This window comes from Spermophilus citellus (genome assembly GCF_964194105.1).
Source record: "Spermophilus citellus genome assembly, chromosome: 7".
NCBI lineage: Eukaryota > Metazoa > Chordata > Mammalia > Rodentia > Sciuridae > Spermophilus > Spermophilus citellus.
Genome location: NC_138188.1, coordinates 60311811 through 60455989, shown reverse-complemented (window position 1 = coordinate 60455989; position 144179 = coordinate 60311811). Strand labels below are relative to the sequence as shown.

The following is a 144179-nucleotide window of genomic DNA, read 5'->3' as shown; positions in this document are numbered from 1 at the left end:
CTGCACCATTTGTTAAAGAGGCTATCCAATGCATGTTTTTGGCACCTCTGTCTGATATAAGAGAATCGTAACTTTGTAGATTAGTCTCTGTGTCCTCTATTTTGTACCATTGGTCTACTAGTCTCTTTTGGTGCCAATGCCATGTTGTTTTTTGTTACTATTACTCTGTAGTATAGTTTAAGGTCTGGCATAGTGATGTCACCTGCTTCACTCTTCCTGCTTAGAATTGCTTTACCTATTCTGGGTCTCTTATTTTTTCCAGATGAATTTTATGATTGATTTTTCGATTTCTATAAGGAATGTTATTGGGATTTTAATCAGAATTGCATTAAATCTGTATATTGATTTTAGAAGTGTGGTCATTTTGATAATATTAATTTTGCCTATCCAAGAGCAAGGTAGATCTTTCCATTTTCTAAGGACTTCTTTGATTCCTTTCTTTGGGATTCTGTAATTTTCATTATATAGATCTCTCACCTCTTTTGTTGATTCTCAAGTTTTTTTTTTTTGATGCTATTGAAAATGGGGTAGTTTTCCTTTCTGAAGATTTGTCACTGATATATAGAAATGCCTATGATTTATGGATGTTGATCTTATATCCTGCTACTTTGCTGAATTCATTTACTAGTTCTAGAAGTTTTCTGGTGGAGCTTTTTGGGTCTTTTAGTTATAGAATCATATCATCAGCAAATAGTGCTAATTTAAGTTTTTCTTTTCCTATCCATATCCCTTTAATTTCTTTTTTTTCTGTCTAATTGCTATGGCCAGTGTTTCAATAACTATGTTAAATAGCAGTGGTGAAAGAGGACATCCCTGTATTCTTCCAGTTTTTAGAGGGAATGCCTTAAATTTTTCTCCATTTAGAATGATGTTGGCCTGGTGCTTAGCATAGATAGCCTTTAGGATGTTGAGGTATGTTCCTGTTATCCCCAGTTTTTCTAGTTATCCCTTTTTTGAACATAAAGGGGTGCTGTAATTTTTCAAATGCTTTTTATGCATCTATTGAGATGATAATATGATTTTTTAAATCTTTAAAACTATTGATGTGATGAATTGCATTTATTAATTTTCATATGTTGAGCCAAACTTGCATCTCTGAGATGAATCCTACTTGATTGTGGTGCACGATCTTTTTGATATGATTTTGTATTTGACTTGCCAGAATTTTATTGAGAATTTTTGCATCTATGTTCATTAGAAATATTGGTCTGTAGAGTTTTCATTTTTTGATGTGTCTTTGCCTGGTTTTGGAATCAGCGTGATAATGGCCTTATTGAGTAAGTTTGGAAGTGCTGCCACTTTTTTATTTCCTGAAATAAATTGAAGAGCATTGGTATAAGTTCCCCTTTGAAGGACTTGTAGAACCTGGCTGTATATCCATCTGGACCCAGCTTTTCTTGATTGGTAGACTTTTGATGGCATCTGCTATTTCGTCACTTGAAATTGATCTGTTTAAATTGTGTGTATCATCCTGATTCAATTTGGGCAAATTATATGACAGTAGAAATCTGTCAATGCCTTCAATATTTTCTATTTTGTTGGAGTATAAGTTTTCAAAATAATTTCTAATTATCTTTTGTATTTATGTAGTGCCTGTTGTGATATTTTCTTTACCATCATGTACATTAGTGATTTGAGTTTTCTTTCTCCTTCTCTTCATTAGCATGGATAAGGGTCTGTCAATTTTATTTATTTTTTTCAAAGAATCAATTTTTTGTTCTGTCAATTTTTTCAATTGTTTCTTTTGTTTCAATGTCATTGATTTCAGCTCTAATTTTAATTATTTACTGTCTTCTGCTGCTTTTGGTGTTGATTTGTTCTAATTTTTCTAGGGCTTTGAGATGTAATGTTAAATCATTTATTTGTTGACCTTGTCTTCTTTAAAGGAATGAACTCCATGCAATGAACTTTCCTCTTACAACTGCTTTCATAGTGTCCCAGAGATTTTGATGTTGTATCTGTGTTCTCATTCACCTCTAAAAATTTTTTTAATCTCTTCCTTGATGTCTTCTATAACCCATTGTTCATTCAGTAGCATATAATTTAGTCTCCAGGTGTTGGAGTGGATTTTATTTCTTAGTTTATCATTGATTTATAATTTCATTCCATTATGGTCTGATAGAATGCTGGGTAGTATCTCTACCTTTTTATATTTCCTAAGAGTTGCTTTGTGGCATAGTATATGGTCTATTTTATAGAAGGATCCATGTGCTGCTGAGAAGAAAGTGTATTCTCTCATTGAAAGATAAAATATTCTATATATTTCAGTTAAGTCTAAGTTATTGATTGTATTATTGAGTTCTATAGTTTCTTTGTTCACCTTTTGTTTGGAAGATCTATCGAGTGATGAAAGAGTTCACCCAAAATTATTGTGTTGTGGTCTATTGGACTCTTGAGCTTGAGAAGAGTTCGTTTGAAGAAGGAGATGCTCCACTGTTTGGGGAATATTTATAATTGTTAAGTCTTGTTGCTGTATTGTTCCCTTGAGCAGTATGTAGTGTCTTTCTTTATCCTTTTTGATTCACTTTAGTTTGAAGTATACTTTATTTGATATGGGAATGGAAGCCCCTGTTTGCTTCTGTAGTCCATGTGAGTGGTATGAGTTTTCCCAATCCTTTCACCTTCAGTCTGTGGATGTCTTTTTCTATGAGCCTCTTGGAGGTAGCACATTGTTTTTTTTTTTTTTTTTTTTTTTTTTTTTGATTGGTGAGTTTAGGCCATTAACCTTCAGGGTTATTATTGAGACATGATTTGTATTCCCAGCATTTTTGTTTATTTTTGACTTGGCTTCTCCTCTGATTAGATTTTCCTTTAGTGTCATACTTCCCTCTGCTGATTTTCATCATTTCATCATTGTTTTTCATTTCCTCTTCTTGGAATATTTTGCTGAGGATGTTCTGTCAAGTAGACTTTCTAGTTGTAAATTATTTTAACTTTTGTTTATCATGGAAGGTTTTTTATTTCATCATTAAGTCTAAAGCTTAGTTTTGCTGGAAATAAGATTCTTGGTTGGCATCCATTTTCTTTCAGATCTTGGTATATGTTGTTCCATGATCTCCTGGCTTTGAGGGTCTGGGTTGAAAAATCTGCTGAGGTGTGAATTGGTCTCCCTCAATATGTGATCTAATTCCTCTCTCTTGTAGATTTTAATATTCTATCCTTATTCTGTATTCTAGGCATTTTCATTATAATGTGCCTAGGTGTAGAGGTGTAGATCTCTTGTAATTTTGTACATTTTATGTCCTGTAGCCTCTTGTATTTGGTTTCTCAAATTGTTTTTCATGCTTGGGAAATTTTCTGATATTATCTCATTGAAGAGATTGTGCATTCCTTTGATTTAAAATTCTGTGCCTTCCTCTATCCCAATATCTCTTAGATTTGTTCTTTTGATGATGTCCCATAATTCTTGGATGTTCTGTTCATGGTTTCTTACTATCTTCACTGTGTGATCAACTTTATTTTTCAGACTGTATACTTTGTATTCATTATCTGATGTTCTTTCTTCTAAGTGATTTATTCTATTGGTTATGCTTTCTATTGAGTTTTTTATTTGATTTATTGTATTTTTCATTTCAAGAATTTCTGACTGTTTTTTTTTTTCAGTCTCTCTCTCTTGAAGTAATCTTTTGCTACCTTTATTTGCTCTTTTATCTCATTGTTGGAGTAATCAATTTTTGCCTGTATTTGCTCATTTAGGTGATTCTTTAATTTACAGATCATTTAATTATGAACCTTCTAAACTCTTTATCTGACATTTCATCAACTTCACTGACCATGGGTTCTGTTATTATAGTGTCCTGGTTTATTTGGGGACTTTCCTCCCTTGTTTTTTTATGTTGTCTATGTGTCTTCCTTTCTTGCAGTGTGGATCTGAGATGTTATATTTTCTTCCATATATGCTTGTACTACCATGCAGATTGTCTGTACCTCACCATGTACAGTTTCATTGTTTTCCACATGAATATTTAATTTTTCCAACACACTTTATTGAATACACTCTCCTTTATCCATTACATGTTCTCATACTTTTGTTGAAAATCAACTGACAGAAATACAAGTGAAACAGTAAATCTAAAATGAAATTTCAAAGGATTATAATTCTAAGCCACATGAAAGTATAATGCTGTTATTAAAAACCAAATACAAATATTAAAACTTTTTGTACATTAAAAATGTACAAATATTAAAACTTATAATGTCAATTTTTATGTTTACTTTTGATTTTACAGGACTTAAAGGACTTAAAGGACAAAACATAGGTTAGCAGGGGGAGGGGCAAGCAGAAAAAATCAAAACAATAGAGTGCGGGGGGGGGGTTCTCAATAGCCACCCTCCACGCCCAACAAACGGCAGGCTCAGAGTACAGTTTGAACTGCCGAGAGGCATCACTCAGGGGAAATCTGGTCTAGCAGGAGAAACCAGGACTAGTAGGAGAAACCAGGGGACTAGAGGCCAGGCAACTGGGCGGCTAGAGTCCACCCCCTGCCGGCGACCGACCGCACGACTAGGCAGCTAGAGATTGCCTGCCCACCAACAACAGCCGCCCATTGCCCCTGAGACTGAGCAGCTGGAAACCGCACGCCCAACAGCGACCAATCGCCCGCCGGCTGCCCGTGCAACTGGGCAGCTGGGGACCGCCTGCCTGCCTGCAACAGCTGGCCCATTGCCCCTGCGACTGGACAGACAGAGATCGCCCGCCCACCAGCGACAGCCGGCCCATTACCCCTGCAACTGAGCGGCTTGAGACCACATGCCCGCGGTCGACTGATCGCCCGCCGGCTGACCACGCGACTGGACAGCTGGAGACCACCTGCCCTCCAGCAACTGACCGCACGACTAGGCGGCTAGAGATCGCCTGCCCACCAGCGACAGCCGGCCCATTGCCGCTGCGACTGGGTAGCTGGAGACCACCCGGCCGCCAGCGTCCGGGGGTTAAACCCACTAGAGTCAGTCCAGTCCCACCCCTCCATTCGGACACCACAGTAAGGAGCCTGGGGCCCGCCATAGCAGAGAGGTGACGTCACTGGAGCTCAGCCGTCAGAATTCCTTCCCAGTGGAATCCACTTTAGCAAGCATAGTCTACCAACACAAAGGAGAGACAACAGAGATATAAAAAACCAAAACAAATTTATAGAAGACAGCAGAAACACAGCAATCAAATAGAGCTGGAAAGTAGCGTGAACATCATGAAAAAACAAGGGAAAAAAGGAGTACAAACAATGCAGGACAACTTAATTCTACAGGAGGACCTAGAAGCATCAGAAACAGGGATAGGAAAAGAACTCAAGGCATACCTAACTCAGATGGAAAGGAATATTAGAGAAGACAGGAGACAGCAAGTCCAAGCAATAAAAGTATATTTTGAAAATGAATTAAACAAACAAATTCAAATGGCAAAGAACAAGCTTTACCAGGAGATAGAGATCTTTAAAAAAAATCAAACAGTAATCGTAGAAATGCAGGAAACTATAAACCAAATTAAGATCTCCAACGGGAATATTACAAATAGACTAGATCAAGTCGAAGTCAGAACATCAGATAATGAAGACAAAGTTTATCAACTTGAAAAAAATATAGTCAACACAGAAAAGATGCTTAAATCCCACGAGCAATCTATTCAGGAAATATGGGATGTCATAAAAAAACCAAATTTGAGAGTCATTGGGATAGAAGAAGGCATAGAGAATCAAACCAAAGGAATAGACAACCTAATAAAGGGGCTAAAAGCATGCAATGGAGGAAGGATAGCATCTTCAACAAATGGTGTTGGGAAAACTGGAAATCCATATGCAACAAAATGAAACTGAGTCCCTTTCTCTCGCCATGCACAAAAGTTAACTCAAAATGGATCAAGGAGCTTGATATCAAATCAGAGACTCTGCGTCTGATAGAAGAAAAAGTTGGCTCCGATCTACATATTGTGGGGTCAGGCTCCAAATTCCTTAATAGGACACCTATAGCACAAGAGTTAATAACAAGAATCAACAAATGGGACTTACTTAAACTAAAAAGTTTTTTTCTCAGCAAGAGAAACAATAAGAGAGGTAAATAGGGAGCCTACATCCTGGGAACAAATTTTTACTCCTCACACTTCAGAGAGAGCCCTAATATCCAGAGTATACAAAGAACTCAAAAAATTAGACAATAAGATAACAAATATCCCAATCAACAAATGGGCCAAGGACCTGAACAGACACTTCTCAGAGGAGGATATATAATCAATCAACAAGTACATGAAAAAATGCTCACCATCTCTAGCAGTCAGAGAAATGCAAATCACAACCACCCTAAGATACCATCTCACTCCAGTAAGATTGGCAGCCACTATGAAGTCAAACAACAACAAGTGCTGGCGAGGATGTGGAGAAAAGGGTACACTTGTACATTGCTGGTGGGACTGCAAATTGGTGCGGCCAATTTGGAAAGCAGTTTGGAGATTCCTGGGAAAGCTGGGAATGGAACCACCATTTGACCCTGCTATTGCCCTTCTCGGACTATTCCCTGAAGACCTTAAAAGAGCATGCTACAGGGATACTGCCACATCGATGTTCATAGCAGCACAATTCACAATAGCTAGACTGTGGAACCAAACCAGATGCCCTTCAATAGATGAATGGATAAAAAAATGTGGCATCTATACACAATGGAGTACTATGCAGCAATAAAAAATGACAAAATCATTGAATTTGGAGGGAAATGGATGGCACTAGAGCAGATTATGCTTAGTGAAACTAGCCAATCCCTAAAAAACAAATACCAAATGTCTTCTGGATTGGGTTCTGTGACCTCTATTCTGTACCATTGGTCCACTTACCTGTTTTGGTACCAGTACCATGCTGTTTTTGTTACTCTTGCTTTGTAGTACAGTTTGAACTCTGCTATCCCTATACCACCAGATTCACACTTCCTGCTTAGAATTGCTTTTGCTATTCTGGGTCTTTTTTTTTCCATATGAATTTCATGATTTCTTTATCTATTTCTACAAGAAATGCTGTTGGGATTTTAATTGGCATTGCATTAAACCTGTAGAGAACTTTGGGTAGTATCACCATTTTGATGATGTTAGTTCTGCCTATCCATGAACTGGGTACATTTTTCCATCTTCTAAGATCTTCTTCTATCTCTCTCTTTAGGGTTCTGTAGTTTTCATTGTATAAATCTTTCACCTCTTTTGTTAGGTTGATTCCCAAGTATTTTATTTTCTTTGAGGATATTGTGAATGGAGTGGTTTTACTCATTTCCATTTCAGAAGTTTTGTTGCTGATATACAGGAATGACTTTGATTTATGCATGTTGATTTTATATCCTGCCACTTTGCTGAATTCATTTATTAACTCTAGCAGTTTCTTTGTAGACCCTTTTGGGTCTGCTAGGTATAGAATCATGTCATCCGCAAATACTGATAATTTAAGTTCTTCTTTTCCTATTTTTATGCCTTTAATTTCTTTTGTCTGTCTAATTGCTCTGGCTAGTGTTTCAAGAACTAAATTGAATAGAAGTGGTGATAGAGGGCATCCCTGTCTTGTTCCAGATTTTAGAGGGAATGCCTTCAGTTTTTCTCCATTTAGGATGATGCTAGCCTGAGGTTTAGCATATATAGCTTTTACAATGTTGAGGTAAGTTCCTGTTATCCCTAGTTTTTCTAATGTTTTGAACTTAAAGGGATGCTGTACTTTGTCAAATGCTTTTTTTGCATCTATTGAGATGATCATATGATTCTTGTCTTTAAGTCTATTGATGTGGTGAATAGTATTTATTGATTTCTGTATATTGAACCATCCTTTCATCCCAGGGATGAATCCTACTTGATCATGGTGCACAATTTTTTTTGATATGCTTTTGTATTCGATTCTCCAGGATTTTATTGAGAATTTTTGCATCCAAGTTCATTAGAGATATTGGTCTGTAGTTTTCTTTTTTCAAGTGTCTTTGTCTGGTTTTGGGATCAGGGTGATGTTGGCCTCATAGAATGAATTTGGAAGAGCTCCTTCTTTTTCTATTTCTTGAAATAGCTTGAAAAGTATTGGTATTAATTCTTCTTTGAAGGTTTTGTAAAACTCCGTTGTATACCCATCCGGTCCAGGGCTTTTTTTGGTTGGTAGTCTTTTGATGGCTTCTTCAATTTCTTCCTTTGTTATTGGTCTGTTTAAATTGTGTGTGTCTTCCTGACTCAATCTGGGCAGATCGTATGACTTAAGAAATTTATCGATATCTTCACTATCTTCTATTTTATTGGAATATAGGTTTTTGAAATACTTTCTAATTATCTTCTGTATTTCAGTAGTGTCTGTTGTGATATTGCCTTTTTCATCCCATATGTTGGTAATTTGAGTTCTCTCTCTTCTTCTCTTTGTTAGCATGGCTAAGGGCCTGTCAATCTTATTTATTTTTTCAAAGAACCAACTTTTAGTTTTTTCAATCATTTTTTTTGTTTCAATTTCATTGATTTCTGCTCTAATTTTAATTATTTCTTGTCTTCTACTACATTTGCTGTTGTTTTGCTCTTCCTTTTCTAGGTTTTTGAGGTGTAGTGTGAGTTCATTTATTTCCCTCTTAAAACTGCTTTCATTGTGTCCCATAGATTCTGGTATGTTGTGTCTGTATTGTCATTTGTCTCTATGAATTTTTTTATCTCCTCCTTTATGTCTTCTGTAACCCATTGATCATTCAGTAACATATTGTTCATTTTCCAGGTGATATAGGATTTTTCCTTCCTTCTTTTATCATTGATTTCCAGTTTCATTTCATTATGATCAGATATGGTGCATGGTATTATCTCCACACCTTTATATTTACTAAGAGTTGCCCTATGGCATAATATATGGTCTATCTTTGAGTAGGATCCATGTGCTGCTGAGAAGAACGTATATCCACTTGATGATGGTTGATATATTCTATATATGTCGGTTAAGTCTAGGTTATTGATTGTGCTATTGAGTTCAATAGTTTCTTTATTCAGCTTTTGTCTAGAGGATCTGTCTAATGGTGAGAGTGGTGTGTTGAAGTCATCCATAATTATTGTGTTGTAGTCTATTTGACTCTTGAACTTGAGGAGAGTTTGTTTTATGCATGTTGCAGCTCAGTTGTTTGGTGCATACAAATTGATAATTGTTATGTCTTGTTGGTGGATGGTTCCTTTTAACAGTATATAGTGTCCTTCTTCATCCCTTTTGATTAACTTAGGTTTGAAGTTGATTTTATTCGATATGAGTATGGCCACTCCTGCTTGCTTCCAAGAGCCATGTGAGTGATATGATTTTTCCCAACCTTTTACCTTCAGCCTGTGTATGTCTTTTCCTATCATATGAGTCTCCTGAAGGCAGCATATGGTTGGATTTGTTTTTTTGATCCTGGTTACTAGCCTATGTCTCTTGATTTGTGAGTTTAGGCCATTAACATTAAGGTTACAATTGAAATATGATTTGTACTTTCAGTCATGTTTATTTATTTTTTTTTTAGTTTGGCTAGTTTTTAATTTTTGGTTATTTTCCTCCCCCTTTACTGAGATACCTCCTGCTGTTAGTTTTGGGCACTATTTTTCAATTCCTCTTCTTGTAGTATTTTGCTCAAAATGCTTTGCAGTGCTGGTTTTCTGGCTGTGAATTCTTTTAGCTTTTGTTTATCTTGAAAGATTTTAATTTCATTGTCAAATCTGAAGCTTAATTTTGCTGGATACAGTATTCTTGGTTGGAAGCCATTATTTTTCAGCATTTGAAATACATTGTTCCAGGATCTTCTCGCTTTTAAAGTCTGTGATGAAAAATCACTCGTTAACCTATTTGGTTTACCCCTGAATGTAATCTGCCTCCTTTCTCTCGTAGGTTTTAATATTCTTTCCTTGTTCTGTATGTTGGCTATCTTCATAATTATATGTCTTAGAGTTGGTCTATTATGGTTTTGAATGTTTGGGGTCCTGTAGGCTTCCAGGATTTGGCAATCCATTCCGTCTTTCATCTCTGGGAAGTTTTCTAGAACTATGAACAGAGCAGGGAGGAAGAGCAGGAAGAAAAGATTAACATTAAACAGAGACATGAGATGGGAGGGAAAGGGAGAAAAAAGGGAAATTGCATGGAAATGAAGGGAGACCCTCATTGCTATATAAAATTACATATAAGAGGTTGTGAGGGGAATGGGAAAATAAACAAGGAGAGAAATGAATTACAGTAGATGGGGTAGAGAGAGAAGATGGGAGGGGAGGGGGGATAGTAGGGGATAGGAAAGGTAGCAGAATACAACAATTACTAATAGGGCATTATGTAAAATTGTGGATGTGTAACCGACGTGATTCTGCAATCTGCATTTGGGGTAAAATTGGGAGTTCATAACCCACTTCAATCTAATGTATGAAATATGATATGTCAAGAGCTTTGTAATGTTGTGAACAACCAATAAAAAAAATAAAATTAAGGGGCTGGGGATGTGGCTCAAGCGGTAGCACGATCGCCTGGCATGCGTGACACCCGGGTTCGATCCTCAGCACCACATACCAACAAAGATGTTGTGTCCGTGGAGAACTAAAAATAAATAAATATTTAAAAAAAATAAAATAAAATTTATAAAAAAAGAAACCAATCCAGAAAATTACAACTTTCTTATATTTGATAAAGGGGCTAAAAGCATGCAATAGAGAAAGGATAGCATCTTCAACAAATGGTGCTGGGAAAACTGGAAATCCATATGCAACAAAAATGAAACTGAATCCCTTTCTCTCACCATGCACAAAAGTTAACTCAAAATGGATCAAGGAGCTTGATATCAAATCAGAGACTCTGCATCTGATAGAAGAAAAAGTTGGCTACGATCTACATACTGTGGGGTCGGGCTCCAAATTCCTTAATAGGACGCCCATAGCACAAGAGTTAATAACAAGAATAAATAAATGGGACTTACTTAAACTAAAAAGTTTTTTCTCAGCAAGAGAAACAATAAGAGAGGTGAATAGGGAGCCTACATCCTGGGAACAAATTTTTACCCCTCACACTTCAGATAGAGCCCTAATATCCAGAGTATACAAAGAACTCAAAATATTAAACAATAAGATAACAAATAACCCAATCAACAAATGGGCCAAGGACCTTAACAGAAACTTCTCAGAGGAGGACATACAATCAATCAACAAGTACAGAAAAAATGCTCACCATCTCTAGCAGTCAGAGAAATGCAAATCACAACCACCCTAAGATACCATCTCACTCCAGTAAGATTGGCAGCCATTATGAAGTCAAACAACAACAAGTGTTGGCGAGGATGTGGGGAAAAGGGTACACTTGTACACTGCTGGTGGGACTGCAAATTGGTAAGGCCAATTTGGAAAGCATTATAGAGATACCTGGGAAAGCTGGGAATGGAACCACCATTTGACCCAGCTATCACCCTCCTCGGACTATTCCTGGAGGATCTTAAAAGAGTGTACTATAGGGATACTGCCACATCAATGATCATAGTGGCACAATTCACAATAGCTAGACTGTGGAACCAACCTAAATGCCCTTCAATAGATGAATGGATAAAAAAAAATGTGGCATCTATACACAATGGAGTACTACGCAGCAATAAAAAAATGACAAAATCATAGAATTTGCAGGGAAATGGATGGCATTAGAGGAGATTATGCTAAGCGAAGCTAGCCAATCCTTAAAAAACAAATGCCAAATGTCTTCTTTGATATAAAGAGAGAAACTAAGAACAGAACAGGGAGGAAGAGCATGAGGAAAAGATTAACAAGTGGGGGGAGAGAAAGGGAGAGAGAAGGGAAAGCATATGGAAATGGTAGGAGACCTCAATGTTACACAAAATTACATAGAAGAGGATGTGAGGGGAAAGAGGGGGGAAACAAGGGAGAGAATTGAACAGCAGCAGATGAGGTAGAGAGGGATGATTGGTGGGGAGGGGAGGGGGGATAGTAGGGGATAGGAAAGGTAGCAGAATACAACAGTCATTAATATGCCATTATGTAAAAATGTGAGTGTGTAACCGATGTGATTCTGCAATTTGTATTTGGGGTAAAAATGGGAGTTCATAACCCAATTGAGTCAAATGTATGAAAGATGATATATCATGAGCTTTGTAATGTTTTGAACAACCAATAAAAAAAAGAATACAAACAACAATAAGTGGTGACAAGAATGTGGAGGAAAAGGCATATTCATACATTGCTGGTGGGACTGCAAATTGGTGTAGCCAATCTCCAAGGCAGTATGGAGATTCCTTGGAAAACTGAGAATGGAACCACCACTTTACCTGTATATCCCACACCTTGGTTTATACCCAAATGACTTAAAAACACCATACTACAGGGACACAACCATATCAACATTTACAACAGCACAATTCACAATAGCTAAACTATGGAACCAACCTAGATGCCCTTCAGTAGATGAATGGATAGGGGAAGTTTGGTATATATTCACAATGGAACATTACTCAGCATTAAAAAATAACAAATTTATGACATTTGCAGGTAAATGGATGAAATTGGAGAATGTAATGCTAAGTGAAGCAAGCCAATCCCAAAAAATCAAAGGCCAAATGCTTTCTTTGATATGAAGATGCTGACTCATAATGGCAATCCAGCAGGGGTCAGGGAGCATAGGAGGAATGGAGGAACTTTAGATAGGGCAAAGGGGAGGGAAGGGAAAGAAGGGGGCAGAGGGGTAGGAGTGATGGTGGAATGAGTTAGACATCATTACCCTAAGTAAATGTATAAGATATGAATGATGTGAAAATACTTTGTGTACAATCAGTGTTTTGAAAAATTGTGCTCTATATGTATAATATGAAATGAATTGCATTCTATCATCGTGTATAACAAATTAGAATAAATTTAAAAAAGAACATTCCACTCATTAGCAAAATACAATTTTTTATCAAGTAAATATGTCTCCAATATAGGCCAAATTTTAGAACACAAAAGAAGTCTAAATAAATTTGAAGAGATTGAATTTATACAAATTATTGGGCCAACTATAATGGAATGAATCTAATTCTATAAGGAGAAAAAAACTGTGAAAATTCACAAATATACTGTTTAAACTATAAATGAGTTGAAGAAGTCTTAGGTGGTATTATAAACTATCTTGAGAAAAAAATTGAGCAAATGTCATTTTAAAATTATTGTACAATGTAATAGTGTTAAGTGTAAAATGTATAGGTATAAATATTTACATTAAAAAATAAGAAAAATCTTGAATCCAAAAATCTAACTTTAAAACTTAAGAAAATTAAAAAAATATATATCTAAAACCAAAGCTGGAAGGAAGGGAATATTAGATATTAGAACTTAAAAATAAAAAGGAAATAGAAAGTAGGAAGACATCCATAAAAGTAAGTTGGTTTTTTGAAAAGTCAAACACAGTTAACTTTTGAGTAGATCAGCTAACAAAAGAAAAAAGAAAGAAACCTGACATAATCAAATGACTATCAAAGAAGGGATATTGCACAACCAACTTTATAGAAATAAAAGGAATTATAAGATAATAGCTTGAATGCTACATTTGTAAGCATTTATACATTTTAATCTTAACATTATTTACATTGTGAAAGTAATGAGTAAAAGATTTAAACATTTCCTCTAAGATCAGGAACAACACAAGGATGTTTACTTTCATAACTTATATTTTTTATTTATATGTAACAGTGGAATGCATTACCCATACCCTATACCCATCTCCCTCTGCTCTTTTTCAACTCTTACTACATATATAGAGCTCAATTTTCATACCTTTGGTTGTATACATAGTATACTCACACAAATTTGTGTCATCATATATGTACTTTGGATAATAATAATTATTAACATAATATTTGAAGTCCTAGTTAGAATAGGTAGGAAGAAAAACAAATGAAAGTGAACCAAATAAAAAGAGGAGTTGCAGAATTATCTGCATTTGCAGAGGGCAGAACTGTAAAACCAATTCAAGAAAGTTGTGGGACACAAAATTAAGAGTCAAAAATCTTTATCGATCTGAATAGGATTCTATCAGCACTGCTTGACCCACATCTCTGCTGCTTCCCAGTGAATTTATCCGTAGCAGTTAATATATCTGCTGAGAGTAAGGAAAGAGACTGTGCTACCTTTTATCACAGGGAACAGGCTTTTCTCATATCTTGGCATCTTTTTTCAATAGGAAGTGTTTTGAGATGTTGTAACTATGATTTCCCTTTACATAGTTTGTATTCAAGACAAAAAAGACTTTATGAATAATATTTAGTGCTTCCAAGATTGATGCTTTATTACACTGATGGCATTAACTAATGGTATTATACAAGAGGCATTATACAGAATTTAAAATTAATCAATGATGTCCTTTAATCCCCTCTCTCATATTATGATTTATATACTTTTTGCATGTTGACATTGGCAATCTGTCATTTAATTTCAGATTTTATTACTTTTTGTGTTTACGTATGACTCAATGGGTTTTTTTGAGGAAATATTTTAAGTTTATTTTCTTAAAAAATCAGTTATTGCTTTGGTCCTTTTAAAATTATTTATTTATTTATTGTAATCAGTTATACATGATAGCAGAATGGTCTTCAATGCATTGTACACAAATGGAGAACAACTTTTCACTATTCTAGTTGTACATGAAGTAGGGTCTCACCATTTGTGCAATCATACATGTACCTAGGGTAGTGATGTCTGTCTCATTCCCACCATCAGTTCTATATCCATCCCCCTCCACTCTTTTTCCTCTCCTTTGCCAAATCCAAAGTTCCTTCACTCAGCACATCCCCCTCCCCCCCACCCCCCCACAACCCCCCACCTCCCACCATTATGGATTAATGTCCACTTATCAGATAAAACATTTGTCCTTTGTTTTTTGGCTTACATCACTTAGCATAATATTCTCCAATCCATCCATTTAGCTGCAAATGCCTACATGTTACTAGCGTATATCTTTTCTTTAGGCTAAACAAAGCAAAAGGAAATATTATTAGAGATGTATTATATGGTTATATTCTGAAGATTATCTCTTTTACTGGATGACATCAATCTAGAGATCCTGAAAGAACCAGACCAGCATAACCTGCTATGCACTCCATGATTACAAAAACTGGTCTAACCAGGCTGATGTCATCAACTCCCCACACCTGTCTGTTTCTCATGTTCATTCTTTACAATCCTTCTTTTAAAAAGAAGAGCCCATGACCCAAAAAGTCCATTTGCACACATATCCTATTCTATTGCTTTCCCAAATAATTCTCCTTGTTTTCCTAAATAAATCTCTGTGCCACTTTTGATGTAGCCTGGAATTCCTTTCTATACTAAAGAACTTCCCAAAGCTAAGTTGAGGTCTCCTTCTCCCTTTTGGGGACCTCCTTGCACAACTATCTGTGACAGTGGCCCTAAAAATATGTTGAAACACTTTAGGAGAAAAGTGACAGAAAGGATGCTAAATTTGATTTCAGAACTGTTGTCTTTGAGGGATAAAAATTCATTCCAGTAAAAATGTTACATCCATTGTAATTTAGAATGTTACATACATTGTAATTTAGAAACTAGAAAGAGTGTACAGTAAAATTTAGGGACATTGTAGTTTAGGCTTGTTATTTTTTTCTAGAACAAATAACTAACAGTTCATTAAAGTAGCTTCAAGTATACATGTATTGAAGGCATTCCAAGTAAAGTTTATGCCTGTGACTATTTTAACGCACATCCTGGATGTGTTAGAAGCCTCAACTCTCAGATATGAATCAATAAGGGTTATATCGTTGCTCTGAGGGTCTGCCAGGCTACGGCCAGAAAAGAGGAAATTGCTATGTGTTCTCTTACCATTTGTGGTCCTTGAAACACTGTCCATTGTATTATTATAAACATATAATAATACAATAATATAAACATATGGAGGTTGATGATAGAAAAAATATAGAAGGAAAAAAATCACATGTATTTAGGCTAAAATAAAAGGCAAATAAGAAAATTTAATCTTTGAAGGTAATTAATTACATTTGTGGCTTACTTGATAAACTATCCTCATAAAGGAGAAGTTTCAAATATATATATATATACACACACACACACACACACACTCACACATCTGTTTATTTTTTAATATTTACATGGGGATAAGAACTATATTAGTATATGAAAAATTCCTTTTCCCATTATTACTGTTCTAACCAAAGCCAAACAACATAAATAAAGCAGACAGAGAAATGAAGAAGGACTGGATTTATGATGTTTACCTCCTAAATCTTTAGGATATTAGAGTAAAATATTACTCTTTTTCCATTATAATTTGTTTGTCTTTCTTCCCTACTAGGTTGTATAAAGCAAAATATTGTTCTTTGTGATATTTTATCGCTTCTTTCTAGAACAGTACCTGATATTGGGAGATTGCTAAATAATTGCTGAGTAAATAAATAAAATTTAAACAAAAATCTATCTCAAATTATTTATCTGAAACAAAGTAGCCTCAGAAATCTTCTGAGGGGGACTGAGATTACATATTGGCATAATGGGCTTGTGATAGAAAACAGTACTGTATAAAATATTTAAAACCTATAAAGTTGCTGATTCTCCATTCCCTGCATTAATTCCTTTAACTGAATATTTTTTTTTCTCATTTAGAGGAATAAAGGGTACAGTTTACAAGAGGCTTTATGTTGTAATTTAAAAATTGCCAGAGAAGTTCTAGAAAGATTTTGCTCTGGCAGAGTATCCAACTTGTTTTTTGTTGTAAATATAATAGCATTATGATCTTTCTAGCTTTCTGTAATTCAGGCAGTAACCAGAAACTACACATTTTGAAGTATTCAGGTAAGATTTTTTAAAGTAGAACTATTGCCAAAATTGATATAACAAAAAGTAGAAATTCTTTTTAATTTTTTTTTAGTTATAGATGAACACAATGCCTTTATTTTATTTATTTATTTGTATGTGATGCTGAGAATTTGTATGTGATGCCCCCAAAGTAGAAATTCTTAAAAATTAAATATTCACAGAAGAAGCTGATGCATTATTTCTGACAAGACATTTCTTGGTGCTATGAGTTTTCAGTTGCATATAGACAACCTAGTGACTATCTAAAGTCCTCCAAAGGTGTTCTATGAGGTCTTTTCTGTTAGGTGAGTAAGAGGCAAATGGTTAAATTAACATGAAAATTAGAGGCAACATATAGCACAAGAACTTTTTCCAGATTAGAGTTTCTTAATATAAAATTCAGGTTATATTGTCTAAACCTAAAATTAATCCCTAATATTAGTCTGACTTTATGTGGTAGGCAAAATTCTCAGTTTCCAGGGAAAATCATTACACTGTTTGTATTGCAAATTTTGTTCTGTGTATTTTTTAAAATAAAAATAGGGAAGGTTGCTAACAACATAAAATGTCTTCACTAACCTGTGTTTGCACTTCAACTCAATTAGACGATTTATTGTTGTTTAATAAAGAATTCAATACTTTTGAGACTTATGCATCAAGTTCAAAATCTCAATGAGACAATGATGGGCATGCCATTCACCCATTTATCTTCCATAATGCAGAATTGGCACTAGTTAACATATCAATATGTTAGAATGGTTATAAAATTCTCAAAATGTGACTAAATCTGAATATTACAACTAGTCATATTTTCTTGGCTCAATAGCTATTCATTGGGTTGGTAAATTTATGAATTAAATAAAACTTTAAGTTTATATTTTCCTCCTAATAACTTAGTTTCTGGAAGCTATTGCCAATATTAATAAATACTAAAAAATGTCTTGGAAGGTATTTGATGTATTCTTAACTGAAGTCTTTAGAAAAGTTACATCATGGTATGTCCACCTAAGGAGAATAAGATTGTCCCATTACTTTCAAATAATTTATATTTAAATATATTTAAAATTCACTTTTATTAACTGCCAGTTAAGCATTTTATTTTAGGTTACAGGTGTAAAAGTATAAGAAACTGAATGTTATGTTCATGTTTCATTGAGAACTTACTATCATTATTAAATATTTTGCAGAACTGAGTTGAGAATTTCTTGAAGTCCTATGAATGCAGAATCCAATGGAGTTTTTACAAATTATCCATAATAGTATAAAATTCTTACAGGAACTTAAAAGGAAAAAATTCCCATATTTTATATTGGTACATTATAATTATAAATAATAGTGATTATTTGTAACATAAGCATATAAGTGCATGAAATAACAATAAAATTTGGTGAGTATTGTTCCCCGGGAGTTTCCCATTTTCTCCTCTCTCCTCTAGTCCCTTTCCTCTACTATACTATTCTTTCTTCAATATTCATAAGCTCTTCCCCACCCTTTTTTTTTCTCTCTAGCTTTCACATGTGAAAGAAATTATATGATCCTTGCTGCTCAGAGTTTGGCTTATTTTGCTTAACATAATTCTGTCAAGTTTCATCCATTTTCTTTCTTAATTTTATTCTTCTTCATGGCTCAATAAAATCCATTATGAACATATGCCGTATTTCCTTTATCCATTCTGTCATTGATGAATACCTTAGCTGGTTCCATAGTTTGGCTATTATGAATTGTACTGCTATAAACATAGATATGCATGTATTCTTATAATATGATGACTTTAATTCTTTAGAATAAACACCAAGGAGTGGTATAGCTATGTCATGTGGTAGTTCCATGCCTAGTCTTTTGAGGAAACTCCATGTTGATTTCCCCAGTGGTTGTACTAATTTACAATCCCATCAAAAGTGTAAAATTTCTTCTCTCCTGCTATCCTCTTCAGAATTAATTATTATTATCATACTTTTGATAGCTGCCATTCTAATTGGAATGAGATGAAACCACAGTGTAATTTTGATTTGCCTTTCCCTAATTGCTAAAGATATTGAACATTTTTTAAAATATATTTATTTGCCATTTGCATTCTTTCTTTTAAGAAATGTCTGCTTTGTTTATTTGCCCATTTATTAGCTGGGTTATTTGTTTTTGAATTGTTAAGTTTTTCTGAGTTCTTTATATAATCTGGATATTACTACTCTGTCAGAGAAGTACCTAGCAAAGATTTTCTCTCACCCTGTAGATTGCCTCTTCACATTCTTAGTTATTTCCTTTGCTGTGCAAAAGCTAAAAGGCAAATTTCTAGTTGGTTTGGGGGTTCTCAAATTATTCATCAAAGAAATATGTTTTTACTCTCTAGAAGACATTTACTTAAATGCAGGTAAATCTCAAAGTGTTAGGAAGATCAGGATTTCCATCATATAAATGAATATTTCATATTCCAAAAGTAGTTTCCCCATCATAAAATTATTATAATTAAAATATGGAACTAGAGTAAAGAAGATTATTAACATGTTTGAAATCTTAGGACTGTTTTTAGGAATGAGATTTTTTTCAATGAGTTCTGCAATATTTATGATAATTAAAAATTTTTTTCTCAGACATTCATTTGTACAAATTGTTCCTTTTCATGTGAATTTTATGGCACTGGTAATATGCAGACAAAAGAAAAATTTTCTTTACATATCACATGATGAAAAGTTATTAGGTAATGATCTATTTTTTTCTATTTACTCCAATCCATATTAAAGGACAGAATATTAACTTAGTAGAATTTCACCAAAGATTTAGGATTTAGACTTGAAATTAATGAAATCTTTTTTTTTTTTTTTTTTTTTGGAAACCACATCAATGTTTATAGCTAAATTGTGGAACCAACCTCTAGATGCCCTCCAATAGAAATTAATAAACTCTTTTGCATCTATTTAAGTCCTTTTCATCTGTTCTCAAAACAATATAAATTCAGACAAATTCATAAACAAAGCAAATTTAGTTCTCACCATTTTGGAAGATCCGAAGGGCAAGATCCCAGATGATTAGGTGTCTGAGGCAGTTTCCTGTGTCAAAAATATTTGTTTTGTTTATTGCGTCTTCACAAGGTAAAAGGAGAATAGGCTCAGCCCTCTTTTATAAGGGCCACAGTCCCATTCTTGAGGGCCCCATTCTCCTGCCCTATTCACTTCTCAAAGGCCCTGTCTTTTAATTCCATCATCTTGCGGGTGAGGATTTCAACATATAAATTTTGGAGAAAAAATAAACATTCAGGTCATAGCACCATCAACTCCACAGCTTAGGTTCTAAGACTAAAAATAATGACAAAAGCAAATAAAACCTTTCACATCAAAAAGTAAACCATGAGTGAGTTTTAATTTTCTATTCCATTTTATTTATAATGATACTATTAATTATTTAAAGATGTTTATTTTTTCCTATTAGTTCTGCATGTTTATGTAGGGTATGCATGCATGTAATTTCCTGATTTGTGAAAATTGTTGGTGAACTACATATCAGGAGGCCCAAGGAGGCAATAGATACTGTGCATAATCCAACCAATAAACTCCTGGACATAGTTAATGTTTTTTAGAATTCATAATTCAGCAAACAGCATCTCTTCTGGAAAAAGCTTATCTAATCCACTGTTTACTGGCTGTAAGATTAATTCTTTCTCTTCTAATATTAAGAGGGAGGTGAATGACCTAACTGGATAGGTAGCTATAGTCAAATAGGTGGTTGAGGAATCTAAGAACTTTTTATCTTTCTTCTCACTTCTCTACCAGGGACCAGGACATACATGGTCAAAGATGTCTTATAGAAGCACATGTGTATTTGTTTCAAAGAAAAAATTAAATAAAGGATTTGGGGGACTAGAAGTTTCTTTTTAAAACTGTGATGTGGAAGTTGAACATATGAATTCTGCTTCATTCCACTGAATGTAATTTTGTTACACAGGCAAAAAAGCAGTGTGAAAGGTTTGGAAATGCACTTTGCAGATGAGTAATGACATAACCCATTAAATCTAAGTAATTCTATGTAAAGGAAGAAAAGAGAGCAAACAAAAAGTTAGTTCTACCAGTGGTCAGACTGTGATAAGCAATGTTTTCAACAACACTAAATTGTTAGAGCAAAAATTGACTTTTGAGCAGGTTGCTGTTTTATTATCAATTATATCCCTAGTTCAACTTGGTTCCTCCCGCCTCCTAAACAAGGATTATGAATCCTGGCAACTGTACTGCTGAATTGCCCTTGCTTATGGACATTATCCAATGCAGATATAGTCTCCCCCTCTCTAAGCACTCTTTACAGTCACACAGAACAAATCCATATTCTATAATAAACCCATTTCAAATCCCCATTATTAAGACATTTATCTTCCTTGTTTGACTACAGTTGTGTCCCTAATGGACAAGCTAAAACAGTACTGTAATAAAAGTATAAAACACACTGTATAGAGAGATGGAAGGGAGAAATCAATGCTCTCAAGGGCAAGGAGATGGTTTGAGGAGTCCTTTTGAAAGGAGTGATGTCAACTGGGCCTTGAAATGTGGACACAGTTCACACTAAGACAACTATTTTGAAACCAAGTAAACTCAGAAATAAGAATCAGAAAGTGGAAAAGGCATAGTAGGTGATATGACAGGAAAACAAGCTCAAATTGTGAGATTTAATGTGAGGTGCCAAATAGAATAGGCTTTTAAACATAAAATTAAGAAGGCTGATTCAGTACTTGTAGGCAGTGTCATTGGAATACCGGGACTACCACTAGTCAAGTTGTTCTTGGGAATGGAAGATGAATTTATTTTAGGGAAAGAGATAAAAAGTTGAAGTGTGGAAGACTTATTAGGCAGTAATTATAAAAATGTTGGCTTAAATTTACAAATTATAGCAGCAGAAGTAGAGTGAATAGAAATTATTACATATGAGATTAAGAGAAAACGTGGGAAAAATTATCTGCATATAATGCTCAACAAAAAAAATTGAACATTTGGAGCCTGCATGACATGGAGAAGTAAAAGTATTAATTGAGATAAAGCTAGATCAAGACATATCTTGATAATCATAATAAAGAGTATTTTCAATCTGCTGAGGATGAGTCATCTGGAAATTTGGGTCTAAAGTTATGAGAACTTATGTTATGGTCATATGGGGAGATCGAGACATGAGGAATCATCTGTTCCATTTATCAGTGAATGGTAAAACTATGGTATCTACTAGCACTTGCAAATGACCCCTTTTCCTGGAAATTTCACGAACTTCTAATTACTTACTTTATTTTCTTTTTCTAATTTTCTTTACTTTTGATTTTTTTTATGTGTAATCAGGCAGGAAACCTTGCTTTCCTTTTATATGTGTGACTATATCTACTTCTGACTTCTAGAAGTAGCAACTCCTGAAAGTTCAGCAACTGCTAGTCTCCTTCCAACTCTTCTCCACTCTCCATGTGACCATTTTCTTTCTAGTACTCCCCACAACCTGAAAGAGATGGAAGCATTTCTGATGATTTATTAATTAGAAGTATCTCTGTACATCACTGTGAAAAGCAATTTTATCTTCTTATGTTGCTCTTTAGTGGGCAGGGACATGAGAAACCAGCATATAATTTTTGAATCATACAACTTTTAACATCAAGTTTGTATTTAATATACATGATTTAACCACCATATGTTTGAAATTCTGAAATGCAAAGTAAAATGTCGAAGTACATCACACTCTTTATATAAAGAGATTAGTTTAGCATTGATCTGTTTTGATTACATTTGGTGTCAATCACCAGTTACCATTCAATTTTGTTCTTGGTGTTTAGAACTTTTTCTTCCTGTCACTTAACCAACTCAATTTGGGGGTTATTGTGCTTGATGCAGTCTTAAATTTTTGTACAATTTGGATATTAGTAATTGAATTTTTTAATATTCACATTTGCTTTTAAATAAAAGCAATAATTTTTTAGGGTAAAATGCCTTCTTTTGCTATTGTATATGATTTCCTTTTGTTTATAGCTGAATACTTTTACATTGTGGTTTTGTCTGAATTTAACTTCTAAGTATTTCTTTTTTTTTAGAGAGAGAGAGAGAGAGAGAGAGAGAGAATTTTAATATTTATTTTTTAATTTTCGGTGGACACAACATCTTGGTTTTTGTATGTGGTGCTGAGGATGGAACCCGGGCCGCATGCATGCCAGGCAAGTGCGCTACCGCTTGAGCCACATCCCCAGCCCAGCTTCTAAGTATTTCATGCATGCATTATTCCTGTATAGGCTGAAATTCACTGATAGAAATAAACTGGGGAGAAGTATGGATCAAAGAGAACAAAAGAAACTGCTCAAGCACAAGGCCAGCCTATATCACCACACAGGATTAAGATCTGAAATGGAATACAAGAAAAATTAAAATCACATAAAATCCTTAATTGAAAAGATAAAACACAATTAGTGAAAATATTTTGACATATGAAATAAAATACAAGGAGTCAGGCGTAATGGTGCATACATGTAATCCCAGTGGCTTAGGAGGCTGAGGCAGGAGGATCATAAATTCAAAGCCAGCCTCAGCATCTTAGCCAGGCCCTAAGCAACTTATTGAGACCCTGTCTCTATATAAAAATACAGGCGGAAAAAAAAAAGGGTTAGGGATATATCTCAGTGGTTAAGTGTCCCTGAGTTCAATCCCCAGTACCATTAATTAATTAATTAATTAATTAATTAATTAAAAGGGAGGACTAATTCAAAATTGAAAGTTTCAATTGAATAACATGGAAAGCTGGAAAGAATGCTTACTCCTATTCTTAAGAGAAGAATAAATACGGATGAACTGCTAATCAACTATTTTTTTAAAATCTCATCAGAGAACTGAAATTTCAGGGAAAAAAATAACCTGAAATTTAAAATTTTCCATATTGTTAAATGAGGCAGGAGTTCATACATTTTTATTACTGAGTTATTTACTGTTGTAAAGAAATGCCAGGGGCTGATGGACACCTCAAGTGTTTCCATTCTGGGGAAATTATAAAATAAAATCTTATGAAAATGATATGCAAAAATTATAATCAGCTCATCTATCTCTACTTGCTGAGAATCTGATTTTTATTATGTTGAATATATAGATCTGATTGTGAAGAAGTAATATATTAATAATATTGAATTTTTCAATTTATGAAATTGATCATCTCTTCATTTATTTTTATCTTCCTTGACTTTTTTTCATCAAAATTTGAAGTTTTCATAACAGATATTCTGCATATATCTTTGTAAGATTTATATCCAAGTATTTATTTTTGGGTTGCTATGACTATTATCTATGTGTGTGTGTGTGTGTGAGTGTGTGTGTGTGTGTGTGTGTGTGTGTAAATATATATATATATATTTCATTGTTATCATGTAGGAACTTGGTTGGCTTTTGTATATTGGCATTATAGCTTATGACCATCTTACATTCACATATTGTTTCCAGGAGATTATGGTGGATGTAATAAAATTTTCCACATATATAATGTTGTGGTCTATAAGTATGGAATGAATTACTTTGAACCCAGTGCTGTGCCCATTGAGGCCATTCTAGGTAATTCTATTATTTTTCCATGTACCTGGAAGTTTATACCTCCCCTGAGTCTTATAGTAATTCATCCAGCAGTTCTTTTATTCTCTTTATACTTGAATTAAGGGTGCCCTAAAAGTGAATTGTGCTACTCTGTGTGACCACATTATTTTTTTTCCATTTAATTGGCTTTTACAGTTTTTATTGCCTCATTCTGTTCACTCACTTCTTTTTTTCATTGGTTGTTCAAAACATTACATAACTCATGACATATCATCTTTCATACATTTGATTCAAGTGGGTTATGAACTCCCATTTCTACCCCAAATACAAGTTGTAGAATCACATCGGTTACACATCCACATTTTTCCATAATGCCATATTAGTGACTGTTGTATTCTGCTACCTTTCCTATCCCCTACTATCCCCCCTCCCCTTCCCTCCTATTTTAATACATGTTCTTGTGAAAAGATAGTGACAGATGTTGTATAGAAATCAAATGCTATTTCACAATCCAATTGTACTTTGTGATAGTAACACTGCAATAATAATTCATATAATTCATATAAGTTCAATAATAATTCATATAATTCATATAAGTTCAATAATAATTCATATAAGTTCATATAATTCTCTCAGTGACCCTGTCGGGAAGTATTGTACTTAACAATTTATAAATAAAGAGATGTAGGCTTAAATAAGTAAACAAATTTGCCCATGGTTTCTCAGGTATTCATACTACAGCTGTTCTCAAACAGCATCTCATTTAAATTAGCAGTATAATTGGCTCTATAAATTTTGCTGTATGAATTATGAAGTGTTTACAATGTGATTTTGCATAAATTAGTGATATTTCTGTAAAATAAGCAGATTTATAAAATGTTGATTTTGTATCAGAACTGTTTATTCATGTTTTTATTTTTATATATTTTTCTTATGGATTTGGTCAGTTCTTCAAATTTAAGGTTAACTACAAGACGTGGTTAATGTTAATCAACATTTTTTAATGAAATATCATCTTTTAATTTGCAATTGTTCCAATGTTTTATAAATCCAATCCAATATTTAAAACATATTTATGCTTTTCAGTGATAATTTAAATTTAGCACAATGAGATATTATTTAAATAACTAAATATTGAAAAATACAATTTTGAAAACGAAAATAATTGAAATAACTACTCTTATGTTCTTAGATAGTTCCTAACTTCTACAAGTCAAAGACTGTCAGAGAACATAGTTATTAATTAACTCAGATTCACAAGAATATTTATACAAATGTCTTTCAGGGTTAAGGCTTTTTACAATTACATGTTTAACAGAAGTATATTAAATATTGATAGGCTAGTGAGTGTGTAATAAAAATTTATGAGTAGGTCAATATATACCTGAGTAATTTCCCATGGTCATTACTTTAACAGCCTTACCCAGCTCTGGAACAACATAGCAAAGAGAAAAGACTATGAACGGTAAGTCTATGGATCATGTTACTTTGTTACTTACATGTTTTTAAGTAAATATATCTCTTCTTAATTCACATTAGTAATACCCCTATCTATTTGCACTTATTCAAAACAGAAAAATAATATATTTTAAGTTGTCATTTTAAATATATTGTCCCTAATATTAAAAGTAGAGGAAAAATATTATGTATATTATATATAAAATTTATATAATATTATATAAATATATATATATATTTTTTTTAAATATATGAGACTGTTTTCTAGGTCTACCACTTCAGTATAATTTGTGTCAGAGATATTTGGAATCATGACTTATTTTAATTGCTCTATATAGGAAAACAGCAAGAATGGTAAATATTTTGGAAAAATAGAAGGATCAAAGTATGATGAAATATACTTTATTTATGCTAGATTTCTAAAAACACTTAATGTTTTCTAGAGGACCTTTTAAAAAACAGTTATCAAGTAACCATCAAACAAAATATTATTAATTTTTAATAAAAGTATCAATATGCAATTCCCCCAAAGTTTTATGTTTAAAATTACTATGATAGATAATATAATCACTGCAATTATCACTTATAGCATATGAATAATTTTAGCAGGTATTTCTTATTATTATTAATATGTGTAATTTTATTTTGGTATTTTTTTGTTGTGATTTTTTTTAGGTAAAGGAAGGTTTCTGTCATGATAATGTGTGTTTTTAAAATTTCCCTTTGCAAAATGAAAAGCACAATCCTTGTTATTGTCTCCTTAAGTGAAATTTACCCTTACTTAAAGTTAAACATTAAATGTGACCATGTTATTTCTCATGTAACATTGAGCAACTGGGTTTCATTTTATAAAGTTCACCTATTGCTTTGATTAAATTTAGCATAGATACTAAACTTACACTTTTTAATTTCTTTGACTACTATCATTGTAATGAACACTTTACATATCCCAAACTGGAAAATATATATTCAAATTTAATGTAATCTTCAAACATCCATTCATATGGCACAGTAAAAAACTAAGCTTGAGTTTATTCCGTATCAGCCTCTGGACTACGTTTTACCATTCTTGCTATTAAGAATGTTACTGTGAAAGAGAGGAAACTTACATGGACATAAAAAATTGAAATAGGTACTGTGTGTAACGGTAAAATAAAGAAAAGTTAGATTAATTCTGCCTCTAAGAATATGAATCTACTCACAGAGACCCTGACATATGAAACTGGGCATTAGTTGCAATTTCCCTATCAGGGTATATGGGAAGGGACTGAATATAAGAAGACCTGTTATCCAAAAGGAATGCTGAGGGTTAGGGGCAGGTGGCGATTATAATATTGAAAATATTTTGTAGGTAAAGTCAATAGAACTTGTTGAATTATTGAATGTCATGGAAAAATATCAGGGAGGAAAAAGAGGTTTTTATGTTTTGGCAACTGGGTAGTCACAAAAGGAACCATTTTTAGGCAAAAATAATAAAAGATTTTAAAAGTATTTTACCAATTAAAGAAAACCATAGAAATCATAAATTCTACCTGGGTATTTGCTGGAATACAGAAAATCCTGGATAGTTGAAAACTAGGAAAAATGAGAGATATATTGTCATGATTAATTTAAATATGATTTAAAATAATTATTGGAGAAAGGTACTTTGCAATCAACTTTTAGGTATCCTCCATATGTTGTCTCAAATACATAAAGCTATCTAAAATAAATATATGATAGCTTGGTGTATTTCATAGAAAAACTACAATTGTATAGCTCAGAATGTTTTAAAATATAGTAACATTTCCAAATATATAGCATCCTTCCCAATATATGAACTTAGATGTTTCCACAAACATTTTTTTTTTTATGATGGCACTGTTGGATTGGAAAGACATGAATTAAAGTAGGTAGAACTGTTCCATTTTACTTTGAAATATAACATCTCTCAGTTTTAAGTTTATGATCAGGAAAGTGTGAATAAGAACATCTCCTTCACAGAATTAAAAACAGTAAAAATTAGGAGACATGGTGAAAGTTAAAGCTTTCTTTGACTTGAATAATGCCTTAAAGCAAGGTGACAAAGAACAGCAGTTTGGAATTATTTATTTCCTTGTTTACATCTTAGTGTACTATGTAGTGTGTACAATTAGTTCATTCATTTGCTAAAAATTACATTTTTGTCAACTGATAAACTGATAAAGCTATTTTCACCTCTTTTTGTCTCTTGCTTAGTAAAAATGAGTATATGTAATTTCATAATAATTGATAAGGTTCATTGTGGTTATATATTTTGTATTTTAATCTTAAATTCCTTTCCTTCTTTCAGATGGCAAGGAAGAAATTTAGTGGATTAGAAATCTCTCTCATTGTCCTCTTTGCAATAGTTACTATAATAGCTATTGCCCTAGTTGTTGTTTTAGCAACTAAAACACCTGCGGTTGATGGTAAGTAATAAAAATTCTTATACATAATAGTGAAGTAAAGAGAAAGTTATTTCACCATAGCTGCTGATTCAAAAAAAAGATAATCTATGAGAGATGAAACATGAGAAGGATGTTCGGTGGCAAGTTACACAATCCCTTCAACTTTCTATCATTTTGTTCTGGTTATTTCAATGAAAACCCTCTGTAATTAAGAATGCATCTGCTTTGACATTAATGGACTTCCCCATTACTTGAGAAAGAGCAAAGAGACAGAGGGATGAAGGTGGCAATGTAAAATAGAATGATTGTTACTATTGTTACTACTGAAATTATGCTCCCTAATGGCAAAATTTAGATTTTTTGTTGTGGCCTTCAGAAATTGGCAAAGCAGGTGAAGAACATGGAGAATGTATTCTCTGATTGACTCAAGTTTTAAAGGAGAAAGAAGTTTTATGGCAAAATAAAGTAGAGGGCAGGTGAATCAAGTTTTTAGGTATTTAGTAAAATTTTCTGAATAGTTTTGTTCTAATTTAGAGTTGCTGCATACTACTGTGGGCTACCAAATATACTTTCTTTTTCTTTATCATTCTCTAGACCAAATCAAAATTGGAAAGAATGTTACACATTATATTCTAGTCTAACAGTAGTTAGGAATTCCTACTGCTCTTAATACTTGACCCTTTTTTTAGCAGTAGATCATTGTAATGCGAATCATTTTTTTACCTTTCACAAATATGGATTCCTATAATATTCTTTCTTATCTATTTGTTTTTGCTATTCCCAACCTTCTGTTCTCTACCTGTACATTTTTTCCCTTCAAAGTATCTTCTTTCTCCTTTTTTTCTGTTTTCCAATCTCTTGTGAACTTCTATGCACTCTTCTCAGATTTGATGTTTCTCTATCTTCTTTCTTCATCTGTAAAACACAAATTTTAAGTTCATTGTGAATGTACTGTTTTTAATCTCTGAATATATTTTGTTTTCCTGAAGAATGAGACAGCAAGATTCTACACTGATATGAAATATTATCCTCTAATTGTTAGTTCTTGCAAAAGTTAAGATTCTCTTTTATCTTTTTATTTTTCAGTGAAAATTTAAGTTTCACTGATTCAGATGAAACAGTTACTAAACAATATCCAAATAAATAATGAAATAGTTTGGAAAAGAGAGGATACAATTGAAATAACTACTTTGTTAAGATAGTTCCTGGCATCTAGAAACTACAGACTGTAGTATTAAAATATTACTTGGTTCTTGTCTTTACTATTACTGGGGCTTGAGTTTTGGGGTCTTTTTAAATGCAAAATTTATTTTAAAGATTTTGTTTTGTATAGATTCCTGTGTTATTTTAACATAAAGTATGTATTACTTGAAAAAGTCTGTGGAAATAATTTGATGTCATGTCTTATTTTACTGAATATTCTCTTTCCCAGAATTGAGTCATCCTACTTCAACTCCAGCTGGTGTAGGAAAATGTCCTGCTGCATTAAATGATCCCATCAATGAGAGAATAAACTGCATTCCAGACCAATTTCCAACACAGGTCTGTAAAAACAATTCTTAATGTTTCTATGGATCATTATATTAAGATAATTGCTCAATACTAGATAATTACATATACTTAAGAACCTAAACATAAATTAGGCCAAATTTTTTGTTGCTCCATATAAATAAATGAAAGATAATTGAAATAACTGAGCTTGCTTTTCCAGACCTCTGTTCAATTCAAATTAACAAACTAAATTTCCTTCATGTTTAACTAGTTATTATTAATTTTACAAACCTTTATAATATTTTAATCTCTTATATTGATTTCTTTAAAAAGTATATAACTTGAAAATATGGAATGTTTGCATGAGAATGTCTATATTCTATTAGAGTATTTGTAATGATGGCATTAGAAAGAATCTACAGAAAATAAAAGAAATCTTATTTTTTCAAAAAGTAACATTTTTTGATTATTTAGCATTTAGGAGAGAAAAAACACAAAAAGAAAATTAAAGATAGCTGATTGGATATGTGTAACCCTAAGCTGACACTTTTTTCCTTTGTTTTATTTTGATTTTTTTTATAGGTGTCTATCACTCTATTCTTTTTTTAATTTTATTTTTTATTTTTTTTATTGGTTGTTCACAACATTACAAAGCTCTTGACATATCATATTTCATACATTAGATTGAAGTGGGTTATGAACCCCCAATTTTACCCCAAATGCAGATTGCAGAATCACGTCGGTTACACATCCACAATTTTACATAATGCCCTATTAATAATTGTTGTATTCTGCATAAGTTGCTTAGGTTTTAGTAAAGTTGCTTAGGGTCTCACTAATTTGTTGAGGCTGGCTTTGAGCTTGCAATCTTCCTGCATCAGCCTCTCAAGCTGCTGGGATCATAGACATGTACCACCGTGCACAGCGACTCTTCCTTTTTATTAAAAAAAACTGTGTAGGAAATAGATTAATGAATATGCACTTGTATATCTGTCTCCACGGTTAGTAACTTATCTAATATGCATGTCTATACCTTACCTCTCTCACTCTCCCACCACAAAAAACGATAATTAAACTAACTATAAAATTTATATTTCTGTTAGCCTCAGCCTACCTTTTTTGCTGTCATAATTTATACATAATTTTCTGATTAATTTGCAACAAAAATTGCAAATGCATGATAATTTCTTCACTGACACAGAAATAGAAATAGCAGAAATAGGAGAAATAGGAGAAAGAGTAGTTCCTGTATCTCACTCTCTGATAAAAAAGCTAATTAATAGTTTTTACTGTGACCTATGGAGGAAAGTAACTAGGCATTCTATCTTGTTAACATGTTACTCAAGAAACAACTGAAGCTTAATGAAGAATACTATTAGAAACAATAGTGTGCCTCAAATAGAGAAAAAATATTTAAGCCAATGATTTAGGATGTCAATGCCTACCACTGGTCTTTAATGTCAATCTAACCTGTTAGGTTTCAATGTGAGTCAAATTAAACTCGTTAATTACATTCATTAAATTTCCTCAAATATACTTGCATTTGCTGTTTAAGAAAATGAAGTAAGTTTATTTGTTTGTTTGTTTGTTTTTATTCAGAGCACTATAGTTATGCATAGCAGTTGGGTGTATTTTGACAAAATCATACTTGTAAGCAATTTGGTTTCACTCCCCATTTCCCCCACTGTCCCTCCCCACCTTCTTCCCTTTAATCTTCCTCCTCTACCATCTTCCTTTCACTCATTTATCTATTACTTGTTGGTTTGTACTTTCTGCATATACATAAAGATGAATTTTCCTGTGGTATGTTCATGTAGGCATATAATGGGATTTTGTTAAATTCATTCCATATTTCCTTCCCTTTCCCATCTATCTTCCCTCCTTCTAGATCTCCTTTTTCTTCTCCACTAATCTTCCATGAATCTTTATGTATCTGATCTCTCCAGTATTTCCCTTATTTCACTCCAGCTTTTGCCTATGCTGTAAAATACTCAATCCTCGATTTCTGCATCTGATTTATTTCAGTTAGCATAGTTTTCTTCATTTCCATCCATTTCCAACAGGTCCCGTCATTTTCTTCATCTTTATGGCTGAGTAAAACTCCATTGTGCACATATACCACATTTTCTTGATCTATTCTTCTATTGACAGGCCTCCAGGATGATTTCATAATGTGGCTATTGTGAATTGTGCTGTAATAAATGTGATTTACAATAGCCAAAGTGAACTTATTTTGAAAGCTTAACTTAGTTTATCTCAACTAATTCCACTGAATTATGTTCCAAGCCCTCAAATGAATTTCAATGTTTTCTTGACATCTTTAAGAAAAGTTAAATGTAGCAAAATAATTTTGATGAGATTCTGATGTGAAACAAAATCTCATTCATTGAATTGTAGATTTATATGAGAACTTAAGAATGTTTTACAATTTTAAATGAATATGACCAGGTTATTCTGTTAGTGATGGACAAAGCTGGAATTAGAACTGTAGTGTTCAATGTTACCTTGTGATCTGTGAACTCAGTAGTCATTCTTCATTAGCCAGGATGTTACAATTTTCTCTAATTGAATGATTTTACAAGGTAATACTTTTCTACTATAGAAACTTATGATCCAAAGTACCTGTATGAAGACAAGAATTGGTGTCAACATAATTTATATACAACCGTAGATATGAAAAATTGTGCTGTATTTGTGTAATAAGAATTGTAATGCATTCCGCTGTCATTTATTTTTTAAAAAATCAATAAGAAAGAATGAAAGAAAATTGATTAAAAATAAATGATGAGTGAATAAAAATGTAAAAAGGGCCTAAATATTGTTTCCTCTTTTTCTTTTTTAGGAGAATTAAATTTCAAATGGGATTTTAATTCAAACTCCATCACTTAATTTTTTAAAAAAATTGTTATTAATCATTTTATGATTTTGATAATATTTTCTCATTAACACATTGTAAGATTCTTTAAAATACATTCAAATGTTACCTTTCCTCATCTCAAGTAATCACTTAAAGCAATGATTTATACTTGAAATTTTAAATATGAGAGGCATACTATTTGAATAAATATATTTGGTCCAATCAAGGTGGATAAGATTTAATTTAATCAAAATGATAAACATCTATAAATTTTCTTAAGTTTTCTTAATTGAAAAATTCTCTTTGGGATTCTATATCTATGAAAATGGATCATGTTTACAAAATAATTAAAAATAAAGAATTGGTTATAGTAAACATTTGTATATGATTTTATTATAAAAGACATGCATATTTATTTTATCATAATGAAAAATTATGAAAGAGTCAACATGATAATTTTAAAACCAGCCATAATTTCACCCAGAGTGTATTAGTCAGCTCAGGCTGCCATAACAAAATACAAGAGACTGGATAGCTTTAACTCTGAAATATATGCTTTTAAGTTAATACAAAATACACATCCACATACATATACATATATATATATAATACTTTGGTATGTATATGTAGTGAGTTAAATGATATTCTCCAAAAATTTAAGTCCATGTAAAGCCCCAGATGTGACCTTATTTGGAAATAAGGGTTTTGCAGATGTAATTAGTTAATGGGATTAAGATGCACCCTAAATCTAGGGACTGGGGTCCTTATAAGAGGAAGAGACTATACACAGAGACAAAGAAGAAAGATCTTCTGTGAAGATGGAAGCAGAGATTGGAGCTATGAAAATACAAGCCAAGGAATGCCAAGGTTTGACAGCTACTGGAAGTTTAGGAATAGACAAGGGAGAATTTTCCCCTAGAATCTTCAAAAGTAGCATGGCTTTCCGGATACCTTGAGTTAGAGCTTCTAAACTCCAAAATTGTGAGAGAATAAATTCCTGTTGCTTTAAGCCATCTTTTACCATGTTGTTATGGCAACCCTAAGACCCTAATACAGTATATCTGGAAAAAGATTAATGTGAGTGTATGTACTAAAATCTTAAATTTTTGTTAGAATGTGACTATAATATTGCATTTTTTTTGTCTTTAAACAATACATTTGCACTTTTTTCAAATCATTTACCTATGTCTAGAACTACCTTTTGGCTTTGTAGTAATGGTTTTAAAATATATCTTAGACTTCTGTAAAGAATAGTTCTTGTAAAGTTAGCACCTTTCTATTTTTGGAAGTATTTCTATAGTTTAGATAACTAGAGGCAAAATTACCAGATTAAAGTAACATATACCTTAGTTTCTGATAGGTATTGATTGTTGGATTCATCAGATTCAATTGTATTCTTATTTGCATATGTTTGTGTGTGTGTGTGTGTGTGTGTGTATGCACATTTGCAAGCAGTGTTTTGTGTGTGTGTGTTTCTGAAGCCACTTTAATTTGCTAGGAAAGTAGGTGAGAGGTCTATGTATATCTTCAGCTGACTAAACATGGAGACTTTGATAAAAAAAATCCAAGAAAAAAAGTATTCAAATTATAAAGATCTGTCACACTATTAAATTTTGATAGTAAGTAGATTGGTGATTACATCATTTTTGATACATAAGAGCATTAGTTTGCTTGATTATTTATATTAGCATTTATATTTTTCCGCTTCATATAAGCTTTCCATATAAATAATAAAATTTTCTAAGAATTCAGTATTTTGTTGCACTCATTGAATGCAGCTGTAATAACTAGATGTGACACCTAGCATATAAACTAGTTAAAATAGTTTAAATAGGTATATTTTGAACCATTAAATAGTTAAAAATAACTATCTTAAGTCTTGAATTTAGAATTTGATCTTCATCTTAATTATGTATCACCCACAAATTGATACAAAATTAGTACAAAATAAACATTTCAATTCTTGTTCATCAAGATCATAACAACAGAGTTCCTTATAATTACCCAGAGAGTATGAACCTTAAAAATAGATGCGCTAACAATAACATGCACGAACACATGAATTTAATAAATCAAACTCAGAGCATCAATATTTAATATGGTATAATTAATTCAAGTCATCAAATATTTACATCTCTTCCATGTAAAAATAATAATATATAAAAAAATGATACATGGGTATGTTTTGTATTTGAAGAAATAATCTTGTTTTTTAAATGTTCATTTAGTGACAAAAGACTAGGTTATCTGACAGTACCTCTAATCATAGTATTTATTTTTATAAAATATTTTATTTTACCAAATATTTTATCAGGCAATCTGTGCACAACGAGGCTGCTGCTGGAGGCCACAGAATGACTCTGTTGTTCCTTGGTGCTTCTTCGCGGATAACCATGGCTATACTGCCGAAGAATCAACCACAAGCAGTACTGGTAAGAAGTGCTATGTCATGATGACTGAATATAGTGCATTCCTAGTGAAAAAAAAAAAAAAAAAAAAAAACGTACTTTCAAGTTTTTCTTTGGAAAATATTGTAAATAACATGAAATAAGTACATACTGAAATGTTCAAGTTGATTATACTATTTATTATTTTCCATGATTTTATCTTCCAAATTAAAAAAACCCTCATGTTTGTGATGAATATAATTATGACAATATTTAATAGTTGTTAATACAATTAGAAATATTCAAATATTTAATAGCTGTTTATCTTTACGACTAAATTCATTCATCCTTGTTTGTTTTCTTTGTTTAAGGACTTGAAACCAAATTAAACAGGATAGCTTCTCCTACACTATTTGGAAAGGACATTAATAACGTCCTCCTTACAACCCAAAGTCAGACACCCAATCGTTTCCGGTTCAAGGTTCGTTTTTTTCTATTTCTAAAGAAAATTTGATAATTAAAAATGTTCTATGAACACACTCTTTACCTTATCCATACATTTTCCTTCATAAGAAATATTTATTGCAAGGCAAATAATTAATTAAACTAGTTACTCCAAATCTCTGAGCCTGTTTGTTCAAATATAACTTAAGAATAATAGCTTCTCCTGCCCTTACTTTGAAGAATTTAAATAACATAATCCAGGTAAAATATTTAACCTATTGTCTTCAGGAGAATATGTACTCCATTGATAATAATATTTTTTAATTTCAAATTTTGTGACAAAATATTAGTTTAAAACATAATTTGAAGAAAAATGTTAATAGTGCTGTGAATGTAACTTTTATTTATTATTTTTAGAGCTAGGTTTTACTACTTCCTTTTATGCTTGGTTTTACTACTTCCTATTGCATTTTGCTTAATTGATCTTTTTTTTTTTTAAGTTTGGAAATTGAAACAGCACCATGTACTTTGAATACTTGTTTACTTGTGTTTTTGGAAAAATTTCACAAGAATTGAGTTATTTTGAAATTTTATTTATTCATCTATTTTGGTGAATATAGGTATTGAACCCATAGCATCATGCATAGTAGGTAATTGTTCTACCATACATATAACTTCAGCCCTAAGATTTAAGTACATTTAAAAATTCTAAGACACTATCTAAGGAGGTAAACATTAAAGAACACTAAGAATAATTTAATTCACAGGGCTAAAGTTATTTTCTAGTTGGTGCCTGCATTTCTAATGCAAAAATTGAACACTGTCTTAAAACTAAGTAATGCTAATTTCTTTAAATCTTTGCAGATTACAGATCCAAATAGTAGAAGATATGAAGTTCCTCATCAGTTTGTAAAAGAATTTACTGGACCCACATCTTCTGAAACACTGTATGATGTACAAGTTCAAAAAAATCCTTTCAGTATCAAAGTTATTAGGAAAAGCAATAGCAGAATTTTGTAAGTACTGATTTTAATTTACATTTATTATGAATTTAAAAACTGGAATGTCAATGTCAATGTACAAAGAATAAATTTTCTCCCCAAAGAAAGTGAGATAGAACTTTTTAAAGATTATGATTTCAAGGGAGTTTTCCTTTCTGTGCATGCAACATACTAAATATAAATGAGAAAATGCCAATTCCAGCCAAGCAAAGATAGAGGTGGAGAGAATCACCCACCTAATTACTGCCTTGCCTATATTTTTGCATATATAAAATTTTTCCGTGTTCTGTCCTAATTAATCTGTTAATAACCTGCAGGATCACATGGTTTCTATTTACCGACTAGTAATTAATATTAAATTTTCTTGTACATGTTAAATATCACTTGAACACCTTCATTTTGAATGTATTGACTGGGGATGGGGGTTAATTGGTGGAAGGAACTGAGTAATTTCCTGTAAATTTTTTCAAGATAAATATTCTTCCATTCCTAAGAAATGTTAATTGTAAAGTGCAATCTCAGAAATGATTTTCAACGAATATATTTCAAAATTTTTGCAATTAACATTGTTCTATATTATAAAAATATTAAATCCTAAGAGAAATAAGCCAGGCATGGAGGTAAAAATGCTGTACAATTTCACTTTAAAGAAGCAAAGAGTGAAATGGTGGTTACAAGGGCCTGGGAAGAGGTGCAGAATAAAAAGATTGTGGAAAAGTGTTAGATAGTAAAAACAGTTTTCAAAGTCTATTGCACAGCATTGTGAATTTAGTAGACAATAATTTAATGTATCCTTCAGAACTAATAGAGGCCAGATGCTCACACAACACAAAAATAGTAAAATGTATGATGATGGCTGTGTTAAATAGCTTGATTTACATTCAATAATGCACTTAAAATTTTCACATTGTATTAAATAAATGCATAAAATTATAATTTACCAACAAAAATGAAAAGTCTTAAATGCAAGTTAGTATTCCCTCCTCCTCCTCCTCCTCCTCCTCCTCCTCCTCCTCCTCCTCCTCCTCCTCCTCCTCCTCCTCCTCCTTCTCCTCCTCCTCCTCTTCCTTCTCCTCCTCCTCCTCCATATTAGGGATTGAACTCAGGGGCACTTAACCATTGAGCCACATCCTCAGCCCTATTTTGTATTTTATTTAGAGACAGGGTCTCACTGATTTGCTTAGTGCCTCACTGTTGCTCAGTCTGGCTTTGAACTCATGATCCTCCAGCCTCAGCTTCCCAAGCCGCTGGGCATGCACCACCATGCCTGGCCAATTAGCATTTCTTTTAGTATATATCTGGCCTGCATAAAATATGAAATGATATTTATATTTGTAAAAAAAATCAATTTGAAGCTAATTATAACATAATGTTAGATGTTTAAAAGCCAGTATAATGTTTAATTATAAATCTCAGTCATGGGAACAAGGAAGAACTCAGTTTGAAATATTGTCTATCTACTGTTTACCTCCATGAAAATAAACATGAATTTATTTTCCCAGTATGTGTTATCTGTGAAATGGGGTTAATAATGTTGATTATGCTTTAGGGTTGTGATGAAGATTAAAGGAAAGAATACATGTGAAAAAATTGCTTTAATGAAACTGTGTTGATGCAGCAAACAATCCCTGGTTGCAGGGTTATTTGTATGTCCTTAAAAGGTATCCAAGCAAAAGACTGACATCTTTAAAATGAAATATTCTGTATACTATTAATAAAAACCCATATTTGGTATAACATTTTTTATGTTTCTATGTAATTTGTTTTTTTCGTTCATGATTTAGATTTGATACCAGCATTGGTCCCCTGGTGTACTCTGACCAATATTTACAGATTTCAACCAGACTTCCCAATGAATATATTTATGGAATTGGAGAGCATATTCATAAGAGATTCCGTCATGATTTATATTGGAAAAGATGGCCAATATTTACTCGGGATCAACTTCCGGGTGATGTAAGAAATTATCTTTCTTGTTATAAATAAAATCATTACATTGAAGCAGTTGATATTTTAAAATAGCTAAACTATTTTAAGCTATCATTTATTTGACATTACCAAATAAATTATTCAGGTATTAGTAACATATAATCCAGAATTATGTTTGTTGTAGGGGTGAGGACAGGTAGCTAAATCCTAAATTGGCTCAGTGATGGATAGATTTTTGTGAATGTTTCAACAGGCATTTCCTATTTATGAATGTTTTATTTTGACTTTCATATTTATATTTTATCATTCTTTTTTTCAATTACCCTTGTATTCAAACCCATTAAGCTAGAATAGTTTCAAACATCATGTTGCACAATATTTTATGTGATTTGGTGTTTTCCTATCTTTTGAACACCAAAGTGCACTCTTGTCCCCTTCTTCTGAACATAACATGTGATTATCTTCCATAACTTTGAATTACTGCAAGCCAGTTGTGTTTCTTTTTACTTACTGAAACTTAGGGTGGTTTATCCTTTATACAATGTATCATTGAGGGCTCAGCCGAAGTCTCCCTCATATAAAAACCTTAGTGCATCAATAATCACCATGCTTGATTTCTTATATTTTTGTCTCCTCTTCTAGAATTTGAGATGCTTGAGGACAAAGACTATAGTCATTAAATAACATTTTTTAATGATGCTTTTGATTTTTTAAATGTCAGTGCTATTTCATTCTCCAAAATGAACAAGTAAATGATTGTTTTAAGGAGCTTCACTTGGTACTGAGCTATTAATAAATTCTACCAATTTTTATTTATAACATGACTATCTGTAATAACCCCCGGGCTAAAATCCTCATCCCTACTTTACATCCATTCTTTTCTTTAAACTTCCACATCCAATCAGTTAAGAAGTGTCTCTCCTTACACCTTTCAGTGTCTATACAGTTTGCATCCACTACTTCTATTGTTCATCAGCAATCAACAAATATATGCAAAAGTTCTATGAGGATAGTCATCCATTAGTTTGTTGTGCATACATGAGGTGTAATGGATGTACATGTTATTATGTCCTCATAAATAATATATTAAAACATATTTAATTATAAAATACATAAAAATGCAAAAGACCTATTAAAATAATATGTATGCTGTATATCTCATATGTTAATATAAAATTACTAATTAAAACAATTTAAAAAACTTGTGCCTAAGTTTGATATGATACAAATAATGAAGAATATTGGTATAGAGATACAGGGGGCAAGTTACAGAAACAAATGAACTTATAAAGGTCATTTTAATATACTTAATCATTACTTTAAAATTTTAATTTTCAAATGTTTGCTTTCTAGAATAATAATAATTTATATGGCCATCAGACATTCTTCATGTGCATTGAAGACACTTCTGGAAAGTCATTTGGTGTTTTCTTAATGAACAGCAATGCAATGGGTAAGATTGATCTTTCTGATAACATGCTTAGATGAAATTATCTTGACATGTTTAACTGTTTTTATTCCAATCATTGATATTGGATTCCAGAGTAAACTCTATTATAAATGACCTTAGGACGCAAAATTATTGTAAGTAGGTTTTGAAATTAGTGAGACAATAGATTTTTGCATATCAGTGTTTCTATTTTTGGGAGAGTATGCTATGCTTTGACATACAGGTGCTTTCTTTTCCCTTCAGAGCAACACAAAAACATATTCACACAAATTAGTTTTCTCATCCCCACAGCCTCATTTGTCATGATAAGATAATATGCTTCTCCAAATATAAAAAAGAAATATCTCTATGGGGATAGAAATAAGAAAGAGTAATATTTTAGCTTATTATACTTCAAATGATGTAGAATCTTTTGCTTTTTTAATGTTGTAAAGTAGAATATCTATTTAATAGGTGAGTCAGTGTTAATAAAATGTTACAAAAAGTAATGTTCCTGCAGGAGCAGTATATTACATGGAGACCAAGTCAATTATATGTAAGGAAGTTAAATTAAAAACCTTAATATTTTTTCTTCTTAGAAATTAATATGTGTGCTGTGATCTCTCAAGGAGTCTTGAATTGAAATGAGTAATTGAGATGCAGTTTTAGAAAAACAGTGTTTTTGCTGTTAAGAGGTCTAATCCTCTTATTCATGGTGGCATTCTATTTTTCTACTACAGTATTCCTGAATTCAATGTTAGGTTTCTTTTTAATTATTTAAAATAGTGTGAAATAATATGACTTATATAAAATATTTTAAATGTACATTGAAATTGCTTTATTATTAAGTATCTTTTTCACCATTTAAATATATTTCACCAATTTTTATTTTACAGAGATTTTCATCCAGCCTACTCCAATAGTAACTTATAGAGTTACTGGTGGCATTCTGGACTTTTATATCTTCCTAGGAGATACTCCAGAACAAGTAGTTCAACAGTATCAAGAGGTAAGTTTCAAGCCTATTTTTAAAAATTATTTTGTTATATTTTTTCTTTGTCTAGCATGTCCACATATTTGAATAACTTTTCTTTATGTATCAGGGACCTCTTAGCTAAACACATCTGGGAAAAGGAAATTATTTTTAATAAGATTCAAGGACCATAACTGTTTTAAAAACCTTCTTTTCGTGATATACTACTTTTTTTTTTTTTTTTTAAAGAGAGAGAGAGAGAGAGAGAGAGAGAGAGAGAGAGAGAGAGAGAGAGAGAGAGAGAGAATTTTTAATATTTATTTTTTAGTTCTCGGCGGACACAACATCTTAGTTTGTATGTGGTGCTGAGGATCGAACCCCGGCTGCACGCATGCCAGGCGAGCGCGCTACCGCTTGAGCCACATCCCCAGCCCCTGTGATATACTTCTTATTTTATAATTCTACTTCCAAAACTTAACTCTAAGAAGTAATACCTGTCAAAAAAAAAAAAAAACTCTGAGAAAAGAATCTAAGACTCTGAGTTGAGACTAGTTAGAATTTTACCCAGTTAGTTTACTAATTATGTCTGAAAAATTCCAAATCTATTCATAAATGTGAATTTTGGAAAATAATCACAGAAATATTTACAATCTCTTTAATTTAAAATTGTAATTATCATTCTGGACTTTCATACAAAGAGAAATTCTATGTGTGATACTTGTATGTCCAAACAATGTATTTTTCTTTAAAAAAAAAAAAATCAACTGACATTTTAACTGCACGCAGTGGTGTATGCCAGTAATTCCAATGGCTCGGGAGGCTGAGACAGGAGTTCAAAGCCAGCCTCAGCAATGGTGAGGAGCTAAACAACTCAGTGAGACCCTGTCTCTAAATAAAAAATATAAATTAAGGCTGGGGAATGTGGTTGAGTGTCCTTGAGTTTAATTTCTGGTACTTGCCTCCCCACCCACCAAAAAAAAAAAAAAAACTGACATTTTGATTGTCAAACATTAGTTCCTGTAGCTCATTATTACATGCTGAGCCAAATTTGTGGTAAACAATAGTTGAGTTTTAGTACTATTGAATATCTGAATATACCATATATATGACATAATGATATATTTTCTTACAATATTTTATGGGTAGACTTGCTGAGGCTTGAATATAGCACTATAAATCACTGCTGAATTTAAATGACTCAAATTGTGTAGAAAATAGGCAGAAAAAAAATTAAATTTTATTTGAAGAAAAAAGAAATTATCTTCTCTATATATTGCCAACATCATTTTTAGTATGTTAAATTTTAAATAGATTTCATTTGAGTGGCTAGATGGTTTTATCAGTTTTAAAAACCATGCATGAATACAAAGTATTAGATAAATAGGAGATAGTTAATGGGAAAATACATATTTTAAATACTTATGCAAAATATTAAATTTATAATGTATATATGTATGTGCAGTATGTGTGTATATACTATACATGTATATGTACACATATGTATCATATCTATAAGAAGAAATTTCAATCACATGTCCAAGTATTTAAATAATTCTATGAAATATGAAATATTTAGGAATATAGTTGATGGGCTGGGGATGTGGCTCAAGCGGTAGCGCGCTCGCCTGGCATGCGTGTGGCCCAGGTTCGATCCTCAGCACCACATACAAATGAAGATGTTGTGTCTGCCAATAACTAAAAAATAAATATTAAAAAAAATTCTCTCTCTACTCTCCCTCTCTCTCTCTCTCTCACTCTCTCTTTAAAAAAAAAAGGAATATAGTTGGAAAATGAATACTTTTGTTTGGAGATTTATTAGACATGAAATTATTTTAAAGATAAATTTAATATTTCTTTGTATGGATAAAAATAAGCATGAGCAATTTTTAAAAAAATTTGCATTATAGTTTTTAAGCTATAGATTATAAGGAAATCATGGGTATATATATATTTTATATACATGTATATGTACATATATATGTATTTTTTTGGTCTAAAGAGAACTATTATGCCTAGTTAGATTATTTGTCATAAAGTAACCTAAATCCAAAGTTTCAATAAACAATTTTATAGCAACTATATCTTTATTTCCACATACAATTTTTTTTTAATTTTTGTTTTTATTGATTATTTAAAGCATTACATAGCTCATGATATATCATCTTTCATACATTTGACTCAAATTGTGTTTTGAACTCCCATTTTCACCCCAAATACAGATTGCAGAATCACATCTGTTACATATTCACATTTTTACATAATGCCATATTAGTGACTGTTATATTCTGCTACCTTTCCTATCCCCTACTATCCCCCCTCCCCTCCCCTCCCCTCCCATCTTCCCTCTCTACCTCCCCTGCTGTTGTTCAATTCTCTCCCTTTTTTTCCCTCCCCCTTGCCCCTCATAACCTCTTATAATTTTATGTATCATTGAAGGTCTCCTACCATTTCCATATGCTTTCCCTTCTCTCTCTGTTTCTCTCCCCCCATTCGTCTTTGTTTACTGTAGTCTTTTCCTCATGCTCTTCCTTCCTGTTCTGTTCTTAGTTGTTCTCTTTATATCAAAGCAGACATTTGGCATTTGTTTTTTAGGGCTTGGCTAGCTTCGCTTAGCATAATCTGCTCTAATGCCATCCATTTCCCTGCAAGTTCTATGATTTTGTCATTTCTTAGTGCTGCATAATACTCCATTGTGTATAGATGCCACATTTTTTTTATCCATTCATCTATTGAGGGGCATCTAGATTGGTTCCACAGTCTAGCTATTGTGAATTGTGCCGCTATAATCATTGATGCAGCCATATCTCTATAGAGCGCTTTTTTAAGGTCCTCAGGGAATAGTCCGAGAAGTGCGATAGCTGGGTCAAATGGTGGATCCATTCCCAGCTTTCCCAGGAATCTCCATACTGCTTTCCAAACTGGCCTCACCATTTTGCAGCCCCACCAGCAGTGTACAAGTGTACCCTTTTCCCCACATCCCCGCCAACACTTGTTGTTGTTTGACTTCATAATGGCTGCCAATCTTACTGGAATGAGATGGTATCTTAGGGTGGTTTTGATTTGCATTTCTCTAATTGCTAGAGATGGTGAGCATTTTTTCATGTACTTGTTGATTGATTGTATGTCCTCCTCTGAGAAGTGTCTGTTCAGGTCCTTGGCCCATTTGTTAATTGGGTTATTTGTTATCTTATTGTTTAATTTTTTGAGTTCTTTGTACATTCTGGATATTAGGGCTCTATCGGAGGTGTAGGGGGTAAAAAATTTTCCCAGGATGTAGGCTCTCTATTTACCTCTTTTATTGTTTCTCTTGCTGAGAAAAAACTTTTTAGTTTAAGTAAGTCCCATTTGTTTATTCTTGTTGTTAACTCTTGGGCTATGGGTGTCCTATTAAGGAAGCCAACTTTTTCTTCTATCAGACGCAGTGTCTCTGATTTGATATCTAGCTCCCTGATCCATTTTGAGTTAATTTTTGTGGATGGCGAGAGAAAGGGATTCAATTTCATTTTGTTGCATATGGATTTCCAATTTTCCCAGCACCATTTGTTGAAGATGCTATCCTTCCTCCATTGCATCCACATACAAATTTGTGTCTTATTCTGTGATGAGAAAATGATGCTTTCTTGCAATTCTGCACTGGGCTTGCTTTGACCACTATGGAAATGAGGGGAGAAGGGGATCTATTTGGCCTAGGAAGAAGAAAAGCGGCCAAGACACTGCATGTGACAAATTCTAGGCAGTAACTGGTTGCAAACCTTGTAGAACATGTATTTTGTGTAACTTTTTTGAAAACTTGAAAAGAAATATCTGTCAAAAGGCCAAGTCTGTTGGTACACACCTGTAATCCCGGAGACTCAGGAAAGTGAGGCCAGAGAATTGCAAGTTCAAAGCCAGACTCAGCAATTTAGCAAGGCCCTATTGTGTAGTACTTTGTGTAGAAAGTAGGCCTACTTTTTACACAAAACAAATTAGTGAGACCCTGTTTCAAAATAAATAATAAAAGGGCTGGGCAATGCAAAAAATTATGATTGTAATGCACTCCTCTATTGTGATGTATATAAGAAATAATAAAAAATAAATTAAAAAAAAAGGGCTGGGGATGTTGCTCAGTGGTTAAGCACCCCTGAGTTCAATCCCTGGCACAAAACAAAAATCAAAAAACAAACAAATTAACTAAAAAGGAAATAAATGACAAAATGTAAGGGAATACAAATTGCAAACTGCAATTTTAAACAAGTTTTTGTCTGCAATGATGAATGATGATGTTTTTGTCCTAATGGGAGGTGGAGGTACCCTGGGAAAATTTCCCTTTCATTCTATTATATTTTATTTGATATCTTTTTATTCTTTGCTTTCCCCTTCTATGATTAGACAAAATATATTTTGTCGAATATTACTTTCTTGAGTGCTTCATTTTCTAATTTTTTTTTGTATGTGGGGGGGACAAGGTTTGAACTCAGGGGCACTGGACCACTGAGCCACATGCCCAGCCTTGTTTTGTATTTTATTTGTAGACACGGTGTCACTGAGTTGCTTAGCACCTCACTTTTGCTGAGTCTGGCTTTGAACTTGCAATCCTCCTGCCTCAGCTTCTCCAGCAGCTGTGATTACAGTTGGGTGCCACTGTGCCGGGCCATCATTTTCTAATTTTTAATGAAAAATAACAAATGAGGCACAGAACATAAATTTCTTAAATGTTTCACAAACAAAATTCTAACAATATTTAGGAAACATTTTTAAATGCAGGTAATAATAAATATTTACAATATATAATTAAGTAAATTCTAGATATATAGCAGAATAAAAAGCTCTTTAGTTACTAATGCTGAATGAATTTCTCTTTATTGAAACTAATTTAATGTCAACTTACCTCAAGCTCATTGGACTACCAGCAATGCCTGCCTATTGGAGTCTTGGATTCCAACTGAGTCGCTGGAATTACAAATCATTAGATGTAGTGAAAGAAGTAGTGCAAAGAAACAGGGAAGCTGGCATACCTTTTGTAAGTAGAACGCAGGGTTTATGGGGATTTAAATATATCTTAAGCATTGCCATAAAATAACAAATGTAGTGAATTTTAGGATATCATATATGATATACCCATAGATGTATATGGTTTTAAAGCTAGTTTTTAATGGTGAAGTCTATTTAATCTCCTAACATAATTCCCACTTTTTTTGAAAGTTAAAAGTATATATTTTCGAAAAGTGATCAGAAGTTATAGAACTGAATATGTTTAACAGTTAACAAAATCACATGATTTTTAAAAATAGACCTGATTTTAGAATTCATGTCTTTGAAAAATGATTTCCTGAACTCTGCAGGTTTTTGTTTGCTGTGCAATGAATATCACATGTATAACCTAATAAAAATCTAGTCATCACAGAGAAAAATGTGAATATTCATTTAAAGCTTTTACTTTTAAGAACTAGAAAAACTAGTTTTCTAAGCAATATCTCTTCTTAGATCATGATATAAGAGATGTTGATTTATTTTTAATAATTATATATACATATATAATACAAGTTTATTGGCTTTAAAGATTGTAATTAGTTGTTCTTTCAGTATGATTGATTGAAACACACTGTGTTAATTTTCAGGATACACAAGTCACTGACATTGACTATATGGAAGACAAGAAAGACTTTACTTATGATCAAGTAGCCTTTAAAGGGCTCCCTGAATTTGTTGAAGATTTGCATAACCATGGGCAGAAATACGTTATTATCTTGGTAATGATAAATTATACATTAGAATATTTTTAACATTTGTAGGTTAATAGGTTTTCTATAGTCTCTTCTTTCTGTTTTTAGGACCCTGCAATTTCTATTGGGAAACGTGCTGATGGAACACCATATGAAACTTATGAGAGAGGAAATGCACAGAAAGTGTGGGTGAACAAGTCAGATGGAATTACCCCAATTATTGGAGAGGTATATTATGATATCCATTACACTTGTGTGACTCCTGTTTTCTGTTAATCAACAGGATCTTTCTGTATGCTTGTGTGTGTGTGTTTGCTTTTATTTTTGGATTTTATATTTTAATTGTGGTAAGGAATTATAGACAGAGAATATATTTTAATAATCTTTAAATAATTCCATCATACAGAAAGTAAATAGACATCACATTTAAAGACTATAATAAAAAATTGTAACTAATAAATTATGATTTATTTATTACTATTTTAGATTCTCACAAAAATACTGAGAGGTCTATTCATCTATTTGACATAAAATAATTGCAAATAAAATTTGAATACTAAGCACCTATAAAATGAGCATTAAATTGTAAAAATTTACCTATAACACAATAAAAATATATATTATTAAAATTCTTTGCATGCGGCAACCAAATTTTAGAAAAGTGAAACGACTTATACAAAGTCACACAACTAATGAGGAACAAAGGCAGAAATGTGCCTAGCTCTCAAATGTATGTATTTAACCCAAATGAATATCCTTTTGGTGGCAATTTTGTAAGACATGTTGAAAAGCAAAACAATATCTAGACACAATAAGTAAGCGATTCCACTTCTGTAACTTAACAAAAAAATAAATAAAATGGGAAACAAAAATATCAATTTAAAAACGTGTCTAGAATAGCATTATTTACTATAATGAAGAATATTCTAGTTTTTTATTTTCTTTTTAGTACCAGTGGACCCAGTGGTTCTTTAGCACTGAGGACCACCTCAATCCTTTTGAAAAATTTATTTTAGAAGAGGTCTCCCTAAATTGCCCACGCTGGCCTTGAGCTTGCCATCCATAGGCTTCCTAATAGCTGGGATTACAGTGTATGTCCCTGAGCCTGGCTCCTATCACTTCTTAGTGCATTTGTTAAATTTTCTTTAGAGAGATCTCCTTGAATAATATGAGCCCATTAGAACCAAGTTTTCCTACACCTGATGCCTATTAATATTTCATGGAATATAATTTTTGGAGATCTATTCTGTTGAGCAATTCAGGAGGCTGAGACAGGTGGGTCAAAGTTAAGGGCCAACCACAGCAACTTAGTGAGGCCCTAAGCAATTTGGTAAGACCCTGTCTCAATATAAAAAATAAAAAAGGCTGGGAATGCAGTTCAGTGGTAAAGCACCACCGATTTCAATCCCTTGTGCAAAAAAAAAAAAGGTTTATCTGTTGGTTATGGCCACATCAGCCAGCCAGTCAGTAGTGATTATTTGGATATAAACACTATATTTATCCCAATTAATTTAAAATTGAATTCTTCTTGCTTAATGTAGTTATTGGATGCAATAAGTAAATTAATGTAAAATAATTTGGAGGAGCATAAATCACAAAGAGGTAGCATAATATGTTTTGTGTTTACCAGCATGGACTAAGGAATAAAATTACCTTGGTTGGAGTTCTTGCTACATTAGTTCTTAGTAGTGTAACTTTGAACAACATGCTTAACTTTGCTGTGCATAACTTTTCTCATCCACAAGGTGAATTTACATATGGCAGTTACCTTACTTGTAAAGTGATGATAAAAGTAGTACCTACCCCACCTCCTAAATTCACAATGAAGATTATATGTTAAAAATTGTAAAAATGATTTAATGCTTGGAATAGTGGCCTAGCATACATTTAGTATCATAGTGACAATGTGGATAAGACATAAATATAAAAGATATTATTTACCTGGATTTCTTGGAAGCAAATTTCTGTAGAAATGAACTATGTGCTTTGTTTTATTCAGATGGGAATGTATTTATATATGTATATATACATATAGTTTGTGTGTGTATGTACTTTTTAATCTAATATACAAGGAGGCTGAGAAATAAATTTAGCTACAGTAAAAGTAGTAGCCTTAGGGTTGGGAGGTGGAGCATAGGAGGATTAGATGAGCTCTAGATATGGCAAAGGGGTGGGAGGGGCAGGGAGGGGACATGGGGGGTAAAAAAGATGGTGAAATGAGAAGGATATCATTACCCTAAGTACATGTATGAAGACACAAATGGTGTGAATATAGTTTATATACAACCAGAGATATGAAAAATTGTGCTGTATATGTATAATATGAATTGTAATACATTCTGTCATATATTAAAAATACAATAAAATAAATGAAAAATAAATAAAAAAGTAGCAGCCTTATCCAAAGTTCTTTTATATTTTCCTTCTTAAATGCCTTATGATATTCCTCTTTTTTTTAACTGTTTTTACTTAAACACATCTAGAAATAGGCCTGAGAATATAATGAAAGCATATCGTGTATGCCTAAAAAAATATACAATATTAAAATTTTAATAATTTTTACAATACACAACTCAATTAATTTAAAAATCCACTATGTATTTGTACTTTTATTTATGTATTTATGTGAATAATGTGTTCATGTAGGTATGGCCAGGATTATCTGTATATCCTGATTTCACTAATCCAAACTGCATAAATTGGTGGGCAAATGAATGCAGTGATTTTTATCAAACCGTGAAGTATGATGGACTTTGGATTGTAAGTAGTCTAAAAGTGTCATTTTGGTCAATGAACATAGAATAATTTAGCTATAAAAAAGCAACAAGCTCTATTTTTCTAATATATTCAACATAAAAGTAAAAGCTTTTAATGTTTTCTAGAACCTGTAAATATTAAATTTGGTATCTTCATAGGTTAGAGAGGAACAATAAGAAATACAAATTGAGATGTTTTTTCTGTAGAAACGTACTTTATAGAATAAATTTAACTTTTTAAATTGAAGTGTTGAATTTTATAGCTAATAATTTATCTTTAAAATGTTAATCAGATTGAGGATAAACCTGTAGAAATTCATAAACCTATCTGCAATTTCAAAAACATTAATGTAAGTCTGCAATAGTCAAGCAGTATCAATCTGAATGTCTTCACTCTTTAGAAACTTTTAGTAAGCCATGGAATAAAACAAATCAGAATTGGCAGTAAGTTGTGTTTCATATCAAGAAACAACAAGAAACAAAATACTAGATGACTTGTGCAGTTATTAAAGGAAAACACAAGTGTTTGGATGTTTCTTGGAATGAAGTTTTATTTCTATAACTATAAATAGCTAGTTACTAAACTTATTTATGGTATAAAGAAATATTGGATGATAGTTAATCCTTAGGTTATGGCAAATGTAACTCCATTATGTGAAAGAAACCATTATGATCCTGAAATTCTATATTTTAGGAAAAACATTTAATGAGCTTGAACATAGAACAACATTGACTTTGTTCAAAAGTATTACAACTGAATGAAATCCTGGAGAGACATTCTGGACCATATGCTTTTTGGGTTTTAGGTCCATAGTATTTCTATGTCCTTGAAATGCTAATTATTTATTTAGTCGAATTTTAATTATAAATTGATTTATTTAATAAATTATTTATTTTGCAAGTATTTATTTGGGACCATCTGTATATCAAATATGTTGGGAAAAATACAAATATGGAAAAATTAGGTGTTTTTCTGATAAAATGGAATTGAGTAAAGAATGAGCATTATCTTTGAATTTCTATGATGTTATTGATAGAATGAAAATAGAGGTTTTTGTTTTTTTCTTTTTTTTTTTTACGTAAAATCAGCAAAATCACACTGCCAACACTTAGCTACAGAAAGTAATAATTTTAAAAAAATCTTATGTCATTGAGCTTTATTTTTCATTTTAGCTATTAAATTATGAATTTAAAAAATTCTATAGATTTTTTTCCTGCATATGAAACACTTTGGTTTATTAGAACCGTAATAATTATAATTGATAATTTAGAAACAGTGAAAGAGACTTTGTGCTGTAGAAAGAAACAAAGAATACTCCATTTTCTATATAATCAGAGAATGGGATTCATCTTCAAAGGCAGGAGAGTATGAAATGGAGAAGATATCAGGAAAAAAAAAAGTTTTTCCAGCACTACTGTTAATATAGGAACATTTAAATTAATCTTTATAAAGATGCTTAGGTTATGAGTTGTCAGAATATGATCAAGCTCACTTGGGGTTCCTTAAAAATCTTCCCATATTCGAGGAGGTTGTACTATTTGAATTAGAATACTGAAGACTTTTTGCATTTTTTTTTCCATTTCCAGTCTCTCAGGAGCAAAGACAGGAACTTGGTCTACACAAATAGTGTTGATAGTCATGTGCTTAGCATATCATAGAAACTAAATAAATGTGATCCAAAACATAATTATGTTGAATAAATTAATGTGCTAGGAATGTGTGTGTAACGATTGAAACTCAAAGAAGACACTCATACAACCATTTAGAAAAAGGGTGAAAAACTTAATATTTAAATTAATGTGTTTCATGTTCAATGAAAATTACTTAAGTGAAATTCATTTGGGTGTCTAAAATATCTCAAGCTGGCTGATATACTTCTGTGAGATGGTATTTAAATTCTGCTTATTTTTAGGTTGGTAGCTTGGATGTACCTCAGGGATAAAAGAACTTTGTGGTTCCCATTGATAAAGTATTTTTTAAAAATCAGAGAATTTTTTTCTTGTGTGACATAGAATTATTTAAAATCTGCTGATTTTCATTTTTATATCCTTTTAGGACATGAATGAAGTTTCCAGCTTTGTTCAAGGTTCAACAGAAGGGTGCAGTGAGAATAGTTTGAATTATCCACCCTTTACTCCTGGTAAATTTCATTTGGTTAACTAGAAGTCTTAATTGAGAATAGTTTTCATGTTAACTGGTAAATTCTAGCATATGTTTACAAATCAAAATCTTTGATCTATTTTTTAAAACATGAAATCAATATGAAATATAAGATTATATTTAAATAAACTTTCTACTGTAGAGATTTAAAATGAGTCTATGAGTATATGATGCATAATATAGATGTGTATGCTTCCATACTCCCATTAATGGCTATTTTTCCATGTATTTATTTGTTATTTAAGTTAGGAAATATTATTTCACTGGCATTTATCAATATAAATGTAAAGCTAATAGTTTCTCCAAGCTCAGTAAGAGTACAGGATAAGGATATAATTATAATTTATTTTAATTCATTATAGTTTTTTTATTTAAGACATGTTTCTTATGTGCTTTCTCTAAGATATTCTTGACAAACTCATGTATTCTAAAACACTTTGCATGGATGCTCTGCAAAACTGGGGGAAACAATATGATGTTCACAGCCTGTATGGATACAGCATGGCTATAGCCACAGAGAAGTAAGTATCATTCATTCAGAAACTCTTTTTGTATTTGTCTAGAAATATATTTTTTGTAATTTATCAATATAGTTAGAAAATAACAAGGGTAAGAAAAAAAAGAAAATAATAATTTCATGCTAAAAATTTGTCAGTAGAAGTATCAGTTCTATTACTAATAGTCATAAATTTGGTCCATAGTTATTCATCACTATGTGGTCTATGTATTTAATTGGACCCTTGTTATTACATCATCATTTGTTGATCAGATTTAAATTGTCCTTCAATATTTTGATTTAGCTTGTCAACTCTAAGTATATTTTTTTAATTTTTTTTTTGGGGGGGAAGGGGTACTAGGGGCACTCGACCACTGAGCCACATCCCCAGCCCTATTTTGTATTTTATTTAGATACAGGGTCTCACTGAGTTGCTTAGTGCCTGGAAGTTGCGGAGGTTGGCTTTAAATTTGCAGTCCTCCTGCCTCAGCCTCTGGAGTCACTGGGATTACAGGCGTGTGCCACTCAGTATTATAATTGTTTTCTAAGCAATTGACTTGAGCCAAAGGTGCTCCTAAAACAGGTCCTTGATTATTTTCTGAAATCAAGTGTTTCAATCAAAATTAAAGTGTAATTTCTAAGTAGTATTTTTCCAAGTACTTTTTTAATGCAATAAAGTAAAAAATTTACTTGATATAAAACTAAGGAAGCAGATCATCATATGTTTAAATATTATATAAGGTTCTATAATGCAGTAGTCAATAAAACATAGGTTCAATTCTTAATATATTCATAATTTTCTTATAATTAAATAACTGTGATTGAGTGTTAATTCAAATCCATGCTTTGCTCATCCCAAATCACACCATAATGTTAAAGTTTTGTACATTATTTTCATAGTGTTGCATTACTTTTGTATTTATACTTACCACAGTATTATATGTTTGCATTATTTAAATTAATAAAATCTATATTTAATCCAAAATAATTAAAACAGTAATGTGGAAAAAGCATCTGGAAATATCATATTTTTTCTAAGGTATCCTGAATAAGTTTATATGTTAAATTAAAGTTTTCTATTTTTTCTCAATAATTTGGCACTAATAAAAAAACTATCAATAACAGGCACCATTAGAGATTAAAATGAATAATGCTAATAATTGTTGCTGGTAGTTAACTTCTAGATAATAAAAAAATTAAAATGCTACATACACATAAGCTTTAACTTATGCTATAACTGCCTGATAACACTTGGAAATGTAAACACTAAGGTATGATTAGTCATTACTCTATAGAAAGAGTATTACATTTAAGTTCAGATTATAAACTTTGTATTTATGAAAGGATTTCAATGATTTTAAACAATATATTACCAATTCAAATATTGAGTAGATGCCATGGGCTTTTGATTTGGTAAAGAATGAGTGAAGTCTTTCAAAATCTCATTGTTTCTAAAAAATATTCTTCTGTATTTGATCACGATATATTTAAATTAGTAAGTATTGATAGGCTAATAAAATTGATATAAACTGTTGAGAAAAATCTCTTAAATATTATGAATTGGCTCAGAGAATATTCAAATTATATTTGAAACTAAAGTTTTAAAATTAGCAAATATCAGTTTTATTTTAAGGTAAATCTTATTAATTTTGTTTCATTTTAAGAGCTGTAGAAAAAGTTTTTCCTAATAAGCGAAGCTTCATTCTCACCCGGTCAACTTTTGCTGGATCTGGACATCATGCTGCACATTGGTTAGGAGATAATACTGCTTCTTGGGAACAAATGGAATGGTCTATCGCAGGAATGCTAGAGTTCAGTTTGTTTGGAACACCTTTGGTAAGGCAGCTCAATACAGTGCTATATATATTTATAAAAGCCAAAAAAATATTAGATTTCTTATCATTTTTCGTCATGATGATGGAATCCAGGAACTTATTTTTGACAGGGGGTACTGGGGAATGAACTCAGGGGTACTCGACCGCTGAGCCACATCCCCAGCCCTACTTTGTATTTTATTTAGAGACAGAGTCTCATTGAGTTGTTTAGTGCCTCCTTTTTTGCTGAGGCTGGCTTTGAACTGATGATTCTCCTGTCTCCTGAGCTGCTGGGATTACAGGCATGCACCACCCTGCCTGACTTGAATCCAGGAATTTGTATGTGCTAGGCAAATACTCAGTCACAGAGCTGCATTCTTAGCACCAGCACATAAACTTGTAATGGCATCTTTAATGCTTTTTTGGTAAAATTATTTAAAAGGATATTACAGGAATAATTTCAATCTTCATTCTTTAGGAATTTATGAGAAAAATGAAATTTTGACATCTATATCATTCAAACCATTACAGTAGGGAAAATGGAATTAACAAAACTTTATTATGGAAACTAATTCAGAAGATAAATATAAATAAATTATGGAAAAGAATTATATTTAAAAGTTTTTATAATCAGTTTAGATTCACACAGAAAATAAAGCTACTTTTTTTACCTAAAAAGATAAAAGAAATTCAGCACAATCTCTAATTATGTCAAGCAAAAATATTATATAATGTTAATATTAAAAATCACAGAGAATCGTTTCATTTAAACATGTAAAGTATATTTGGAGATTTTGGTGAAGTATTTATTCTTTCTTTCATGTGTAGAAATTACACCAGCACCAAAAAGTTAAGTGAACAGTCAATTAAGATCCCCCTACCACCATCTTGCACTTGGAAATTAAAAAGCACATTATCATATTATTCAGCTGAAAACCAAACTGAATGTAAATGCAAAAAAAAAAGCAATAAAAAAGAACCTTTTAGCTGAATGTTAACAATTATGTTTCTTATCAAATCTTGTGTTACTTCAGATATATTAGTGTAAAATAAGAATGATAACCTCAAATACTTAATTAAAAACAAAAAGACTTTGTTAATATTAAGTAGTGATCTAAAGAAAGGTGTATGTAACAAAAATAAGACATATTAATGCAATTAAAGCAAAGTGTTTTCAGAAATAATTTCAAAAATTATAATACAAAGGTGGTTCATTGAAAACTTAAATAAATACATGCATTTATAGCATGTTTTGTCAAAAAGAAAAAAATATTAGAATGTATTTTAATACCAAATGTTATTGATTGTACAAATTAAGAAACAATAACCAGAACAGCTTAGTAAATGAATTTAAGCTCTACCATATTAATTAACAATAAATTCACAATATAAAGGGTACGCATTTTCCCAAATTATAATCAAAATTCAGTGCATGAGAATTTTCCCTACTCGATAATGCAATGGTGTTTACCACAATGATGTGGATGTTCAAATGCATTAATATGTTAAAATAAGACAGAAGCACATGCATATATGTAAATTTGTTAAATGACAGTATTATCCTTGATCTGTGAGGAAAGTGTCAAGTAGTTATATGAACAATTTAACATACTTTTAGAAAACAAAATAAAATGAACCTATTTCTTATACTATGTATAAAAATCAATACCATTTCTATCCCCATTCTCTCCCACTCCTTTTACTCCCCTCTACCTAATCTAAAGTAACTCTATTCTTTCTTAGCCCCCCTCCATTGTGAATTAGCATCCACATTTCAGGGAAAACATTTGACTTTTGGTTTTTATGGATTGGCTTATTTCACTTAGTATGATATTATCCAGCTCCAAATGCCATAATTTCATTCTTCTTTAAGTCTGAGTAATATTCCATCATATATATGTGTATATATATATATACATATATATATTTATATGTATATATATATATGTGTGTGTATATATATATATATCTCATATGATATATATCATCATACATATATATGATATATATATCATATTTTTTTATCGATTCTGTTGAAGGACACTTAGATTGGTTCCATAATTTAGCTATTTCGAATTGAGCTGATGGAAACATTGATATGGCTGTATCACTGTAGTAGAATGAATCAGACATTATTACCCTATATACAAATATAACTATATGACTGGTGTGATTCTACATCATGTACAACCAGAAGAATGAAAAATTATACTCCATTATATTTAATGTACCAAAGTGCATTCTACTGTCGTGTATAACTAATTAAAACAAATTTTTAAAATATTTAAAAAATAATACCAAATAGATTAAATACTTTTGTCTTTTAATATTAACTATTTTAGGAAAAAATATAAAGAGATAAATTTATAACATTATATTATAGGAATTACATTTTAAATAGGACACAAAGGGCAAAAATCATATAGGAAATGTTTATAAATTTGATTACTATAAAACTAAAACTTATCAACAGATATTTTACAAAGGAAACTTTATACTAGGAAATAATATATTCAATTCATATAATTAATAAATGATTAAAATGCAATTATAGTATACTGTAAATCTATACAAAATAAGATCAATAGAAAACATAGTAAAAAGTGTATAGCAGGCAATTCCATAGAAAGAATATCTCATATAACTCAATAAAAATTAGAAAAAGATCTCAATTTCCATAGAAGTCAGAAAAAATTAAGTAGAACTTTGGTGATATATTTTTCATGTAGATAGATGAGAAATGTAAAAGTCTGAAAATATCAAGAACTATCAAGAAAATAAACAGTAGGAACATGTATTTATTGCTAATGCTTATACATTTTTATAGCCAGTTCTGATTAAACAATGTATATTTCCAACAAACCAGAAAAATAAATCTATGTGTACCTAATATTTAATAACAGTACTTTATATGTTCATAAGGAAATATATACATCAATTTCATAGGACTGTCTCTCATCATTATGAGATCCCATTCAAAATAGAACCAGGGTAACTCTGCTCTCTGCTCTCTTCTTCTCTTCCTCTCTTGCCCTCTTCCTCTTCTTTCTCTCCTCTCTCTACCCTTTCTCTTTCCCTCTGCTCTTCCTCTGCTCTCTTTCTCTCTGCCTCTCCTTTTCTTCCCGTTTTGGCAGCCCCCCCAATAAATCTCTTGGTTGAAACAAAAAAAAAAAAAATAGAACCAGAGTAACATTAATATAGTTGAATCTTATCAAAAATGAAAAATACAACATGTCATTTATATGGTTAATAAACATGCAAACGACACTTCATATCATTTATTGATACATATAGTACAATGTACTTACATAGAAAAATGAATAAATGATTATAAATAGAAAGTAACTACATTCAATTTAGTATTTTCTGTAGACATCTTGAAGCAAGTCTATTGGAGTGGAACTCAATTTTCTTTAGAATAATTTATTTCATAATATCAATATGAATACATAGTCACAGGCTTTATTCTATCAATTACTCTTATAATAATAATAAAAATTAAAGTTTCATTTTTTATTAAGATGCAAAATATTTTAACACAATAATTTTATCTTTACACATTGAATTAATGATTTTATCAAAAGAAAATTGATAAAAGTAAACACAGGCTAAAAATGTGTAGAGACAGTGGAGACACAAGTATGTAAAACAATGTGGTATTAGAGGCAAAGATGGAGCAAAAACGAAAAATAGGTTCAAAAAGAAATATGTAAAGTTTAGACATAAAATGTGATTCTCTTGGCAAATTTGAGAATTTTAATGTTATAAATAATACATATATTTGTTATTTAGGTTGGAGCAGATATCTGTGGATTTGTGGTTAATACTACAGAAGAGCTTTGCAGAAGATGGATGCAACTTGGAGCATTTTATCCATTTTCTAGAAATCATAATGCTGATGGATATGAGGCAAGTGACTTTTCTTCTCCACAACTATAGGTCTAATTATGTTCTAAATTTGTCTACAGAAGATATGATTTGAAAGATTACAGAATAATTTGCAAAGAATAGTTAGATGTTCTTGTCTCAATGCCCATTTACATTTATATGTACATATATACACACACACATATATAACTATTATATAAAAATCAAGTAAGGAAATCATGAAGCAAAATATAATTATAATGTAAATATTTTATTAAAGCCTCAGTCATAAAAATATGTGTGTTAAATTGCTAGTATTTTAAGTTAGAGTCAAAGATTTTCGAGTATGGATTCTTTGATTCTGGCAATGTAAGTTTCAGGTAACAGTTTTCATACAAATTATACTATTAAGAATCTCCAATTTTTGTTTCATTAAAGGTAAAAATTAAAGACATTTTGCAAAAAAAAAAGATTTTTGAGTCCCAAATTATTCCATAATAAATAAAACCAGAATAAATAGGTTGGGAAAAACAAAACTAAGACTTTGATAGCATGGTTCTGAACTAGTAGTAGCTCCAATACAAGGAAATGTGGAGCTGTTCAGCCAGCCCAGAATTCAGCATGTCATGGTTCCTCATATGTATATTTTTCAGAGAAGGGTAAAGTTCAGTTAAACAATTAAGTTAATGAAATGTGTGCTGTTTAAGAATTATTCAGTATTTACACATTTATTGCCTGCACTTAATTCTTTAAAAAAAAGATGACAACTCCTCATTTTGGCTTCTAAGGTGGCATGAGGGAAAAGAATTAAAAGGGCAAATTGGAGGTTAGCCACTTCCTAATCCATCCAATGATGATGAGTAGTTCACCCAAATGATACTCAGGAGCAATTCATGTCCATAGGAGATCCTGTTATGAATTATATTGTACTTTGTATTAATTGGTGTTTTCCAAGAAGTAGATGGTATGACAGAATTAATGTGTTAGAGATTCATTGATGAAATACTTGTGAAGGACAACAGACAGGAAGTATAAAAATGGGCAGGAGACTTCAAACCACAATTCAGGTCTGAAGCAGGGAAGTTGTCCAGGAAAGAAGGTGATTTGGTAAGGAGAATCACTGACTGCAAGATAGTTTCAGTTTCATTGAGGTCAGATGGGGATGTTTAAGGCCAAGTTGACCACTGAAAGAGTCCTACATCTCCTAGAATAGGTTGTGCAAAGTATTCCTGTCATGAGCATTCAATGGCTGGGAGCAGCCAAAGTGAAACAGAATTTCAGTGTAAATGTAAATGTAAATGCAGAGAAACAGTGGCTGCTATCTTGACTAAATTTCCTAAACGGAGATCTAAATAGGCTTTCTCACAGGTTATCTGAGGAAGTTAGCTAATCTAGACTCTTAGCTGGGGCTCAGTAGAAATGCTGTTCTTCAAAGTTCAAGAGTGCAGACTGGCCAGGTAGCTCTGCTTCCTATATTCCTGGGCCGGTGGACTACCTGGGTTTATTCTAATGGTCGTGACAAGGCACAAGACAGTAAATCCTCAAGCAAGCACATTTTAATACTGTGCTTGATTATGACACACATACTATCATCCCTCTGGCCTAAACCACTTGAGAGATCTGAGCACAACATCAAGTATGGTAAGAACTTGTGATGGTAGGAACACCCTGCTCAATGATAGGGACTACCCATTACATGGCCAAGGATGTCAGTACAATGAAATATTGAAGCCAATAATTAATTCAACCACAACTAACAGGTGAAACTCCTGTTTTGTTTTTAAAAAGTCATCTTCCCTGGGTATATTTGTATCAGAAATTTCTAATGTAAATCTTATTAAATACATAATCAACTAAATACAAATATTTATCACAAACTGTGATGACAAAATAAGGACAATTTTAGCTTTTTATAAGCAAGCTCATATATATTATTTGTGTTTCAGAAATACATGAAAATATTTCTATATCAATATACATTTACATTTTAGCTTTCTTATTTTAATTTCCCTTTTTATCCTATAGCATCAGGATCCTGCATTTTTTGGACAGAATTCGCTTCTGGTCAATTCATCAAGACACTATTTAAATATTCGCTATACCTTATTACCTTTCCTCTATACTCTGTTTTATAAAGCCCATATGTTTGGAGAAACAGTAGCAAGACCGGTTCTTCATGAGTGAGTACTATGTATAAGAATTAAAATATCTTTTAAAATATACTAAGACACACATTGAAAAGATTAGAAGAGATAAATCAATATCAAGTGAATCTATGTTTGCTTATATTTACAGTTTTATATATATATATATATATATATATATATATATATATATAATTTGACAAATAACATAATGATTTTACTAAACATAATTTGTTGGATGGACAACATTAATTATAGAAATGTTACAACTGAATAAAACTTACAAGAAAAACATACATATAATATGTTAGGGAAATTATATCAGTAAGATTAAACACAGAATCATTGAAATTATATCAAGTGTGCATTGTAAAATCATGTAAATATAGATTATAATGTAAAATGCTTAAATAACGTGAATTGTGCTTATACTTGTATAACATGATTACAATAAACCTTTCCTCAAGAAATGACTTAAAGACCTTTTCAAATACGTTTCAAAACTGGAGATTTAAGATGAAAAAGTTTAAAAGGAAGAGAGTAGAATATGAAAGATTTGTGGTATTTGATAAGACTATTTTACAGGAGAAATAAAAAATAATTTATTACAGACTCAAAGTAGCCATATCACCTATGGAAGATTTTTTTTAATATCAGAACTAATTTCTTTAATTTCTCCCTATTCTCTCCATTCCTTTTAAGTGTGAGATGAATCATAAAGAATATAAGAACTATTGGTTTAAAAACACACCTACTAAACAAGTAAAATGAATAATGATACTCAGGGAAAACTGAAAATATCAAACAAACAAGGAATTTGGATATATTTATTTTGTATTATTTTATCTTAAACATTGTCATTTTTCTTAGGTTTTATGAGGATACAAGCAGCTGGATTGAGGATACTGAGTTTTTATGGGGCCCTGCATTACTTATCACTCCTGTTTTGAAACAGGTAAGTTTTAAAAATTTAATAAATTTATTGCTTAAAGGGAACTTTGTATTATTACATCCATATTTAATTATGAAGCATCTGGGTTATAGATGTTACTCAATGGACTGTTTCAAGATGATAAGTGTTTAATTGAATACTAAAGTGCAGAAGACATATAAAAATTATAAGAATATTAAGTAAATCTATGCTTATCAAATATATAATATGTATTAAAGGCACAGACATTGCATAAAACTAATATTTTCTTGTAAAAGCTTTTTTATTTAATCAAAATCAAGTTTAACATTAATATCAGTGAGCTTTTCATTAAATAAACATAAATGTTGAAATTTTGTTAAAGTGTAAGTAAAGGGTAATCTGAGAACTATCTGATCTTAAGAAAGTGTTCAAAAAATAGTGGAGCAAATTGGTGGTTCCTATTTTTTAATGTCTTTGTGTCTGTGGAGAAATATTCAGAAATGAACGTATTTACATTCACAATGATCATACTTTATAGCAGTATAAGTGCATTCATGCATTATTTTAATTGATACCTAAAATAATTTCATCTTTGCCTCTTTGATTTTGCTTATTTTTTACATTTTGATGAGTAATGCTAGGAAAATGGCACTTTGATTATTATCCATAGGAGATAATTGTGTCAACAAAGAGGAAATTTAAATTTTTCCTCTTGAAAAATGGAAAACCCAATTTATTATTTGATAAGAATTTTAAAAAATTAAAAGTACATATTGTCTTGCTTCAATTTAGGGAGCAGAATCAGTGAATGCATTCATACCTGATGCTACTTGGTATGACTACGAAACTGTAAGTAAATTTAATACACATTTGAGCTAACAACTATTGTATTTTCAAACATCTAGACATGGAAACTTAACTCCAAACATATAGCATACCTATTTTTAAGAGTTCTGTAATTATTATAAAAATAATATTTTGAGAACTGTGTAAAAATTAGTGAAAATATACTTTGTTGCACATGAGCTATGCTTTAATGTAAAGTTCTATTTAGTCTAAGGAGGTATTGTTATTCATTTAAAATGGAATAAAAGAAGTGTTTTAGGATATAGTAGTAGCTTACTTTAATGCTTTTCTATTTTATATATTTAATTGTATTTGATTACTGAAATAATGTTATATATTTGCTTTTATATGGTTATACACTAAAATTTAGTGTAGAACACTAAAACTTTTATTTCTAATTGCACTTTGGTACCTATTACTTAATCTCTCTCTGTCTCATTTCCTCCAGAAAACAATATAGGGGGTTTCTTAAAAAATTAACAATAGATCCACCAAATGATCTATCTATCCCAAAGGAAATTATATGAACACACTTGCACTTCTATGTTTACTGATATACTATTCACAATAAATATGATATGGAATCGACTTAAATGTCTGTTAGCAGATAAATGGGTAAAGGATGTATGTATATGCACAATAGTATATTATTCAGTCCTAAAAAAATGATATCTCTAGCATTTGCAGCAAAATGGATGGAAATGGAGGATATTGTGTTGAATGAAATAAGCCAGATAAACACCACATGTTTTCTCTATCTCATGTGGATGCTAAAATTGTTGATCAGAATTTAAAACTGTGATTACTAGAATCACATTAAATTTAAAGTAAATGGTAGAGTGGGGTTATCTAAAATTATTATTAATTAACATTCAAAGAAAATTAATTTCTCCATATCAATCTTTTGAATTTTAGATAAAGCAAATTTATTTTTTCTTTGATTTATATGGCAAACTAAAGGAATAGAATTTTCTTAAAAAGAAAGTAACATAATCATATTCATTTGGTTGATGTGAATGCTCAGAATAAAAATGTGGAATGGAATTTAAACCTTTCACTGATAATAAAAAGACCTTCCATTTTTTAAAAAATATTAGGGTGCAAAAAGGCCATGGAGAAAACAGCGGGTTGATATTCCTCTTCCAGCAGATAAGATAGGGTTACATCTCAGAGGAGGTTATATCATCCCTACCCAAGAACCAGCAGTAACAACAACAGCAAGGTAAAATGAGTCACTAGCTGAAATCTGAAATTTAATTTGTGTTAAGAGTTCATATTTTTCTTAAGAATCAGAGATTAATGTTGGTTTTTTTCACCAGAACATATTTGACACACAGAGGTAATGCTTAATTATAATCCTCATGGTTACAAAAAGACTTAGTTTTTATATATAATAGCAAATGTCTTGATTCAAAAAATTAACACTATTGGATTAAATATTTTTTCATTATCAAATATTTACTCCTGTTCTCTCTAGAACATAGAGAATTAAAGATAATCTCTGGTTCTTGATAAAAATATAAAATACTAATTCTTGTTATACAATTTGAAGATATGTCAGTATTTACATGTTTGGATTTTTAACACACACTGTCAACAATTTTTTCTTTCTCCTAAAATATTTTACTTTTAATTTGTTAAGTGAGCAGACTTGGTAGCATGTGCATATAGAAGGCTGAGGTGATGGAACTCTGAATTTGAGTCCAGTCAAAGCTATTTAGGGAGAGCCTGTCTCAATAAAACTAAACAAATTTAAAAAAAAATCTCCAAATGCTCCATACTTCAGTATTATATAGGAAGGCTCAATAGTTTGTTGACCAAAAATTAAATATTTTTTAAACATTGGCAAATGAAGTAGATATTTCAGTTTAGGTAAAGTACAATAGAGAAACAGTTTTGTAGTAGGACTGTTAAATATTTCTATATTCAGAATAAAATAAGAAACTTAGCGATTCTGGTGTTTTATTTTGCAGTATTGAGTCCAAGAGCATAGAAGTCTCTTTTAATTCACCTAATTTCCCATTTTCTGCAACGCCTTCCATGACTTACCTTGCTACATTTTTTATAACTGAAACTTTTATATATATGAAAGTATATTATTTACTTTTCTGTGTACCATGTATGTGCATGTAGACTATAAACTCCATGAAAACAATTATGTGAATTTTTTCAATTTTATCTTTCCAATTTTGTATAGTGCCTGGCCCATCAAAAGCTATTTTCTGTATATACTTACTTGAAGGAACAAATTAATGAGAGGATGACTATATGTTAGTAATTAAATTACCTTCGTGTTCTAGAATTGTTTATTCTTATAATGTAACTTTAATGACCACGCTCTCAAAATTGATCATTGAGCTGTATTGAACAAGAGAAACCACCTTTGTAAATGTGTATTGGAATGAATATATTCTGTATAAAACAGTTACTTGGACATTGTATCCTCAGGGGTGCTGATGGTGATATATAACTAAGAAAAATATTTTTATTGATCACATGTCTCATTACTCCTGTTACAATTATCTTTATTTTAATGTTAGATATTTCATTAAAGATATTTAGAATTTTTGACATCATGTCTTCATTATTTTGTGTATAAGTTGTGGACTTTATACACTGCAATTTAGGGTGATGCAAGTTGAATTGAGCATTGATAAGACATCATTTTATTTTCATTTCACTTGAAACCTTATACTGTTTAAATTTTGCAAATGTCATAACATAAAAAATTCATTACCACACCATTATATTTATTTGTTTTATATATTTTCTAAGAAAATAAGTTAGCTCTGCATTCACATAATAATTTGGTACTGAAAAATTTCTAGCATAGGCACTAATTTGTGAATATCAATGATCTTATGTTGCTGAAGAACTACAAAACTATTAGGTTGAAATGGACTTACTTATAGGATATTTCACTTGCGTAAATTTTTAAAAATTTATATGCACACCTACTTTACTCAACAGCCGTAAGAATCCCCTAGGACTCATTATTGCATTAAATGAAACTAACATGGCACAAGGAGACTTTTTCTGGGATGATGGAGAAAGTAAAGGTAAGTTTCCAGGTAACGTGTTTTTTAATGTTTAGTGGGATAATGTTGCATTTTGAATGTACTGATAAAAATAGGATTCATTCTGTTATTTTTATGGTTTTTAGTTATTCCATGAAATTTAACATTATTTGACATATATGTATATATATATATTTAATTGAAATATCTAATTTTGTCTATTGGCTTTTTGTTTAGGTCTTGACAATTGTGTATATCTTTCTATGCCATGTTAATATTTTAAAATTAAAATTTTAATAAATTTCCATATGTACAACTAAATTATGACAGTAGTTCTGAAAATTGTGTAATTGTAAACAAAAAGGGAAACTGATATTTAAGGGGAAACCAATATTTAAATATTTTTTAATTAATGTCAAATTGCTTGAGGTGAGAATGTTTTACAATTTATTCCCATTATTCAGTATCTTAAATTTTGTTTTCAGCAACAAACTGGAGAATTAGTACACCAAAAAGAAAAGTAGAAATAAAAACAGCCATTTTTGTGCTAATATCTAATTAAACCATAATATATTTATGTGTGTTAGTCAACTAAATTATAGATTAAAGTCTATCTCAATCTTAAGATATCTCCAGATTCTATCTTTATCTCTAAAAACTGGAAAGTAATTTAAAAATAAATTAAAAGATAGGTAATAAATTTATGGTATGCCATGTCTTCTACAAAAAACTTGACATGTGATTTCCTAGGTAGGGAATAAGATAAATATCATTAAAATGATAAGCATGTAATTATACATCTTTTATGATTTTCTAGAAACATATTAGCACTTTGAAAAATTAGGCAAATAGGTTTTCTTCACCTTAACTTACAGGGAAATTAAAATGCTAAGATTATTTTGTGTACAGATAATTATGAAACTCAATATAAACCCAAAATTCTTTAAGAATCTTCATTAATAAATTGTATCTAATTTTTAAAATCTTGTTTTATATAACTGTAAAAAAGCAAATAATTTAATTGTACTTTAATCTGAAGATTTGATTATTTTTCATTTCAGACTCCATAGAGAAGGGCAACTATATATTATATACATTTTCAGTTTCTAATGTAAGTATTCTCCTTTAATACATAGTTAAATGTATACTTTGTTAATGTATGGGTCATTCTTTCATTATGAATTATTTTAAAAATAATAATAAATAATTCTACCTCAAGATCTTACCTACATGCAATGAAATATTAATTAAACTAAATTGTTAAATTCAAGTTGTTAAATCATGAACAAATTATTATTATAAAATTTTATATTTAATTGTATTAGATGATTTTTCATACTAAACTTTGCGCACTGAAGTCTTTGGGCTTCTCAGGTATAATGTTGGGTTTTAAGCAACAGGTCCTAGGAAAATAATTTTGATATATTTGAAGATGTTTTAATATATCAGTCACTGTGGTAATAAAGCATATTTTGGTGGAGAATGAAAAAAATCTATATCCAGGTTAAATTTTTATTTAACTAATAGTGATTATTTTTATAGAGACTGAATTTCTTTTTCTTTATATATTCTTGTTGCCCAAACTAAGATATTCTTTATCAATGTGGGGGCCAAAATAAGGAGGGGCACATATGAATTGCATCAGAAGAGATTTAGGTTGTTTCTGAAAATAAAGTTTTATGTCATGTATATGAAAAGTGAAGAGATACTTGCTTGGGGAGAGGTGAGAATGGAGAGGTAGATGATTGAAACTTTTTCTTTTTATATCTTACGTTATTTCAGGTTAGTATATGATGAATCTCTGTATGACATTATAAGCTTTTATTTTCCCCCAGAACAAATTGAATATTGTATGCTCACATGCATCATATCAAGAAGGAACTACCTTAGCATTTGAAACTATTAAAGTCCTTGGGTTGACAGATACTGTTACAGAAGTTACAGTGGAAGAAAATGGACAGTCAGTGATTCCTCACAGCAGTTTTACTTATGATGCTTCCAACCAGGTAAACCTTCTTACAAAATATTTTAGTTGTGGTATACTCTCATATTTATTGTTAAAGAACCATAGACACTTGGTTTTTAAAATTATTTTTCTTCACGAATTCTCCCTCCCTCCCTCCCTTCTTGCCTTCCTTCTTTCCTGTCTCTTTCTCTATACTTCTCATTTTTTTTCTTTAGGTATAGTGCTTGATTGCTTCCTTTTCAACTTGTGTCTGATGCATTTTAAGTACTAGATAAAATTAGGTTAAGAAGAAATATGTATTTGTCCTCTGAATCTGGAAGCTTCCTTCTAAAAAAGAGATCAACTTTTTCCCCCATTATATTCTTCGAGGGAAAGTACATTTACTTTATACCTAGTATGTCTGAGATATTGTACCAGTTGCTTTAAATTTCATATCTAATTCGTTCTGTATAGCACATTCTTTTAGGAACAGCAGAAACTGGGGATATTACAATTATACAGTATTCCCAAAGACTCATTAGCATTAAATGATAGAACTGAAAAGTGATATATTCTATATATGTCAATTAAGTCTAGGTTGTTAATTGTGTTATTGAGTTCTATAGTTTCCTTATTTAACTTTTGTTTGGAAGATCTGTCCAGTGGTGAGAGAGGTGTGTTGAAGTCTCCCATGATTATTGTATGGTGGTCTATTAGACTCTTGAACTTGAGAAGAGTTTGCTTGATGAACATAGCTGCACCATTGTTTGGGGCATATATATTTATGATTGTTATGTCTTGTTGGTGTATGGTTCCCTTGAGCAGTATGTAGTGTCCCTCTTTATCCCTTTTGATTAACTTTGGCTTGAAATCTATTTTATTAGATATGAGTATGGACACTCCTGCTTGTTTCCGCAGTCCATATGAGTGGAATGATTTTTCCCAGCCTTTCACCTTCAGTCTATGTATATCTTTTCCTATCAAATGCGTCTCCTGTAGGCAGCATATTGTTGGGTCTTGTTTTGTGATCCATTCAACTAGCCTGTGTCTCTTAATTGGTGAGTTTAAGCCATTAACATTTAGGGTTATTATTGAGATATGGTTTGTTCTTCCAGCCATATTTGTTTATTAATGTTACTAAACCTGATTTGTTTTCCTCTTTGATTACTTTCCCCCCTTTACTGTCCTACCTCCCACTGTTGGTTTTCAATGTTATTTTCCATTTCCTCTTCCTGTAATGTTTTGCCAAGGATTTTTTGAAGAGATGGTTTTCTAGCTGCGAATTATTTTAACTTTTGTTTATCGTGGAAGGTTTTAATTTCATCTTCCATCCTGAAGCTTAATTTCGCCGGATACACGATTCTTGGTTGGAACCCATTTTCTTTCAGTGTTTGAAATATGTTATTCCAGGATCTCCTAGCTTTCAGAGTCTGTGTTGAGAGATCAGCTGTTATCCTGATTGGTTTACCCCTATATGTAATCTGCTTCCTTTCTCTTGTAGCTTTTAAAATTCTCTCCTTATTCTGTATGTTAGACATCTTCATTATAATGTGTCTAGGTGTGGATCTCTTTTGATTTTGCACATTCGACGTCCTGTAGGCTTCTAGGATTTGGGATTCTGTTTCATTCTTCAAGTCTGGGAAGTTTTCTCATATTATTTCATTGAATAGATTGTTTATTCCTTTGGTTTGGAGCTCTGTGCCTTCAGTTACACTTTTTTCTCAGCAGCACATGGATCCTTCTCAAAAATAGATCATATATTATGTCACAGGGAAACTCTTAGACAATATAAAGGAGTAGAGATAATACCATGCATCTTATCTGATCATAATGGAATGAAACTGAAAATCAAGATAAAAGAAGGAAGGAAAAATCATGCATCACTTGGAGAATGAACAATAGGTTACTGAATGATCAATGGGTTTTAGAAGACATCAAGGAGGAAATTAAAAACTTCTTAGAGTTAAATGAAAACACAGACACAACATAACGGAATCTATGGGAAAAATTGAAAGCAGTTCTAAGAGGAAAATTCATTGCTTGGAGCTCATTCCTTAAAAAAAGAAAAAAACCAACAAATAAATGATCTCATACTTCATCTCAAATCCTAGAAAAAGAAGAGCAAAACAACAGCAAAAGAAGTAGAAGGCAAGAAATAATTAAAATCAGAGCTGAAATTAATGAAATTGAAACAAAAGAAACAATTGAAAAAATTGACAAAAGTAAAAGTTGGTTCTTTGAAAAAATAAATAAAATCGACAGACCCTTAGCCATGCTAACGAAGAGAAGAAGAGAGAGAACCCAAATTACTAGCATACAGGATGAAAAAGGCAATATCACAACAGACACTTCAGAAATACAGAAGATAATCAGAAATTATTTTGAATCCTTATACTCCAATAAAATAGAAGATAGTGAAGGCATAGATAAATTTCTTCAGTCATATGATCTGCCCAGATTGAGTCAGGAGGATATAGACAACCTAAACAGACCAATAACAATAGAGGAAATAGAAGAAACCATCAAAAGACTACCAACTAAGAAAAGCCCAGGACCGGATGGGTATACAGCAGAGTTTTACAAAATCTTTAAAGAGGAACTAACACCAATACTTTTCAAGCTATTTCAGGAAATAGAAAAAGAGGGAGAACTTCCAAATACATTCTACGAGGCCAACATCACCCTGATGCCTAAATCAGACAGAGACACTTCAAAGAAAGAAAACTACAGACCAATATCTCTAATGAACCTAGATGCAAAAAATCCTCAATAAAATTCTGGCGAATCGGATTCAAAAACATATCAAAAAAATTATACACCATGATCAAGTAGGATTCATCCCTGGGATGCAAGGCTGGTTCAATATATGGGAATCAATAAATGTTATTCACCACATCAATAGACTTAAAAATAAGAGCCATATGATCATCTTGATAGATGCATAAAAAGCATTCGACAAAGTACAGCATCCCTTTATGTTCAAAACTCTAGAAAAATTAGGGATAACAGGATCATACCTCAACATTGTAAAAGCAATCTATGATAAGCCACAGGCCAGCATCATTCTGAATGGAGAAAAATTGAAGGCATTCCCTCTAAGATCTGGTACAAGACAGGGATGCCCTCTCTCACCACTTCTGTTCAACATAGTCCTCGAAACACTGGCCAGAGCAATTAGACAGACGGAAGAAATTAAAGGCATAAAAATAGGAAAAGAAGAACTTAAATTATCACTATTTGCAGATGACATGATTCTATACCTAGCAGACCCAAAAGGGTCTACAAAGAAACTATTAGAGCTAATAAATGAATTCAGCAAAGTGGCAGGATATAAAATCAACACGCATAAATCAAATGCATTCCTGTATATCAGCGACAAATCCTCTGAAACGGAAATGAGGACAACTACTCCATTCACAATATCCCACAAGAAAATAAAATACTTGGGAATCAACCTAACAAAAGAGGAGAAATACTTATACAATGAAATCTACAGAACCCTAAAGAGAGATATAGAAGAAGACCTCAGAAGATGGAAAAATATACCCTGTTCATGGATAGGCAGAACTAACATCATCAAAATGGCGATATTACCAAAAGTTCTCTATAAGTTCAATGCAATGCCAATCAAAATCCCAACAGCATTTCTTGTAGAAATAGATAAAACAATCATGAAATTCATATGGAATAATAAAAGACCCAGAATAGCAAAAACAATGCTAAGCAGGAAGTGTGAATCAGGCGGTATAGCGATACCAGACTTCAAACTATACTACAGAGCAATAGTAACAAAAACAGCATGGTACTGGTACCAAAACAGGCGGGTGGACCAATGGTACAGAATAGAGGACACAGTAACCAATCCACAAAACTACAACTATCTTATATTTGATAAAGGGGCTAAAAGCATGCAATGGAGGAAGGATAGCATCTTCAACAAATGGTGCTGGGAAAACTGGAAATCCATATGCAACAAAATGAAACTGAATCCCTTTCTCTCGCCATGCACAAAAGTTAACTCAAAATGGATCAAGGAGCTTGATATTAAATCAGAGACAGGGCATCTGATAGAAGAAAAAGTTGGCTATGAACTACATACTGTGGGGTCGGGCTCCAAGTTCCTCAATAGGACACCCATAGCACAAGAGTTAACAACTAGAATCAACAAATGGGACTTACTCAAACTAAAAAGTTTTTTCTCAGCAAAAGAAACAATAAGAGAGATAAACAGGGAGCCTACATCCTGGGAACAAATCTTTACTCCACACACTTCAGATAGAGCCCTAATATCCAGAGTATACAAAGAACTCAAAAAATTAGACAATAAGATAACAAATAACCCAATCAACAAATGGGCCAAGGACCTGAACAGACACTTCTCAGAGGAGGACATACAATCAATCAACAAGTACATGAAAAAATGCTCACCATCTCTAGCAGTCATAGAAATGCAAATCAAAACCACCCTAAGATACCATCTCACTCCAGTAAAATTGGCAGCCATTATGAAGTCCAACAACAACAAGTGCTGGAGAGGATGCAGGGAAAAGGGTACACTTGTTCATTGTTGGTGGGACTGCAAAATGGTGCAGCCAATTTGGAAAGCAGTATGGAGATTTCTTGGAAAGCTGGGAATGGAACCACCATTTGACCCAGCTATTCCCCTTCTCGGTCTATTCCCTAAAGACCTAATAAGAGCATGCTACAGGGACACTGCTACATTGATGTTCATAGCAACACAATTTACGATAGCAAGATTGTGGAACCAACCTAGATGCCCTTCAATAGACGAATGGATAAAAAAAATGTGGCATTTATACACAATGGAGTATTACTCTGCATTAAAAAATGACAAAATCATAGAATTTGGAGGGAAATGGATGGCATTAGAGCAGATTATGCTAAGTGAAGCTAGCCAATCCTTAAAAAACAAATGCCAAATGACTGCTTTGATATAAGGGGAGTAACCAAGGACAGGGTAGGGACGAAGAGCTTGAGAAGAAGACTAACATTAAACACGGATGAGAGGTGGGAGGGAAAGGGAGTGAGAAGGGAAATCGCATGGAAATGGAAGGTGATCCTCAGGGTTATACAAAATTACATATAAGAGGAAAGGGGGGGGGTAAGAGAAGAATAATACAAGTGGAAGAAATGATTTACAGTAGAGGGGGTAGAGAGAGAAAAGGGGACGGGAGGGGAGGGGAGGGGAAGGGGGATAGTAGAGAATAGGTTAGACAGCAGAATACATCAGACACTTGAATGGCAATATGTAAATCTATGGAAGCGTAACTGATGTGATATAGCAATCTGTATACGGGGTAAAAATGGGAGTTCATAACCCACTTGAATCAAACTGTGAAATATGATATATTAAGAACTATGTAATGTTTTGAACGACCAACAATAAAAAAAAAAGTGAACTCATGTCTGGAATTAAAGATAATAGATTTATTCAATTTTCTACAATCTCTCATATTTACTCCATCTCTGAAGTTTTATTTGCTGGAATTGCATTATGTTTTTCTTCTTTCTCTTCTGTTCTTTAAGTATTGTAGCAAAACTATTAACGTTTATTTTGAAGAATTTCTGTGGCTGTCACATATTGTAAAATGTTAAATATTTTTAATTGTCTGTGGTCAAATTAAATAATTATTTAAATTTTTTTTTTATTTTGTCTCAAAGATTCTCTTAATTAGAAGTCTCAACTTAAAACTTGGAAAAAACTTTACCGTTATATGGAATCAAGTTTTCACTGAAAATGAGAGATTTACTTGTTATCCAGATGCAGACGAAGTAACTGAACCAAAATGCATACAGCGTGGTTGTTTATGGCAAACGGTAATTTTAACTATGACTCCATATGATTTTCATATAAGTATTTCAATGTGAACTTTACATATTACAGTTTTAATTCCATGGCATATAAATAAGATTCATACACAGAATCATGCAGAATTTGAAATCAGAAACTCTGATAATTCTACTTTATATTAATCAATTATTCAAAGACTTACCTTAATAATTCCAAGTCTCAATGAATGTTTAAATTGCTTTCCAGACAGTTTGAATAGTGTAACTTTATTTAATAAAATTGTGCTTTATTTGTGGCACTTTGTTAGATATTGGCTTTAGGAGACCAGCTTAACTGGGTAAGCTAGTTTGCCATTGATGAACAGTCTTTCAAAAGAGTTGTCTCTAGATATTAAAACTTATGAAGGTGTGTGATGGGCTAAAGTTCTGTTCTTTTAAGAGACGATAATATCTAGCCATTTATTTTGGCCATTCTTTCATCTGAATAGTGTTGGTTTTGTTTAGAAGTGTTTTTACCAATACTACAGAAAAGGGATATGAGAAACATGTCCTTTTGCTGTGTTTTTAAAATGCTGGCCTTTTGGTTACATCACCAGGTTTTGGCAGTAGAAATAGTTATTTCCTATAACCAAGGCACTGAATTTATATATTATACCACTGAAATCAAAACACATCTGTCAGCAACTTCCCAAGAGTGTCTGAATTTGTATGAGACAATAAGTAGAATTTCTGCTTCCAGAAAAATTGCCTTCATTCTTCTCGGTTGCTAGATAAAGGAGCATAATCTTCAACTTAGGAAAAAATTATCAAACAATTGAACAAAGAAGTGAGGAGAAGAGATTCTGAGATTCATGAGAGCCAAAGAATGAAATATTTTAATTCTTCTGTGTTCCCTTTAAATTCCAGCTATCCTTTCAAATACTCTCATCCCCATTCCATTCAAAGCATGCTCACTTTCTTCCATTATCAAAATTTGAAGAAAGGTGAGAAAAAAATTTCTAAAGCAAATTTTACTACTTCTCAACAAAATTGTGAAAATTTTTCTGTTTCAAGAACAATTAATATTTTAGCATCTGAAGATTCTTGTATGAAGTAAGTGAAGCTTTAATGGGATGCCAGATGATTGATGCATACATCCTTCCTTTGGAGCATTATGTTTCTTCATTTAGCAAATATGTTTTGGGGACCTACTATGTTCTAATTACTGCTCTAGGTCAACAATTTAAACAAAATCCACTGGTCGTGTTAAGTTTGTATTCTAATATGGGAAAACAAACAATAAGGAAATTATGTGTCTGGTAAGTGCTATGGAGGAAAATAAACAAGAAAAGAAAAAATACCAGTGGTGTAATATGGACACAGCTGTAATTAGGGTAGCATATATACAGTATTTAAAACCAGGTAATAGGATAACATTATTAAGGTATGAACTTGATTAGATAGGAAAGAAGAGTTCAAAGACCAAACCCTTGTTCATTTCAACACTTCATAAGGAAAATGAGGAGGAATTAGAAAGGAGATTGATAAACAATAGGAAAAGAAATAAGTTGAAAATAAAGTATTTGCTGGGTTGGAAAGCAAGTGAATAACACATCGTAAGACAGAAAGAAAAGATCAATTGTGCAAAACATTTTTTTCTAAATCAGTAATATGAAGACTGAAAACCAACATATGGATTTGGCAGAATGAAAGTGATAACATTGAGAAGCAAAATATTTGTGGGTTGTTTGAGGGTAAAGTCCTAAATGTAAGTGAAAATCAAGAAACATATTGCAGATAGTAAGACAGTGAATATTATGAATTCATGTATGTTTTGCTGTAAAGAATACGGAGAAATCGAAAAAGAGCTGAAGAAGTTAGTTTTTTTTTTAAATTTAAGATAAGAAAAATAAAATTAACTAACACTATTAAGAATAACCTATTTAAATGCAATATTTGTTAGAGTGGAGATTTGAGGTATAAATGTCCTTTTTAGCAGAGAGACAGAATTGGGTATACATATGAGAAGATTCTCCTTGAATGGAAGCCAGACATTTCATGTCATTTAACAGTAGGGGGTGCATATGATATCTGGTCATGATTTCATTCTGATTGTTTTTATTTCCATGAGGTGATTATGGGAATAAGGAAAGATGTATTAGTGGGCAGAGAAGACAGAAAAACATCATGCAGCACAGAGTAATGGTTAACAGGATTGGGAAATACAGTTAAGTACATCATTAAGATCAATTACACCCGCCATGATTATAGAATCTCAGGTCTAATATATAGTCATTTTAGTGTCATCAATGACTCAGGCATATCTATGTTTACCACTTGATTTTACTCAGAGTTACATCATGACTTCTGTCATTACATTTGCTTTCCATATATAACAAGAAACATGGAAAGGTAAGGACTAGCCCAGTTTAATCTATTTAGGTCAACATGCTCTTTTAGGGAGCCTTGAGGTCTTACAAAACTCTTGTCAAAGAGACTTGGAAATAACAAGGAGTATATTTCTTCTCCCAACAATATAATAAGTTAATAAATAGATATATAGGAAGAATGGATTTGTGATAAAGCAACTAGCATTTAGTACCAGAATTTATTACTTTTCTTCCTTAGGTTCTAGCCTCCACCTTTTTATAAACCAGTCAGCTCTGAGCTTTGACTGTAATTTCTATTTTAAATTCTGGTCAAGATAGAATTGACCAAGGTGTAAGAACTAGTCATCAAAGAAGGGTTAAATAAGCTCCTTATAAATAGAACAAGAGAACCTAAGCAAATGCCCTTGTGATGGTTGTCACATGTGTGTGATGTGTGTGTGTGTGTGTGAGCTCCAAATTTATTTATTTTTTATTGCTTGGAGCCACTTTTACATGCAAAAAGCAATAGTCAAGTCACAATGAAGAAAAAGAAAAACGAGTTATCAAAATATGAGACTACTATACTTAATTTTTATAAAGAAAACATCTATTTTTTTAATTGCAAACCTATGACAGTTTGTGTTTCAATTCTACTGTTCTACCTTTAGATTCAAATGATATTTTATATAACAATTATAAAACCCAGTGTTTCAGATTGTTTTATACTTTTCCTTTCTAAATCACGCATTTGATTAAATATAAATCTAGCTCAATTTTAAATTTAATTTTAATTTATATTTTTATTTTGAAATAGAGTCTTGTTAAGTTGTTCAGGTTGGCTCTAGACTTGCCATCCTCCTGCCTCAGTCAACCTAGTAACTGGGATTGCAATTATGAGCTACCATTCTCAGAAGGATGCCTTATGTTTTTTAAGAGTTAAATGATCCAATGCTTACACTTTCTGACAATAAACGTACATTGTATTTTTAGGCCTTATCCAGTGCTCCTCTGTGTTACTTTCCTAAACAATACAACCCTTATGTAGTCACCTCAACTCAGTATTTACCAATGGGTATAACAGCCGACCTTCAGTGGAATACTAGAAATGCTAAGATAGCGCTACCATCTGTTCCCATTTCAACTCTGCGTGTGGAGGTGAAATATCACAAAAATGATATGCTGCAGTTTAAGGTATGTTCAATATAAACTATTACAATACTTGACTCGGCTCTTGAAATAAGACATTTTTAATAGATTAAGCATTTGCATTTTGAATGTAATTTTACAGGTTATTAATTAGCTTGATGATGTTTTGATTCTATACAATTTTTTTTCCACACAGCTCGTAGGTAAATGACCATTAAATAAAGCTTCTCATCTTTGCTAATTTTTGGAATTAAAAAAAAATATGCAATGATAGTTTTAAAAAACTAAATTCTTGTTAAATACATAAGTTCAACGCTGAAGAGACACATCACTTGGAATTGTATTATGTTAATATAGATTTGTTTAAATAAATTAAACAAGATGCTTAGTATTGTTCCTAATAAGTGGTCTGAAATTTTTACTAATGCAATATAACATACAAAAGAAATAATTTCTTTCAATATTTATAATTAGCAATTATATTTTTAAGAATTCCAAGGAAATCCATTAATAAAACTACTGGAAATTATAAGAAAGATCAGTAAATTGACTGGATGTAAAATAAAATCTTCAAAATATATTTCTTGAGTTCTGTGTTTCATCATTTAGAAGCTGAAATTACAGTAGATCTTATTAGTAAAATCAAGAAAAATTCAAAAAGCCAAACAAATCAAATCAAAACACCAAACATCATAGGAATTAGTGCACTGCCAATAAAATAAAAACAAATGTTGATAGATACTAATAAGCACTAAAAATCCTATACAGGACTAAATTTTATTTTAAATGTTAGTGCACTTTATATCAATTGTTGCTTTTAAACTATTTCCATAGAAATAACAGTGGAATATTTTTGAGACTTCATGCAATAACCTTTAAGTTGATCTGAAATGATAGACATATAGAAATAGTTAAAATTTTAAAAGGAGGAAAGTTTTAAAAAGTTACTAAACTGAAACAATATGGATCTGGAGCTAAAATTGTCTGATAGATTATGGTAACAAAATGGTACAAAAGCATAAAAGATATGCTTAAAGTATACAACATACATTATGCATGTATAACATATGAATATACTTAGTGCAAAACTTTAATACCAAACAATGAAGAATTGAGAAAATTAATAATGATGAGCTACCCTATTTAATTACTCATGTAGAAAAGTGTTTGCCTCAAAGAACACCCTAAAATAAAATTAAGATTGAGTTGCATATGAAAAATAAATTAAGCATAAACATAAAACCAAATGTAGCATCATATCATCTTGTATGTGGTTAGTAGAGGTCTTTCAAACTAACTACCACGGAACAAATCTCATAGACATCCCATAATGTCTTATATAAAACTTAATCATGGTTTTACATCAAAAAATAAAAGACGCCTTTTCAGGTAAATGGATGGATCTGGAATGAAATAAGCCAATCCTCAAAATACCCAAGTTCCAAAGGCTGAATATTCTATCTGATATGTGGATGCTAATACACAACAAATGGGGGTTTAGGATTTCAGTGGGTTAGACAAATGAGAATGAATAGAAGTGGGAATGGGAATAGGAAAGACAGTAGAATGAATCAGATATAACTTTTCTATGTTCATATATGAATATATCAACAGTGAAACTCCACATCTAGTACAACCATAAGAATGGGATCCTAATTAGAATAAGTCATACTCCATATCTGTATGTCAAATTACACTCACTGTCATATATATTTAAAAAAATTAAAATAAATAAAAAGAAGATGAAAATGAGTAAATAACTGAAAAAGATATGACATTTAGGTCACAATTTCATCTCATGCAACTGAAAAGAATAAGAAAGTCTCATAAACAGATATTTAACAAATGGAGAAATAAAAACTGAAAATAAGACTATTAAAATATTTATACTTTAAAAATTTAAAATTTAAAAATTTAAGAACACAAGTCAAATTAAAAAAGCAAAACATAAAAACTTTGTTTATAAACATAAATAAATGTTGAACAACAAACATTCCCATGAACAAGAAAATAACAGTCATGTGTCACTCAACAATTAGGACACATTCTGAGAAATGCACAATAAAACGATTCTGTCCTCTGAACTTCTTTAAGTGTGCTAACACAAACCAACACAGTTAAAAATATCACTAGGCCATATCATCTTCTGGGACCATCATCATATATGGGGTCTGTCATTGATGAAAATGTCATCATGCAGCACGTAACTGTAATTAATAATTGTTTAAAAAGCTTATAATTTAATATTATTATTTGAGTACTTGTTTCAGTGAGAATATTAATTTCCACAGTAACTCTAGAAAACAGTTTACTAATAGTTATCAAGGACCCTAACAAATGTACAGAGAAAGTAAAGACATGAATAAATATAATTTATTATTAACATTTGTTGTCTTATTACATGTATGACCAAAAATATTGAAACAACGTTTGCATTGTTTATGTGTGAAAGGACATACACATTTTATGGTTTATTCATAAAATGGACCATTTACTTCTAAAAGTTTCATTTTTTATTTCTTCTTTAGAAAATGACTCACAAAACATTTTTTTTTTTTTTAAGATAGAGTGAGAGAGAGGGGGACAGAGAGGGACAGAGAGAGGAGAGAGAGAGAATTTTTAATATTTATTTATTTTTTCTTAGTTCTCCGCGAACACAACATCTTTGTTTGTATGTGGTGCTGAGGATCGAACCGGGCCGCACGCACGCCAGGCGAGCGCGCTACCGCTTGAGCCACATCCCCAGCCCCCACAAAACATTTTTTAAAAGATCCCCAAATTCTCAAATTGGATCCCATTTATATTTGTGCATCTCAAATGCTATGTAAATACAATAGGCCATAGATTTAGAAATAGATATTTTATGCACAATAATTTTAAATAGTCTTTTAGGACAATTACTTAAATTAGTAAATAATATTTGCATGCTGTGTCAGCAATAAGAATAAGCTACATCTACTTTTATTATTTCTCTGCAATAGATTTATGATCCCCAGAATAAGAGATATGAAGTTCCAGTACCATTAAACATTCCAACCACTCCAACAAGTACTTATGAAAACAGACTTTATGATGTTGAAATCAAGGAAAATCCTTTTGGCATCCAGATTAGACGAAGAAGCAGTGGAAGAGTTATGTAAGTGATTAAATCATTTGATGGGAAAGATATTTTAATTTTAGTTGAAGAAAGAAATGGTAGGATTGTTATTTTCATAGCATTCACCATACTAGAATAGTATCACATTAAAAAGTTTTAGTCATATTGAAAAGTTGCCAATTTTAAAATTTTTAAATTAGACAATTAGTACACCTATAGGACTATTATGAAGGACTAGTGTAAAATTTCATTTGCATGTAAATGTGATTAATTTTAATTAATAAATATGATACTTATTCCTTTAAACATCTAGCCTTCTGTTGAAGAACATGTTGTGTTGGTAAAAATAATAATTGAAAATAAGTCGTAGAATTATTTTATTGGAACTGGGTAAAGTTTACTTGGACTGAAATCTGAGAGTTAATATTTTGTCTTCCAATTTTGATGAACAGAAACTGAGATAAAAGATATATATTTATTTTTGTGTCACAGTAAATAAATTTATTTTTGAAATACTGTCTTTATTTTAGCTAAACTATAGTGTATTAAAATGTATTTTATATGTAACAAGCTCACTTTGCCAATCATCTAAAGATTAGATGATTGGCAAATGATGCATCATCAGAATACAAATATGAAAAAAACATGTCTGTACTTACTTAATTTTTATTTTGTTTTGACAAAGTTTTATTAAAAAAACACGAGAAACTATTTTTTTTCAAAGAAAATCCTAATAAAGGGCATTATTTATGGTTATTTGGAAAAAAAATTAATTTCTATTAAGTAGTTTTATGAAATAAGTAATATAAAAACTTTGAAGTTGTCCCAAGTTATTTATAATATTTATGTTTCCTGTCCTGCCAATTTTTTCCCTCCTCCTTTATATTATTCTTGCAAATAACCCAAATAATAATACATTCCTTTAACACATTTTCACAAACATTGATATTAATAACTATAAAAGAACAATTGAGAGCAGTAATTGGGAAGAATTTAGAATTAAAATATTTATTGTGCTTACAGTTTATTGTGATACTGATTTATTTTTGTTTCATAGGTAGAAAAACATTTATAGTGATGATCTCAAAGCCCACGTGAAAAAGATATCATGCCATATCATATTGTGTATTTGAATCACTCTGAACTTCACATTAAATTAATTTAATTATAATTTCTGAGAAAAAGAAAAATGAAGGTTTATTGCTTTGCTAACAAAAGAGACATGCAGGAGATTCCTGTCCCCAAAGCTGTGATTCTGCCCTTTAGCAGGAACAGGGGGCTTTTAAAGAGGTGATACCAAGGCTACATTATCCAGGTTTTCTCTATTGGAGTTGTAATTCACTTGTTAATTTGGGAGAGTCATTTCTGAGATGTTCTGGCATCATCCCCAAAGTCAGGATTACTTCCTTCCTTAGGTGGGTGTGTACTTAAAGACAGAAAAATCTGCCTAAAAGGGGAAGAAAAGTAATTCTGTTTCCCCTGAGTTTAGGGAGGGGGAGAGACCAGGGAGGAGCAGGAAGAAAGGAAGAGAAAGAAACATGTCCATTTTAAAAATCAGTTGCCCTGGCACAGCAGCAAGGCCTATATTCAAAGCATAAAGTGAACTACTGTTACATTTCCCCACTGTGTGGTAATGCCTAATAATAATGGTCAAAAAGGACTTTAGAGTCACAAATTTGTCCAGAATCAATTTTGAGCCTGATCTAAAAGACCTATAAATTTTCCTAACCTCCTATGTTGGTAAACTCAATCTGTTTTCTCTGATATGAGTTACTGTCTTGCTGTTTTTCAGAGACTGGCTGAAATATTAATTGCTTTTGTGCTAACTGTTTACAAAAAAAAATGTAATACTTTGCGGTCTTGTTTATTATTGGCTTAGCATGATTGCTTCCCTATGTGTGCCTCATCTAGTCACCTGTTATCTGCCACTGTGGACCTCTGAACTGCTCTGAAGCTGAATGACTTTAACTGTCCATGCCTCACCTGATAGAGAATAAGGACTTTGTGTTGCTTCCCCCAACTTTGCCCCCTTTCAGCAGGAAGCAGCTTGGAGATACCATCATCTGTTTTTCTGTTGAAATTGACATTAATTTTATTTTTAAAATAATTTTTGCATAAAGATAAATACATGCAATCACATTATACTTCTTATATTTCACATATGGGTATGTGAAACATATTTCACACACTCCTTAACTTAACCAAAAGAAAAATGTGTCAGCATAATTATCTATGTTCATTTAGTACCTGGTACAATTAGGTACATAGGGAAAAATATTTGTTTTTAGATCACCAAGGAAAGAATTCCTGTCATTATTTGTGATACTACTTTGTATGTACTTTTCCAGGAATAACACTGTTTTCTTTTGCTTTCAGTTGGGATTCTCAGGTGCCTGGATTTGCATTTAATGACCAGTTCATTCAAATATCTACTCGTCTGCCATCAGAATATATATATGGTTTTGGCGAAGCGGAACATACAGCATTTAAACGAAATCTGAACTGGCATACTTGGGGAATGTTCACAAGAGACCAACCCCCTGGTGTAGGTACCAACATGTGAATATCTCATGAGGCAACAAAATTCATATTTAGCATTCAGTCCTTTTATTTGTAATCCTTTTATTTGTTCAAGATTGAAGCATATAATTAAAAAGAGGCTAGAGATTATTAGATCTGCTAAAATTATTTTTTGAAAAATAAGTAAACAAACTCACCATAAAATACAGGTGAAAGTAGAGGATAGATAACGACAAGCATTAAAACACCAGATTATGATCCAATTCCTTAACACTTTCAATTGCACAGAAAACACATGGCTCATTCAATGTTCCTGCAAATTAACTGCCTAGATTTCTTGTAGGGTTTACTGTTACTTCTTAGATAATGATTTGATTCTAACTTTTCTTTTTAACCCACAGCTGAAGTTTTGCACTTTTGAGACCAAACTTTTAGTCACATTTTTACAGAATACTTTTATAAACTCATTATTTCCCCCAGGGTTCTGTCTTGTTTAAAGGTACATTTCATGAATAGCTGTGGCATTGTTAAATTTAAAAAAAATTATATATATACATATATACACACACACACACACACACAAATATATGACTTATATTTTTTTCAAACATATCATGAAGAAAATCCATGATAATAAAAACTAGAAAAGTTTAATTCTTCACATATATATGTACCTAAAATATAAATTCAGTAACAGAAGCAAATAAGAGCATAATTGCAAATGTTTTTATTGAGGTGTTCAAAAAACTTTTGCTTTTAAAAATGACTTTTGCATGGCAATAAGTTACTGAGATTGAAGTGTGGAACAATGTATTAAAAGTTTTACAAAGGCAAAATCTTTATTTTTTACAAACTCGTTTTCTTGAAAGTTTAATTAATTTCATCACTTCTAGGGCATTTTTTATGCAAAAATTATTGTTAATTTACAAATAAAATATCATCTATGGAAAGAAATTCAATTATTCTAATATAAACAGCATTCTACATCATTCTAAGACATAAGTTTCTTTATGGGTGCTACATGTATGCATATGAATACGTATGCTTTCTCTAAAGCAGTAATAGTTCAAAGAATAGGGAAATTGTTTTCTAAGAGAAATGTTTATTTAATTAAATCATAAGTTTTGTAAAACAACATTTAAATTCCAAGGTTCAATCTTATAATGAATTTTAAAATTGATTAAATTCATGTTATTTTATTAAATATATATTATGATTTTTTAAAAATTTCAGTATAAACTTAATTCCTATGGATTCCATCCCTATTATATGGCTCTGGAAGATGAAGGCAATGCCCATGGAGTTCTCTTACTCAACAGCAATGCAATGGGTAAAACAATTGTTAGATTTCTCCTAAAGTTTGTGTGACTTTTTAATAAATTAATATCTCAGATAAAAATGAAATATTATTTTGGATTTCCAGATGTTACCTTTCAGCCAACTCCTGCTCTAACTTACCGGACAGTTGGAGGGATCTTGGATTTCTACATGTTTTTGGGTCCAACTCCAGAAGTTGCAACAAAGCAATACCATGAAGTATGATTTTGTATTTATTTTAGAAAACATTTTATCATATTACAAAGTAATTCTCTCAGTTCACCCATACAATTTTTTTTTTTTTTTAGGTAATTGGCCAACCAGTCATGCCACCTTATTGGGCTTTAGGATTCCAACTGTGTCGCTATGGGTACAAAAATACGTCAGAGATTGAGCAATTATATGATGCAATGGTGGCTGCTCGTATCCCCTATGTATGTATACCAACTTTCAAGACACTATTAAATGTGAAATGTATAAATTGTATGTGTATTATAATAGTTATAACAGTGGGATAAAAAATTAAGCACTTCACCTACATGCTTTAAAACATTTTAAGCATTTGGTAATAATTCTTAATTTTTATGTAGTACCTTATGAATTGAATGTGAGATTTTAATAATAATATCTTTATCAGATTGGTAAAGGAGAAGGTATGATACCATTTTTTCTTATTCCTCCTCAATTCTAAGACCTCAAGTTGTATTACTCAATTCTCCATGCACCGGGTTTGATTGCATAGATAGTCAGAAGAATTTCATGTTTTCTCTTTTGTTAGAGTGAGTAGCTGGGTGATTTTAGCTTTGTAATAGATAAAATTCATATGTTACAGAATGTGAAGCTTTGTAAAATACTCTCTTCCCTCAATATTTGGAAAATTAAATATTGTACAGTATCAGTCTCAGTAATTGTATTTTTAGCAAGGTTATGAAATCCCAGGGATATTCCTGATAACATTTCAATATTGAAATGTTGAAGGCTGATTATATAGGAGCTCATTTTAAGAATAATTATGAAGGACATCATTATAAGACACTGTACTTACAGTAAAATCCATTGCTACTATGGACATTATTGTAGGGAAATCAATTGTATAGTTTGATTATACAGAAATATGCAAATAGTAATTCATCATAAAATAAGGGTTTTCAACATTATCCTTCTCAGTGATATATATTTTTTTTAACAACCAGGATAAATCAAGTTCATGTCAATTAACAAAATAACTAACAAATTAGGTATTTAGGGTAAAATCAAAGATTCCATGACAAAATTAAAATGGGTTTATTTAAATATGTTTGTAAATAGTTCTCTGTAAACAATATGGATGTTTATTTAAGCTGGGCTATTATTTCAAAAATAAGGGGGTTATAATACTTGACAAATTGGTGTCCCTTTTTATTTGCCAATTTTAGATTTATTTGAAATTATTCAATGTTACTTTTACAGTTCCCAGAAAGAGTGCAACATTTGTTTAAGCGTATACTCTATGAAATCCTAGTTTTTCATTTAACATAGTTTCATGCTACCATAAAGCCTTTTACTTTTTTGTTTTTCTATTTCCTTGGGAATTACATAAAAAAACTGATTTAGAATTTTTATTTCCAAATCAAATATATTAAATGAACTTTTAAAAAATAGAATATGCATATAAATTTGTTCTGAGACTATTTTACATCTTAACATGTCACTTTTAATTTTGAGCATTGCCATCTCTTGATTAATCCTCTTTAGGATTAACTGAGGAGGGACTAAAGCTTTCATACTGCTGTAACTTTCAAAAGTATGATGGATTATAATACATTCCCAGTTGTATATTTCTTACCCCATTGCTACTACTCTCATGTATTTCAGGATGTTCAATATACAGACATTAATTACATGGAAAGGCAACTAGACTTCACAATTGGTGAAAACTTCCGTGACCTTCCTCAATTTGTTGACAGAATAAGAGGAGAAGGAATGAGATACATTATCATCCTGGTTGGTATTTATTTTTATCTGAATCTTATTATATTAGTTTAATTAATTCTCCCAAAATAAGAGTAGGAAAGATATTTCAAAATAAAAAAGTATTTAACTTTGGTTTCCACTCAAATCTAAAGCTTTCTTCCTTCAGCACTTCATTGTATTGACACAGACTACACAAACTACCATGAACTTTCAGGTAAATCCTTAGAGATACAAGTAGAAGGCACTCTGTTTCTAGTTAGCATCCACTCTACAAACTGGCATCAATTTATAGAATCTTTAAAAAATGTGGTCGATTTTTCTGTGATTATACTATTTTCAAAAAATTTTCTGGGATTGCTTCTGAAGCTTTTCACATTTAAAATGCCATCAGCTTAGTAATACTGTAATATTTTATCAATATCTTATAGGGAGCAGGCTAAGGATCCAGGAATCTCCACCAGAGAAACAAAAGCAAGACAAAAAGTACTAATATGCTTGCTTGACAACATACTAATGGACATTCAAAAATTCTTAGGAGTGGGGTTGGGGTTATGGCACAGCACTAGAGTGCTCACCTAGCGCATGTGAGGCGCTGGGATCAATCCTCAGAACCACATAAAAATAGATATATAAAATGAAGGTATTGTGTTAAAAAAAAAAAGTTCTGAGGAGTTTTCTTCTGAGTAATTTAGAGGACAATCTAGTTACAGCATTGATGATTTTATCCTTTGTCCATGGAAAGCACAGTCTTATTCCAATATAATAATGGGAGAATAAAATATTTCACAGTGACCTTCCAGGTAGCTATACTTTTATTCCACATTCATGTTATTTATGTTTAATTTTAGGATCCAGCAATTTCAGGAAATGAAACAAAGCCTTACCCTCCATTTGAAAGAGGAATGGAAAAAGATGTCTTTGTCAAATGGCCTAATACCAGTGACATTTGTTGGGCCAAGGTACTGAATATGTTGAAATAGAATGATTATGAAAATGCTATTCCATTAAAATCTTCCATTTACATATTAAAGGCATATTCAGAAAAACAGATAAACAAAAAATATAAGGGTTTAATATATGCATTCTTGAGTTCAACCCAATTCATTAGACACAAAGACTACATATAATTCATAAGACCAAATCCCAGACTTATTTTTAAATTGTTATTTCATTATATTTCTTGTTATATTTTGTATTTTATTGTGGAACTACCATGATTAGAAAGGCTGTCCATTATTCTATGCTGAAAGAGCCACTTCAATGTGAGTACTTCTCTTAGAAAATATCTTATTAATAAAATTAAAGCTGTATTAAACAGTTATGCTTATGTTACTAATTTGAACAACAAATATTGTTTGCTCATTTTTTTGTAAATGAAAATATACATATGTGAGTCTATTAATATTTTAGATAAAAATTAATTTGGCTTTCCTATGAATCATGAAAAAAATCTGATAATAATATCTACATTAATAAGACCCACAAAAACCCATGATGGGAAACATAATTCTTCTAGGTCTTGGAATAAAACTAAGATATTAGTGATAAAGATAGCGAGGTGGGACAAAAGGACGGGAAAGTCTACACATCAATCAATTGTATTAATCAACATTAATTGCTAGGTTTTGATAACTATATATGGTTATAGAATATATTAACATCAGGGAAAGCTAGATAAAGAAGGTACATAAAACCTAGATACATTTTTGCAGTTTTTCTGTAAGTCTAAAAATATTCAAAAATAAAAAGGTAAAAACAAAATAGAGATGAACTATTATAATAAAATTAATGAACAATAATAAAATATTAAGAAACTTGCAAGTACATAGTTTGGTGTATTGGCCATCAAGGAAGATCTTTTCTACTTTCTTCTACCCTCCTGTTTATTGCTTTAGAGCACTATTCCTTACAAGTATTTAATCTTTTTTAAATGACTATGTTTTTGAGGGGGAAGTATTTACATTTTTTATAAGGAGCATTCTAGATTCTTCAACATTCAAATTCCTAGAGCTTTCAGCATGAATGAATTTAGGGGCTGTCATGTATTTCTAACTAGAGAAGGATAAAACATTGGTAGACAGTGAGGCAGGGGAGATGAGACAAAAGGAGGTAAAGATTAAGTATCAATTGAAAATTAATAGGATTACTAAACTCTGCCCAACATTATTAAATCACATCATCAGTTCTTTTCAAGTAAAAAAAAATACTGTTTTTACTTTTCAATTGTGGAATAATTCTAGAAATAGTTCTAATATCACATTAAATCAAGGTTGGTGTATGCTTTTCATATTATTTCTTAACCAGAACAATTGCTTACACGTGTTCTTTTCTAAACCACTAAGTATCACAGAAGTTGACATCTCTTTCTTAAAGTTTATCATTAGGATAGACTAATATGGAAACATTAATAGTTTGCAAGATATAAATTTTAGAAAGAAAAACCCTACAAACTGAAGAAAATAATTGAATGGCGTGCAGATGGGAATCTTGAGAACAATATGCTTCTAATGATAACATTTTTTTTCTGTGCATCACAAATAATACATTCTTCTTGTGCCTCATAACCATTATACTGACCAATTCTTCTCCCTTATAGGTTTGGCCAGATTTGCCCAATGTAACTATAGATGAGTCACTTACTGAAGATGAAGCTGTTAATGTAAGTTTTATGTTGATTAATTATATAACCAAAAGAAATCCAGAATTCAGACTTAATGATGATTTTGATCCATAATTAAATTTGAATATTTTCCTCCCTCTCCTCATATGTTGCAATCTCCTTTAACCACCTGCAACTGCTGTGTCGTTTGAAAAAAATTGCATACATTTATGTAATTAAAGTTGAGATCTGATTTTCTTCATATTACTCATAGCATGACTTGTGGATTGGGCATACATTTCTGATTCAGACATTTATGAATTCCTTATGAATTTCTACATGTGAATCTGAATTTTGGTTTTGCAGGCTTCCAGAGCTCATGTAGCTTTTCCAGATTTCCTCAGGAACTCCACAGCAGAGTGGTGGACAAGGGAAATTTTAGATTTCTACAATGACCAGATGAAGTTTGATGGCTTGTGGATTGTGAGTAAGCTTTAAACAATTTATCTTTTCAGGTATTTATTGTGGAGTAATTGTACAAGTCTCTCTGACACTTTAATAATGTCAACAAAACACTTTTTGTGAAAATTTACACACATTTTCTCCTATGGGACTTTCTTAATCAAAGGACTACTAAAATACAGTTTTAAAGAATTCAATATATGTCTAAGGATGTTATTTATAGGACTTTTCCAACTTGAGCAAAGAACCAAAATAACCTGTTTTTATAACTATTAATAAATATATAAACATTTATTTTTATTTAATGTACTAATAATTCTCAACCTAAACTGTCAGTGTTAAGAAATAATCATTCATATATAATAAAATAATTTTTGTAGCAACACTGTCTTTTGTACAATTTCCTTATCTTATATGAAACTTTAAAATCTTACTGCTAATATTTTCAGCAATCTAATTTTAGATAAGAAAAAAAAAGATTTACTTTACTACAAGTAAATATTTAATACAAGAGATTATACATTGTTGAGGGCCACAGACAAGTCAAAATGGCACCTGGCACTTTGCCAGGAGGAGTGGTTTGAGAAGTAACGCCAGCGAGCCATTAAGATGATGGAGATTCCTTAATGACTGCTATATCTAGATGGTGTTAATTACGTTAAGCTGTGTGTAATTACTAATGTTGTATCTAGATGATGTTAATTGAAACAAGCTGTGTATAATGAGTTCGGTATAAATACCTCTGCTATCCTACAATAAAGTGGCTCCCGCTGTATCAACCTTCACAAGTTGCTTGTCACCACCCCATTACTTTGCCCAGCCAGACTGCGGCAATACATAATGTTTCTCTTGATACCTGGAAGTGACATTTCTTACTTTGTTGGGTTTTCCACATGAGTATATTAAATTTATTTTTTAAAGACAGCTTTATAGAAGTTTTTCTATGTGTCTACCCGAAGGATATAAAATTATATAAAGCATTTTTTAAAGTAATGGAAACAGATATACTTTATATACAAATTTATGAAGTAAAAGAAATTCTAAGTATATCCCTGAAGATAATATGATCCAGGGAAAAAGACTTGTTTTCAGATGGAGAAAATCACCTTTAAATAATAGCTAATTCTTGTATTAAGATTATGGTCCATTTGTATGTGGTTACAGAGACTCAGATATGTGTTCAACAGAGATATTCATTGAACTTTTCTATATTTTAAAATTACATCTTGTGGTTCTAAAAGTGAAAGTGGTTTATATTAGGCTCAATGCAGCAGTGTAAGGGAAGGAGGGGGTAAGACAGATACTATAATAGTTTAATTTATGTCTTGGAAATATAAAAATCAGTTTACTTCTATGCATATAATACACAATACTGGGGAAATATGACATTTATGTTTCTCAAAAGGAGGCTTATATCATAAAAAAGTTAGGAAACATTGAGCTAAACTAAATTTCTCAGTGTCATTGAGAAGCTTTATAATTTTATTTTTTAGAATACTAAGTAAGTCTAAGAGTTCAAAACTTGTTTAAGTTTACTTGCTCTGTAATATTGTTCTTTTCAGAATATATATTCTAAATTTATTTTTTAAATCTTTTTTAAATCACTCTCTTTAAGGATATGAATGAGCCATCAAGTTTTGTACATGGAACAACTACCAATCAATGCAGAAATAAAGATCTAAATTATCCACCTTATTTTCCAGGTACAATATTATTATTTTTTACTAAGCATTTTATGTATACCTTAGGATGCAGGAAACAGAATCCATATCCTTAATTTTCACTGCCCACCCACAGCCTGCAACTTTCCTTTACCCATTACTAAAATGTTTAACACTATTTTGAAAAAAAAAATCCAAGATATGTATTTTATTTATATGAACATGACTCTTAAATTGTTTGAAATTTTTACTTTGGACATAATTCTGAAATTGTGTGAAATTTTTACTTTGGTTTTCTTAAGAATCATTCCAGATGTAAAAAATTTAAATAATCTTTGAAATGAAGAATATAAATATTTAAATATTTTTTTAAACTAGAGATAAATGGAAAAGTATTATTTCTCTGTTCCTGTTCTAGTTTAATACATATAAAGTGACTGCAAAAGTCTGAAAAAAGACAACGTATTCTGAGAAAATATGGATCAAAAGTACAATTTCATTTGTGCAGAACTTTAATAGTCTTTTATATTACTGAATATATTTTTAATAAAACTTTATTTTATCAGCATTTTCCACAAAAGTTCCTCAAAAATAGTAGCCATTAGGAGTGAACTTACTTTTTATATTTTTATTAATTCATATAACTCACATATCATTACAGTTTATTCGTTTAAAATTAGCATAAAGCATGCATATTGTTAAATGATCAAGAATTATTTTTAAATTATTAATTTTTGCCAAAAGAATACATAAGTGGATATTGTTATTATTTGATAGAATAATTTCAGATGTTCTGTGATACAATAAGATGAATATAATTAACAACAATGTATTTTATACTTCAAAATACTAAAGAGAGGAATTTAAATGTACTCACCATAGGAAATGATAAAAATTTAAGGTGATGGATATGTTAATTAACCTGAGTTGATCACTACTCAATACACACATTAATCAAAACACCACATTATACTTTATAAATATATATAATGCTGTGTTGATTGGACATTCAATTAAAACATTAAAAATAAAATGTATATAGTTCCGAGCCAAATATTTTAATACAGGACACTATAACATATTAACTTTTTTTTTCATTAATTTTCCTCAGAACTTACAAAAAGAACAGAGGGATTACATTTTAGAACTATGTGCATGGAAACTGAACAAATTCTTAGTGATGGATCATCAGTTTTACATTATGATGTTCACAATCTATATGGATGGTCACAAATGAAACCTACATATGAGTAAGCAATGTTTGTTATTATTCTGTCTCTATTTTTATCTTTTTAAAAATCTTTCAGATCTTAACATTAATGCTACCTACTTTAATAGTTTTGGGGACTATCTGTGGTAGTCCTTTCCTTCCCAATTATTCTATGTAACTTATTTCTTTCTTGATAAAACTCAGATAAAATGTGTTTCTATATGTATACACATATCTACCTATATACCTCTCAACTGTCATCTCTGTTGCCATTGCTTTTAACTTTCAACTTGTTCCCTAAAGAATTCTAGAATATTTTTATTTTGTTTCCCCACCATGAACCTAGCACAATGCCTACAAATAGAAGGTTCTCAAAAAAATAGTGTTGAATGAATAAATGAGTAAATAACATAATTTAATGACACTAACCATAACATTAAATCTTGGTTAAATTTATTTAAGTCCATTATTAGCAAACTAGACATATCTTACTGATTTTTAACATCTAAGTTTTAATGCTTACATGACTCATCTGCAATTTAAAAAAAACTTCTATGCAGGATCAATAAATTTACAATTCTCTTGAGTATCAAGTCTCTATTAACCCTGTTCAATAAAACTTCCTCAAATTGATAGAAATGTTTTAGATTTCTGGGTACCCATTGTGGTATCCACTATTCATTTTTGGCTGTTGAGCAATGTGACTAGTGTTACTAAGGAACAGTATTTTTAAGTTTACTGAATTTTCATTAAATAATACTTAATAAAATGTGAAATAATAGGTGCCTCGTAGTCACCATGTTAGAAGACAGTGTAGCTATGGGTTACTGGCTTTTGACTACACATTTTAGCCACCTGGAGATTTTTAACAAATAATGATTTATTTAATCTCTTCTATAGTCAAAGCACCTGTATTTTAACAAGTCCCAAGATGATTCTAATGAGCATCAGCTTTGAAAATAACTATTCTAGTATATGACTGATGTTAGTAAAAGAATAAAAAATATTTTGAATTTAAAAGTATGAATAAAATCACTCACTTGGTAATACATGCTTGCCTTACTTACCCACCACATTCTAAGTTAATTTAAGACTCTAAGTTAATTTAAGAGTGAACAAACTGGTTTTCAAAATGCCCTTTTGCTGGAAAAAATGCTACTTTCATTGCCCTACTGACACAATTACTATCAACCAACATCACTTTAGTTAAAACTATAGATATTTAAAAATAAGAATTGATTGATGATCTCCTTAGCAAAAATTATGAATTTAATATGAAAATATGCAGTTTAAGATAAATCAAAAAAACATTTTTCTATATTAAGGATAGTAAATTAAACTTCTCCAATATATTACATTGTCTAGTATGATTTCTGACATATTCTATATGCTTAGGAAATTTAAATGACTATATCATTATCCCTCTAGGACTATCAAAATTGTGTAAAAATGTTCAAGGTAGAAGTAGGTAAATTTCTAAGTAGTTCATACATGAAGATAGTAAGAACAATCCAGTTTGGTTTTTGTTTGTTTTTTTATTGGAAAAGACTTGTGTAGGTAATAAGAACCATTAGATGTTACCTTTTCACTGATTTGGAAGTTCTTTTGGTTAAACTTTTAAATTATTAGTTGTAACTCACCTAAGCAGATACTGAACACATCTCTGAGCACATAATTTTCTTAATACTATAGTTGAGTTTAAAATGACTTTAAAATATAAGGAATGGATCCATAAAAAATTTCACATTATTTTCTCAATAAAGGAAGTTTTAAATTTGTACATAATAGAACTCAAAGAAATTTTTTTAGCATGAAAAATACTTATTAACAAATTTCAAAACTAAAATTTCAAAACAAAATCTTATGATCTAATAATGCTGAATGTTTGATAAGTATACAGCAAGCTTCCATTTTAATGGTTCTAAATATATAATACTAATTGTAAATATTTTTTAAAAATAATCCAAAAAGCCAATAAAGCATCTTAATTCCAAAGAGAATTTTTTATTTATAAAGTCAAAGAAACAATCCATAATAATTTTCTTTTCTCTGAGTGACCCTAGCTTATATTCCAAAAGAACTTAATAGCACTCAATAATGAATGCTTGGAGTATAAGTATAAATTAATTTAATTAATAATTAAAAACAATAGTCAAGTGATTAATTTGATATTATTAACTCTAGAAATCATGATTATAACAGAGGTAAGGTATTTATTGTTGAAAGCTTCAAAATATATTTAAATTTTTCAATTTAATGTTTGCTTAACATCTCCAATTTTTTGTAATATATGTATAGTTTTCTAAAAGTCATTATTTTTCTTTTAGAAAAAATTTTTCTCTAGTAATTGAAAATATTTTTACAGTTTTACTAATGCTTTTTAAAAATGTGCTAAAATATGCATTACCAAACCATAACAAAAATACCTGTGTAACAGAATTAATTTTTTTATTGGTTGTTCGAAACATTACAAAGCTCTTGATATATCATATTTCATACATTAGATTCAAGTGGGTTATGAACTCCCATTTTTACCCCAAATACAGATTGCAGAATCACATCAGTTACACATCCACATTTTTACATAATGCCCTATTCGTAACTGTTGTATTCTGCTACCTTTCCTATCCTCTACTATCCCCCCTCCCCTTCCCTCCCATCTTCTCTCTCTACCCCATCTACTGTAATTCATTTCTCTCCTTGTTTGTTTTCCCATTCCCCTCACAACCTCTTATATGTAATTTTGTATAGCAATGAGGGTCTCCCTTCATTTCCATGCAATTTCCCTTTTCTCTCCCTTTCCTTCCCACCTCATGTCTTTGTTTAATGTTAATCTTTTCCTCCTGCTCTTCCTCCCTGCTCTGTTCTTAGTTGCTCTCATTTTATCAAAGAAGACATTTGGCATTTGTTTTTTAGGGATTGGCTAGCTTCACTTAGCATAATCTGCTCTAGTGCCATCCATTTCCCTGCAAATTCCATGATTTTGTCATTTTTTAGTGCTGTGTAATACTCCATTGTGTATAAATGCCACATTTTTTTTTATCCATTCATCTATTGAAGGGCATCTGGGTTGGTTCCACAGTCTAGCTATTGTGAATTGTGCTGCTATGAACATTGATGTGGCAGTATCCCTGTAGTACGCTCTTTTAAGGTCTTCAGGGAATAGTCCAAGAAGGGCAATAGCTGGGTCAAATGGTGGTTCCATTCCCAGCTTTCCCAGGAATCTCCATACTGCTTTCCAAATTGGCCGCACCAATTTGCAGTCCCACCAGCAATGTACAAGAGTACCCTTTTGTGGTTGAAAACTTATTCTTGAAAAATTAATAAAGCTTTTTTACTTGTGACTAAATTTTTTTAATGTTGGAACACTGTTGGGAATAATTAAAATATATTTCTAGTGATGGGAATGTATGCCTTTAAAAGTATCAAGTTGCTTTTCAAATAAATATTTTATATTACACGTCACAAAGAGATTTGTCTAGTGTAAGAGTCTAGATTTCCTTTAGGAGATAATTGTTGTGACAACTTTTAAAGCAGAATCCTTCTTAATCAGTTATTTGAAAAGGAATTTATTCAGTTATTAATTTAAAGGGACATTAGGTAATTTTTTTGCCAAAGTAATACATTCAGCAGATATAAGAGAAGAAATTCTTCAGGAAAATGTATTCCTTGAATGTGAATACATTAAAGAATTTGAGAAAATCCTTCCTTTATATAAATTTCTTTACATTAGTTAAATGAAATAAAATTTGGGCGGGGGATTAAGTAACTCAGAACATATATTTCATCTGGAAATTTAGTTTGATTATATATTATATAGTTCTTTAAATATATATATATATATATATATATATATATATATATACACACACACACACACACACACACTCACAAAATTATCTCCTATTAAATGTCAACAAACATTTATACAAATAATACAAAGATTAATTTTCCTAAACTGGACCCATTTTATTTGTTATACAAAAATAAAGCAATGAAAATGGTTCTCTTATATCATCTACTTAAACTGGAACATAACATTTGTATCAGTCAATATTATATGATATTGTGTCTTTTATCAAAAGATACCTCATATATCATCTCATGTCTGTTTAATATATTTTGAGTTTCCTGTACTTTTGGTATAATAAACTTATTAATTCAAAAATTTCTTGAGCTACCTCTACATGGCAAGTGCTATAGTAAGTGCAAGGGATACTAAAGCATAATGCTTGCCTGCAGAAATTTCAGTTTCATGCATGAAGTGTTATGTACAAACAAATCATAACAAATACTGTGATCCATGCTGTGACAATCAAATTATTCAATACCGATGACAAAATTAGTCTATGATAAAATCTGTTTAATTAGGTATTTGAGGTATATTCTCCTGAAATATTTCTGTGGCTTTTACTGAAAAAATTATTTTTGAGTAATACAGTATAATATTTATTTAAACTAATTTGAGAGTGAATTGTTTCCTATTTTCATACTTTTATAATGAAATGTTCTACATTTAGAGCTGAAAAAAGGGCAAACATGCAGATAATAAAAAATAGTGCTTTCTTCTTAAATTTAGACTGTTTTAAAATGCATGCTGTTAAAAGTCCCTCTCTGAAGACTGAGGAGGGGAGAAAAGAAAAATCAATATTAACTCATTTGTACTCATTTTATTGATTAGATAGATTCTATGCTTAAAATTGGAAGGTTTTCTTTTCTTTTTCTTTTTTTTTTTTTTTTACCTATTAAAACCTTGCTCTCTTTCAACTACCCTCTAAAACAGAACATTAGTAGGGATTCTCTGCAGAGTAATTTGTATATTAAATATTGAAAAACTATAATTGAGAAGACTGGGAGTTTTTCAATAATTAGAGCCTAGAAATTTATTAAAAATAACACTTTGGAATAGAATAAAAATGTTCTGTTTAAGTAATAGTGGATTAAGGTATTAGTTAATTTTCTTTCACTGAAAAAATATACAAATTCCACTGAATATCTGCATTTCAATATTGTAAATGTTAGAAGGGAAGAAACCACTGACTGGGGCTCAGTGTTAGAGAATTTGCATTGCATGCATAAGGCCTTGGTTTTGATCCTCAGCAACTGCCCTCCCCACCCCGCCCACTACCATACTAAAAAAACAAAACAAAAGTCCTTCATACCTGTGAGGATTTCACTGTGGAGTGAGAGAAAGCTAAGAGTTAGTTGTAGTAGAAGACAACATAAACTTCAGAACTCAATACATATATTCCATAAAATTCTCATAAATAAAAATGTTTGAAGAAAATGCCCTATGATAACAATTAAAATCTTTTTTTTTTTCCTTTGTATTAGTGCAGTGCAGAAGACTACTGGTAAAAGAGGGATTGTTATTTCACGTTCCACGTATCCTACTGGTGGAAGATGGGGGGGACACTGGCTTGGAGACAACTATGCACAATGGGACAATTTGGACAAATCCATCATAGGTATGAGCTAATCTGCATCTTTATCTTTGTTTTTTAATTGTGTTCACCTTTGATGGTGATAATTCATAGACTTTTCAAATCCTTAGGATTATGCTTTTGGCATCAAATGTGATGACACAGAGCATCATGAAAGGGCAGTAGTCCAAGAAACAGAATCAAGTTTGCTATGTAGAAATTAATGACACCAGGTAGCTTATTTTGAGAAAATAAATTTCATCCTTTTTGGTCTTAGTTTCTTGGTTGAAAAGGCAGGAGCTGAGAAAGAGTATCTAGAACTAACAAAGAAATGGGTAGAACTGCTAGATTCTAGGCATAAGAGCCACTGAAAGATGCTCAAGAATGAAATGTGTCAAACTAAATTTTGAAAGAATATTTGAACAATATTCAGATAACTGGTAAATTGGACATTATCATTGTATGTGTCTTCACTAATCATAGATTCAAGGAAACAGTGTTTAGAAATATTTCTTGAACAAATATCTGGGGAAACGTGTTCTATTTTGTTTCAGTGATCACTTCTTAGAGATTTTGTTTAATAAAGATAATTCATTTTATTTTAATGGATGAAACTTACAGTGAAATAATTGCAGAAACATCCTTTTTAATTTAAAAAATGAAACTAGAAACTTTAAAAAATCAAAACCACTAATATTTTCTTTTTTCTCTATAATGTCTTCATAAAAGATTTGTACTCTGAATGTGTCATTGCAAATATGGAAGCTCATAATGTCCATTTCTAAACATCATTTGTATTACATAGTCAAAAAAAGCAAGAATATTATAAGAATGAAAAATATATTTATAATCTGAAAAGGGTTCATTTAATTGCAGATTGACATTAAAGAGTGTCTTCATTAATATGAGGAAAATATTAAAACATAAAAATAATTTTCTAAGATTTGTTCTCCTAATTTTTAGGTATGATGGAATTTAGTCTCTTTGGAATATCATATGTAAGTAGATCTATTTCTCTTATTTTCAAAAGCTGAAAATATTTTTAAAAACACCAACTATTCAAAATAAATTATATATAACAATATCTTTTAGACTGGAGCAGACATCTGTGGTTTCTTCAACAATTCTGAATATCATCTCTGTGCCCGCTGGATGCAACTTGGAGCATTTTATCCATACTCAAGAAATCACAACATTGCATTTACTAGAGTATGTTCTTATCATATTCACTTCCAATTCTTTAGTGAACCTTAGAATTTTGAATAGAATGACAGTCATTAATTGACAACATATTTATTGTCACCTATTAAAATGTGAATTATCCTTTGTGTATGTTCCTCTAAACTATGTTCCTCTAAAATAAATCAAATGTAATTTTAATTTGCACTTTTATTACTTAAATATGAATATTATGCCGTATCCCTTTATTATATAAAATAAAAATATTGAAAAAGATTTTGGGGAGAAAGAATGTATTACAGTGAATTAATGTAATTTTCTACTTTTATTGTTCAAATATATATTTGAATATTTTGATTTAAATAGAGATAAGGAATCATGGTGGTTTCACTTTGCTTTGTTTCAGAGACAAGATCCTGTTTCTTGGAATGAAACTTTTGCTGCAATGTCAAAGAGTATTCTAGATATTAGATATACTTTATTGCCCTATTTTTATACACAAATGCATGAAGTTCATGCTCATGGTGGCACTGTTATCCGACCCCTTTTGCATGAGTAAGTGTAAAATTTGTTTTTTTCCTACTACAAAGAGATAACTTTAATTTAATTTAATGAATAATCTTATAGAAAACTCTTTTGCCGTTATGTTAATCAGGCATTTTGTGTTAATAAAACATTTTATAAATACATCTACTAATAGAGTAGTATGAGTCAGAAATAAATGAAACACATAAATTATTTTGGTTTTAAAATAACTACTGTATAATGGGCATTATTCTAAATGTTTTGCATGCAGAATTACATTTCATATATTCAAAATTTCTTGGAGAAAAGTAGCGATTTAATTATTTGAGTTTTAATGCATATAATTAAGTCCACCAAATATGCCTGACTAAATAGCATACAAATTCTTCCAGGAGATATACTGACTGGGTATCCTAGAATACCTTAGACATTCTCATAAGAAATATGTTTTAGATTTACCCCTTAAACCTCAATTTGATTTATGACAAATCTTGAAAAATTCTTTTTCATCATAGAGCATTGTTGCAAACATTTTTGCTTGTTCTAATTTTTAAGGCAAATTCTGAGTCTTGATGTGAATATTACAAAAAAAACCAAACACAATCCAATGAGGAATACAATAGAAGTGTTAACAATTAATAAGGGCTATTCTCAGCATGTAAGATAGACTTGTATTTTATGGCCATTTATATCTCAAAGGCAGATATCCACTGAGACATAAAAGAATCTTGAAGAATTTTAAAACACTTTGAGAGAGCTCTAGTGTAAGTAGGATACACAAATTTTGATTTAAATTGAGATAAGGAGTCACGGTGGTTTCAAAATTTCCAAGTCACCATCCTTACAGCCCAAGTTTGTTTTATGGTTCTTTTCCAGGGTGTTATCAATGTTGCTTCCTAGTTTTTTTTTTTATCATATTCTAGGCAAAGTTAATATTTCTACCTGTAAGACTTCCCTCCTCCAAGGTGGTTTCTCATCTGGTTGGTCTTACATTCCATCACATTTTCTGCATTATATGAGGATATTTAGTGATAGTTGAGATAACTTTTAATTCCAATTGTTGGAATTATCTCTAATGTTTTTATACTTTCTTTTTCATTTTAATCCACTAAAATCTGCTGTAAAAAACACGATTTGAATAAACATTTCATGGTATTCAGTAGAGATAAGATAATTTCACTTAATTTAATTACTTGTAATTATTTTTGTCAAGGTTCTTTGAGGAAAAGCCAACTTGGGATATATACAAGCAATTCTTGTGGGGTCCAGCATTTTTGGTCACCCCTGTATTGGATCCTGTAAGTTCCACCACATATTTTGTTTAAAAAATGTTTTTTTTTTAGTTTATTTTATATGTTTTTAATGATTATATCTTTACTTTAAATTCCAGGATGACACTGTAGAAGGCTACATCCCTAATGCTCGGTGGTTTAACTACTATACTGTAAGTATTTAAAAACTCAGGGGAATTGACTAAAGATATATGCCTAGAGTTACATTGATGTAACCAATGAAGTGTGTTCACTTTCCTCTTTAAAAGAATAACATATGTCTTGCTAACTATATCTGAATCAAATTAACACACAGTGAAGGAGGGTAAATTTTTTTCTGCTATAATTTGTTAAGTAGTCATTGATTTCTTTCTGCAAATACACATGAAAATTGAACATTACTTGAAGTACGGTCTTGTCCTTCATTGGTTATGATAAACAATCATTAAAGGTAATGAGATCCTTCCAGGGATCATGTACATGGAAAGTCAGAAATAGCTTTTGTGACCTTTCAGAATTCATATGTGTTCTGCATATAAGCTTCACAAAAACAAATAGCTATAAATTACTTTCAGAGTTATTATAGAGGATCCTATTTAACTAAGAACTATGGGTATGCTTTAAACAACATGATTCCTTGAATAAACACTTTTGTTATTTTTTAAACTGGAAAGCATATCGTTTGGGTTTATAAATGTATGCCCTCAAGTACCAAAACTGCTGATGATCTATTTCTTATTTCTCTTGTTATTCTTTTCATCTCTTTCATTTTCAGGGTGAAGATATAGGTTTCAGAGGAAAAAATAGTACATTTCCAACTGACTGGGATAAAATAAATCTACATGTTAGAGGTGGTTACATCCTACCATGCCAAGAGCCTGCTCAAAACACATTTTACAGGTAAGTTAACTGTTTTCAGGGCTCTAATTATGTTTTGTGATATATCCTGCTAGAAATGTCTGGAAAGGTCTAAGATTTTTCTCCGATCTACAAGCTAACAAGTTTGCCTGCCATGGTGATGGGGACACTGAGTCAGGAATATCTTTATTAATGACAGCATAGCAAGAAACAGAAAACTTCACATTAACATAAATTTTCCTTGATTGTCAAGTCCCATTCTGGATGACATAAAGTAGACCACACAAATGCTATACATGCATCAGGTTTGTGTCACAGCTGAAGAACCCCAAGTTTAAGGGAGTCTAATGTTTTATTATGGGCCATAAGCAAACCCATCCATCCTTCAAAGAAAGACATCATCTTTATTATACTTAACAATGGTTAAATTTTTTAAAAAATCTACTTTATTGTTCCAGTGCTAATTAAATTTTTATTGTTATTGTCAAATGAAAAAAATTAAAGCTCAATAATTTTAAAGTACCAGTATACAGTTAAAATAATAAAATCTTCTAATTAAACATGAATAAATCTGACAATTCAGACTAAGTATATTTCTATATACATACTTGAAAATACTGTATTTTTCTTTAAAAAGTTTTCCCATGCTCTCTTTTTAAAGTATTTAGTTTATTTTATATTTTCTTATTGGTGCATTATAATTGTATATAATGGTGGAAATCATGCCATATTCATACATGCACATAACAATTTGATCAATCCCTTTCCCCATCACATTCCCTTTTCTTATATTCCTGCCTATCCCTGATCCACTTGCACTACTCTACTGATCCTGCACCTCCTCCTCCTATTATTATTATTATTATTATTATTATTATTATTTAGTGCATCATAATTATAGTCATACATGAACATAGCATAGTAGAGTATATTTTGGGCCTCAGAACTCTCCATTCCTTCCTGTCTTCCCTCTGTCTCAATCCCCTTTTTTCTACTCTATTGATCTCCCTTCTACTTTCATGAAATCAATTTTTATTCCTTTTTAAAATTCTCTCCAGCTTCCATATGTGAGTGAATACTTTTGACTCTTAACTTTCTGAGTCTATCTTTTTTCACTTAGCAAGGTATTCTGCACTTCTACCCACTCAGCAGCAAATGAGATTTTTTTTTCTTTATGGCTAAATAAAACTCCATTGTGTATATATAACACATTTTCTTTACCCATTCATCTGTCAAAGTTGCTGGGGAAACTGGGTATCCATTTATAGAAGAATAAAAAGAGATCATCTGTTTAAGAGCACCTACACTCATTCCATAAATTCGCTACTTTTAATTGTGCCGCTATAAATATTGTTTATATATCACTATAATATGTTTACATTATTTATTGACTTTTCAAATAAATTCCAAGGAATGAGATAGGGGGTCATTTAGTGATTCCATTCCTACTGTTGCCATATGCTTTCTAAAACGGTTGTATTAATTTCCAGTCCCACCAAACAATGCTTACAGCAATTATTATTATTTGTATTCCTGATGATTGCCATTCTAAATGAAGTGAGATGAAATCTCAGTGTATTTTTGATTTGCTTTTCCCCGAATGCCAAGGATATTGAATATTTTCTTTAAAATATCTGTTGTCCATTTGTATTTCTTCTTTTGATAAATGTCTATTTCAGTCATTTGTCCATTTGTTTATTAGGTTTTTTTTCTGGTGTTAGATTTTTGAGTTCTGTATATTGTACATTAATCCCCTGTCAGAAGAGTTATAGGCAAAGATTTTTCCTCATTCTGTAGGCTGTCTCTTTATGCTATTAAATATTTCCTTTGCTGTGTAGATATTTTTTTATTTGACGCCATTCCACTTATTGATTATTGGTTTTATTTCTTGAAATTTAGGATTCTCATTAAGGAAGTCAGTGCCTGTATCATATGTTAGAATGTTGTCATTATTATTATTATTTTTGAGCAGTTGCAGAGATTAGTCTACTTCTTAGGTCTTTGACCTACTTTGAGTTGATTTTTTTTTGAGGGTGAGAGATGATCTAGTTTTATTCTTCTATAAATGGATACCCAGTTTTCCCAGCACCTTCTGTTAAAAAGGCTATATTTTCTCCAAAGTTTGGAGAAAACTTGGTCAAAAATAGATGACTTTTTCCATGTGGTTTGTCTCTGTGTCTTCTACTTCCATTCCACTCACCTTCATGTCTGTTTTCATACTAATATGACAATGTGATTTTTACTTTAGTTCCACATTATAATTTTAGATTAGGTATTGTGATACCTCCAATATCAATCTTTCTGTTGAAGACTGCTTTGGCTATACTGGGTCTTTTATCCTTTCATATGAATGTTAGTAATGTTTGTTCTAGTTCTGTGAAGAATGTCATTAGTATTTTGATGGGTATTGGGTAACATTTGTAGATTTCTCTTGGAAATATCATCTTTCAAACAATATTATTTGTGTCTATCCCAAGAATATGGGCATCTTTCCACCTTCTGAGGTTTTCTTCAGTTTCTTTCTTCAGTGATTTTTAATTTTCATCATAGGCATCTTTTACTACCTTGGGTATACTTTTTACAGTTTTTTCTTTAATACTACTATGAATGGAATAGTTTTCCTAATTTCTTTCTCATTATTGATGCACAGGAAATTGATTGTTATCCCAAAACAGATAATTCGATTTCTTCTTTTCCTATTTGTAACCTTTCAATTTCCTTCTCTTGACTAATTGCTTTGGCTATAGCTTCAAGTACTGTATTGAATAATATTATATAGTTTTTTCAGTTTATTTTTTTATCAAGAATGGGTGCAAGATACAGTTGAAGAGTTTTTATGAAACTATTTAAATGATCATGTGATTTTGTCCATAATTTTACTTATGTGATGAATTACATTTATTGATTTGCATATGTTGAACCAACTTTGCATTCTTAGAATAAAACCTCCTTGATTATGGTATACAGTCCAGAGGATCATTAGGGACTATTTTGAAAACATATTCAAATAAATTCGAAAATCTAAAATATATTGACAAATTTCTGGACTATCTGAATTACAACCAAAAGGATATAAAAAGACCTAAACTGACCAATATCAAGCAAGGAGATTGAGGCAGTAATAAAAACTTTCCCACACAGAAAAGCCTAGGACCCTGATAAATTATCAGCTGATTAACCAATTAAAGAAAAACTAATGATACTCTTCCTCAAATTAGTGCATGAAGAAAAACTAAGGGAACACTCCCAAATTCATTCTATGGAGCTAGTATCACCCTAACACCAAAACCAGACCAGGGCACATCAAGGAAAGAAAAATTCAGATCCATTCTTGATGAACACAGATACAAAAATACTCAATAAAATACTAACAATTTACATTTAAAAATACATTATTGTATATCATGACTAATGCTGTTTGCTTTTTAAATTCTTTGAAACAATAGTTCACAAGAAAAGCCGTGAGTTTTTATGTGAGATATTTAGAAATGCAAGAAACTTATGGAAAATTGTCTTTCAATGAAATATCTAATTTTAAAGTAAGAAAACTTATCAAACTAAAATACAAATTAAAACTTTATGCCCCATGTATATAATATGTAGAAGAATTAATAAATCTTTTCTTTTGAATGACTATCTTAGCTAGGTCCTCATCTTTTACTGTACCTTTGACATGTAGAAAGAACTATCATTTGCTTCCTGAAAACATGAAGTTTTAAAAGTCTTTAGAGATTAATTTTAGGTTTTCACAGAAAAATTATGTGGAATGTCAGAGATTTCCCACATACCTCCCACTATCATAGCCTCTCCTATTATCAACATCCCTCACCAAAGTGCTACATTTGTTATAATTTATGAACCCATAGGAACACATCATTATCATCCAGTGTCCATTGTTTATATTAGGTTTCTCTCTTGGTGTTTTATCTAAATCTGTGGATTTTACAAGGTATGAACCATTACCGAATCATACTGAATAATTTCAGTGCCCTGAAAATCCTTTGCATCCCACCTATTTATTCCCTCCAACACAAAATTTCCACTTACATTTTTACTCCCCTCATAGTTTTACCTTCTCCAGAATGTCATATTGTTAGAATCACATCAAATAGCTCTTTAGATTGACTTCTTTCACTTAGTAGTACATATTTAAAATTTTTGCATGTCTTTTCTTGACTCTATATCTCATTTCATTTTAGCACTAAATAATATCCCATACCATGAATGTTTTAATGAACTTTAAGTCAACTTTGTTTGAAAAACTCCTTTCTTTTACATCTATTTTTTTCCTGTCTCTGCCTCATTTTATCTGCCCTGCAATATATTTTTCAGACTCATGGAAATGTAGATATCCATTGAAAATATCACTATTCAAATTTCTAAGTTCCCTGCTCTCTAAAGGCAAGGAGACCTGACTTTGATGTATTTATTTATTTTTTTGGTACCAGGAATTGAACTCAGGGACACTCCACCCACTGAGCTACATTCCCCAGCCCTATTTTGTATTTTATTTTTACAAATAGTGTCTCACTGACTTGCTTAGCACCTCACTTTTGCTGAGGCTAGCTTTGAACTCACAATCCTCCTTCCTCAGCCTCCTGAACTGCTGGGATTACAGGCAATGCACCACTGAGCCCAACCGGAGACCTACCTTTTAGTGGCTTTACCCCACATAAAGATGAGTTGAGGGACAACATAGAAACTCATTATAACCATGAATTGATCATCATCTAGCCATGATAACTCTTTTTTTTTTCTGTCAGGTCCCCCTCCCTATTATCCTTGTCTTTTTTGTCACCATCATGTCCATTACACCAAGAACATAGGATGATTCTGTTTCATGAGACTGATGTAAGAATCAATTTCTTGTGCCACAATAATTTTTATTTCTAAGACCCTATAGACCCGGCTTAGACATTCAGATTATGGAGGACTCTGTTCCTGTCTCTCTTCTCTTTTCATACTCAAAACACTTTCTTGGTGTCCTATGTATTGACAGGCCATATCTCCTGGAACCACCTAACTTATTTCTGTCAATATCCTGTTCTGACATTATTTGAAAAAAGAGAAAAATGATTTTACCTGATAAGTGAGGTCTCCATGGAGACCATTCATAATTTCTGCATAGAAGATACTTTACTTTTCCTATAAAAGAGGTCAGGTTCTATGTCTCTGCCTCTCTTTTTAATCTATGTGCATGGATTAAAAAGGGAATATAGTATATTTGATATAAGACTTAGGAATACACCCAGGGTACAATGAAGCTTATGGAGTTTTTAATCTCAAGTTTTAACATATGTTGAGAAATTGTGGGTTAAATAAGATTTTTGATATTTAAAAAAAACACAGTTCTGTTTTAAACTAGTGCCTGTTAACTGAAACACACACACACATACACACACACACACACACACACACACATTAATGCTGAGGAATGTTAACATCTTTTAACTAAAAAATATGTCATTACTGAGAAGACTTGAAGACTTGAGCTTTAATCACAGATATTTTAGCAGACTCCCATGACAATATATCCTTCAACATTTGTGACTGGAAAATGTATACCTAAAAATAATTTGCCTGAGAAATCCTTTTTTAATAATATGAGACTTTCAAACCCAGTTACTTTCCATAAATTGCTGTTGAATGAGCACAGGCACAGGTATTTAGTTCATAGTTAGGCCTCACCTTGGGAGGTGTTGTCTATTACATAGATAGAACTTGCCAGTTATTCTACATTCTTATTAATAATTTTTCAATGATAATTGAATGATTTATATATGGAAACATGAAGAAGGCTTAAGTCATAGAAGACTTAAGTAATATAGTAATGCTTAATGGCCAATGACAGGATTAGAGAGAGAAAAATAAATTTATCAATGAACTTTATATGGTTGAATTACTATAAATAAGGCTACTCTTGATAATTTAGAGTAGATGTTATTATATGCTAGTGCTGGGCATAGTAGTGCACACCTATAGTGTGATGGCACATGCCTGTAGTGCCAGTGACATGGGAGGCTGAGGCAGGAGGATTGCAAGTTCAGTCCAGCCTCAGCAACTTAGTGAAGTCCTAAGCAACTTAGGAAGAACCTGTCTCAAAAAAAAAAAAATACATGCATGATATTGTGTATTAAATATGATGAATTTTATGGTTTAATATTTGTAACATTTTAAAGAGAAAAATTCTTTAATTTTCTTTGTCTAAATAATTTGCATTCTCCTTAATTGCTATTCTATTTGTGCTCTTTTGGATACTTTTATGGATGCCACATCATATAAAATGCACTATTCTGCTAGTATGGGTAAAATTATATATTTCTTTTTTGCAGTCGAAAAAATTTCATGAAGCTCATTGTTGCTGCAGATGATAATCAGATGGCACAAGGATCTCTATTTTGGGATGATGGAGATACTATAAGTGAGTGTTCCATTTAGTGTATATATATATATATATATATATATATATATATATATATATATATTATGTTCTTTCATATTTTACTTTTTGCTACCTATTATTATATTTTGGAAGCTGAGTACAAAGCTTTTATTCAAAGCTAAAAGACCTTGAAAATTACTTGAATCAACTTGGATAAACAAAGTTGGAAATATTTCAATACCCCTGTCTTGTTTTAAATTTTTTTAATCCCTAAATTAAATATCTGACTAGTGAAGAGATTTGTATAGTGTGTATTACTAATACAGTGCCATTCACAAAATAGATACTGAGTATATATTAAAATACATAGTACTAAGTATGTTCTCCCAGGGACTCTGGAGGCCCAAAAGTTTGAGGAAAGCATTATCAACTTAGTGAAAACCTGTTACAAAATAAAAATCAAAAACGCCTGTAATCCCAGCAGTTTCGGAGGTTGAAGTAGGAGGATCATGAATTCAAAGCCAGCTTTGGCAATGGACAGGCTCTAAGCAACTCAGTGACACCTGTTTCTAACTAAAATATAAAATAGGGTTGGGGATGTGGCTCAGATGTTGAATGCTCCAAGTTCAGTGCCCAGTACCCCACCAAAAAAAAAAAAAAAAAATCAGTGGAAAAAGTCTGGAGATGAAGAACAGTGGAGCACCTCTGGGTTCAATCTTTAGTGCCATGATACACACACACACACACACACACACACACACAAAGGAGTCTTCTGGGGTCCATCCAAATTCCACTAGCTTGAGGAGAAAATGAGGATCTTCTGCCTTTGAGCAAAATTCCCTCAGGAGATTCTTATTCTGTAGATAAAATATAATTACCATTAATAGTACCAGTTCTCTCAGATGGAGTTCTAAACATTTTCTTGACACAAACTTTAGTCATAAAGACTGTCACCAAGGTGAAGTTGTAGTTTTCATGTCCTACAATTTAAATTAACTGTTCACCGATGATAAATTTTCATTAATAGCAAAGATATGTATCATCTTTTAATCAAGTAAATATTCTAAAACCAAAAAAGATAAGAATCTATTAGTAAATATAAAGCATGCGAGAAAGTTGACATAAGAATTCTATGTTAGCTCAGAGAAGAGTGGTGCATATATGTAGCCTCAGTGACTTGGGAAGCTGAGGAAGGAAGATTGCAAGTTTGAAGCCACCCTTAGCAATTCAATGAGGCCCTCATGCAACTTAGTGAAACCATGTCTCAAAATAAAAAATAAAATGGTCTGGATATGGAGCTCACTGGTAAATCACTTCTAGTTCAATCCCTAGTATTAAAAAGTGAAATGAGAAATTATACCCTATCTGCTTCAAATGTATGATATGTCCAGATCATTGTACTGTCATGTGTAACTAATTAAAAGAAAAAAAAAAGTGAAAAGTAAAAGAGAAATAATTATATACAAGTGAACAATCATAAAATTGGCATAAAGTCCTCTTCATTTTCTGGTTTAGAAGGCGAACCAATAAACCACTATGAGATAAAACCCTTTGGTTTAGAACCTTGACTTTCAATACTATTTTAACTGATGTTCTACTAAGTTCACAGCCTTTCTTTCCCTTATCTTCCAGCAGTATGTACTTAGAATTTACCAATAATTTTCCAGGGGTGTTAAGTTGATATTTGTATAATTGTTTTTCCCCAGCTTTTCCTACTGTACTAAGTTGTAAGTGAAAACTTAGTATGCCCTGTGCCCTATTCAGCTTTCATGGCAGACTTATCTTTAATTGCTGGAAATTACTAATATGATTCAGATTATATTTTTATGATCTCTTTATTCAAGAACAAAAATTGTTCTGGACAATTTTTGTAATCACAACATATTTAAAATAATTAGGTTTTTCAAATAATCCCCTGGAATTTCTTGACTAGACACCAAATATAGTATGCAAAAAATACTTAGTTTCTGAATTTATTAGATTGGAATCTCTAAAGTTATCTTCCACATGGAGGACACCAATCTAAATTGATATTCCCATCTGATGTTATTCTTTCTTTTAGACAAATACATTCAAATTTTGTGATAAAATTTGCAGAACAGTTCTCTCAAAGTAAATTGAAGATAATAAAAATTAACACATCCTAAAACTTGCAAACATAAAGTATGTCTTAACCTTTCTAACATTATAATATTTAATCTTTATTTGCCCTATGAATGTTAATGAAGCATCTAGATATATTTGTGCCTTTGATTATGATCAGAGATGTTAACTTCCTCCTATTCAACAAAACTTTTCATATCTTCCTAGTACTTGTCACTGTGCTTTATTTAATCTAATTCTATGAGTAAAACATTCTGTTAAAACTTCTGCTAAAATTGTAAATTGAAAAGTTAAGACTAAAACTCTTAAGGCATATTGGCACTAATATACTCACAATTCATATTAAATTAGTTATTATATATGTTAGTTTATATTCAGAGAAGAAAGTTTGAGGCTGAATATCAATTTTCTTACAAGAAAATTAGTCTATTAATTTTTCATTAAATTAAAGAATATGATGCTGACATATGTAAGTAGAGAGGGTAATTAAAATATATTGCTTTTTCCATGTTATCCCAATATGTATTTTAATCAGGCATTTGATGTACTTTCCATCTTCTGTATGCTTCTTTGTTTTTTACATATATGCACAGTCAGAGAAGTCAGAGTAAATTTATCCTGATTACAGATGTTGGCTATATTTAATCATTTCAATTTTGCAATTTATTTAACTATTTTAGCACTGACTTTCCTCTATTATACAATGGAAAGTCAAGTACTATATATCTCTAAAGTAGCAGTGATAAAGTGCTTAGAATTTCAAAATAAGAATGTTTAATAAGTTTTAGCTCTAAAATTATCATAAAATAGATACCAGATGAAGTAAAAATCTTATGTTTTGTCAGTTTGACTTTCATTAGAAATGCAGGAATACAACATTATAACGTTTTTAACAGGAAAGAAAATTAGTTATACTAAGAGTTTACTACTGTTCTTTGAAAATAAAAATATATTACTTTTTTTTCTCTCTACAGACACCTATGAAAGAGACATATACTTCTTGGTACAATTTAATTTAAAAGAGGTATTTAAAATTATTTATATACAATTGCGTTAAAGAATGTGTGAAGTTTCATTCCATGTTTATTAGATAAAACACTTACTTTAAATACACAAATAATTTTCTATACTATAATATACATTTTGTCAATTTAATTGCTTTTGCAAATGAAGGGCTTAAACTTTTTTTTTTTACCTTTGTAGAAAACTTTGACAAGCACTATACTGAAAAATGGTTACATAAATAAAAGTGAAATGAGGCTTGGATCCATCCTTGTATGGGGGAAAGGAAATGCTCCTGTCACCGGAGTCAACTTGATATATAATGGAAACACAGTACCACTTAGATTTGAAAACCTAGAAAAAGAGGTAAGTGAGTTAGAAAATGTACACATTCAAAATATGAATATGAACTTCTTATATTTCTCATGCCTAAAGAAACATAACTATGAGTCAACTGTGACATTTCTCAAATGTTCATATTCATTTAACTTCCCATTTTATTTCTTTATTACCCTTAGAAACATTTCACACGTATCAATCAAAATAGTATCTTTTTAATAATTGTTCTGACATAGCAAAATTAATTTACATTAAATATGCATATTGCTATTTCAGTAGTTTTTAAATAAAATATGTTAATTTGGACATTGTGTATATCAGATTAAAATGTCTTTGAAAAAAATTTCAAAATTAATAGATCTACCTACTCTTACTCATGAATACATGTCTGAGTGAGGATACAGACATTAAACAAGGAGTCAGGATTCCTATGTTAAAGTAACATTGCTACAATTAATTTGATTTTTTATTTTGAAAAATTGATTTTGGGTCCTCACTTTCTTTCCAATTAAATAAAAATAAGCAGGTAAACAGTATGCTAAACTCCATCCAATTCTAAATTCTGTGAATCTATGAATTGTTAAGGTGTACTTCAAACAATATATATTCTACAAAATAGTTAAGTTTTTGATTCAAGTTTAGTGTCAGATCTGCACTGCTAAAACTGTGTGTGACTACATAGTATTTAAACAAGTTTAAATTAGTATTTAAACTTGTTTAAACCACCTAGCCATTATTTACTTGGAACTTACAGAATAGTCAGTTTGCTGATTTCAACTTAAATTTAAAAAGACTATATCTTGGGCTGTCTCAGATCTTTGTAAATTTCATAGGATATTAGAGTTAAACAGCGGCTACCAAATTTTTTTTTCCACTTGAAATTTAACACTTGTCCTACTATTAATATGTTTTGTAGGCAAGTTGGATTTCCAATTCAATGTAGAAATCATGTCTTTCTTACTACTTTGTGTTTAAAATATCCTTTAATTTTTAAAAATTTATGCCAAGAGGGGCTGGGGATGTGGCTCAAGTGATGGCATACTCGCCTGGCATGCGTGAAGCACTGGGTTCGATTCTCAGCACCACATAAAAATAAAATAAAGATATTGTGTTGATCTAAAACAAAACAAAAATAAATAAATATTTTAAAAAATGTGCCAAGATTGGGAAATTGCAAGTTGGTACAGGACTCTTCATTAGCAAAAATAAATGTTAATAACTTAGTACCTCACACTTGTTTCCTTCTGAAAATTGTACTGGTTTATAAAATTCCAAGGAATGGAATTCGTGATGTATTTCTCTGGTCTTACATGGCAGACCAAGAAACTCCTTGCAAAGCGAAATAAATTCTCCCCAAATAAAGAGTTAGAGGTTGTAAATCACAATTCAAAATGAATTTTGTCATACTGTCCAATGTTTTATCAGATTAAAAAAAGAGTTTGCCTTACCTATTTTCTTGTTCTTTATTTACTATTATGGTGGCAACTAAAGCTCAGAACTTGTATTCAAATGAAGCAAATAATGTCAAATTATATTTAATGTGTTGGTTATTATTTTGTTTTGAACAAATGTGGCAAAAAAAATAGAGATCATTTTAAAAAGGTTGATATTTCACTGCTTCCAAACATATTCATGAAGAATTTTAAATACTATGAAGAAATTTTTTGATGTTTCATTACACCAATGATTTCAAAAGAAGATATTCATTTTAACAAAATGAAGAGTTGCTTACAAGTGCATTCAATGGGAAAAATTTTTTTGACACAGTTTTTCAAGCATTAATGTAGGAAAGTTATAGAAGAAAGTGAAAGGGAAGCGAGGAACAGGGAGATTGGAGAGCAAGAAATGAAAGAGGAAGACCAGGCAGAGATACATAGGAGAGTTTATTTGTCAGAGCTGACAAATAAAGGGCATATCTCCATAGATGGGTAGAGGCAAAAGAGGCTTGGGGTTCCGGACTTTTATAAGGCAGACTCAGGGATTAGAGTCCTTAAGGGTGAGTTAGGTCTGAGGGAATGGTGAGCCTTTTTCAGAAATGCCCTTGGGCAGGAAAGTAAATTTTTTTTAATGGCATTGTTATTTAAGATGGCTGTCCAGATGTTAATCAAACAACTTAAAGAAAGACAGTCCATTTCTTTCTACACTCATGTTGTCCTTCTACATAGGTGTGGCAACTTTATGCAAAGGATGATTTAATTGCAATATCAATACAATTTTTAAAACATTTTCCTAGAAACAAATATGTCTAGTTGATTTTTGTGTGAGCTACTGTTTTTCTGGTTATAGATATTGACAGTAATTAGTCATTTTACTTTTGCAATTTATCTAACAGTTTTGACACTGACTTTCCTCTGTTATATAATGGAAATTCTAATGATACATATCTCTTGAGTAGAAGTGATAAAGTATTACTAAAGAACTTTTTTGTGTGCAATAGATCAATTTTAAAACTGACTAATAGATATTAAGATAAGTATTTTTTCCCCTTTTAAACGCTTCTACTACTATGGTAAATTGACCCAGATTTGCTTTGCCTCAGTGAAGAATAAATTTTTTAAAGCCCTTAATTGAGTACTTGATGTGTGATAGACACCAGAGAAAGTTGATATTCTTCTTCACTTGCCTATTGGTTGAATCCAAACTTTTAGAGCTAAGGCACAGAGAATCATGTAAGCATATATTAGAGAAAAAAGCAATAAAAATATATCATGATTATTTGACCATAGTTGCTTAGATTATTTTTATGGTTAGTCACTGTAGAGTCTAGCTGAATTTATCTCCAGTAAAGAAAGTGATACTTAAAAAATTGACAATTGAGGCTGGGGATGTGGCTCAAGCAGTAGCGCACTTGCCTGGCATGCATGCGGCCCGGGTTCGATCCTCAGCACCACATACAAAGATGTTGTGTCCGCCAATAACTAAAAAAATAAATATTGAAATTCTCTTTCTTTCTCTCTCTCTCTCTCTCTAATATATATATATATATATATATTTTTAATTGACAATTGGCCATAAAGGATGGATGCCTTTATAACATTTGAGGATTGGAAGTGTAGCAGTTTATGTAGTGCAATTATGAATTCCTCCAAATTTAGGTGTTGTATCAAAAAAATAGATATTAAGATAATTGCCTAGTAGTTTTGGCTTTTTATGTCTTTGACATTCTGCCTCTGGTAATTCATTTCCATTATCTATAACATGGGTAGCTGAGATGGTTTCCAACTGTGAAATAAAAGTTTAGCAAAAAAAAGTGTATCCTGTTTCATGCTAAATAAAATCATCTTTGTTTGAAAAAGAACAAAAATGTGACTTTAATTAAATAATTGCAATTTTACTTTTTTTTCAGGTATTAAAAATTGACCTTACAGACAAAAGTGTTACTCTTGATGAACCATTCGAAATCAGCTGGTCATGAAGAGTGCTACCAATTCAAGTTCTCAAGGAGAAATTGATACTGGATTTAAGTTTCATGGCACTTACAAGTGTCCCTTCTCATTGACTCTTACATTCTGTAAAATATAATTTTCATAACACTTTCCTAAAAATTATTGCACAGTGTACATCAAAAGTAATGCTAAATTTTTGATATTAATGTAGTTTGCATTCAATTATTTAAAACTTTTAATAGGATTTGGATAGTTCTATGTTGAATAGTTTGGATAGTTGATAAGCAGAAGATAGATCTGTACACATAATATTAAATATGTATGTGTAAAACTAAACTATAGTTAAAATGTGATTTTTAAATAAAATGAAACATTTAATTATGAGTGTTATACAATATTTTTTAATATTTCACAGATTTGTTATGTAACAAGTCCTTACAAAATTTAATTATTTTGTACCATGTATATTTAATTAGGAAACAGAAAATAAAAAGTGTGTATATATATTAAAATGGGTACATTTTCCCATTATTTTCATAATGAAATTTGTCTTATTCAGTTTAGGTTGCTATACTAAATTGCCATTACCTGGTGGATTAAACAAGAAACATTATTTTTCACAGTTTGTGAGGCTAGGAAGTCCAAGATCATGCAAAGCTCCTGCAGATTCAGTTGAGTGTATCATCCTTATTTGCCCACGGTGTCTTCATAAGCCCTCCCATCATAGAAAGAGAAGGAAAGACAGTAAATTCTGCCAAGTCTCCTTTCTTTTTTTTAAATATATTTTTATTTGTTCTAATTAATTATACATAACAATAGAATGCATTTTTTACATCATACATAGAGTATAACTTCTTATTTGTTTGATGTAGAGTTACACAGTTCATGTAATCATATGTACACATAAGGTAATAATGTCTGATGCATTCTCCTATTATTCCTACTCCCATGCCCCTTGCCTCCTTTCAAGCCCCTCTGTCTAGTCCAAATTACATCTATTCTCCCCCACCCCTTATTTTGAATTAGCATCCATATATCAGAGAAAATATTTGGCCTTTGTTTCTTTGAGATTCACTTATCTTGCTTATCATAATGTTCTGCAGCTCCATCCATTTACTGGCAAATTCCACAATTTCATTCTTCTATAAGGCTGAGTAATGTTCCACTGTACATATATACTATAGTTTCTTTATCCATTCATCTGTTGAAAGGCATCTAAGTTGGTTACACAGTTTAGCTATTGTGAATTGAGCTGCTATAAACATTGATGTGGCCGTGTCACTGCAGTATGCTGATTTTAAGTCATTTGGGTATAGACCGAGGAGTGGGATAGCTGGGTCAAATGGTGGTTCCATTCCCGATTTTCTGAGACATCTCCAGCACTCTCCATAATGGTTCCACCAATTTTCAGTCCCACCAGCAATGTATGAGTGTACCTTCTTCCCCATATCCTTCCCAACATTTAGGACACTAATCCTTAAATGAGAACTCAATCTCATGGCTGATTACCTTCCAAAGTTCCCATCCATAGGTGTCTATCACATTGATGACTTGGGGGTTTCAACAAATAAATTTTGGTGAAAACAACTATCAGCTCCATAGTAGGAATCCATTTGTTTTTCAAGTTTTGCTTTAAACAGGAGAATAAAAAAAAAAAAAAAACCCACAACTGTCTATTTTTCTTCAGTTACTTGAATAAATCATTCTAGCTAATTCATTCATTAGGACTCCCTAAATCATGGCCTAGGAAAGGTTTCCTTGGTATTTTTAACATTTAGATTACTTTTAAGTTTACTTAACTTATGAACTGTGACTTGATATAATTGTTTTCTAATTATAAAATTAGATTTTTGCTATCATAGACCATTTACGATAATATATAACTCAGAATACAAAGACAAGGGAAAACAATGAGATTGATAATAATGATAAAAACAACAATAATAAATTATTTACTTCTAAGAAATTTTATAGTGTTTCCGGGGAATTGGCAAGAAGATCTCAAGTTATAAAACTTGGTGCTAAGAAGGAATCCCATCACTGCATATGGGATTAAAAGAATAGAGCAGTTTTTTGCTGATGATCATTTGATATTCAGTGAAACCATAATATTCATAATATTACCTCAAATCCAGAGCAATGGAGTTGGACCTCTGGGGACTGAAACCTCTAAAACTGTTAGCCCCAAAATAAACTTTTCCTTTTATAAAATCATTGTTCTTCTTGGGTCTTTTGGTCACAGCAAGAAAAAGCTAACTAAAACACTAATTCAGAATAGGACTAGGAACTAGGTTAAAAACATGTTAAGCTGAAATCTGTCAGGAGTGTGTGTTTTTGCCACATCACTACCTTCCTAAGAATTGTAGCTTAGCATAATATTCTCTAGCTCCATCCATTGACTGGCATTACTGGCTTATTTTTTTTCCATCCATTTTTGGCTTATTTCATTTATTCCTAGAGCCTGGAAGCTGATTCTAACTTCCTAAATTCTCAAGGCTCTCTAGAAGCTCAGCTCTTTGAAGAATGTAACTCAAAAGCTAGTCAACTGGACAGTAAATGACTTGCTTCTGATGAACTCCTCCTTTCAGACCAGCTAACAAGTTAGCTGTCATCTTAAGATACGTCATAGAATCATACTTTTCTAAAATTTTTTGAAAACTTTTAATTTTGACACCCTTTTTACAACACTAGAAAAGTTAAAATAGTAGTACAAAGAATTTTCACATATCATTTACTTAGATCAACAGATTGTTCATGTTTTTATTGGTTCTTTTTAGTTATACTTCACAGTAGAATTCATTATGATATAATTATATGAGCATGCAATATATCTTATTCAAATTAGGACCCCATTCTCGTGGATGTACATGATGATGGGATTCGCTTAGGTATTTTCATATATGTACAAAGGAAAAATATGTTAGATTCATTCTACTGTCTTTCATTACATATCCTCTTCCCTTCCCTTTGTTTCCTTTTCTCTAATCCACTGAACTTCTATTCTTCCACTCCTCTCCCATTATTGTGGTTTAGCTTCCACATATTAGAAAAAAATTGACTTTAGTTTTCTGGAATTGTCTAATTTCATTTTGAATGATAGTGTCTAGGTCTCTCCATTTTCCAGCAAATGTCACAAAGTCATTCTTTTTTTTTATGACTGAGTAATATCCCACTGTGTATATATACCACATTTATTTTTCCATTCATCTGTTGAAGGGCACTAAGGTTGGCTCCATAGCTTAACTACTGTGAATTATGCTGCTATAAACATTGATGTGTCTGCATCACTATAATATATTGATTTTTTAAATCCTTTGGCTATATTCTGAGGAGTGGGATAACTGGGTCAGAGGGTGCATCCAATCCTCGTTTTTTTGGAGGAATCTTTATACTGCTTCCCAGAGTGCTTTCCATAATGGTTGCACTAATTTACAGTCCCATTAACAATATATGAGTGTGCCCTTTTCCCCAAGTCCTCACCATCACTTATTGTTACTTATATTCTTGATAATTGCCATTCTGAGTGGAGTGACATGAAATAGTGTAGTTTTAATTTTAATCTCTCTAATGGCTAGAGATGTTGAACTTTTTAAAACATATTTGTTGATCATTTGTATTTATTCTTCTGAGAAGTGTCTAAGACATTTTCTTGTGAAGTTCTATTGTTGTTTTTTGAGTCTTCTAAATATAGGATCAAACAGACATAGTTTGAACTTTTCTTTTCCTATTTGTATCCTTTCAATTTCTTTCTCCTAATTACTCTTACTAGACTTTGAAGGACTTTTGAATGGAAGTGGTGAAAGAGGGCATTTCTTTCTTGTTCCAGTTTTCTAGAGGGAATGCTTTGAGTTTTTCTCCATGAAAGGTAGCAGAATACAACAGTCACTAATATGGCATTATGTAAAAAAGTGAATATGCAACAGATGTGATTCTGCAATCTGTATTTGGGGTGAAAATGGGAGTTCAAAACACAATTTGAGTCAAATGTATGAAAGATGATATATCATGAGCTATGTAATGCTTTAAACAATCAATAAAATAGTTTGACAAAAAAAAAAGAATCATATTGGCCTTCAGTTTGTTGTATATAGCTTTCACAATGTTGATATGTTCCTTCTTTCCCTAGTTTTTCCAGTTTTCAAAATATGAATGGATTCTATAGTTCATTAAATGACTTTTTAACTTTTCTTTGCATTTATTGAGATAAACGTGGTTCTTTGAGTATATTTATGCAATTTTCACATTTATTGATTTCTATATGTTGAGCCAATCTTGAATCTCTGGGATGACCCACTTGATCATGAGGTGCACTACATTTTAAATGTTAATCAAGAATATTGGTCTGAAGTTTTCTTTCCTTGATATATATTTGTCTGGTTTTGGTATCGGGATAATACTAGCTTCATAGAATATATTTGGAAGAGGGCCCTCCTTTCCTATTTCATGGAATAATTTGAGGAGGATTGGTATTAGTTCTTCTTTAAAGACCTGGTATAACTTGGTTGAGAATCTACCCAGTCCTGGACGTTTCTTTCTTGTGGGTTTTTGATCACTTCTCTAATTTCATTGCTTTAAATTGAGCTGTCTAAATTTTCTATATCTTCCTGATTCAATTTGGTTAGATCATATGTCTTCAGGAATTTGTCACTATCTTCCAGATGTTCTAGTTGATTGTAGTACACATTTTCAAAATAGTTTCTGATTATCTTCTGTATTTCAACAGTGTCTGTGGTGATATTTCCATTTCTTTTTTTTTTCCAATTTTTACTTGTCCTTTGTAGTTGACAATAAAATGTATTTGACATATTATACATGTAGAATGTAACTTCCCATTCTTGTGGTCGTACACCATGTTGACTGATACTGGTCATGTATTCATATATGAACATAGGAAAGTTGTCTGATTCATTCTACGTATTTCCAATTCCCAACCTCCCTCCTTTCTTCATTCCCCTTTGTCTAATCTAATCCAGTGAACTTCTATCCCCCTGAACCCGCAATTGTGTATTAGCATTCACATATTAGAGAAAATGTTTGGTCTTTGGTTTTATGGAATTGGCTTATTTTATTTTTGCTTTTTTTTCTTTTTAGTTTTGTATATATTTTTTGGTTGTAGATGAACACAATACCTTTATTTTATTTATTTACTTTTCAATGGAGTGCAAAGGATCAAACCCAGTGCCTCACACATACCAAGCAAGGACTCCATCACTGAGCTACAACTGCAGCCCCTTGCTTCTTTCTTTGATATAGAGTTTCTCTATGTGGCCCCAGTTGGCCTCAAACTTGTGATCTTTCTGCCTTTGCCACCGAGTAGTTGGGATTATAGCTCTAGTCACCATGTCTGGCTCAAGATGCCAGTTTTAATGAAATAAGATATTTGAGTGGAGACTCTTGGGTGAGTTCATTGGTGAATATTTTATGTTATGGTGTATATGTGTGTGTGTTTAATGTGTTGCTGGGGATCCAATCCAGAGCCTTGCCTCATGTGCTAGGCAAGTGTGTTACTACTGACCAACGAAGTCAGTTCTTGTATAGTGTTTTGTTTGCTGCACATCATAACTATATTTATTCAGATGATAACAATTAAGAATACAAAAAGCTTATTTTATTTGAAAACTAGAAAATAATAATAAAAATATGTGGTGCTAAAACTCAATAGATTAATGAAATAAAACCACCACATACACACATGCTAGAGATCAACATGTAGCATGTTTTTTACTGGAAATGATTTGGGGATCAACATCCATGGAAGAAAGGGAAGGAAAGGGGAAGATACAAACACTGAGCAGAGGGGACCACCTGAGGTAGGGACCCAACAAAAACTCAGCGAGACCAAAGGTCATGTGGCCTTTCAAAATTGCCCTGTACTGAGGCAAAGTGGCCAGGCCTTAATGCCCTGTGGTGATCACTCTTTGGATGCAATCTGTCCCTGGAAGGAGGGAAGACTGATCCCAAATTTAGGGGTGTCTCCCACCCACACTCCAGCAGCTGGGCAGGTAAGTTCTTCATTCCTGTAGGGGAATATGGGAGAGGCCTCACAGAGTCCAGTCTGCAGATCTTAGTGTGTATGAAAAAAACTCAGTGTCCATTGTAAGTAGTGGTCACAAATCAGGGAAATGAAATCTCACTTGATAAGTGATGCTGGAACCATTGATTGTAACTATAGGGAACATATATAGATTAGACTGTTATCTCCTCTTACCTGACATTAATTTCAAATAGATTAAAGAATTGAAAGAAAAAGGAAACAATATACCTAATACTAGCTTGAAGGAGAGGGCAATACAAGTAAACTTAGATGATGCTCATAAACAATTAGTAGATTTGATTACATATAACAAACATTTTACATTCAAAATTTCACACAAAATTAAAAGACAGACATCAAAACTCAGAACACATTTACAATAAACACACCAAAATATTAATGTCTATTAATTTATATTTGATTGGTTCTTTATGTTATCTTATCCTTCCCTCCGCCTTTCTTTATTTTGCACCAGTTTCTGCATTTGACCAAAAACATTTGACCCTTGAGTTTCTGAGTGTGGCTTTTTTCACTTAGCACTGTATTCTCTATTACCATCCATTTACCAGCAAATGCCATAATTTCATCATTTTTAAAAAGATGATCCTACAAATAACAAAGAGAAACCCAACACTTATATCAAAACTACAATGAGTGACCACTTCACACCCATAGGATGGATACTATAAAGCAAAGAACACCAGGAAACAAAAAAAAAATTATTATCAATGTTATCAAGTATGGGGAGAAATTGGATCACTCCTGCATAATTGATGAGAATTTAAAATGGGACAGCTACTGTGGAAAACACTGTGGCAATTTGTCAAAGAATTAAGCAGGTGATTCAGCAATTCTATTCCTGCAGATATACCCAAAAGCATTAAAAGCAAAAACTTGAACAAATATTTGCATATCAATATTCACAGCAGCATTATTTATAGTGGCCAAAAGATAGAAACAAGTGACATGTTCATTGGCAGGTGAATGGATGAACAAAATGGGCCATAGGATGGAATATTATTCATTCTATTCATATATATAGAATGGACTTGTAGTCAGCCTTAAATGAATTCTAACATAAAATGGATAAATCTTGAAAATATTATGCTAAGTGAATTTTAAAAATGCCTTTTAATTAATTTATTTATTATTTTTGGTCTCAAACTGGTCCTCTGCAAGCCTTATAAGTCTTGCAAGATCCGCACATTGTGTGAGCCTCGCAGAGAAAGAGATCTGGCAGAAGCTAAGAAGTGAGGAAAGCTACTCCTCTGAGATTGAGAGGCAGAATACATCCATAGAACATTCCCCCTCCCCCTTTTTTTTAAATCAGTCTCTTAAGGTGTGGTCCTATAGTTCATTTTTATTCCAGAGACCAGTTTTTATTCCCCCAGTTGGTAATCAGGTCAGATCGGATGTAAAAAATTATGAGACTTCTCCTTTGTCTAACTGTGATTAGGGTATTTCCAAGGACTGGCAGCCTATGAAAATGAGGCACTTTTTGAGCATCTAGCTCCCAGAACTTCTAGTAGCCAGCACTTTCCACCTCTCTTTTTTGAGGATGAGGCTACCCTCTAAACAACATGAAAATTCAAATTTTTTTCAGTATGCAGGCTAGTGGTGAAACCGGCATAATTATTAAGTACAAAGTTCCCATCCAGGTTTCTTTCTTTCTTTTTGGGGGGAGGTGGGGGGAGACATCTCCCTATGAGCTTCCGATGGCCAGCAAACCTTTCTCTCACCACATGGTTCTATCAAATTTATTCCTGACTTCACTGGCAGAATGAACAAGGGTCTTTGTTTTTGCCTCATGCCAAAGACTCTGGAAAGTTCAGACTTAGAGGTATAACTGACCTCTCCTGCCACAATAAACTTCCAAAGGTGATAACCCACAAGAAAAAATGAACTACTTGGGGAATATTTCTCTACTTGATGGGCCAAAGGAATTTCTGGAGGGTGAGGAGGATATGTAATTGTTGTTAGATGCTTAACATCCCTTTCCTGGAGGAGTTTACAAAAGGAGTGAATTGAAAACGCCATCCTTTGGCAGCCAAAGAAACTCATGAAGCACAGAAACAAAAATGTTGAGAAGCCAGATAGATTTACAAAGGCTTCATATGCAAACAAGGGAACCCAGGAGTTTCTTTATGAACCATTCCATGTAAAATATCCCTTTCTCAAAGGCTAGAGGCTGATCAGCAAGAGGAGGGGAATTCTTAGGAGGAGTGAGTATGGGAGACTACAGAACTGCTCATCCCAAGGTATGTATCACTGAAGCTTCCACAGAGCACCTTTTCATCAACCTGTCACTAATGATACCCAATAAAGAAGGTCAGGAAAGGAGTCATGGGAGAAACTTTTGAGGTTTACTGGGGAATGACTCCTGACCAGAATCTCACAATTGTTCCAACACTTCGTCCATCTCCACACATTGAAAGGTAGACTGGGAGACCCTGGGTACTCATGCCAGACAAGGTTCAAGCATGGAGATGATAGTGAGAGATGACTTTGGCAGAAACCAACATGCCTAACCTGCATCACAGGTGAATAGGAGCTACATAGGCCATGAATCCTGGCACCTGAGTCTTGTAGAGGGTATCTTGCACTAACTGCATTTTATTAGCTCACAAGTTCCCATTATTGTTCTCCTTATCTACACTGACTGCCCTTTTGCCCTGGTCCCAATGCCCACCAGCCCTGATCTATTTATAATCAATTTAATTTCCTTGACCAGGCTTGACATCATATGCCTGTAATCCTAGTGTCTTGGGAAGCCGAGGCAGAAGGATCACAATTTCAAAGACAGCCTGAGAACATTAGTGAGAACTTGTCCCAGAATAAAAGGACTAGGGATGTACCACAGTTCCCTAGAATTCAATACCCAGTCCAAAAACAAGGGGGGAGGGCAGTACATATGGGCTATGGACATCTGTGCATTTGCTGCATCTTAGCACATACTTCTCAGTCAGTCAGTGGTAGCACTTCTAGATTGAAACTGATGTCACCGTGATCACAGGCCTTTGTAATCACTGCAAGAGAAGCTGGAAGTATTTGGCTATATTTAGCTCCAACTGAGATGGGAAAATGGTTTCTGCCACTCACCCAGAAGAATCTTCCAAACCCAGAGGGTCCCAGTTGCTCAGTAGCCAGTACAATGACACATGTCAGTATAAGAGAAAGCCATTTATTTTTTCATAATCTGCAGCTCAGGGGGAGGCAGTTGAGGGATAGGACAGGGACTCAACAATGTGACTAGTCATGTCTAGGTAGCATGACTTGTTGCCTCAGTTGCCCTAGGTGGCACCTCAGCCAATGGGTCTAGCTTCAAGGCAGAAGGTGGGAAGAGCTCTGTCAAATGCATCACCTTCCCTTTTATTGAAAAGGCAAAAGCTTTTACAGAAAAACTCAATAGACATGTCCCTTTTACAGGAATTGTGTAATGAAGCCCACCCTTGAAATGAGGGAATTTGGGAAGTTATGTAGTTGGGAACATTGCCACCTCTTTCCCCAAACTGAAACTCTGTTACAACAGAAAGGAAGAAGTGGAGATAGGATGAGCAATGAGCACTGTCTGCTTCAATTAGCACTGTGCTTGAAAGGGTGATAAGAATCAGCCAGCTCCTCCCCATGCCATTTCCCTAGAGACTGTATTACCTGCTTTCAGTTGCTCAAACAAAATACCTGAGAATAGATATTTATAAAGACATGACAGAGTCCAAAATTTTGCAGGCCCCACAACTGATCTTTGGTGAGGGTGATCACAATATGGTGAATGGCATCATAGTGGTAGGACATGCAAGGGATAGATGTTGCATGGCCAGAAACCTGGGGAAGAACCCATCTTACTCTTTTTATAACAAACCACTCTCACAGGAACTAATGGGGGCCCATGAGAAGTACATTACTCCCTTCTGATGGCATCATCCCCAGTTACCAAATTGCCTCACACTAGGCCCCACCTCTTAGGTTCTACCACCTCCATACTGAGGATGATGCCTCCAGCCTATGAACATCTGGGAAGTAAACCACATCACATCATCACAAGCTCCAAAGAAGCCAACATCATAAGAGCAGGATGTACCAGTCTACAACACGTGTGTATGTGGGAGCAGGGGAAGGTTGCACTCAGAAGTCACTGGAAGCAGCCAGAGCCCCAATTCTGGAAACTCTGTGATGTCAAAGTTGATGCTTCTTTCCTTCCCTGCTGTTGTCCTGGCACTCCGAGCGGTAACTCAGAAGAGGTCACTAGTGGCTTCATTTCGCTGAGAAGAGGAGGCCTAGTCATGGCATTCTCCAGTGACTTGAAGCCCCCACCCAATATCCAGTTAGACACGCTTGGATTATCCCCAGTCGTTTTGCCACTTTCAACATGCTGCGGCTGCTGAATGTCAGTGGCGTGTTCTGTGTTCTTTGCTTTTCCATGAGTCTCCATGCAAGCTGTCAGGTTTCTTACAAAGAGAAGGGAAAATAGACAGTGATATAGTGCAGAGGCAGGGAAGTGGAGAGAGAGGGTCAGGAGGGGAAGAAGGATATATTGTTAGAAGCACAGAGGTCTAGAGTTCCTGATGCATTTAGGGAACTGTGGGAGGTTGGTAATGCTGGTTACATTTTGTGGTGTCTCCAGGGTCTGTCTCTAGCCTGGATATTTAGATCTGTCCTTGAGTCTGACCTCAGGTGGTCCAGGCCTCATGGGAAGCTCTGGGTTGCTCCAGATTAAAACTGAATCTGCCTCTGGTTTCAGATGCAGGAGGCTTGCCCTGAATGGGGAGTGGGGCTTTTCCCTGATTACTGGCTTCCTCTTTCTGGTCACCTTTGGCCACCTAGTATCGCAGAACTTCTCCAACCCTGGCATCTTGCATCAAGATAAGGCTTTAGACCCCTGGAAGAAGGAGGTGGCACCCCAAGTGCTGAGGCCTATAGGGGTGATTTCTAAAGTGCTGGCCCCACCTATGGCTCAGGATCCCTTCTCTCCATGTCATCATTACTTAGGCCCTGGCACTTCATTTCCCAAGCCACTGAAAGGTGAAAAAAAAAAAAAAAAAAAAAAAAACAGAATCCTGAAGGTTTTCCAGTTGCTTTAGTAGGGAGGATTGGGCAGGCTAGCAAGAGAGGCCAGCAGGCTCTTCCAAACCATAGAGTTCCCTCTTCTTCCTTCCCATTTTACACCCTACTTCAAGCACTGATCACTATTCCAAAGGGAGGAGCTCTATAGAGAGTTCTTGTGGCTGGAAATCCCCTTCTTTTTGAATGCCTGCCCATCAGAGTGGCCAGCTTGCTCAACAGGGACTGGGATACCCATGCCCAACTCCTCCCCACCCTTTTCTTTCCATGTGATGCTGTGGAGCTGCCCCAAGCAGCTGTGTGATTGAACGGCCTCCTGCAAATGCCCAAACCTCTTCCCATGCCAGCTTCCTTCGAGCAGGACCCTAAGACAGCAGACATCATCTGGATGTATCGATGGTCCTTTCTGACACCTTGGTGTCCCCATTGCTCCTTCCACCACCCACACAGGTCCTTCCACTGTGAATGTTGTATCATCTGTGTGGAGGTGAGAACTCTACCTGTCCACTTACCAACCCATCATGGGGCACCTGACCAGGACCAGGAACTCACAGTGTAAGTGGGTCAAGGGTGGGTATGAGACCATCTTCCCAGACTGCTAAAAGTGGTTCTCAGCCCCTCTTGGTCACTTACATCTGTTATTGCCTGTGTGTCTGTACCAGTCCTGAGAGGCTGGCCCTGTGTGCACAGGTGCTGACCTGTAAAGGACAGAGTCAGGGGGGAAAAAGGCAGCACCTGTCCCATCCCTTGGCTTGCAGATTTTATATACCCAGACCCTTAGGCCAGATGCTGGAGATCTTTGCTGTCTTCATCTGGGTGTCCAAGTTAGAGGGTGTCCTGGGTTCTGAGTGCTCTTCTCTCATGTGCACACAATGCACGGATTTCCAAGTGCAGAAGGCTGGCTGGACCAGGGAGGTCTTTCCATCCTCATCCAGCATCTGAGAAAACAGAGGCCCAGAGTGATTCTCTATCCTGCTGTAAGTGACACCAAGCAGGTCCAGTCCCCAAAGACCTCATTCATGCCAGATGACCTGATGAGTCAAGGAGTCCTAACTGTGCTCTAACAGTGAAAATGCCAGGTTCTCCCTGAGATGGGAGCCCATGTGTAGGGCCAAGAGCAAGATGCCTACAGTCTGCTTTGGGGAAGGCCTGAGCATTTGGGGGTATTGGAGGCCAGGTCAGATTGACACTCAAAGCCTGCCTCCTCTCCCCTAGGATTTTGACCATCTCTGTACTTGGGTGGGCAGCTCCTGTCCCTTTGCCTGTACCTGGTTGCCCAGTTGGTGACATGTGTCATCTTCCTTGTGTGCACCAGAGAGATGCCATTCTCCTTGGACAAAGCCATGATCATTTCCACACAGTCCCAAGGGCCCACACTGGGAATAACAGCAGTAGTGGGGAGGGAGAGAGCCAAAGGGTGGCAAAGAGCCAAAGGGTGGGGTAACCGAGGGCAGGACTCATGTGGGTGGGGCTAGAGGAAAAATCCCCTGGGGGGGACCTGTCAAGGACAGGTGGATGGGGTCTGGCAGGTAATTGTGGAGTTAAGAATCATTACCCCTGCCACAGAGATGGTAATGAAGGTAGAAAAGGGACAGGCAGGACGACAGCTGGGTGGGGTGAGATTTCCCTTGGACTAACAGTCCAGTTCAGAGAGGAAGAGCAGATGGGTGGGGTCAAGTGAAGACCAGGCCAGTGAGGGCGGAGTCGGGTCAAGGGGCGGGGCCAGGGAGGAACTGTCCGGTGGCTTGGCTTTTTAACGGCCACACAGCTTCATAGTGACTGTACCCGCCACTGGCTCTCTACTGCCACTCATCTTGGGGCTGCTGATCCAGGCTGTAGCAGTGAGCACCGTCACGCGCCCCTACAAGGGCCTAGATTCTCAACTAGACAGGTAAGCGGGGCCCAGTGCCTGTGCTGGGATACAGGGCTGTGCAGAGGCGTCTTGCACCTCTACCACCTGCTACTTTCTGTGCTTTCTCCGCTGCCCTTGGCTCTGATGGTGCTTCATTAGTAGACCCACCTCTTAAGATGCAGCTCAGATCTCTCCTCCCCCTGGAGTTCAGTGGTTATTTTCTCTCCTGAGTGCATTGCTTCCAGAGCCTACTGTGTGCTAGGTTGCATGTTATTTGAGGGATGGGTATAGAAGTGAGTAAGTACATCCTGCCCTTGTGTTGATAAGCAACCTGAGATCAGAATAACAACAGCAGACACCCAGGAGCACTCTTAGAGGGAGTTGGTCCTCAGTGGTCTAGCAGACAGGAAGAAACTGAGAGTTTGGTGAGGCCCGCATTGTAGAGAAGGACATGCCACTCTAGGGACCTAGGTGTGATTGTAGACAAGAGGGCATTGCCTGTGAGAGGTACACCTGTGCAAAAAGGCACAGAAACCTGAAATTAGAATGTTAAGTGAATGATGAGAATACAGCTCTAATACAAGCACAGGGTGGCACAGGCAATGATGTTGACCCCATGGGGTGCCAAGATTAACAAGGCCCAGAAAGTCAAGCATGGACTTTAGTTCGGATGAAGTGAAAACCTGGGAGCCAAGGTAGAATTTTTTTTTTTTAAATCTTATATTGAGGAATAATTATACCCAGTAAAATTCACCCTTTTTTGGTCTATGGTCATGGATTTTGACAAATGGATACTGTCCTGCACTCTCCATGGTAATCAAGGTTAGACCAGTTTCATTACCCCAGAAAATCCTTTCATCATCTTCTGTTGTCAGCTTTTCTCCCTAAGTCCTTCTGGTTTTTCTTTGTCCAGAATCATGAATAAATAAAGTCTTTTCCATTTTAGTCTAGCTTCAGTCAAATACAATGTATTTGAGATTCATCCATGTGTTGCTCCTATCAGTAGTTTATTTCCTTTTATTGCTGTGTAGTACTGTATGGATGCCTACACATTATTTATGCATTCACCAATTTAATTATTTTTATATTATATCTAGTTTTTCCACGCTGTTTCTGCTTTGTTTTGTTTGTAACAGAGATTGAACCTAGGGTACCTAATCCCAGAGCTACATCCCCCTCCCTTCCTGCCCCCTTTATATTTTCTTTATTTTTTTTTCCTTTTTCAGTCAGAGTCTCACTAAGTTGCTTAGGGCCTCACTAAGATGCTGAGGCTAGCTTTGAACTTGCAATCCTTCATTCTAAGCCTCCCAAGCCTCTGGGATTCAGGTGTAGACCACTGTGCCCAGCCAGATTTTGGCAGTTATAAATAAAGCTGCTACAAACATTGGTGTACAGGCATGTGAACATACCTTTTCATTTCTCTTGGGTAAATTTTTAGTGGTGGCTTTGCTGAGTCGTAAAGTAACCATGTGTGGAACTTTTACAAGAAATTGTTAAATATATCTTCCAAAACCACTGTACCATTCCTAATTTCTACCAGCATTGCATGAGAATCCCAGTAGCTCCACATTTTCCCCATCATTTGACACTGTCATTTGTTTTTATTTTGTTTTGTCTTTTCATTGTAGCCTATCTAATAAATGAGTAGTAGTATCTCATTAAGCTCCAGATTGTGTTTTCATAATATGTAATTATGTTGAGCATAATTTGCATGATTTCTTGGCTATTGGTATATATTTGATAAATTGTTTATTTAATCTTTCGCCCATTTAAAAAAAAAAAGGATTCTTTCCTTACTGAATTTTAAGAATTCTCTAGACAAGATTCAGATCTATGATTTTGCAAATCTTTTCTTGCAATCTGTGGCTTGTCATTTCATGTTCTTGGTAGCATCTTCCAAAGAAGCTGAAGTTCTTAGTGTTGTTGGTTTTCCAGTGCTAGGGATTTAATCAGGGGTGCTCTAACACTGAGTGTTGTTGATTCTACTTGGAAAGTCATGTCCTCTGTGAAGAACCGTTTCCTTTACCTTACCTTCTTTCCAATCTGTGTGCCTTTATTCCTTTTTCTTTTCAGTGTTGAATAGGAATGATAGGAGTGGGCGTCTTTGCCCTAGGATTCCTTTAGTATGACAATCAATTGACTAAAGGCTCTTTCAGGAAGACTGGCAGGCAGCATCAATGGGGGAGGGGTAAGCTGCAGACCCTGAGACAGCTGAACAGACAGAGGAGCCTCTCTGTTCCTCACCTCCCATCCTTTTAGTCACCACCCCTCCACTGCCATATCTGGTTCCCCTCCCACCTGTGACTCCTGTGCTTGGCCCTTATTCCTCAGCCCTGTGGTCTGCCTGTCTTCTCCTCTCTCCAGCTTCACTCCATCATTGAGTTTGCCTGGCAGCCTTTTCCCTTCCTCCATCCTGTGGTTCTTCCAGCCCCATCTCAGGCCATAGGCCATTGCTCTTTATCCTCTACTCAGAACCAGGCCCTCCAAGTCCAGGATCCCTAGTCTCAAAGGACCTAAATGTGGCCTGCCCTCTGGGATTCACCAGACAGGGCTCTTTTCCCTTACTTGGAGCACCCACTTCAGGCACTGATTACATGCTCCCACTTTCATTCCCTCCCTATTCTGTTCCCTGACTGCAACTCCTCCTGGAGTCATTTGCTTGGTGGTTGGTAGCAAAGACTCTGAACCAGACCACTGGAGTCTAAATCACAGCTCTACAACATACCAGCAGGGAGACCTGGGGTGTGCTACTTAACCAACTGGACCCAAAGAGGGAGGTTTGGTCTAATTCACAGAAGACACATAACAACAGTGGCTGGGACCAGAAAGTGCCCTACGTGCTGCTGTGACAATTATGATCCCATTCCTTCACATCATCATTTACAAATGTTTGTGCCTCATCTTAAAAGCCAAACAAGCCCCACCCTTAATGTACCAGGCCTCTACTCCTCCTGTTGTATCCATTGTGACTTATTCTATGAAAGAGTTGACACTGCTCACTAGCTCCACCCTTCATTTCCTGGCCCATATCAGAGAAGCCCCAACACTTGTGTCATGATGATGATCTCACGAATGGCCAAAGCCAGCAGACATTGTTCAGACCATTCTTTCTGGACTGGAAACAACCTGTAAACTGGAATTACCTAAAATAGCCCTCTTGCATTTCTTATTTTTTAATTCTCTAGGTTTCTACTCTGCATGTACCTGGATGCTGTGGGCTGGGTTGCCTATACTTTTCCCATGATACACTGTTTCTGCACTACCCTGGCCACTCCCCAGGGAGCTCAGGGCCTTGTGGTGTTGCTGACTTCATCACACTGAAAGCAGGCTGGCTGTTCTGTTTGCAGTGTCCTTTCAACCCCCAATGCAGTGAATGGACTTTATTCTTTTTGCTACTGTTTATTGAACCCCGGGGCCCTTTACCACTGAGCTACATCCTCAATCCCTTCTATTTTTTTTTTTTTTTATTTTTGAAACGTGGTCTCACTAAGTTGCTGAGACTTTTCTCAAACTTGCCATGCTCCTGCCTCAGTCTCCCAAATTACTGGGATTTCAGGAGTTCACCACCATGCTGGACTTGACTAAGACATCTTTGATGCCCTGAAATATTTCTATCTGGGGATGTATCTGAGTGGTAGAGCATGCAAAACAACAAACAAAAGAATTAACATTAGGGGATAGAAGAAAAGAGAGAAAGGAACAGAGAGCAGACTGATGCACTGATCCCCACGGGATAAGGGGAAGAAGGAGAGGCAACAGGAAGTTGGGCAGAAGATGGTGCAAGAGGAAGATGCCACTTGATTTTGGTCCTGTGGAGTGTGAGGGCATTTGAGAGACAGAATTGGAGGAGGAGCCCCAGGGGTGGAGCTAGTGAGAGAAGCTGGTCTGGGTGCTTCAGAGCTGTTAGATTCTATTTGTGTCTGATAGGGTTTCATGTGGGTAGAGAAAGGTATTCAAATTTACTGCTCAGTTCTTACAAATTATTAATTATTATTCCTTTGATGATTATTCTAGATCTTACGTACAGTCAACATTTTTTATCCTTTATAAACATCTAATCAAGAATTCTTCCTCCTAATTTAAGAATCCTGCAATTATTTTTTTATATTTTATTTTATTTTTTTTAATATTTATTTTTTAGTTTTTTCGGCAGACACAACATCTTTGTTGGTATGTGGTGTTGAGGACCGAACCCGGGCCGCATGCATGCCAGGAGAGCGCGCTACCACTTGAGCCACATCCCCGGCCCCCTGCAATTATTTTTAAACTCTGCTGTTCATTAAGTTTTTCTGGTACTAGGGATTGAACCCAGGGGTACTTTACCTCTGAAGCTGCATCCCTAATCCTGTTCTATTTTGTTTTTAGATAGGGTCTCACTAAGTCGTTAAGGGCCTTGCTAAATTGTTGAGGCTGGCCTTGAACTTGTGATCCTCCTGCCTCAGCCTCTGAAGTTACTGGGATTACAGGCATAAGCCACTGCACCTGACAGGATATTAGTTTCTTAAGTGTTGTGAACACCTTAAAGGTGGTAGAATCTCATAGAGCCCAATGGTTTGTTTTGCTTTTTGGACGTGGTGGGATATTCCAGGGCTGTCCTGATGTAGAATCTTTGTTTCTTAGTTTCTTCTAGTGGATAATAGTGTTGAAGATCAAAGTCTTCATGCTTGTGCCATGGGAAAGTTAGGGGTGGACAGAAGTGCTGCTGGGTCACATCCCATTTTTTTGTTTCAGAATATTTGCTAGCTAAAGCTCTTGAAGCTGTGGTGAGCCTCAACTTGGTCTGAAGGAGAGATGGATGGAGTAGGGGGAAGGAGAAAATGGAATAGGGAGAGGAGAAGCCAGTCAGTGTTCAGGGGAGGACCTGAACTTTGAGCTTGATCTTTACTGCTCTGTGTACTGAAGGCTTGCAGGCCATATTTTCCTGGACCATGTGATTTTTGACTAGGAAAATGTGATTGGGCACTCCCTCTGCCATTGCTCTCGTGGATAGTGAAATTCAATGAAGTCACAAGTTTAGGAAAAAGAATGAGAGGTGGGAAAGTGAAGTGGGAATAGGGTGATAGCACTGTCTTTGGAGCAGTTGGGAAGCAGCACAAGGAAGAGCTTATAAGGCATCTGGAAGGACATGGTGGGAGGACAGGTGTGGCCAATGGAGACACAGCAAGGATGCTGCAAAGGAGGTACAAGGTGATGAGGAGCCCTGAGAAGGCAGGAGGGGTGGGTACAGTATCTGTGCATCTCTGGGACCCAAGTGAGTTAGTAAACCAGAGACTCAAGTAGTGGAACTTGGGGGTGGTGGGGTGAGGTGAAGCTGGGTCTTCTTCCCTGGTCCCTTACCCAAGCATCCAGGCCCTGGCACTCACTGTTCCTGTACTACCGCCCATGCCATCCCACAGACCTCCCTGGGACCAAGTCTAAATCCGTGGATATCCATTCAGATGGGCAGCACCCCTCCCCCTCCCCAGGGAGAGGCAAGGTTAAACCTATTTAGGATGTGAGGAGTAGCAGGTGTACATTGGGAGAGGGGTATGTGTGGTTTGCACATGTGTTGGGGAGGCCCCTGAGGTGGGGCTGGCCCTGAAGCTGAAGCATTTGAAGCTTAAGAAGCAGGATTATACACCTGGGAGGCACAGGGTCCAGGTCACAGAGCTTCAGACACACCCAGATGTCCCTGGATAGACAAAGAAAAAAGACTGCACTGCTAACTAGCTGGTTGGCCTTGGGGAAATCCCCCACCTTCCTCAGTCCTAAAGGCTAGTTCAGTAGTTTATAATGTTTTAAGGAGTCTTTTTTTTATTGGAAGTTTTAAAGTCCTATGTGAAACATACAGAGTGGAGCATTAGAAAATGCAGTGGTGTGGGTAACCCACAGTGCTCCCCAAGGGCACTTTTAGTGACTTGTGGTGCCAGCCCTCTCTTTGTCTGTCCTCCAGGGGCCCAGTGACTTGACTGTGAGCTGTGGGGTGGAGGTTAGGGACAGCTCCCATGTACTGACTTCATGTTTATCTTCCTATCAGCCCAGTGCTGCAGCAGGAGGCCCCATCCCACCCACTGATGCCAAGATGTGAGCCCCAAATGGAGGCCTCTTGGGCCTGAGCCCTCACTCACTCCTGTTGGAAGTGCCATGCCCCCATGACAGTTTAATTCTTATAAATATATATATATTTGCTGCTTTTTATGGCTGTCTTTCATGTCCTAGGTTTAGAGAAGAGTTTCCTGTGGGTGTGGGGGAGGCTCTGAGGGGCTGGGACCAAAGCCTCCTGTGAGGTAAGAGCATTGCTCTCTGGGGACCCAAGCTCAGGAACCAATGCTGTCTGGCTCTTTGACCTTGGGCAAGACACTCAGCATTTCTCTCATCCTTAATATGTGGCAAGAGTAATAATCACAGCAACTGACCTGGCTGGCTTTCTGACAAGGGCTGGAGATTCGAGGACAGAAAACCAAGCAGCCAGGATTATACCAAGTGCCCCTCAAACTATTCCACAAAATAGAAATTTATTTATTATTAGTTTAATAAACTCATTTATTATTAGATCTAATTGTGTGGGTGAACATATGTGTATTCTTTAGGATTGTGTGTGTATGTTTGTGTGTGTATGTGTGTGTGTCTGTGTTTGTGTGTGTGTGTGAGAGAGAGAGAGAGAGAGAGGGAGAGAGAGAGAGATCAAATCAATCCCAGGGCCTTATGTATAGTAGGCGAGCCTTTTATTAGGTTGAGGAAGTTTCCTTTTATCTTTTTTTTAAATTTTTTTCTTTCACTATTCATATGGTGCACTACATAATTGATATTATTCCAAGATTTAGTGTTTAATAATTAATAGTATGATTGACCAGCCCCAAGACATGAAGACACTATGTTAAAAAATCTGAGAGAAAAAAAAATCACTCTATAAACTAACTCCATAGTATGTGATAAGAATCTCCATTATACCATAAAACCATTTTACACATAGTCGTTAGCTACAAGAAACCATTCTTAGCTTAGGAAAATGGTGTTCCAGATTTCAGTAAAAACTACTAGCAACCTTCAACTCTTTTGTGTGGCAATATCTTATTTCTGTTTTCAAACTGTTCCACCCAGCCCGAATTATGAGGTCTGGAGTATTTTTCTCCAATCACAGATGTGATTACCAATATTGTCAATTCTTGCAATGATCTGATGAGACGTGGTCTGATATGTATCTTGTATTCATTGCAGAGCATGTGCCCACCAAGGTGGGAATCCTGCATGATGTTGGAGTCACTCTTGGTCATCTCCCTGTTCCCAGTTTGGTGATAATATCTCAGATATTATCAACTAAATCTATGAAAAGAAGGGAAGGAAAGGCGGAGATGCAAAACTGAGCAGAGGGGAGTCATCTGAGGTAGGGGCAAAATAAAAGCTCAGTAAACCCAAAGGTCATGTAGCCTTTCAAATTTGCCCTGCTTTGAGGCAAAGGGGCTGAGTCTTTATGCCCTGTGGTGATTACTCCTTGCATGCAATCTGTTCCTGGAAGGAGGGGAGCCCCAAATTTGGGGCTGTCTCCCAACCACACTCCAGCTACTGAGTAGATGAGTTCTTCATTCCTGGATGGGAATTTGAGAGGCATCTCACAGGGTCCAGTCTGCAGTCTTAGTGTATATAAAAAACTCAGTGTCCATTGTAAGTTGTGGTCACAAATCAGGAAAATGAAATCTAACTTGATAAGGGATGTTGGGAACATGGTTTATAATTATGGGGAACACACATGGATTAGACTGTTAGCTCATCTTACCTGACATTGATTTCAGATAGGTTAAAGAATTGAAAGAAAAAGGAAACAATATACCTAATACTTATGAACTGAAAGGAGAGGGCAACACAAGTGAACTTAGATGATACTAATGAAATGATTAATAGATTTGAGTACATAAAACAAGCATTTACATTCAAAATTTCACATAAAGTTAAAAGGCAAACAAAAAAATTGAGAACACAATTGAAATAAACACATCAAAAATATTAGTGTCTATTAAGTTATATTCGATTGGTTCTTTATGTTAGCCTATCCTTCCCTCCCCTTTTCCTTTATTTTACTTTAGCTTGTGCATTTGAGAAAAAACACTTGACCTTTGAGTTTCTGAGTTTGTTTTTATTTTTACTTAGCATGATATTCTCCATTAGCATTCATTTACTAGCAAATGTCATAATTTCATTATTTTTTAAAAAGTAATCTTGCAAATAACAAAGAGAAACCAAACACATCAAAATTCAGTAAGCTACCATTTCACACCCATTAGGTTTGGAATCGGTGACTGAGACTGGAGGTACTTTAGGAATGTTTCTCTGCAGGGGTTCAGGAAGTCCATCCAGTTACTAAGGTGATACCCACCCAAAGAGCCTCTGTGCAAGAGTCTTATTGGTCTCCATCTTGATCTAAGGCACATAGCTACAGAGTATAGAAAGTATAGAAGAATTCTGTGCATGACAAGACAACTAAAATATTTTACCAGCATTGCTACTTCTGAGCCTGACCACTTAACAGTAACTTTGAACAATGATTTTCTTGAGTGCTGCAGGAAGCTCAAGCATTGCAACAGTGAAATAGCTACAAGAATATTTCTAGCCCTGTAACTTTAGTGCATAAAGAACAACGCCTCTATAATCCTTTATTTCTTGATGATGAGACCCTATATAAGTAAACTTGCTGGTCCAGCTCTTCAGTCACTGTTTCTCCATCAGAGTGCACTGATTCACCTGATTCCAACTTTTCCTCAATGTGTCTGTGTGTGTTTTGTTTAATCCTCCATCACCCCTCAGAGGTTTCTCACGTTCAGCTATGCAGGTTGTGGCATTATACTATGCTGATATTTAAGTCCTTTGGGTATATGCCTAGGAGTGAGATAATACACCATTCCAAGTTTTCTTAGGAATCTCTATACTGCTTTCCAGAGTGATTGTACCAATTTGCAGTCCCACCAGCAATGTATGAGTGTGCCTTTTTCCCCACATTCTTCCCAACATTTAAGACACCAATCCTTAAGTGAGAACTCGGTCTTGGGACCTAATTACCTCCAAAAGTCCTCATCCTCAGATATCTATCACATTGGTGACTTGGGGGTTTCAACAAATGAATTTTGGAGGAAAACAACCATCAACTCCACAGCAGAAATTATTTTTCAAGTTTTTTATTTTCTGCAGGAAAAAAATACTGCTGCCTATTTTTCTTCAGTTACTTGGAATTAAATCATTCTAGCTAATTCATTCATTAGGACTCTCTAATCCATGGACTAGAAAATATTTCCTTGGTATTTTTAGCATTTAGATTACTTCAAGTTTACTTAACTAATCAACTGTGATTTGATATAATTGTTTACTAATTATGATCTTAGATTTTTGCTATTATAGAATATTTACGATAATATATAACTCAGAATACAAAGATGAGGAAAAACAATGAGAGTGATAATAATGAAAATAATAATAATAAATTATTTACTTACAAGAAATTTTCTAGTGATTCAGGGCAATTGATAAGCTGGTCACAAATTATAAAACCTGGTGCTAGGAAGGAATCCAGTGACTGCATATGGGATTAAAAGAATAGAGCCATTTTGACTGATGATCATTTGATATTCAGTGAAACTAAGTTTGCATGTTCTCTTTTACCTTGTGTCCCAGCCCTGAGAAACTCTCAAAGAGGCACAAAAAGTATTAATGATAGTTACTTGTTAGTGAGAAAACAAATTTTATAGATTGCTGTCAGCTTGTAATTGTCTTGATTCTAAAAGCTAAGCCCTGATTTTTTTTGGTGTTGTTGAACATAAAAAATCGAAACAGAATACCAACATCATACATCTGTAAACACTATGGATTAAGACAAAAACAAGACTACTCTCTAAACACATTTGAAAATAGAAGTAAATCCACAATAATATTAATGACTTGCTCTCTTGTATTATACAAATATCTGATTATTTCACCAATTCCATATTTACCTATTTTATTTCTTTTCTCTTCTTTAAAATATATACAGATAACTAATCATAAATTTTTCCCTTTTTTTAATGCAATTCATGCTTTCACAAACATTTCCCCATTTCTCATGGTGCAATCCCTATTCTAATAAAACCCCTATACACTTCTTTCACCGAGATGGTCTAGAATTTCCAGGCAGTTGTGGATTCTTGCTCACTGCAAACAAAGAACTTTGACTATGTATGTGTTTATAGTGCAAGCTTCAACTTTGTTAGCAAATATATGAAGATAACTCTCATTAGGACACCTAAGGACAATACTCTTGTTGGGCCCAAGCCATTTTGTAACAATAAATATTTTTATCATCATTAAATTACTTAAAACATAACTAATTTCAAATACAGGACTGTGTGATACAATATAAATATTGGAAGAGCAATTTTATTCAATTTTCAATGTCACATTTCATATGTAAGAGTATGAAGGATTTCAGTTATTCATTCTAAGATATAATGGTAGATTATTTGTGCTTTGGTAGTTCTCCACACAAAAAATGAGATTCCTATATTTATCTCTCCAAAGCAGCCTGAAGGAATCTGTGTGTCTGTCTGTGCAACTATTGTTATAGCTTCTAATACTTCTAAGAGATTTCTAACTTCTGATTTGCTTTGAGGACCTTCATACTATCAATAAAACTTCATTCTATATTAGTGTTTATATTGCTGTGTACATTATTCAGGGTTTTATAGAGGAACAGCAATCACAGTATGTGTGCAAGGAGGTTTATTAGGTTGGCTTATACAATCAGAAGCTGGATAGCACCTCAATGGCATCTGCATGTTGAAGAGCTGGAACAACGAGTTGCTACCCAGTTCAAGAAGCTAGAAACCTCAGAAGAAGAAGGTCCAATGATGTAGCTCTTCTGATACTGAAAGCCAGGAAGATCCCTGGAGAATACTAGTAAGAGTCTGTATAGGAAGAATGAAGAAGCTAGAATCTGATTTTGGGGGTGATAATAGCAGCAGCAATAGATGCAACCACTCAATAAGAATCAACTTTCCATCTGATATGACTTATTTAATTTTTGCTCCACCCAGGTCCCTAGTCTCTTGGACAGTGTCATACACATTTGGATGTTGATCACCTCAGCTTGCAGTCCTACATACCTATTGTCTTTGCAATCACCAGAGACACACTCAGAAGACTCTTAATCCTAGGTATTTCTTACCTCAATCTACTTAAGTTGACAATCCATGTTAACTTTCACACTATGTAACAAATTATCAGAAATTTATCAGTTTAAAATTATTTTACAATTTCTAGTAGTCATAAATCTGAGCATGGTCTAGACAAGTCCTCTACAGAGAGTCTCACAAGGTTGCAATTGAAGGATCAGCTAGGTATGTTTTCATCTGGAGACTAGACAGGGGATGAAAACAAAAGTTCACAAAGGATTGGCAAAATTTTCTTACAGCTGTAGGAGTGAGGATTTTACATTTTGCTGGTCGTCAGCTGGAAGCTGCCCTTAGTTTATAGATATAACTCTCAGCTCCTATAATCTGCCTAGGGTTACTTGCCATATGTATGTCATTATTATGACTACCTACTTATTTATTCAAGGAAGTAAATAGAACAACTAGAGTGAGATTGATAGGAAGATGAAGTCATATATGATGTAACATAACCACAGAGGTTAACATTTCATCAACCATACTCTATTAATCAGAGTTATGGTTACTGTTCACACTCAAGCACAGGAAATTACACAAGGTCATGAATACCAGCAGGTGAGGATCATAGGTGACACATTAAGTTCAATTTTTCATAACCCCAAATTTACCTATGTACCAAACCACAGTTGAAGTGCCAAACAGATTCTTGCTCTTGGCAACAGACTCCTTTTTCTTTCATTATGTCTTGAGTAAATAGGAAGCAGCTGCAGAGTTTACTAGACTTTATTCCCAGCTGTGTCCTCTACGTATAATGTCTATTAGAAAAAGTAATAACTTTCTTACTTCCGTGGATTCAAAAGAAAGACACTAAGCATACAATATTCATTACTTATGAAATAATCAATTGAATTTAACCTTGTGAAATACAGATTTTGCTGATATCTTTTTCTGTATGTTGTCTTTTGACTCTATTATTTCTCTTCCTGTGCAGAAGCTATTGGTGTTACTGATAAGAGATGGAACATTTAAGAGGTTGTTTTGGTTACTTATTTCATTCCTGTGACCAAAATACCTCAACATAACAACTTAGGGAAGAAAAAGTTTATTTGGGGCCCCTGGGTTCAAAGAAATCAGTCCACAGACAGCTAACTCCAATGCTCTGATATGAAGGTGAGGCACTGCATCATAGGAGAAGAGCCCAGTGAAGAAAGGGTCAGGAAGGAGAGAAAGGGAGAAGGTGGGAGGTGGAGAAGAGCAAGGAGAAGGAGAAGAGGAGGAGGAGGAAGAAAAGGTGAAGAAGGAGAAACAATCGAAAAAAGAAGGAGAAGGATATGAAGAGGAAGGAGGAGATAAAAGGAGAAAAACAAAAAGGAGGAAGAAGAGGAGAAGGAGGAGGAAGGAGAAGAGGAGGAGAAAAGGAGAAGGAGAAGGAGGTCATTATAGAAAGGAACAATCCTTTCTTCCAGGGCAGCCCCCAGTAAGCCACCTTCTTCAGCCATGCCCCACCTGCCTACAGTTACCACCCAGTCAGTCCATTCAAACTAGTAGAGACTCTTTAGGTTGTAGCTTTCACATCTAATTATTTTACCTATGAATACTTTTGCATTAACAGAAGCTCTGGGAGCATACCTCATGTCCAAAGCTTTACATTGGTGGAATAGAGTGATAGGTGATTAAAAGAGAAAACCACTGTTGAATGTGATTGAGGCTCATCTAATAGGAGTCAATTAGGTCTCTTTAGACTAGGTTGTTTAATGTGAGAATGTAGGAAGAACAGTGGAATGGATCTAACATGACTTTCCTGTGTACACATATGAATACACCACAGTGAATCTCCACATCATGTATATCTAGAAGACAGGGATACTAAATAGAATAAGATATACTTCATGTTTATATAAATATGTCAGAATTGATTCTATTGTCATGTATAACTAAAAAATACAAAACCAAAAAGCATGTATAGGTATAAAGTGAGTTTGGATTTCTTGGATGGTTCTCTTTTTTTACTATCTTGCCATAGAACTCTCTCTTGTACATGCACCTACAATGAGATGATATCTTCCAACAAATCACCAAAAACTGATTCTGGCACCATGATCTTGGATATCTACAATTTCTGCTATTTACAAAATATTGAATCTTGGGTATTTTGTTATAGTTTCATAAAACAAAATAGAAAAGTTACTGAATTCCAAGTTCTAATAAGAGACCTCTCCTCTAAGATGAATACCCACAAAGGTTACACTGACCATACATTTAAAAAATCTCCTTTGTGACAAATCTTTTATAATTGTATAAATGTGAGTGTAATGTATAATGAGTGATATAATATGCATAATAGGTAGCAAATAGACATTTCTATTTTTTTTAAAGAAATGTCCTGTACAGATTATTTGCCTTAATTGGGTTACTGATTTTAGGCTTATTTTTTAACTACATTAGAAGACTACACACACACACACACACACACACACACACACACTATATAATGGCACCATGAGCTTGCATATCTATTACTTATTATATATCTTAATCTTCTGTGAGCAGAGATAATTCAACTTATTTCCTTGTTCTTTGAATGTCTTTCCTTTCCTTCTCTTGCTTAATTTCTGTACTTTACCTTTCAGCACTATGTTGAATAAAATTGGCTTTCTTGTCTTGTTCTAAATCCGTTTTTCACCTCTTATTATGATACTGGATGCATTTTTGCCACAATCAGATTTTATTAAAATTGCTCTACCCATACATAATTTGTACAGGTTTATCATAAAGAGATGCAGAAGTATACAGACTGCTATTTATACAACTAGAGATAATCAAATATTTTTTGTTCTTCTGCTGATATGATGCTTTATCTTTGACTTGTGTATATTGAAATGTCCTTGCATTCCAGGAAGAAATATCATTTGGTCGTGGTATATAATATTTCACTGGCACTTAGAATCAATTTGATAGTGTTTTTGCTGAGAATTTTTTGCCTGTATATTCACTGGGGATATAGGTTTTCTTTCTTTTTGCTGTCTAGTTTTGCCTTCCAGCTAATGTCAGTCTTACAGAATGTGTTTGCAAGAGTTCCCTTGTTTTCAATGTTTTGGAGTAGGTTGAGTAGAATTGGTTTCAAATTTTTGAAAGTTTGTTAAAATTCAGCAGTGAATCCATTTGGTTGTGGACTTTTCCTTGTTAGGGGTTTTGTTTTTGTTGTTGTTTTATTTTGGTTTTTTACTGATTGAATTTTGTTACATGTTATTGGTCTGTTTAGGTATTCTATGTAATTATGGTTCAATTATGATAAAATGTAATGTCCTCAAAATTTATCCATTTCTTCTAGGTTTTACAATTTGTTGGCACAGATTTTTTTTCATAATATCTAAATATTCTTTATATGTCTGTGTTGTCAATTTTAATGTCTCCAATTTTATTTATGATTGCATTTCTTTTGAGTCTTTTCATTTTCTAAATCTACCTAAGGGTTTGCAAATTTTGCTTTTTTTAAAGAAATACAATTTTATTTTATTGATTATTATGCTGTGGGTTTTTTAGTATCTCTTTCATTTATTTGTTCTCTGATAGTTTATTGATTTCTGCTATTTTGGGGTTCACTTATTCTTGCTTTTCTAATTTCTTTAGTTCCATAGTCTGTTCATTTGAAATCTTTCTTCTTTTGGCATATTAAAAACATCCACATACTGCTTTTTCTATATCCCATACAAATTTTAAAATATTTTATAAATGCATTATAGTTATACAGAATTGTAGAGTCATTTTTACATGTTCACACAAGCATGAAATATGATTTGCTCCATTTCAAACTCCAGTGCTTCAACTTTACCTCCCCTCCTCTCTCTCCCTGTTTCCCTTCCTTTTTATTCCTTCTACTTTTTATTGTGTTTTTAATTGGTGCTTTATAGATATAAATAAGATGGAATTTACCATTGTATATTCATATATGTATATAGCATAATGTGTTCTTTTTCATTCTGTAATACCTCCCTTTTCCCATCTGTCCTCTCTCCCGTTCAATTCCCTATTCTCAAAATTCATGTTGAATATTCCCTGCCTTCATAGTCTCAAAATTCATGTTGAATATAAGTGATGGGAGTGAAAATCCTTGTTTATGATTTTAGAGGAAATGCTTTTTTATTTTTCAATATAGGATCCTTCATGGCATTGTTTTTATTTCCTTATTTCTCTCTATATTCTGCATCTGAAAGAAAATATTCAACTATGACTTGCTGAAACTTATTTATTTCACTTAGCATGATTCTCTCCAGAACCAACCATTTACATAACGTGCACCACTTCTTTATGGCTAAGAATAACTCCATCCTATATACCATATTGTCTTTATTCATTCCAGTCTTGGCAGGCACCTGGGCTGGATCCATAACTCTGCTATTATGAAATATGCTGCTATAAATTGATATGCTATACTATGTTAATTTTTGTTCTTTTGGAAAAAAAAACTAAGGGATTGGAAATATGGATCATATACTGGTTCCATTCCTAGTTTTTGATAAATGTCCTTTCTGCTTTCAAAAGAGGTTGTACTAATTTGCAGTCCTACGGACATAATACTTTTTGATATTATGTCCATTTGTACAAAAATGTACAAATGTACTCTACCCAAAAACATCAGTGACATTTATTTATTTTTTTTTATGATTGTCATTTTGACTGGAGTGAGATGAAATCTCTGAATGTAGTTTTGATTTGCATTTCCTTGATTGCTAGAGTTGTTGAAGATTTTTTCATTTATTTGTCATTTGTATTTCTTTATTTGAGAATATCTGTTAATTCTTTTGCCTATTTATCTATTGGCTAATTTTTTGTGTTAATCTCTTTGAGTTCTTTACATAGTCTGGGTATTAATCTCCAGTTTTAAAATTAGCTAGCTATTTTTTCTTTCCCCCATTGTGTAAACTCTTTCTTCATGAAATTGTCCTTTGCTGGGTAGATGCTTTCTAATTTGATGTTTTTCCACATATTGATTCTTGGTTTTATTTCTTGAACTTCAGAGGTTTTGTTAAGAAAGATGGTGGTTGTGACAGTATGTTGGATTATTGATCCTGTTTTCTTTTAGCAGTTGCAAAGTTTCTGGTCTCATTCCTGGGTCTTTCGTCTACTTTCAGTTGACTTTTGTTCAAGGTGGAATATAGGATATAGTTTCATTCTTCTGCATATAGATATTCAGTTTTCCCTGCACCATTTGTTAAAAATGTTATTTTTCTCCAATTTTTGTGCACATTTTTCAAGGATAGACAATTATATTTATATCAGTGGGTTAGTTTCTGTTTCCATCAATCTCCATGTCTGTTTCTATGTCAGTATCATACTTTCTTTGTTACTATAACTCAATAGGAAAATTTAGAATCAGGAATTGTGATGCCTCTATCATTTATCTTACTCAGGGTCATTTTTGCTTTTCTGAATGTTTTATTTTTCCAGATGAATTTTAGAACTGTTTATTTTTAATTTTTTTTCAGTTCTGTGAAAAATGTCATTGGTATTTTGGTGGGGATAGCACTGAATATGTATATTGCTTCCTGGTATTATGTCCATTTTGACAATATTACTTTGAGTATTGAAGAACATGGGAGTTCTTTCCATCTTCTAATGTCTTCAATTTCTTTCTTCATTGTTCTATAGTTTCTATTGTAGATATCTTTCATCTCCTTTGTTAGATTTATTCCCCTCTCCCTTTTTTTAGGTTATTGTGACTGGGATAGTTTTTAATTTTTTTTTTTCTCAGCAGGTTCATTATTAGAGTATAAGAATGTCATTAATTTATGTATGGTGATCTTGTATTCTGTTATTTTGCTGAATTTTTATAATCAGTTCTTGAATTCTTCTAGTGGAGTTGTTTTACGTCTTCTATATAAGGAATCATATCATCATCAAAGAGAAATAATTTGACTTCTTCTTTTCCTGTTTATACCTTTTTGTTTCCTTCCCTCACCCAATTGCTCTAGCTAGAATTTCAAAATTCATGTTGAATATAAGTCATGAGAGTGAAAATCTTTGTCTTGTTTCTGATTTTAGAGGAAACGCTTTCCATTTTTCTCTATTCAGTATGAAGTTGGCTTCAGGTTTGTCATATATTCTTTACAATGCTGAGGTAACTTCCACTTATCCCTTGTTTCTTCACGGTTTTTACCTGAATGAGTGCTAGATTTTGTTGAAGGTTTTTTTTTTTTCAGAATCTATTGAAACACTAATGTGATCCTTATCCTTAATTCTATTCATGTGGTGAATTATATTTTTGATTTGCATATGTCAAACCAACCTTGTATCCCTTAGATGAAATATACTTAATAATGGTGTACAATCTTCTTAATGTGTTTTTTAATATGGAATAAAAATTTTGTGTCTATGTTCATTGAAGATATTTTTCTGTACTTTTTTGATGTGACTTTGTCTGATGTTGGTATCAGGTAGCTTCATACAACAAATCCTAACAAATTAGTGATTGTTCTCTCCTTTTTCTTTCATAGACTAATTGTAGAAAGATTGGAATTAGTTGTTATTTAAGGTCTGGCAGTATTTACCTGAGAATCCCTCTCATTCTGGGTTTTCTTTGTTCAAAGGCTCTTAAATGCTGCTTTAATCTTATTTATTAATATCAGCCTCTTTAGGTTTTCTGTATCCTCTTTGCTATGTGTCTAGAAATTTATCAATATCTTCTAGGTTTTCAAGTTTATTTGAGGACAAATTTCAAAAATAGTTTCTAATCAGATATTTTTTTAAAAAATTTTCAACTGTATTTACTATTGTCTTGATCTTAATTGTTTCCAGTCTTCTACTCATTTTGGAAGTAGTTTGTTCTTGTTTTACTAGGGCCTTGCGATATAACAATAGATTATTTGTTTGGGATTTGACTTCTTTTCTAATGAAGAAAATCACGACTATCTTCTTCCCTCTAAGAGCTGTCTTCAGAGTCTCCAAGACATTTTGATGTGTTGTATTTCTCTTCTCATTTGTATATAAGAACTTTCTAATTTTCCCTGATTACTTCTATAATCCACTTCTCATTTAAAAGCAAACTATTCAATCTCCTTATGCTAAAATCCTGTTTTTATCTTGTTATTGATTTCTAATTTTATTGCATTAATATCTGATACAAGGAATTAGCTCTCATTTTTTGCTAAGACTTTCTTCATGTGTAAAAAGTCTCTTCATGTGTAGCTGAGAAAAAAAGTGACTTTGGTATTGTAT

The 144179-nt window shown here is 32.8% G+C and overlaps 1 protein-coding gene across 1 annotated transcript; it reads left to right on the top strand.

Annotated features, from left to right (window-relative positions):
- Positions 1–28051: 28051 nt before the first annotated feature.
- SI (sucrase-isomaltase) lies at positions 28052–112941 on the top strand (the record flags this gene model as incomplete). Its single annotated transcript, XM_081302040.1, has 47 exons — positions 28052–28169; positions 29581–29690; positions 34811–34928; positions 35255–35364; positions 36192–36343; positions 38113–38284; positions 39611–39710; positions 40583–40695; positions 45533–45658; positions 46257–46388; positions 46470–46589; positions 49008–49121; positions 51174–51258; positions 51682–51799; positions 53439–53610; positions 57381–57497; positions 59481–59635; positions 60470–60554; positions 61305–61361; positions 62456–62580; positions 64329–64417; positions 65437–65486; positions 66211–66381; positions 72003–72158; positions 75470–75670; positions 78607–78761; positions 81099–81267; positions 82476–82572; positions 82666–82778; positions 82868–82993; positions 84414–84542; positions 85361–85471; positions 87109–87171; positions 87478–87594; positions 89189–89276; positions 90346–90484; positions 95779–95912; positions 96831–96865; positions 96960–97076; positions 97453–97601; positions 98785–98869; positions 98962–99015; positions 99618–99742; positions 106033–106121; positions 109160–109209; positions 109389–109553; positions 112873–112941. The coding sequence occupies 47 exons, from the start codon at positions 28052–28054 to the stop codon at positions 112939–112941; spliced, it is 5445 nt and encodes a 1814-aa protein (XP_081158166.1).
- Positions 112942–144179: the final 31238 nt, after the last annotated feature.